This window comes from Ascaphus truei, chromosome 1, assembly GCF_040206685.1.
Source record: "Ascaphus truei isolate aAscTru1 chromosome 1, aAscTru1.hap1, whole genome shotgun sequence".
In the NCBI taxonomy this organism is placed as follows: Eukaryota; Metazoa; Chordata; class Amphibia; order Anura; family Ascaphidae; genus Ascaphus; species Ascaphus truei.
In genome coordinates, this window is record NC_134483.1 from 164,766,242 (window position 1) to 164,902,596 (window position 136,355).

Consider the following 136,355-nt stretch of genomic DNA (forward strand, 5'->3'; position numbering starts at 1 on the left):
CCAGGAAGAATGATTTATAATAAATCTGTCAAAATTAGTTGCATAGTTCTAAATCTGATTGAAGCTTTTATTAACCTGTACATTACCAGGAAAAGCACTCTGTATTAGATTTGTCACAATCATACTGCAAGCAAGCAAGTTCCCCTAAGAATGGGAGATGCTATCGAGTGAGCTTTTAACCATTTAAATGTGGGAGGGGGTGAGCTTCAACAAGATAGGAAGAGCCACCTTCCAATCAGCTAAGGCCAGCTGAAAAAGATTTGTAAAACATACAGGACACCTGCAAGCTCATATTGAACCCTCAAAATAACCATGAATGATTCTCTTACAAATGTGGGGAATTGTATTAGAATAGTTGTGTTTGGTAATTGTGCCTGCGGGTATTTTGTAGTCTCGCTCACTGGAAGGCAGTACTTGCTATGAGTGAGAAGAAGTGAAGTAAAGTGCGCAACAACATTCAAATCACAAACGTGAGGTGATAAACAGTGATAATATAATCAATACGTGACCTTGTGGACACTGGAAAAGGAGCGTCTGCAGCTGTGAGACCAGGGATGGCTCAAAACACCCCCTAAACGTTTAAACAAAATACACAAAAACACAGCGCACAACGCTCATAGTGTATTAAAAGAGATATTATTCATAATAAACAGTACAAATAAGTAATGTGCGTACATCAAAGAGAAAATAAACAGGCATGTCAGGGGTTAAATGTTACCCATGCGCCAGACAAATCGCCAGATAACATGTCATCAGTAGTAGTAGGAGCAGTATCCTGTCTCTGGATCTCTCAGCCACAAGCCAGAGTGTGTAAATCCCGGATCGTCCCACTCTTATAGATGGAAAGTCCAGCAGATTCGTGGTAGACAAGGATGATAACCGTCGTAGCAGGTAAAAACTCTTGCAATAGCTGGGTACACACTCACAGCCCTCCGATCCTCTACTTCCGGGTCTGTGACGTCACTGGATAGCGACACCGCAACTAGCGTCACGATCACTTCTCCAGTAGATGAGTTTTGGCCCGCAATAGTAGGATGAATAGTTGGAAAGGTTCTATGTGCTATTTTCCATTGAACTATTCATCCTACTATTGCGGGCCAAAACTCATCTACTGGAGAAGTGATCGTGACGCTAGTTGCGGTGTCGCTATCCAGTGACGTCACAGACCCGGAAGTAGAGGATCGGAGGGCTGTGAGTGTGTACCCAGCTATTGCAAGAGTTTTTATCTGCTACGACGGTTATCATCCTTGTCTACCACGAATCTGCTGGACTTTCCATCTATAAGAGTGGGACGATCCGGGATTTACACACTCTGGCTTGTGGCTGAAAGATCCAGAGAAAGGATACTGCTCCTACTACTACTGATGACATCTTATCTGGCGATTTGTCTGGCGCATGGGTAACATTTAACCCCTGAACAAAGGAACATAGGGCACAACGGGTTTAGCAAATCAAACTCATTTATTGAGCCAACACGTGTTGTGTTGTGTTGGCTCAATAAATGAGTCTGATTTGCTAAACCCGGTGTGCCCTATGTTCCTTTGTTCATCTGTTCAGGACTGATCGCAGGCTTTCGTGCAAACACTGGAGCACCGGTAACTGTATCATTATTTTTCTTTTTGAGGTGTGCAGCATTTCTCTCATATTGTCTAACATTTAACCCCTGACATGCCTGTTTATTTTCTCTTTGATGTACGCACATTACTTATTTGTACTGTTTATTATGAATAATATCTCTTTTAATACACTATGAGCGTTGTGCGCTGTGTTTTTGTGTATTCTGTTTAAACTTGCTGAGTGGTGTCACTCTCTGTCAACTCCATTTAGAACCCAACAAGTGGAACATGGCATGGCGGTGGGCCAAAAAGTGATTTTAACGTAAATAGTATGACTAAGTGAAGTATTACAAAGGGTTCTAATTAAAGGGGAGTAGTAGCACAGGCCATTGGTAAAGCACCTAATTAGAAATAAAGATGTTGGTCCTTACTATGGATCGAGTTATTAGGCAAGTTGCATGGACCGACAGCTGAGCCACTGCTTAAAAAGACAGATGGCATAAGCTGACTAATAACACAGACGGTCTAACTACGGCAAATAGACAGCTTTAGTAGGTCAATTTAGTGCAATTTGTTTTCAGCAACATTTTCAATATTTGGGGGTATTTAGCATTGTTAGCATACCTATTGAGCCAGTGCTTCAATGTAATACTTAATTTGTGTGGGTACTGTATGTTTTACAGTATACTCTATCCAAGTATCAGCAGCAAAGCGGCTTATGTTTGAATGTAAAAGGTGAAACTGATAGCAGTGATACGTCTAACTGTTCTCATGCCATAGGGACCAGCAGCGTACTGTAGAGCAACGTGAAAGGGTTAATAGGTTAAATGAAGGTGAACGATATGTAAATAGAAGATATGCTGACAGAAGTATATTTTTTAATCGTGGCCGTGGGCCTCCTGATATCATGAGTATGTGACCCCTTGTGTAGTGATCATAAGGCCCATAATGGTGCCAGTCTTTGTTGCTGTAATGTCCAGGTGTCGTAATAAGGGCTCTCAAGGGATGATATATGTAGCCTAGTGTCCCTGGCTATAGCCTTTCCACTGGCCTCAACACTATGTCCTGATAGGAACAGGCAGTGTTGGGGTTAAACTCCTGCACTGGGCCTAGCCTGCATTTGCAGCCTGGATGGGTACATTGTTGACATATACAGGGGCAGGCCTAACCGGCAGTTGGAGTGCCATACCTGGGGAGGGTACTGACTGAGTCACATGCAGATGGTGTGATGTCTGTCAGTACCTGGTTTGCCCTGTTATGGGGCAGGGTTAGAAGCCCTTCCCCCGGGTATAAAAGCTGGCACGCCACCAAATTGTGTGTGGTTGTTGGTTTGTGTCTTCCCTACCTCCCTCAGAGAAGTGGGAGTGATTCCATTTGCCCTGTCAGGGGGTGAGGGAGTTAAGAAGGGACTATTGGGGCCTCAAGTCCCTTGGGTCTGCTCCAGAGATTGTGGAGGGTGATAAAGATCCAGTTGTACCAACAATACTGTGTGTTATTTGGAGAAGAGAGTTGCCTGTGGCTACCATTCTACCTCTGCCAGGATCCTCATGGGATGGAGGCGCTGCACTATAAGGAGGAAAAGCCTGTCCTGTTGCTGCTCCCATATACCACCAGCGGAGCCCTCAGACCTCCTGTAAGACTGCAGGTGAGCTAACAGCATCAGAGAACACCCATGTAGCTGCCACATCTCCCATAGGGGCGAGGGGGGGGGGGGGGGGGGGTACAGGTGCTACAACACACACATATATATATATACATATACATACATACACACATTTTAAACTTTGAATGTTCCCATGGTGACCAAATGCTTTGAAGGATTTAGAAGTTATACATTATAACATTTAACTTAATGTCTCCAGTGCATTTAGCGGGAGGAAGAGGGGCATCTCTTAACCCCCCTCCTATGGTCTTTGCTGATTAGCAGGCCTCCCCCCTCATTTCTGATTGGCCGTCTGGAAAATGCGTCCGCGTGAGATTGGTTATATTAGTATGGGCTGCATGAGGTGAGGTGTTTGGGATCCTTGGGACTTATACATGCCTGTGTCCGTAGGAGAGCTAGACTGCAGTACTTAATTTACTATAAATTTAGCAATGTATTAGTCCTGCCCTGGCCTAACGTATCTCTATTTGTTTGTTTTGTTTATTTTAGATAACATGTTTCTTTTACGGTTGTGATGTAATGCTTTGCTATTTAGTGTTTTCGCGTTCGCTGATAAATATACTGTACAGGAAATATGTTTTGAATTATGTAATTGTAGCCCCCCTACCCCCACCCTAAGTGAGATGGTGTAACTACTGCTGTAATCTGTGGCTGCTGGCTCATACCGAGTGCTAAACAGGAGATCTCCGCGATGTTGTGGGGAGGACATCAGGACAGGCTCACGGTGTTTTTTTAGGTGACAGCGCCTCTAGTCAAAGAGGATCCTGAGGCTTTCAGGATGAACCTCAGGGACACTTCTTGTGGACAAGTCAATCATAACTCCAGATAGGGTATAACTGGGTTTATTGGTACATGCATATTGATATATGCAGGTCACAGTCCATCCTGCAGCACCCAGACATTAGGCCTTGACTATCTCTCTCTTTGTAGATACCTTACTCCCTCATGGGGCAAGGCCTCAGCCTGCTCCCTCTGGGGAGAGACTCTCTTCTGTGTCTGCACACGCTGAAGTATATCCCAGAACTCCTACACCCACTAACCCTTACTCTAATTCAGCGCTGCGCAAACTTTTTCAGCGGCGGCCCCCTTCCTGGGAGCCGCAGCGTTCGCGCCCTCCCTCCCCCGAAGGTACAGCTTAAAATGATGTCGCGGGTCACCCACTGCGTCATTTGACGTGTGTTGCCATGGCGATGTGTCGCCGAAGACCTGGCTGCCAGTTGGTAAGTGAGGTTACAGAGGCCTCACGCCTCCCCCAGCATTAAATTAAATGTCTGGGGGAAGAGCGCGGGGCCTCTGTAACAGCCCGCGCCCCCCCAGCAAATTCTCGCGCCCCCCAGTTTGCGCACCGCTGCTCTAATTTATAGAGGAGACACCCCCCTTCCTCCCTGGGGAGTGGCTAGTAAGATGGCCTACATACTATCATAGACCCCCCCCCGCCTTTCAATAGCACTAACTTTATTGAACATGTACACTGAACAATGTAACATATCCAGCATAGTCTACTGCTGACACTGCCCACTTACTAAATGGGACTTACAGTGTTATAAGGCCAGGAAATCAGTAGTCCCAATGTATAAATTAAATATATTGATGGGGTCGTTTACTATGGAGTTTATGTCTGTATTCATTTAAGTGTTTTGTTTTATGTTTGTGTAGCCAGGGTCCCACTCTGGGCTTCCAGCCTTCCCCATACCTCTTCACCAAGCCTCCAGATGCCCAGCGGTGGTGGTGTGGCTTCTGCCGGTGGGGGCGGGGGCTGCGGCAGTGGGTGGTGGCGATGGAATCGCCGGAGGCTCCGGCAGCTTCCTTTGCAGGGCGCCGCCATGTTGGTGAGCGAGCGTTTGCGTGACTATGTTTTGCACATGCAGTAATGTCCCAGTTGCGGCAGCCATCTGAGGCTTTGCGCATGCGCAGAGGATGCTACAGGGCGGCCAACCTATGCAGAGCTGTTGCCAGAGAACTACAGTTCCCAGAAGGCTTTGGGGAGTACTATCATGTGTTGCGCGAGGGCCAATAAAGTTGCAACTTCTCCTGCAAGGAGATTGATACATTTGGCGCGCTGAGAAGCACTGGAGTCAGAGCTGGGACACCATCAGGGTAGGATGTATGTGTGCAGGGGTCTGTGACCACTGTACTAGGCCAGAGTACCCCCCAATAGGCCCCAGTTAGGCCCCCACTCCCTTGTGTAGTTTGTGGTTGCTGCAGGGACAGACCCATAGTTAGGGACACAGCTGTATCCTGATTACAGGTGGCCTGGGACCAGACACCTGCATCATAGAGACTATCTTTGTGTGGGACACGCCAGCCGGATACCACCCCACGCGGAGGCGGACTCCATCGCTGGATCAGCGGATTCCTTCTGGTTGTCAGTCGGCGCCCGGGTGCTCGAGCACTCAGCAGGTACCTTAATTACACCACATGCACCAACAGTGCATTTATCATAAGAAGGGCAGCGCTGTCACACACATGGGGATGGGTGCGGGACACTAAGGACACGGTGGTGAGTTATGGCCCTGCGAGGCTTGACGGGTAGTGGTATCGTATTAGCAATTAGTAAAGCCGTTAAGCTATACATGTGTTACAGTAAAAGTTATCATTATCACCTGTGTATTATTATTATTGGTTCCTGTGAGGAGCTCCTCCCACTACGTTGGGATCCCTCTCAGGTGGAGACGCTGCACCGAGACTGTTATTATATCACCCCGGGCTCCCAGTGGCGGAGGTTTAGGTCCTCTGTGAACCAACAGGTAGCAGCACCGGTAGCCTTCTTGTTTAGGGGGTGCTGTGCTGTGTACGTCTGTGCTAGAAAACAGTGGGGGGCGCAATCTTTTTCCTCTGCGCCCCCCTGCTGGCTTTCCCCCTCTTACCTTGATTCAGATGTCCTGGCGTCATGACAACGTGATGTTGCATTGCCATGGCGACACGTCACCAGGAGCACCTGAATCAAGGTAAGTAAGGTTTACAGAGGTCTTGCAGCTCCCCCGGCATTAATTTAAGTGCCTTCGGGAAGCGCGCGGGGCCTCTGTAATCCCTGCGCCCCCGCAGCGAATCTCGCGCCTCCCACTTTGCGCACCCCTGCATAAAACATATCACTGTTGCTATATTTTTACTCTTCTGCAGGACGACATCATTAAAAACTAGAATGAAACCCCTATTATTGAATCTGTGTTTTCTTATTTGTAATCCTGCTAATACTCAGACAACCCTCTTTTCTGTTTTATGAAATGGCAAAACGAGACCAACTACAGTTTGCATGCAACACCGATATTCATATTAATTTTACCTTTCCGATTGGCAGTGACTACCATTGTAAATATATAACACATACCTAAAAGTTCTTCAATAAGCAGGGTGGGGGGTGTTGAACAATTTCACTGCCAGAGGGGCTAGCAACGCATAGGAGAATGAAACCTTTTTGCAAAGTGCTGCTTACAGTTCTTTAAATGTTACTTGCAGCCTGTTGATAAGTGTAATAGTATAGGTCTCCTGTAATAAGGCGTGCAATAGTATAAGTCTCCTGTAATAAGGCGTGCAATAGTATAGGTCTCCTGTAATAAGGCGTGCAATAGTATAGGTCTCCTGTAATAAGGCGTGCAATAGTATAGGTCTCCTGTAATAAGGCGTGATCAGTAGATGACATGTTTTGTTTGTGCTGTGCATCCTGCCAGCAGACGCTGTTGCAGGGGGGAAGCTGTTTCTTGCAGCACTGATACAGGAAGAAGAGGTTGCTGCTGTGACTGCTGCACATGGGCTGTGGAGCTGTGATCGCTACGTCCTGCAGCAGCACTGAGACTGGGGTGATGTATGTAAACAGTGACAGGGGAACTTACACAGCATAGGGTCTATTTACTACAGTACAGTCTCCCGGCTGCAAAAGGAGGGCAAAAAACAAAACAAAACAGCCATATTCATCCAAGGAAACCCATTGAAAGCAATGGGAGTTTTTCCCCTTTAACAAAATCTGGTGCAATTATTTTTCACGGACTTTGCCCCAGTTTTGCAGCTGGAAGACTTTAGTAAATAACACCTTTTGTATAGCACACTAGAGATCATCTGGTAATGACCCAGTATCCTTGCTTACCCTTTGGCAGTATAACTTGTAACACTGTTTCCTTTGTATACACGTGCAGATTGTTGTATTTTTAATGTTTTCCAGCTCCTTTAAAAAAAAATAAAAAAAAAATAATAAAATATATATATAATGAAGAATGCAGCCAGCAACCCCCCTTCTCCCCAACACATCATTTTATAAACAATGGGGCTATCTAATGGCTAATTCCTTAAACTAATCTAACCATGTCGATTGCAAAGATTTGTCTTCTTTTGTATATGGGGAAATTAATTTTGTTAGGGGACTCTGAACGGGGACGTGTCTATTAAACTATGTTTTATCTAGCCATTGCTCATCCTGTCCTCAGCGGAGGAGAGAAGGGGCTCGGACTGTGCAACCGTGTGTGAAACTCACAGTGACATCACACAAAAGGGAAATCAAACCCCTCCAAGTCTCAGCTCATCATATATACATAATAACTTTAACAAGTGATTTAAAGAGCCTTACAGGTGTCAGATTTTTCTAGCTAGGCATCCTTCACCATTTCACTTCTTGGGTGCCCTTATGATATGCGCTGTACATCCTGGGCTGTTATGACATACAGTGTACATCATGCTTTTTTTGCCTGCTTTCCAGATGAGATCTCGGGAACATGATATGCACGGAAGAAGAGGATCCCTCTCTTCCGTTCACATCCCCGCGTTAATGTTGGGATCATGTGGTTGCTGAAAAGCACTCCAGTACTGCGTACCCCTCCCTGAGCTCCATGGGTTAGACTGCCCCATTAAAGATGTAGTGTCGCATAAGACCGACCTAAGAGGTTTACATTTTGTGAAGGATTCCTTAAAAAAATCAGATCGGGTTTAACCCCTTTGGTGCCTTATTTTGTGGCACCTTGAAGAACACTGTACATTGTCCCTTCTTGGGGTCCTTTTTACTGCAGATCCTGATGGAGCGCTGGCCACAATCTGAATGGGAGAGCATGTATAAAGGTGGCACTAAAGGAGTTAGAGCTACAATCTCACCCATTGTCCATATTTATTTGCTTGCAGGATTCGGACTGGGGTCTTCCCTAGCACTGAACTGCGGCATTTCCGCACTAAGTAAACGCACGGGTCAGCCCCGGAGGGTTCCCCAATTGACACTGTGTGTGTGTATCCACAAGTGAAATGTATTCCTCAACGTTTCGGATCCCAAAGGGGCCTTTATCAAGAGCTCTTGATAAAGACTCCATTGGGAGCCGAAACGCTGAGGAATACATTTCACCTTTTGGAGTTTGGAGTGCCTGTCCTGTTTTCTTCTATGATTTCTATCAGATGTGCAGCCTTGCTGACACCTGTACGGTTTGTACCCTAGTACCACCTGTATCTACACACATGTGAGTGCCTGGTTTTCTGGACTGTGTGTGTGTGTGTGTGTGTGTGTGTATATCTAATGTATATCTAAATTACAATACATAATTAAGCTTTAAAAAGGAAATATAGAAGAGAAACTATGGACATTCCCGCTGTCTCTCCAGAACAATTCCTAATCACTTTTTTTACAATCACTATATGAAGCTTCCTGTTGATCTAAAAAAACAAACAAAATTAAAAGTCCTTGCGAGTCTTTTCAAATTTGCACTAACTGTATTTTGTAATCATTTTTGTTGCAACAGGGACTGCGGGGCACATTCTCCAAACGCCAGTGGAGGTTAGAGTACCTGAAAGTCTACTCAAGTCAATGGGAGATAATTCCGAATCGGATGCGCAAACCCACCCGACGATTAATCAATCTGTCCCATGGAGAGATGATAATTGTTAAGACTGTTTGGTCGAAGTGCGCAAACGTTTTGCCCAGCGCCCCCTTCCTGCTCTCCTCCACTGCTCGCGCCCCACTTCACCTTATATCAAGCGTCAAATTACGCTGCGCGGTCATGTGACCCCGTGGCGTCATTTGACGCCACATTGACATGGCAATTTGATACCATGTGACGTCACGTGACCTCACGCCGCATTGCCATGACGCTGCGTTGCCCGAAGCCGGTTGAATCAAAGTAAGTGAGTCACAGAGGCCTTGCGTGGTTCCCCGGCATTTAATTTAAATGCCTTGGGGCAGAGCGCGGAGCCTCTGTAACCGGCGTGCCCCAGTTGGCGCACCCCCTGCTCTAACACGTTGATCGCAGAATCCAGATTGTATAGATCCCTGCAGGTTAACAATGACCCGACCGGGTAAGGCCGAGAAAAGAGCAGTAAAACCCACAGTACATTTCTGTGTGAGTTTCCTGCATAAACGTTTACACGTGCCATTGAAATACTTATATTTGTCTAATCCAGTCACTTCGTTTTAACCACTAAAGTACCAGTGAGGGAAGCAGTGCATTGATCTGCTATTCACTACTAGCCCATGGATTACATCTGTCATTGTGTCATCTGAGATTGCACCTTATTTTCTGCTTTGTCAGAGACCAGGACACAAACTGCTTGGTACCAGAGTCACGTACGTCTCTATTCCTCTCCCCGATGCCCTGTTCAAATCAAAGCTACGGAGAGCAGCACGTACAGGCCTGCTCTTCCAGAGAACCGCACGGGCAGCGGGTATGAGCTATCTCTTATTGCACTTCTTGGAACAGCATAAGGGTGTTCAAAGGGTTTATTTTATGTGTCTGCCAATGCAACAGTGTGCTCCTTTTCAAAGAAAAAAATCTAGTTTTATTTATTTTTTATTTTTTAGAAAGGAAGGAAAGTGTAGGTTTGTATATTTAGTACAATCCAAAAGTTTAGGGAAACAACCTCACGCGAGGAGAATCCTGCTTGTGCAGCCAACACAACATAGACAAACAATTTCTTCAAAGTGCAGGTCTCCTCTAAGACAGAGGCACAAAGCTGAGATCTACTTACAGGTTCATAATGAAATTCTCCATTTAAAGCTGCAGTTCAGTCTTTTTTTTTTTTTTTTTTTTTTTTTTTTTACTTCAATAGTTTCATGTGTGCAATCTCTAATTACCTAAAGAACTGTATAGCTGCCAGTCAATTCGTTCTCCATGTATTGATAGGCGAAATTTGGTGACATAATTAGAGCTGGCATATGTTTTTATTTGCTTCTGTCAGTCAGTGGAAGCTCATGAATATTCATGAGCACTCCTGCACTGACATGTGCTAGAGGGAGGGGAGGGCTGACAAAGGGGTGTGCCAGGGCTTGTGACAGGACATGAAGGGGCAGTGCCTTAGCAAATGCTTGTTAATATAGAATACAAGAAAATTGGTCTTTCAAAGTTGTTTTTTTAAAAACAGAAAATGCTAAAAGTATTTTTTCTTACTACAGAACTTATTTATTAAAAAAAACACACATGCAGGATATTGACTGAACTGCAGCTTTAATGTGGCAGCCAAAACAGTGGAGGAACAACGTTTCAGGTCCCATATGGGACGAACGCTCAGCCTTTTTTATTTTACCTGCGATACTTAGTCATACTTGGTATATAGATATATGAGAGAGCTTTTAATATGTATCAGAGTGCTTTATTTTTGCCAGAAAAGGGCAACTTTTGCATACTAGTCGAATGTTTCCGAAAAGAAATACATGTTCATGTTAGTAGGATGGAATTTCCGAAGTTTGGTTTAAATCAAGTGTATTCGCCCCTACAGGTACGGTGACCAATTAGATTTCTTCTTTTTTACGATAATGCAAATAACCGTGAGATCAAAAAAAAAAAGGCCTTGATGGAAATCTGTAGGGAGTGGTCTGGCGTGAGAGGTGGAATGGTGAGAAGTGGGTTAAGTCAAGACTAGAGGAGTTTCCACATCGCTCCCTCAGATGCAGAACTAATTACATTTGATGGGAGCACTACAAAGTAAAACCAAGTATCTACTTTGTTGTCGCATTACCACCTTGAAGAGAAATCATTGACTAGAGTCACTAGACCACAAACCTGGGAGTGCCTGGTTGGCACGAGAAATGTTTTTGTGACTAGAATCTGTGCAAACACACCTTGCTTCCTCCCCCCCCCCCCCCCCAACTTCTGCTATTTTGTGTCATGCATCCTTATGATACATTTTCCTTCCTGTAACTGCAGCTCAATATTGCAATTTTATCTTCAATATGGACTGAGTATTTAGCACTATAAATAGCACCTGATTGTAGGTGGTTCCCCTCCCGCTATGTTTCAAGGCAAAAGTGTTATTTGAGGCAAAAGGGATGTAGCTTCTGTGCACGCTATGGTATTTTGAGGCGAAATAGCTTCTGCGTACTATGGTGTGGGTGATAACGCCTCTCCAAAATTGTATACTCCTCAGTGTGAAAACTGGTTGCTGACCAGATGGTGTTGGTGAGACAGTCAGGAACTTATTGATTTGTTTCTCCTGCAGCAAGCTACACTGCAGCCATCTTGAAAAAGGATACAGTATATTTATTTTATTCTACAACCAAGTAATCTCTGTGTAGAACAGCTGTCACGGGAGACCAGGTACTTTATACACCATTTATATATTACCAGGATCATTCATTAGGCAGAATAAGATAGTAAAAACAAATTGCGTTTATTTTGGTAAACCCACGTACAAGAAGAAATACACAAAGAACAGTTAAAAATACACTTACTGGGGGTCTGGGAGAAAAGTCTAGGCTTTCCTAGGTGCAGGGCGCCCGCTTGGTTGAGCTTACCCTAACTGGGCTATACCCCCGGTTCTCCTGGTCCTCTTTTCGGCTTAAATTCCTAGCCGTGACCGCTCTGTTCGATTCTGAGAACTTGGGCGCAAAAGACAGGACTTAGTCTCTGCGAGACTTCCAAACGAAGCCGGTCGCTCTGTTATTTTGAACAGAACAACTTTGAAAAGCCCGCCGTAGCTTCAACTACTCACCTCATTGGTTGGCTTGGATGGTCTTGCTCCCTCTCTTGGTCAGCACCTTACATACACTCCGCTGGGCTATCCCCAGAATGGAGGGGGAAGGAGCAGCCAATTGGAGCGTGGGAATTCCTCCCCGTTGGCCAATAGAAAGAGGGGCTTGTCCCCATCTGACGTCAGAGGATTATGCGTACCAGCAAATGGTGCCTGCACGCCGGGTAGAATGAAGGTACTACCGGTAGCTCCGGACCCCAAACTCCTGCAAATAAAATAATTGCATTTTTACCCAAATATCCCACCTAAAACTTACAGCAAGTTTCATGAGTCTGGGATACTGGGAAAGTGGAAAAGCAGGGACACTTTAACTTTTCATGCCAAGATATCTGCCCCCTGGCTTATAGTGCTAGATAGCTGTCCGGGAACCAACGGCAACCATAGGGCTTAACCTTTATTAGAAAGCCTGGTTACCCTAGCCTGTCACAACAGCTGTATTCTTAGTCTGGGAGATTCATCGAATTGGACAGAGGGGTCTGTGGGAGCATTGGTGCTCAAAAATGTACCACAAGGAATAGAAGGCATTGCTCCTCATAGCTAATAATTGTATCCGTATCCCAGTGGTTAAGGTGGACATTTACTTTGTAACCAAAAAGCAGATTGATTCAGAATACAGAACACAGGTTTATGGTGCTACTTAGGCTGCGTCCATAGGACTGCAGCCGTGCTGAGGCGCGCTGAGGCTGAGGGAAAGCGGGTGCTTTCCCTGGCCTTGGTCCGCATGCCGGGGGCGTGTCTGGGGGCGGGCTAGTGACGTCACGGAGCTGGTTCGCCCTCATTGGGCGAACCGCTCACGTGACCGGCCCTGCGCTCCCTTGAGGAAGCGTAAGCGAGCCCCTGCTAAAGCCGCTCTAATTGCGGCTGCAGGGGCTCAGTGCCGAGCGTGAGCGTGCCTCAGCACGGGTCAGCGCATAAGCGCTGACCCTGGACACAGTCTAACCCTACTGACAGGAAATCACAAAGCCTATGTCATTACCACAAAGAGTTACATTCAGAAACGTTATTTCAACCACGCAGGGGAATTGTAAGTGTGGTCAACACGGAGCGTGTTTTATGCTTTCCCCTGCCCTTCATCTGCACCCTGATGAGCCTCTGTCCTTTTTTTCAAGGTGAATAAAGCTAGTAGTTATTCGTTAGGAAGTTTTCAGGCAGCTGCAATGGATTTCTGAGCGCTCTGTTTGAAAGCTGCTGTACTGTGCTACTTGTAATATTCCTAGTGACACTGCTTGCCACAAGGTGACATTGAAACAATTGCAATGAGGAAGTCCTGCTACAACACTGTATTATGTAATCTTATACAACCCCCTACCCCCTCCCAACAGGCAAATCTTTTAACAATTGGTCGTCACAAGACACTAGTGATGGGTACTCTCATGGTTACACAGTACTACTAGAGATCCTCCCTTGAGTGGACACATGGAGGGAGAAAAGATTAATTTCTGTCTAGCTGTGAGCAAAGCTCTTTGCTGGTAACCCCATCCCTGCCTAAATCCGCGCTTATAGTGAAGCGACGTCGCGTCAAAACAAATGCATTGCCGCCGTCGCGTGCGCTTATAGTAAGCTCGGAGCGGCGGCTTGGTCGCGATCGCTGGAAGTCATCTCGATTTTGATTTTTCCAGCGACCGCAGCCTGACGTAGCCGGCACGAAGAGCGCAGCCTAAGGGAACTGCGACACAAGACATTGCGGGCCACTGTTACAAGGGAGTAGGATGAAAAAACGATGAGCTAATAAAACTACAAGTTCAGCTTCACTTCATCCTTTTTCTGTTTGCAGTGGCAGTGCGGGAAGCCCACATGGAGGAAGATGAGGACTGCCCAGAGCTGGTCCCTATAACAGACCGTTTACCAACTAGTCAGCAGGATAGTAAGATCCCGGTTACTATAATCACAGGCTACTTAGGTAAGCAATAAGAATATCAAATATCACATATTCATTGGCTTTCTATTTTTAGTATTTGGCACGTGAGCAGTAACATAAAAGTGCCAGCAATGCACACGGCTGTCTACAAAATATACGTTAGAATAACAGGAAATATAACACAGTAAGTGCATCCAACATTAAATCGCTTAATAGGAAAATCATTGCTTCCCCGGAGAGTGACAATCAGTGGTGGGATTCAGCCGTTTCGCACCGGTTCGTGCAAACCTGTTCTTAGGATTTCTGACGTTCGCCGAACCGGTGCTTAACCCACGGCGGTGGAAGATGGTATGCGGCGGCGGCGGCGGCGGGAGAGGGTATGCGGCGGCGGCGGGAGAGGGTATGCGGCGGCGGCGGGAGAGGGTATGCAGCAGCGGGCCTAAAGTATTAGCCGGTAATAGAATCACTTGAGTGAGAGTCAGAGCAGGGCTGCAGGGGAGGTGCGCCATCTAGCAGTCTGCCCAGGACCTTCCTGTCTGCTGCTACCTCACCGCTCCTCTCCCCGTGCTGCTCCTGCTCTGATTCAAGAGATTGTACTATCGGCTTATTCTTTCAGCCCTCCCTGTGCCTGTGTCCACCCAGGTAGGCATGGAGGGGTGGGGGGGAGGGCTGGGTGAGATGTGAGGAGGGCTGGGTGAGATGTGAGGAGGGCCGGGTGAGATGTGAGGAGGGCCGGGTGAGATGTGAGGAGGGCTGGGTGAGATGTGAGGAGGGCCGGGTGAGATGTGAGGAGGGCCGGGTGAGATGCGAGGGGGGCCGGGTGAGATGCGAGGTGAGCCGGGTGAGATGCGAGGGGGGCCGGGTGAGATGCGAGGGGGGCCGGGTGAGATGCGAGGGGGGCCGGGTGAGATGCGAGGGGGGCCGGGTGAGATGCGAGGGGGGCCGGGTGAGATGCGAGGGGGGCCGGGTGAGATGCGAGGGGGGCCGGGTGAGATGCGAGGGGGGCCGGGTGAGATGCGAGGGGGGCCGGGTGAGATGCGAGGGGGGCCGGGTGAGATGCGAGGGGGGCCGGGTGAGATGCGAGGGGGGCCGGGTGAGATGCGAGGGGGGCCGGGTGAGATGCGAGGGGGGCCGGGTGAGATGCGAGGGGGGCCGGGTGAGATGCGAGGGGGGCCGGGTGAGATGCGAGGGGGGCCGGGTGAGATGCGAGGGGGGCCGGGTGAGATGCGAGGGGGGCCGGGTGAGATGCGAGGGGGGCCGGGTGAGATGCGAGGGGGGCCGGGTGAGATGCGAGGGGGGCCGGGTGAGATGCGAGGGGGGCCGGGTGAGATGCGAGGGGGGCCGGGTGAGATGCGAGGGGGGCCGGGTTAGATGTGAGGGGGCCGGGTTAGATGTGAGGGGGGCCGGGTTAGATGTGAGGGGGGCCGGGTTAGATGTGAGAGGGGCCGGGTGAGATGTGAGGGGGCCGGGTGAGATGTGAGGAGGGCTGGGTGAGATGTGAGGAGGGCCGGGTGAGATGTGAGGAGGGCCGGGTGAGATGTGAGGAGGGCCGGGTGAGATGTGAGGAGGGCCGGGTTAGATGTGAGGAGGGCCGGGTTAGATGTGAGGGGGGCCGGGTGAGATGTGAGGGGGGCCGGGTGAGATGTGAGGGGGGCCGGGTGAGATGTGAGGGGGGCCGGGTGAGATGTGAGGGGGGCCGGGTGAGATGTGAGGGGGGCCGGGTGAGATGTGAGGGGGGCCGGGTGAGATGTGAGGGGGGCCGGGTGAGATGTGAGGGGGGCCGGGTGAGATGTGAGGAGGGCCGGGTGAGATGTGAGGGGGGCCGGGTTGGCCGGTGAGATGTGAGGGGGCCGGGTGAGATGTGAGGAGGGTCGGGAGAGATGTGAGGGGGGCCGGGTTAGATGTGAGGGGGGCCGGGTTAGATGTGAGGGGGGCCGGGTTGGCCGGGTGAGATGTGAGGGGGCCGGGTGAGATGTGAGGAGGGCCGGGTGAGATGTGAGGAGGGCCGGGTGAGATGTGAGGGGGGCCGGGTGAGATGTGAGGGGGGCCGGGTGAGATGTGAGGGGGGCCGGGTGAGATGTGAGGGGGGCCGGGTGAGATGTGAGGGGGGCCGGGTGAGATGTGAGAGGGCCGGGTGAGATGTGAGGAGGGCCGGGTGAGATGTGAGGAGGGCCGGGTGAGATGTGAGGAGGGCCGGGTGAGATGTGAGGAGGGCCGGGTGAGATGTGAGGAGTGCCGGGTGAGATGTGAGGAGGGCCGGGTTAGATGTGAGGAGGGCCGGGTGAGATGTGAGGAGGGCCGGGTGAGATGTGAGGGGGGCCGGGTGAGATGTGAGGGGGGCCGGGTGAGATGTGAGGGGGGCCGGGTGAGATGTGAGGGGGGCCGGGTGAGATGTGAGGGGGGCCGGGTGAGATGTGAGAGGGCCGGGTGAGATGTGAGGAGGGCCGGGTGAGATGTGAGGAGGGCCGGGTGAGATGTGAGGAGGGCCGGGTGAGATGTGAGGAGGGCCGGGTGAGATGTGAGGAGTGCCGGGTGAGATGTGAGGAGGGCCGGGTTAGATGTGAGGAGGGCCGGGTGAGATGTGAGGAGGGCCGGGTGAGATGTGAGAGGGCCGGGTGAGATGTGAGGAGGGCCGGGTGAGATGTGAGGAGGGCCGGGTGAGATGTGAGGAGTGCCGGGTGAGATGTGAGGAGGGCCGGGTGAGATGTGAGGAGGGCCGGGTGAGATGTGAGGAGGGCCGGGTGAGATGTGAGGAGGGCCGGGTGAGATGTGAGGAGGGCCGGGTGAGATGTGAGGAGGGCCGGGTGAGATGTGAGTAGTGCCGGGTGAGATGTGAGTAGTGCCGGGTGAGATGTGAGGAGGGCCGGGTGAGATGTGAGGAGGGCCGGGTGAGATGTGAGGAGGGCCGGGTGAGATGTGAGGAGGGCCGGGTGAGATGTGAGGATGCCGGGTGAGATGTGAGGAGGGCCGGGTGAGATGTGAGGAGTGCCGGGTGAGATGTGAGGATGCCGGGTGAGATGTGAGGAGGGCCGGGTGAGATGTGAGGAGGGCCGGGTGAGATGTGAGGAGGGCCGGGTGAGATGTGAGGAGGGCCGGGTGAGATGTGAGTAGTGCCGGGTGAGATGTGAGGATGCCGGGTGAGATGTGAGGAGGGCCGGGTGAGATGTGAGTAGTGCCGGGTGAGATGTGAGGAGGTATGGGTGAGATGTGAGGAGGGCTGGGTGAGATGTGAGGAGGGCTGGGTGAGATGTGAGGAGGGCCGGGTGAGATGTGAGGAGGGCCGGGTGAGATGTGAGGAGGGCCGGGTGAGATGTGAGGAGGGCCGGGTGAGATGTGAGGAGGGCCGGGTGAGATGTGAGGAGGGCCGGGTGAGATGTGAGGAGGGCCGGGTGAGATGTGAGTAGTGCCGGGTGAGATGTGAGGATGCCGGGTGAGATGTGAGGAGGGCCGGGTGAGATGTGAGTAGTGCCGGGTGAGATGTGAGGAGGTATGGGTGAGATGTGAGGAGGGCTGGGTGAGATGTGAGGAGGGCTGGGTGAGATGTGAGGAGGGCCGGGTGAGATGTGAGGATGCCGGGTGAGATGTGAGGAGGGCCGGGTGAGATGTGAGGAGGGCTGGGTGACATGGTCTGTCTCTTCCCCCCCCCCAACACGTACAGTCCTGTTCAACTGAATAAAAGATAATATAAAAAAAACATAAATATAAAACATAAACACAAAACATCTCCCCAGTCACTCTTCCCCCCACCCCCCACCCCCCGGCTCTCTCTCTCTTCCCCCCCCCCACTCGTCCTTTTCCCGGCTCTCTCTCTAACACCCCCCCTGTCTCTCTTCCCCCTCCCCTCTTCTCCCCCCCCCTCCCCCTGGTGAGAGAGAACCTGTTGCAAAATTGTTTGAATCCCACCACTGGTGACAATGTGTGCGTTGTTGTAACCGTACTGTACATTGCACAACTTGTCGCAGCGTTCTCATGTTTCACAGAGAATCTGCAATTCTTTCTTATCTTACATTGACACACAGTTTTATCAGTGGCAATCTATTGCTGAACCCTTTGGCAGAAACGCCTTTTCATGCTCTGTACAAAGATTCTTTTATTTTCCCTTTTTATGCTGGAGCATGGCGTCCATATTTGTTTTCTGAGAAGGTAACAATGACTGCTGAGTTTTCCCATAAGCTCTCTTTCTCGTAACCACCTCTTCAGTGCCTGGAGGCCCTTGCGACTTACAATGTACGTCACTGGGTTTTGGTAATTTTTTAGGGGGCATCAACAGGAGTGCCAACCATGAACTCAATCAGGCTGTCATACTCAGAATGGGTTGGGGGACAATTCTTAAATCAGACTGCGAGACTCGGGCCGCATCATCAGAGAGGAGGAAAGAAAAAAGAAAGTAGCCTACGCATGATGTGCATCGTCACTACAATACCCTATATCTTCTCTCTTCGCTCTCTCTCTCTCTTCTCTGTCTCTCTTTCTCTCTCTTCTTTCTCTCTTTCTCTCCCTCTTTCTTTCTCTCCCTCTTTCTTTCTCTCTTTCTCTCCCTCTTTCTCTCTCTTCTTTCTCTCTTTTCTTTCTCTCTTTCTCTTTCTCGTTTTCTTCTTTCTCTCTTCTCTTTCTCTCTTCTCTTTCTCTCTTCTCTTTCTTTCTTCTCTTTCTCTCTTCTCTTTCTCTCTTCTCTTTCTCTCTTCTCTTTCTCTCTTCTCTTTCTCTCTTCTCTTTCTCTCTCTCTCTTTCTCTCTCTCTCTCTCTCTCTCTCTCTCTCTCTCTCTCTCTCTCTCTCTCTCTCTCTCCTTTCTCTCTTTCTCTTTCTCGTTTTCTCTCTTTCTCTTTCTCGTTTCTCTTCTCTTTCTCTCTTCTCTTTCTCTCTTCTCTTTCTCTCTTCTCTTTCTCTCTTCTCTTTCTCTCTCTTCTTTCTCTCTTTCTCTTTCGCTCTCTTCTTTCTCTCTTTCTCGTTTTCTCTCTTTCTCTCTTCTCTTCTCTTTCTCTCTCTTCTCTTTCTCTCTTCTCTTTCTCTCCTCTTTCTCTCTTCTTTCTCTCTTCTTTCTCTCTCTCTCTCTCTCTTTCGCTCTCTTCTTTCTCTCTTTCTCTTTCTCGTCTTCTCTCTTTCTCTTTCTCGTTTTCTCGTTTTTCTCTCTTTCTCTCTTTTCTTTCTCTCTTCTTTCTCTCTTCTCTTTCTCTCTTCTCTTTCTCTCTTCTCCTTCCTCTTCTCTTTCTCTCTTCTTTCTCTCTTCTCTCTCTCTTCTCTCTCTCTCCTCTCTCTCTCTCTCTCTTTCTCTCTCTCTCTCTCTCTCTCTCTCTCTCTCTCTCTCTCTCTCTCTCTCTCTCTCTCTCTCTCTCTCTCTCTCTCCTCTCTCTCCTCTTTAGATATTGGATACATCAAATTTTCAACAGTAACTGTTTTCCTTACAACATGAAAACTAACCAGTTATTTTCAGAATAGTAATGCTTATCAAATGATCATACAATGCACAGTTCTCAGCTGTTAGCAGCAATGACCAAATATGTATTAGTAACCTAGAGAGAAAATAGATGGTAGGTACTGAAATAAGCCCCCTAGTATACTTGACCCCTGTAATTTTGAAAAGAAATAAACAAACGCAAAAGTATAAACTATATCTTTTTGTTGCAAACCAGGAGTCCATGTTAAAATGGACATGAAGCAAAAAGTGGCACACTGAGAGTGCTCATTACCCAGAATCCCTGGCTGCAGTGGAAGCATTGTATGGTAAGATAATGGGGAAAGGCAGGTTTGTGGACCTGTCTGAGACGGCAGTGTACTACACATGGTATTTAAATAGAACAGATACAAAATGGTACAGCCCTGCCCCCTTGTGGAGACATAAAATACAACATTGGTGTATTTCCTGATGCTTGTCAACACACACACGTTTTTAACACAGCACTCCATGCGGACTGTTTTTAAAAAAAATATAAGGCTAAGGCCCCGGTCCCTCAGTCAGCGCGCCCGCACTGCAGACAGGCGGGGCGCTGACAGACACAGGCCGCGATATGCGGTCTGTAGGGAGCCGGTGCGGGAGGAGGGCGGGAGTGGGAGGGGGGGGGGGGCGTGGCTTGAGCGGAGGTACCCGCTACTCCTCCCCCCCCTCCCTCCACGGGCTCGGGCTGCAGGAGGGAGCTGATGGGGGCTGCTGTAAGGTAAGCAGCTCCCTCCCCCTAATGCCACAAAAAACACACACACACACACACTACCTTGAGTAGGAAGCTGCGTGATGACAGCTCACGCTCCCGCCGCTGATTGGCTCATCAGCGCACCACGTGACGCGTCACCGCTCGGGATCACAATTTTCTTGCATCCACTGGCGGCTGACGCGTCACAGCGCGTAGTGAGCCGTGCAGCGAGGGGTGACTGGGACCTGCTCGGGAGGATTCCCCTGAAGGTGGGGAACGCCCGCGCCGCCGGGCGCAGCGGGTCCCAGCCCTAACATTGAACCAGCTCCGGCTGGGCTTGCCAGGGTTCTACGGAGGTAAGTATCTCTGTGAGCAGGGGGTTCCCGGAGCCGAAATGAATGGGATTCAGCGCCCAAGACCCCCTACTTCAATCCTATGTAAAAAAAACGCTCCGCTTGTGTTGCTGCTTTAATGCCTTGCTTGCCACAGCTTATATATTTGCTTAATTTCACATTAATGTCATGCTTAGAGATCTGCCTCACAATGTGTGTGCTTTACAAATTCTCTTGACACAAGTTGGGGATTCCAGATGTGCGCATGTTGCTTTAAAATGTTAGTGGTGTAAATTAAAATAAAAGGACCTTAATATTCATGTCATGCTTGTTTTTGTAGGTGCTGGAAAGACAACTCTTTTGAACTATATTTTGACAGAACAGCACAATAAGAGGATTGCAGTTATAGTCAATGAGTTTGGCGAAGGTAAGTTTAGTGCGACTGCTCAACTTAGAAAGCCTCATAGTGAGACGGAACAGTAATCGTTTTGAAGAATGCATCCAGCATTGTGTTAAAGCAGGCCTGCACAACTCCAGTCCTCGAGGGCCGCAAACAGGCCAGGTTTTCATACTGAGCCACTAATTGAGCCAGCTGTGCTGAAGTAGGGATATCCTGAAAACCTGGCCTGTTTGTGCAGGCCTGTGTTAAAGGGTCTGGAAAACCAGCTTATTGTACCTGCTCAGGGTCAGACTTTGACCTTCTGAGGCCCTAAGCTAGGTCAAGTTTAAAGGCCCCAAAAATTAGAAGGAGATTTATTATTCTGACTGAAGGGACCATTGAAAATATAAACATGAAACTGCAATGAATGAAAATATTATACATGGTTCAATACAAAGATGACGGGGTAAAGCTAAAATGAACAGTGTTTGCACATCCCATTAATTTTAATATTAAAACATTTTCTTTTCTGATTTTTTTTTGGACCGCAAAGTAATTGATGTCTTTAAATGATAATCTATGAAGTTTGTCACTTTCGATGCACATGATGCTCAGCGTCCTATTTGAACAAAAATTGTCCACATATCTTCTTTTTCCCAGAACTTCTTCTTTATTTATCATCCGATTTTTAAAAGTTGAAATGCATGAATATGTTCTATTTTTGAGGCCCCTCATATTGGGAGGCCCTAAGCTGTAGTTTAGTTAGCTTATGTGTAAATCCTGCACTGTACCGACGGCATGAAAATATTATTTAATTAGAAACAAACAGTATTTCTAATGTTTTTTTTTACGGTTTTGATAAATCAGATCACTGGTTTTCAACGTGTTCTGGGGAACCCTGGAGTTTCACCGACACTCACCAGGGGCAAAATGTTCTAATTGCAGACATCGTTCAGTGAAAGAGCCTATCATTTAATTTGCTTGTTTTTGTAATTATTTAGGTGTTTTTTTAATTTTAATTTTTCTGTGTGTATTTTACTTGGAAGGTTGCTAAATGATATGCTGAAATGTTATACGTTACATAGCTGTTTATTTATTTCAAAAGCAATAGTAATTTTACGGCATAAGATAAGTGAGCTGGATTCTGTGAAGTCACAATACGTTTGTAAAGGAATTTGGGCCAACATGAGCTAAGGGCAGTGATATGTTAAATAGGCAACAAAGAAACAGACGAGCGTAAGTGTTCTTCATTCTTTTAAAATGGACTTGGAATTTTTGTAAACAATATACATTGACACTATGGAGATGTTTAAGTGATATATCTTTTGTCTCTTATTTGTCCTACTTCATGTTAAGTAACCACTCCCTTTACTACCCGATTCTGTGATATGGTGATATATAGATTTCGCTATTTCATTGTATAGGGTGCATTAATAACACTTAAGTACACAAGTAAGTATCCTTTTAGAGATTAAAATGCAGAAAGAGGAAGCTCACGCCCCATTGCGTCATTCTAATTAATAAGAAGATAAAGGAGATAAAATCGTTGCGCTCACTAATAATAATAATAGCATGTTCTTGTATAGCGCTGCTAGTTTTACAGAGACATTTTGCAGACACAGGTCCCTGCCCCATGGAGCTTACAATCTATGATTTTGGTGCCTGAGGCACAGGGAGATAAAGTGACTTGCCGAATGTCACAAAGAGCTGACACCGGGAATTGAACCAGGTTCCCCTGCTTTACACTCAATGCCAGTCAGTGTCTTTACTCCATGCTTTGTTTTGGCAATATATACTTTAGCATTTCCACTGCAAACTGTTAAAATATGTTTGTCACTCTTTATACAGTGTGATTTTTCTTTAAAGCCTCGATTTTATTGCGATTTCACAGACGTAACCTATCTCTGCCATTAGTTAACGTTGCTCCAGAGTTGGACCTGCACCTACAAATAGTTGCTGCTCATTGGTGACCCTTTCAGGACTGGAGAGTCCTCCAACGATTGGGTGGTAGGAAACCTACGCACTCTCCCATTTCAGTGTGGGTGCATATTTAATTGTGATGCACCCACTGAAATGAATCACTCTGCAACCCTGCTTGCACAATTGTAGGTAAAAGTGCCTGTGTATGTGCCTAGGTCATCATATATCCTTTTTGTGCTGGAAAGGCTGTATTTCTTCAGTCCAGATGGTAGGGATTGTGTCCTATTGAGGTAAATAAGCAAGCGATGTGACCCGTTTCCCACTCTTGACAGGAAGCGCCGTGGAGAAGTCTCTAGCCATCAGCCAGGCTGGCGAGCTGTATGAGGAGTGGCTGGAGTTAAGGAATGGCTGCCTGTGCTGCTCAGTGAAGTAAGGAATCCCCTGCCCAGTGATACAGGTCCCACATTAAACCCATGTCCTGCCAGGGGGCCTGAAAAGCATTGTAATCCCCTCTGGCAGTGATGGGGTTGACATTAAGAGTGCTGGGGGTCTGGCAGCACCAGGCCCCGGATGTGGGAAACAGAACGCAGAGGGGGCTCCATTTCTGTTTCCATAGAGCTGGCCTATCCATCGAAGGGGTCACCTGAACATCACCTATAAAACTAGCATGTGCCTATGACGTGCCTGGTACATTGTTAGGGCGCTGTAAAGGTTAAACTTTTGAGTGCTGGAGGGGTCGTGGGGGTCGTGGTGCCCGAGTGCCAGGGGCCCCTACGGCACAGTGTGGCCACGTGACATTTTGGAGTAAAAGGAAGAGAAGGGATCCACCGCCTCCGTTTCCCCACTGGTTAGATCATGTTCTGCGCTCCATGGGAGTGCAGGACGGGATGGAACCTGGAAAGAAACCAGCCCTTTGAGCATGACGTGGTGTCTATGTCAAGGGGGTGCCAGTGTAGTGACTATGTCCTGGGGCATCTAAAGGGTTAATGCAGCAATCGCCCCAAATCGTAATGTTTATTCATTATCTGATTTGAGGGATGTGCTATGTAACTGAGTCAATATTCTCTGCTCCAGGAACTCTGCGGTTCCCGAGAAATTTGTTTGCCGGTGAAGTGAAGAAAAGGTGTCCGGGTCACCCAATAGAAAGCTGCTATTCCATGGTGTGCTGACATGGCAGCTTTCTATTGGCCCATTAGAGCGAGGCTGACCCTGTAGCCATTTTTAATTTGGCAAAAGGCACAAAATAAACCGCCAATACAAAAGATTATTTCTCTGTAAGTGCAGCGTCCCCGGAGCTGGAAATAAAGCGGTTTAGATCCAAAGGACCCCTCATATCTTTTCAGGTTATTAAAAATAAATAGATAATGCAATTAGAAAAAAACAAAATCAAAAAGAGAGGAATTCCTGTTTTAAAAATGAGCTACACGTTTTTTTTTTTTTTTTTTGTAAATGAGCATTCCACCCACGACCAAACTAAACCACAGTATTAGTAATGATGTGGTTAATAGATTCAAAGTAAGTGATTGGCATATCATAAACAAATTGTCCACCATAAGCACTTTAACCCCATGTCTTCATTTCCATGATAACCAAATGCTTTGGATATGTTTTTCTGACCTTTACCCTGCCTCTTTCGTTGTGGGACCTAGTATAGCTGTGACATCTATGGTTTGATTCCCCACCTTTTACGTGGGACTGCTTATTTAAAGGGGGAGCCCAACACCGAGGGTCAAAAATACTATATCCGTGTCATTGGCTTTCTCAGAAAGATGCAATCAGCCTTAAAGTTACCAGCTTTACTGAAGCTGGCGCATATATACAATGATATTGTGATTATACAAAATCAAGGTGAATAAAGGATATATGTGTTACGATTGAGTGACTTCACTTTGAATCACCTTGATTTTGTATAATCACAATATCATTCGCCAGGTTTTAATTCCACATTTGTATTTGTATATTGGTATAGGGTTACTTTTGAGATAGTTCCCTTAGTTGAATCACCAGGCTGCTTTTTTACACATTTTGATGCACTGCACATTTATATATTTGGTCTAGCGCTGGTTTAGTATTTTTTGTTTTTACCAGCTTTACTGAAGCACTGAATATTTTTTTTGCATTTCTCTGGAAATACAGGATTCAAGAATATCGGCCATTTATTGTAAAACCCCATGCAAAAGCATTTGTTCAGCAAGTGCCAATCCGCTCCACCTAACCTATTAAACATGCGTCTGTCGGTCACTTCGGTCCTAGGAGGGACTGTCCCTTTAAAGCCAATGTTTAAGTCATTGGTCCTTTCACATCTCCACCCTCTTCTACTATTATTAATAATAATAATAATAATATTATTATTATCCTGTTGCTGTGTATAAAGATACAGAGTGTTCCTATACAAAGAGTGAATCCTTTTCTACAAGACAACGTTCAGGAATCCGAAAAGTCAATAACCCCGTCAAATATCTCGCTACTGAACATTCACTGTGGTCTTGGTTTGGAGGGACTTCTGCATTAGTTGTCATTTTATTTGTAGGCTATAATATATATGTGTGTGTGTGTGTGTGTGTATGTATATATATGTATATATGTATATGTATATATATATATATATTGTGACAAACGGCTTACTCCGGGGCTCCGTCGTTTGTCCGGGACTGTTTAGAACACGGTCTTTTAGGGTAGGTTAAATGATGAGGCGTCACGTACTGTTCCTTTAAACAGGCTATGCCTGGTTTATTCAGTCCCAGGCACTGAGACTGCCACAGTGCATACAACAGAAAACAGATCAAAACAAAAGCTGCTCACCTGAGCGATAACTTAACTTAGATATCCCTGACTCAGGGTTGGAAGTGGCTTTTCCACTTCCAACATCAAAACACGGTACTTTTGCAGTCTTACACAAATGAACAGAAAGATTGAACCTGTTTGGGGAAGAGGCTTCTCCCCTCTGTAGTTCAGCAGCCTTCCAGCCTCCTGGCTCTTGTGGGGACCCAGAGCAAACAGGAAATCAGTCTTTCATACCTGATTCCTAATTAGCATGACAGGTGACAGAAATCAGGCAGCAGACAAACTCTGGTCTGGATCTCTCATCCCTCAGTTCCAGCGCTTGCCAAACTGTGGGATGGAGTGTATGTATTATAAGGCTGCACTCCCAGGCCAAACAGGATAGAAACTGTCTAGTATCCTGGGAGCCCTATATACGGAATTTATTACCATCCCCTGGTTTCTGTCACATATCCTCCCCCCCAGCTCAGACCTCGAGGGATGAGCGACCATGGATATTAGGGAGTGCATCCTTGACAACCCGTCAGCATTGCCATGTTTGTGCCCTGACCTGTGTTCCACAGAAAATTTAAAGGGTTGTAGGCTTAGGAACCACCTGGTCACTCTAGCATTCTTTTCCCTGTTTTGACACATCCAGGTAAGGGGTGCATGATCTGTGACCAACCGGAATTTTCTCCCCAACAGGTAGTATTTGAGCGTCTCTACAGCCCACTTTATTGCGAGACACTCTTTCTCTACTATGGAGTAATTTTTCTCCTGGGGATTTAGTTTCCTACTTAAATAAAGGATGGGGTGCTCCTCACCTTGAGACTCCTGGGAGAGTACCGCCCCCAGCCCTACCTCAGATGCGTCGGTTTGGACTACGAACTCTTTGGAGAAGTCAGGTGTGACCAACACTGGTTGGGCACAGAGAGCTTCTTTCAGGCTTCTAAAGGCCTGTTCGGTTTCGGGGGACCACTTTACCATTAGCGGTCCTCTTGCTTTTGTGAGGTCAGTTAGTGGGGTTGCCTTAGTTGCAAAATTGGGAATAAACCTTCTATAGTACCCAATTAACCCCAAAAAGGTCCTTACTTGTTTTTTTGTAACTGGCCTTGGCCAATTTTGTATCGCCTCCACTTTGAGTGTTTGGGGTTTGAGTAAACCTCTGCCAATAGAATATCCCAGATACTTGGCCTCCTCCAGACCAATAGTGCATTTAGCAGGGTTAGCAGTTAGTCCAGCAGACCGGACTGCGTCAAGCACAGCTTGGACCTTTGGAAGGTGGGATTGCCAATCTTCACTATGGATTACCACATCATCCAGGTAGGCGGCAGCATACCGAGCATGTGGTTTTAAAATTTTATCCATCATTCTTTGGAATGTGGCGGGAGCTCCATGTAAGCCAAAAGGCAACACCTTATACTGAAAGAGGCCGTCTGGGGTTGAGAAGGCTGTCTTTTCTTTTGCCCTTTCTGTGAGGGGAACCTGCCAGTACCCTTTTGTTAGGTCTAGGGTTGTGAGATATCGGGCTTTGCCCAGTCTCTCTACAAGTTCATCTACCCTGGGCATAGGATAAGTATCAAATTTTGACACCGCGTTTAGTTTCCGGTAGTCATTACAAAACCTTGTTGTACCATCTGGCTTTGGGACTAAGACTATAGGGCTGTTCCACCCACTTTGGGATTCCTCAATTACACCTAGTTTTAGCATTTTTTTAACCTCTAAACTTATAGCCTTTCTTTTGGCCTCTGGGATTCGGTACGGTTTAAGGTTAACTCGGACCCCCGGTTCAGAGACTAGGTCATGTTCAATTACGCTAGTTCTACCTGGCCGTATAGAGAAGATTTCTTTGTTTCTTTTCACTAAATTCTGAACCTCTCGTTTCTGATGAACAGACAGGGTTTCAGCTATGCTAACCTCTGGGTCAGTTTCTTGATTCTCTGACGGACCTGGGGGTACTAGGGTTAACAAGACTTCTCTATCTTTCCAGGGCTTGAGTAGGTTTATATGGTAAATTTGCTCAGGTTTCCTCCTACCTGGCTGTCTCACCTTATAATTTACTTCTCCCACTCTTTCCAAGACCTCATATGGCCCATGCCATTTAGCAAGGAATTTACTCTCCACGGTGGGAACCAGAACTAGTACCCTATCACCTGGAGAAAAAATTCTGACCCTAGCACCCTTATTATATGTATTCCTCTGTGCTTCTTGAGCTTTCTCCATGTGTTCCCTCACTATGGGTAGGACTGCAGCAATGCGGTCCTGCATCTGGGCAACATGCTCTATTACACTTCTGTAAGGGGTAACCTCGTGTTCCCAAGTCTCTTTGGCTATATCCAGTAAGCCCCTTGGGTGTCGGCCATACAATAGTTCAAACGGGGAGAAGCCTGTGGATGATTGGGGAACTTCCCTAATGGCAAATAACAGGTACGGTAACAAACAATCCCAGTTTTTCCCATCTTTATCAACCGCCCGCCGTAACATGCTCTTTAAGGTTTTATTGAACCTTTCCACTAAACCATCTGTTTGTGGATGATAGACTGAGGTTCTGAGATGCTTGATTTTTAGGAGTTTACATAGCTCTTTCGTTACTTGGGACATAAATGGTGTTCCCTGGTCAGATAGAATCTCTTTAGGAATCCCGACCCGGGAAAACAGAACTACTAACTCTTTTGCTATGTTTTTAGCTGAGGTGCTACGTAGGGGAACTGCCTCCGGATATCGGGTGGCATAATCTAATATTACCAATATATGCTGATGTCCCCTAGCAGACTTTATTAGGGGTCCTACTAGATCCATAGCAATCCGGTCAAATGGTACCTCTATTATGGGAAGGGGTACCAATGGGCTGCGGTACGCCTTGAACGGGGCGGTGATCTGACATTCTGGGCATGAGGAACAATAATTCGTAATTTCTGCCAGAACCCCAGGCCAATAGAAGCTTCGGAGAACCTTTTCTTTTGTCTTTTCCACCCCTAGGTGTCCCCCCAATGGATGACTATGTGCGAGGTGTAATACTACGTTACGGAATGTCCGTGGTACCAACAATTGTTTAGTTGTAACTGATTTCCTTTTATCAACCCGATATACTAGGTCGTTCTCTACCTCGAAGTAGGGGTAAGCAAGTGACCTATCTGGTTGGCCAGGAGTACTATTCTGGTCCCGTATATTTCCCCTTGCTACCGCTAATGTGGGGTCCTCCCACTGGGCCTTCTTAAAACTCCCAGGACTGACCTCTAGGTCAGCGAGGGTCTTATCCGGTTCTGGGTTGGTAAGTGTCTGCTCAACATCTTGATTTGGGGTATTCCCTACCAAAGTAGTGATGGGGAAGGGAATTTTACAGCACTCCTCCTTTTCCCCCTTCTTATTTGGGCCCTCGTCAACCTCCATTTCTGAAAAAGGGAAAGGATTTGTTTCTTCTAATACTTCGTTATGGTCCGCTATTGAACTCTGGGCGCTATTCTGAGCGGGGGACCACATTTTTAGAAAATGGGGAAAGTCGGTCCCTATTAACACATCATGTGCCAGTTTGGGTACAATACCCACCTTGAAATCTAAAGAACCAAACTCTGTTTCAAAAAAAACATCAACAGTGGAATATTCATGATTATCCCCATGTATACAACAAATTGCCACTCTTTGTGAACTGTTTCCCTGTTTCTTCTTAATGGGCAAGAGGTATTCGGACACTAGTGTGACCATGCTCCCAGAGTCAAGAAGTGCCCGAACCCTCTTACCATTAACCTTTACAAATGCCCACAGATGGTTATTCAAGGGGTCCTCTGGGCTAGGGCCCATACATTGGGATAACAGCGAATAAGGTTCCACGCTGTTGCATTGCATGGGCTCATCATTTAGTGGGCAGATTTTTGCTGTGTGGCCCCTCTCATGACAATTTACACATTTAGGTACATAGTCTGTGTCCCACTTAGAGCCTTTTCCCGGCTCCCCATGTTGGCTATTGCCCTTAGTGTGCGAACCACTGTTGCTGGTGCTGCGTGAAGGTGGTCGCCGCTCTTCAGCGCCCCTTAACCCCGGTACCCTTTTACCGTCTCTGGAAGAGTCCTGGAACCTCGGGTAGTGGGGTTGCTCCACGACTGTGGGTTGCGGGTGCTCTTCTGCTGCATTGTACCTTTCTACGAGGGCCACAAGCTCATCCGCATTGTGGGGGTCACTCCGACTGACCCAACGGCGTAAGGCAGAGGGAAGTTTCCTCAAGAACTGGTCCATGACCAACCGTTCCACGATGTGGCTGGCTGAGTTGATCTCGGGTTGTAGCCACTTCCGGGCGAGGTGGATGAGGTCATACATCTGGCTTCGGGTGGCTTTATCCATCGTGAAGGACCATGCGTGAAACCTTTGGGCGCGAACAGCCGTGGTTACGCCGAGGCGGGCGAGGATCTCGAACTTCAATTTTGCATAGACGTTAGCTTCGGCTGGCTCTAGATCAAAGTAAGCCTTCTGGGGTTCGCCGCTTAGGAAGGGTGCGATTAGACCAGCCCACTCAGCTTCTGGCCATCCCTCTCTCTGTGCCGTGCGTTCAAACGTGAGAAGATAGGCTTCCACATCATCCGAGGGTCCCATCTTCTGAAGGTAGTGGCTTGCCCTGGTCATTTTCGGAACTGGGGCTGCCACTGCCAGTGGAAGGTTACTGATAGTCCCCCTCAGGATCTCGAGTTCCTGCTGTAAGCCCTGAGCGAACCGCTGTTGCTCCTCTCTCAGCAAGCGGTTTGTCTCTTGCTGGTTTGCATTCGCGTTTTGCAGGGCTTCATTCGTCTGTTGCTGGTTTGCATTCGCCTGTTGCTGGTTGGCATTCACCTGTTGCTGGTTGGCATTAATCTCTTGCTGGGCTATTAGCAGCTGTTGCTGGGCTGCATTCGTCTGCTGCTGGTTTGCATTAGTTTCTTGCTGGGCTATTAACAGCTGTTGCTGGGTTTCATTCGTGTCTTTCTGGGCAGCGACATTGCGTACCAGTGCACCCACCACGTCTTCCATCTTGTTTGCAGAGGATGAAAAAAACTTTTTTTTTTTTTTTTTTTTCAAAGTTCTTCAACCCGCAGACCCCCTAGTGCTCTGCCCGCATTCTCCACCATATGTGACAAACGGCTTACTCCGGGGCTCCGTCGTTTGTCCGGGACTGTTTAGAACACGGTCTTTTAGGGTAGGTTAAATGATGAGGCGTCACGTACTGTTCCTTTAAACAGGCTATGCCTGGTTTATTCAGTCCCAGGCACTGAGACTGCCACAGTGCATACAACAGAAAACAGATCAAAACAAAAGCTGCTCACCTGAGCGATAACTTAACTTAGATATCCCTGACTCAGGGTTGGAAGTGGCTTTTCCACTCCCAACAACAAAACAAGGTACTTTTGCAGTCTTACACAAATGAACAGAAAGATTGAACCTGTTTGGGGAAGAGGCTTCTCCCCTCTGTAGTTCAGCAGCCTTCCAGCCTCCTGGCTCTTGTGGGGACCCAGAGCAAACAGGAAATCAGTCTTTCATACCTGATTCCTAATTAGCATGACAGGTGACAGAAATCAGGCAGCAGACAAACTCTGGTCTGGATCTCTCATCCCTCAGTTCCAGCGCTTGCCAAACTGTGGGATGGAGTGTATGTATTATAAGGCTGCACTCCCAGGCCAAACAGGATAGAAACTGTCTAGTATCCTGGGAGCCCTATATACGGAATTTATTACCATCCCCTGGTTTCTGTCACAATATATATATATATATATATTATGTATGTGTTTCCCTTATTTTTATTTATTTTTTACAGGGACAATGGTCTTAAAGCGATTGAAAGTTTAATGCAGAAGAAAGGGAAATTTGACTACATACTATTGGAAACAACCGGGTTAGCAGATCCAGGTACCATCTTGCTGAAACGTCCTTCCCCTATTCAGTATAACCACGTATATTTCTGCCTCATTCTCTTGCAGTTTTTAAATTCCAGAGAAAAACAGATGTCAAGTAATTTTTTTGTGGGCCTCCTAAATATGACTGCCAGTACGAATTTTGTAGTTAATGCCTAGGCTTCACTTTAACGTTCAAATCACTGCAGCATTCTTATTTCTGATAGTTTCTGTCCCTCGCTATGAAATACTAAAACAAGTAAGGGCTCCTTCAAAGCATAACAAAGACCCACAATGCATCGCTCTCTGTTTAAGTAACCCAAAAAGTAGGTGTATTGATTTTACCTTGTGTTGTTACTTGGGGTGTAATACAAAAAGGTGGAGTATGGACGTGTATTGGAGGAGAGTTATTTAAGAAGGCTTTTTTTTCACATTTTGGTGGTCAATACAAATAAAAAGCTCAGTGTTTCTTTTTCTTAAAGTTTTAGAAATCACTAAAAAAATGTTCTTTAATATTATATGCAACAGTGAATAAAGATATGGGATAAGCTGCAAATTTATATGTGACGCGTAGATCCATCCATCTCAATGTCTTGTATAGCACATACAGTACACAGAGCGAACCCTGCGCCCATGTGCTTATGTACATCCATTTTTATTATCAATTATGTCCATTTTTCAATTGTGCTTTTTGTCAGCCGTGTAAAAACTTGTTTGATCCCTCCCTGTATTTTACAACATCTTTATGGGACCAATAATATGATACCTACATACAATCCTAAATGTTACTTTAATTCTGTTATTTCTTCTTAAAATGATAGAAACTGCTGTCACGAGGAGGGAATTCCTATTGGCAAGCCAGTTATTTCTCACCCAGCAGCCCGACACATTCCGGTTCAAAGCCATTAATAATGGTCATGCTGAAGTAATTTCTTTTAAAAGAGAGGACATTGATTCGGCCCTTGTTGCTCGCAAACCCCATTTCAGCCCATTTGGAAAACGATTAAGGTTTTGGGGAAAGAAATCAATAGGTATCAGGAAACCATCACGGCCCTGGCCAGATCTTGCATGGTTAAGCACGGCAAGCATCTGACAGGTATCTCAGTGTTGACACAAAGTGATGCTCGGAGGACCACATCTCGTCATGTCAGAGAGACAGGTTGTGACATGCCATTGAGCCCTGTTATCATTGCTTTCCGTCTTGTGCTTCATTCATTGGGACAGGGCCTGTCGTGCTGGCCAGTGAGGCTTTTAAACAAATAAATAAAGCACAATTCTTATAGCCGCTGTCATTGTTTCCCTCTCGTGTTGTTACATTGCAACGTGCTAAATCAGGTCATCTGAAATCAAATGGTGCGGTTTTATTATTTACGGAAATTGTGACACGCAGCTGCCGCTCTCCAAAACGTGATGGCTGAGCTAATTGATTTATGTCGGAGGGTCAGACGTTTGGTAAAAGTTGCTCATCGACTACTTGCCTGGCATTAGCTTCAATGCATTTGATGGCTATGGTGCAGGGCCTCTTTGGGATCAGGTTAGGAGCCGTTGTGCTGTATGTGTACTGTATGTAGTGCAACCATGTATACAGCGTTTTGCAGATCTAAAAAAAGAAGTCATAATACAGGGAAGAATAATAGCTACAGGAAGATGTGAATAACAAATAGAAGTAAATATTAGGGGATAACCAGAAAAGCTTGTGTTATAAGGAAGTAGAAAAAAAAACCCCATAAAATAATTGTAATATCAATTTTTTTTGTGTAGCCATTTGAATAAGTTAGAAAATGTTAAAACGAAAAACAACGCATTGCAGGAATTTCTAGCAACAAAGGGGATAAACCAACAAAAATGGATATAAAACGATTGACAAAACTGACAGGTGATGTAAAGTCCCCATCATTTCGGTTGCGGTGCTCCTGGAAGTTAGGGAACCTGAGAAGAGACAATGCAACAATAAATAATTAGGTGCAAAACAGTTTGTACGTTAATATAGAGCCTCTGAAAAAGAGAAGAACCATAGCACATTTTGATGTGATCACTTTTGCTGTCAGACATTGCATGTCCCGCTCTCAGTGAAGGGGAGATTCTGTATTGGGTTTGGTTAACTGGTCTCACTTCTGATAGGTGCGGTGGCCTCGATGTTTTGGGTTGATGCTGAGCTGGGAAGTGACATATATCTGGATGGTAAGGAAACCTCATTCTCCAAGACATGGGCAATGCTGGTTGAATTGTGTGCTTTATGTAACTGGAAGGAAAATCTGTCTGCATCAGAGATGTAAAAATATGTTTTTTAATTCATAATATTTGTTGGCCATAGTGAGAACTCAAACATAATAGAGTAGCAGCTGTATCACTGGCCCACGTGTGAATTAGATTGAGATGCTAACATTAACTGCACTTTTGGTAGTCATCTTTTAAAACCGCATTTGCCTCGTGGGTGGGGGTGGGACTTTTTGTGCTGCTAAATGTGCCACTTCGAGTGATCCAGTAGTGGGATTACATTTGTAGGTATGAGTGTCAATTCCGTTACAAAAGCATGCAAGTGTGTTAAGACATGAATAATCACTTTTAATAATAACTTTATTTCATATAGCGCTTTTGTCCCAACGGGAGCCAAAGCGCTTCACAATTAGGCTGCGGTCCCAGTCACTGCCACAGCGCACGCCTCGGCGTGCACTGTGCGAACAAGCACCGGCCCCCCAGTCACTCAGGGCCGAGTACATGCGTCGGCGCACATTCAGCACCCGCGCTGTGCTGCAAGATTCCACACACTCAAAAAAATTGTGTGTGGAACTTGCGACCGAGCCGTGGCCACGCCCCCGCCGGCGGTTCAGCCAATGAGGGCGAACCAGCCGCGTGAGGTCATGGCCACGCCCCCGCAAAAACCCGACCACGCCCCCTGCCGTCGCAAACCTCTCCCTCTCTCCTAAAGACCGCAGATCGCGGTTAGCGCTGTGCACGCGCCGCCCCCCCCCCCCCCGCTGGGCGCGCGTGTCTCAGTGATGACTGGGACCGCAGCCTTACAGTACAGTGCGTGCTACTCGTCACATAGGATTGTTACAGACACGGTCCCTGCCCAGATGAGCTTACAATCAATATATTTGGTGCCTGAGGCACAGGGAGATGAAGTGACTTACCCAAGGTCACAAGGAGCCGACACCAGGAATTGTGTTATCAGAGTCGGTGTCTTTACTCATTGGGCCGCCTTCAGAAAGTCTTTATAACCCCTGTGCATGCCCCTATGTCACAATATGTACAATTATTTTATAACTCAAAATAAATGTAGATTTTCAGTACCCCCGATGACTGATAAGAATTTACTTGCAGACATTAAAGCCCTCTAGTCTTCCCATGCTCCTATCTGCTGTTTCACCTGTCTCATAAAGGCCCACTTCACAGCAGACTTGTACAGTGACAACACTTCTTTACCTTACTGTCATTAGCCCTGCTGCCACGTTTCAGGTTGGAACTGTGATATATATATAGATAGATAGATAGATAGATAGATAGCAATGCAGGGGTTTAATTCAGTACAGAAAGTTAAAATGCCATAACGTATATGCAGATCTGCTTTTTTTTAAGGTTTTTTGGAATTTCATGGGATAGAAAAGTTTGCTGTCTGTATTGTTTATACTGTTTGTGTATTTGTTCGCAGTTCCTGGCAGATCGTTAACTCATCACCACCATGTGGAAGAAAAACAAATATTGTGTAGTAATTTGAATACATTTCAGTCTCTTATATTGCACTCATATGCTTCTCTCTCTTTAAAGGCATTCAGAATGTCCCATAAGGTTCTTCTATCTGCCCATGTGTGCACTTGTTGCATCCGTACATCTAGTTAGATCAGAACGATGTTACTATTATAACTATGTATTCTGCTGTTAGTTAAATGTCGCTTCAGCAGCCTTTTAAAATGGCTTTCAGCTATGCTGTTCTAACCCAATACAAAAGCAGAACTCCACACGTCATTGGGATATTTTCCATATTTATTGGTTTGGCATCAATGGCATTTCTGGGGGTTCATGCTTTTCCAAACCGGGGAAGACCCCATGGTTCAGGTGAGGTAAAGAAGAAAAATGTTTCTGCTTTAAATATGTAAAATGTGTATGTATTCTTATTTCACAGGCATTGTATCAGTTGTTGATGCCAAGTATGCACTGCAGGTAAGAAGCTGATCTTCGGGGCTCTCTCTTGATAATAAGGATGGGAATGTAAGTTTCAGGTAGTTAATATTTTGTCAGGGAAGAGGTTTAAGATGAGAAGTGAGGCAGAAGCCCTTGGTTGGCTGACTATAATCGTCTTATTGGCTTCAGAGCGCGCTACAGGCGTACATTGTATTGTTGTGTGTTCATTTGTTGCACAGAATCTTCTTAAACAAGTAATACTGCTTTTAAGAGGGAAATATGTATAATACAAAAAATGATTACTAAAGAAGAAGTCTGAGTTGTCTGAGGTCCTGTACAATTGTAGACATGTTGCATATTATAGCAACGTAAAATGTACTGGACCAAGATGCAAGTTTTCCCAAAACATACATTCTGGCTTAATAGAAGGTATACTGAGGAAAAATACATTTTTGATGTAACCCTTTTACATTAATAGAAGGTATCACACCTTGCATATATGCAAAGGCCTTAATTATAAACAACTTCTCGTTAATCTGTTCCTCTGAGTTTTAGTCTGTGATTATTTCTCACCCTTGTAGCGCACGCTGGTCCTTTCCGCCTTCGGCCGCGCTTATAGTCCCGGCGACGCGACGTCGCGCCAAAACAAATGTATTGAATCCGTCGCGTGCGCTTATAGATGGAGCGACGGCTTGTTCGCGATCGCTGGAAGTCAATTCAATTTGATTTTTTTTCAGCAACGTGTCGCCATAGCAAACACTTATAAGCGCGGCCTTAGACTTCTTCATCGTTTCTGAAATGCGCTTAAATGAGAATAAAATCATTTATGGGACTGTTTGATAGCATCCACAGAAGGACAAAAAAAAAAAAGATTTGAATAATCTTTGTCAACCCCATAAAACAGTTTTACGTTTATCTAACCGTTCACCCCCCATAAAACTGACAGACTATCAGGATAATAGAAACTTTCAGTTCTCCACCATTGTAAAGAGATGTAACTGTTTTTGCTTTGTGTGGGGGATTTGCTTACTTGTTCAATTCCTTTGCCTGCGAGCCTTGACCTCAATAGCTGGTTTTGATTCAAGGCCGTGACACTAGAAGAATAGGGAGCAATTGTACGAGTGTCATGCTTCAGAAGCCTGGATCATCCCGGACGTATCTGAGAGCTGGGGCTGCACAAGCACACAGCCAAATTGAAACTGAAGTGGTAATTGATATCACGGGCGATCACTGTGATGGGATTGTCATCCAGAGATCTGAAATATTCATTTTTTAATCATGGGACAAATGATTGGACATTGTGACATGACAGTTGCCGTCTGACAGGATCTGACATGCCAGAGCATAGTTTGATTCTACAACATTTAGCCATGGAGAAAAAACAATGTTCACAGATTTAGAGTGAAGAGCTCGCCGTGAGTGGAAAATAGTGTACGGGGAAAATAGCGGGAAAAAAACGACCATAAAACCAAGCATAAGACAAATAATATTATTTTGATTACTTGGCATTTATATGCCAGAATGGCTTGTATCAAATTGTTTTACAATGTGTTGCATACCCTCTGGCATTGGCACTAAAATATTTATTTATGCCACTTGTGTCTTGGAGGAAAACACTCCGTCCCTTATTTGATAGACTGTGAAGCCATCTTCCCTGTGCTGGAGAAGGCCTTAGTCCCATTTGGTTGAATGGAGCATATTAAACAGGAGCCTAAATCTATATATCTTAATTGTGGAAAGAAAGCATTGTGCATCCCTCAACGTCATTCATTGATCTCGCAGTGTGTATTTGTTTTGTTATCCCTTAGCTGTTTAATCTAGCAACAGTCTTAACATATTGTTCCTTATTGGAAATCCGTAGTACTGCAAGAATATTAATGGTTCCTAAGGGGGGTTCTGGCCTAGTGCAGGGGTCACAGACTCCCTGCACCTACACTCCCTACCCTTCCTCGTCCCAGCTCCGACTGGTGTGCTTCTAGCGAGCGCAAAGTATCAATATGTGGAAGCAGGGGATTCTGGCAGTCCTATTGGCTAAGAGTAGCCACCTGACATGCAATCCCCAGTGCATTCTGGGACTTGTAGTGCCCGTGGACCCTTCTATTGTAATGGCTGCCTCACGCACCTGACACTGTGCATGCGCGGCATCTAACATGTGCAATCGTACCCCAGATGGCGGCGCCCTGCAAAGGGAGCCGCCGGGAGCCTACCGCAACCTCCCCACGCTGCCCCCTCCTCCCCCAACCTCCACTGCCAGACGCAGCTGCAGCCAGAGGTAGGGCGACCAGGGGGGACTCGGGCTATATTAATAAGAAAGCAATGTCTGTCTGGACTAATTTGCAATAGTTGCACATTACTGTATTGAGTGCCGAGTAAATCCTACAGAGATGCATATTCCATGAAAACAGAGAAAACATGAAGATAAACTGCGCTAAATACGTTACAGTTTTTCGGAAACCCTAGTAATCTTGTGGATACCACCCCAAACATATGACATATTGTCACTGTATGTAACATGCCTACTGGGGCTTATGTTGAGAATTAAATAATATGTTGCCTTTAGATATTGGCCCTTGCAAAGTAACATAACCAATTCAAACAAAACATGGCGGTTTATATAATGGACATATGTGTATTTGTATTTAAACTGCTAGTAGCTAAATACAGTTCTCCATATAGGGCAGGGATGACATTGGACTCTGTAGTAAACTGCTCTGACAAAGGTAGAGTTAAAGGAGCAGTCCCCACTGTCCTTTTTTATATTACGTAGACTGTGGGGGCCCCCTGGAGCTTATTAGTGCCCCTCTACCACCGGGGACCCCTTAGTTTTCAAAATATTTGGGGTCTTTACCACCAGGCAAGAGAGATGAGGCCTCCGGGGTCAGTCTCAGTCCTGTGCACAACGTCACCTGGATATATCGCCTTCTTTTAGTGTTATTTTCTTGTGTCTCAAGCGGACACAACTAAGCTCCTATTATCTTGGAAACCTGGGAGTCTCCACTTAAGGTAACATACATTTAATTTATAAAGCAGTGTATTAAAATGAACATCAACAATGAAAACCCTAATCTCTTAACCAATGCTGTAAATACGATAGCGGCTGTATGTGCAAGTCAGGGGGTGTTTGTGGACAACATGTAATCAAGTTTTAAAGTTCGATAAGGAACTTGCCTAAAGTTAATCTTGTATGTTCCTCTGATTTCATTCATTCTAATTGCACAAGTCCAATAAACTGTTGAGTAAATATTAGTCAGATAAAATACTCCCTCTACGGCAGTGATTCCCAACAGGGGGTTTGCGAGGTTTCTCCACGGGGTTCACGCGAAACAATGGGAAATGACGGATCCTAGTCAGTGCAGTCTGTTCCTGAGACCCTTGGGGGGGGGGAGGAGGGGACTGCACATTTAGTAAGGCCCCAAACTACACCTTGGCGTGGCTTACAAAGTGGCTCCCGACAATGCTTTGCATCCACAGCGGCAGGCCTGCTATACCACTCGTGCTGCCTGCACACACTGATGTGCACTTTGGGGGGCTTATTAAGCGTGTGCTCCCACCATGAGCTCAGGACATTATACTGCCTGGGATCAGTCAAACAGGTTTGTTAGAAGTAGTCTGATGTGTGGGCGATAAGATTTAATAATATGAGGTTCGAGTAACAAATATTTTCAGTGTAAAACAGGTTGGGAACCTCTGAGTTACAGCGCGTCACTATTACACTATGTATGCTTGGCCAAGATCCATGAAATGCATTTGGTTCTCCATATAGTATTGCAAGATCTAGATCTTCAGTCACTGCCACAATTACAGAGCAAACACTGCATACGCTTCATTTTTCACTTTTTTTCTCCCCCCCTCCAGCACCTAACGGAAGAAAAACCAGAGGGTCTTATTAATGAAGCAGCAAGGTAAAACTCCCCAGTTACAAAAATGGGTTCCAACTTTTTCTTGTACTCGCAGCAAACAAAATAAAACAGCATTTTTTTTCTTCTTTTTTTGTTGATTATATACAAATAAAGTTTCATAGCCATTGTTGATAGTTAAAGGTGGAACAAGTGAAACACGTGAATATGTTTTATTGATACAGTATTTATATTTATTTAGAACCATACACTAACAATACCTTATTCCAGTATAGTGACTACACCTGAAATAGTATTTTGCTTTGAATGAAATGAAAACCATAGCAATTAGTAATACATATTTGATATTGATATTATTATTTTAATTATTACTTAATGCATGTTATTTGTATCACTTAGGCAAGTTGCACTGGCTGATGTTATACTCATCAATAAAACAGATCTAGCAACAGAACAAGAACTGGATATAGTAAGATCTTCTGTCCGGTAAGTAATACAAAAGTGTGGCTTTTCTAGTTGCTTTATATAAGTAAGGGTTGTTGCAGTTTTACAGGCTGAGATACAGTAACAGAACATGGTGAGTGACCTGTTCATTTTATTAAGGAGATCGAGCATCTTAAAAGCTGCGGGGTTTATGTATGAAAGCAATTTTGGATCAGAACTGGAGCATTTCTTTTCTCATTTCATTTCTTTGCATCAATATATCAAGGAGCTGGCAATTTGAGTTGTCAGAAGAAGATGCAAGTTCTTCAATTCACATATTGTAATGTACAGGCATACCCCGGTTCAAGGACACTCGCGAGTAAGGACATATTTTCAATAGCCCCATACCCCTGTGTTCATACGCTCGCTTCGCGAGTACGGACATTTATTCTGCCCTACAGACCGCCTATGTAGTGACGCGCTGATTCCCCTCGCCCAAAAGGCAAACCGCAGCTTGCGCATGTGCCTGTTATTAGCACGCCCTGAACAGCAATAACGGCTCCCTACCTGTACCGAAGAATCGATAAGTGGGAAAAAGGTAGTGCTTCACTTTAAGTACATTGTCACTTTACACACATGCTCTGGACCCATTGCGTACATTAATGCGGGGTATGCCTGTATCATCATTTGTATCCCTTTTTCTTATTGCTAATCATTCTGCAAGGTCTGAGGTGGTGTAAATGAAATGGCTAATGATGGGCTCCACTTGATTGCTTCATAGACCCAGCTGGGTCTTGGTTTATCATGACAGATTATTATTGGCTAAAACCATAGGGCGCTGAGCATGAAGCAGTAGTACTCATCACTAAAAGGGGTTTGTGTGCACGTGTATAGTTATATTTTGCCATTTTAGTCCCATGATGTACAAGGTTCAGAGGAGTTTTGCTGTGATCTACTATGTATCTCATGCCTAGATAAAGATCAGATTCTTGGATATAAATATAAAAAACATTGTGAAATAGAATATATGGGCCTGAACTTGCAGGATACACAGTGTTGAAGTCCATTCTCTTTGATGTAATGAGTAAAAGCAGTGGTCTGATTGCCACCATAAACTAAGTGGTCTGATTTCAGGAGAGGCTATTAAGAGGTAAAAGATTTTGTTATATTTATGCTAAAAGAACAGACGGTTAATGCTTGTTTTTGAAGCATAAACTTACAAGTTTAATAGAAAACGTGACTTTGTTCTGAAAAAAACAAAAGTAGTACCCATGTAATTTTGATCAATGAGTACAAAAGTCACAGGACTGAAACAAAGGTGGCAGTTTCAAAACTAAAGAGGAAGACACAGGTGTCCGGATCAATTAAAATAGATTCTATATTTCTTATGACTCCTACTGTGTTTGTACGTTAACCCCACCAATTAGATTGTAAGCTCCTCAGAGCAGGGACTCCTCTTCCGAAATGTTACTTTTAAGTCTGAAGCACTTATTCCCATGACCTGTTGTTTGTATTATTTGTTATTTATATGATAAAAAGGTGTATTACTACTGGCGGTATATAAATAAAGACATGCATACCTGTACATAAAATTGTTAAGACACCATGAATCCCTGTCGTGAAAAGCTTACAATCTGATTTTTGTGTCCGAGGCACAGGGAAGTAAATTGATTTTGACCAAAGTCACAATATGAGCTGATGTAGGGTTTGGTCCCGAGCTAGTCCACTGCGATGGCTGTGCTCTTCTCATTAAGCTTCTGCTTCAGCCATTGACTTAGACTTGAGCACAACTGTCTGCTGGAGACACTGTGTCAAAAAAAGTAAGATAGAATTTGACGGAAGATAAGAACCACTTGGCCCACAGTCTGATTGTTTTCACTGCTGCATTCTGGCTTTTGGGCAAAATATGGTCAAATTACAGTTAAATGTGAAGAAAGGTAGACATTTGACTTTACTTATCCTATAGATGTAGCCAAATACATTGTCGACTATTCCTCCAGGAAACCGCAGATTGCAACTTCCTGACCACTGCTTGCTGACGGATTCCCTGTGAGCAGACTAATTGCCCATCAGGATTAACACTGGAGGGGTCCCTGCTTCTGAACGGGACTCCCGTTGTGTGAATCCTACCCGACTGCATCCGCCTGGAAGAGCTGTGCAGTGAGAGTAGACAGAATCAGTCACTCCTTCTGCGCCCCTCTAACAGGCGGTAGCGCAGCTTTTATTTTAATAACATAGGATTGAAGCAGGGGGTCTCCAGAGCTGGACCACATATATTTCAGCACTGGGGTCCCCTTGCTTCTCGAGTTACAGGCCCCAGTATGGGGTGCTGGTATCTCCTGTGCGTTTTAAATGTCCAGGTCACATGACGCGGGAGAATTAAACCTGCAGGAGATACCAGCACCCCATACCGGGGCCTGTAACTCGGGAAGCAGGGACCCCCGCTGTGTTAATCCTGGTGGGCAATTCCTCAGCCGCTACACTTTGCCGTGATCGCTCCACGTTTGGTCCGCGGCTCACCAGCACACGTGATGCAGCAGGTTGTAGATAAAGCTGGCTACATCTGTATATTTAGTTTTATTTATTTCTGTCTTAGGTCAATCAATGGAATTGTCAAAATTTTGGAAACCCGGCGATCAAGGTAATGAAACATTTATACATGGTCTTTAATGTAATAGCTGTGCATATAAGTAAAGGTATAACCACAATCGGTGTATGCCCTGTGAACCATCGCAAGAGTACCGCTATGCAAGGCATGCAGCGGCATCCCAAAAAGTCTTTATTTAAACTTCACATGTAAGTCTGCACGGAAAGAGGTTCTATGAACTATATGCAGAGTTATACAAATTGCGCAGAGAAAACCTGTTTGGACTTAAAGTCCAAACCAACAAGAAATAAATTACTTAAAAAAATAAAGAAAAATCTTACTACAGTATGTATTTCTCTTGTACATATTTTTGCCATGACTCCATACAAGCTGTTTCGTTGCTGCAATTGGTATAAGTGAGCCTGATGGTTTTACATACATCCATAGTTTTACATATCAGGACATAATAACAATCATCTGTTCCTTAGCAGGTCTAAAAATTGGGTAAATACAACCTCAGATGAACAATAACTCATGACATATTACACCGTGTCATGATTTATTTAACAAAAATAAAACCAAAATAGAAAAGCTATGTGTGAAAAACTAATTACACCCTTACTGCTAACATAGGAATTAAGATGCTAAGTAGCAGACAGGTGCTGCTAATCTAATGCCCTTGATTAATTGATCATCAAATATACTGGACACCTAACAAGCTCCTATTGAACCCCCAAAATAACCACAACATATATATAAGCATATGAATGTCACAGAGGAGTGCTACGGAGCATGGCAATATATATTTAAAACCAGAGACAGCACATAAAACACAGACAAAGCTCAGTTTTAGCACATCCAGTGAAAATCATACACGGTACAGTGCCTAAATATATATGTATAAATATCTATTAAGTAAAATGGTCTTTTAGTTTGACATTTTTGGCCAAAATTGTTGTAAGCCCCTGAGCCAACGTCACGGCAGACCACAATTCAGGGGTCCCTAACGCTAATATAAATTCTTAATAACCTGTGTAATAACAGGAAGAATGATTTATAGTAAATCTGTCAATATTAGTTGCAAAGTTCTAAGTCTGATTGAAGCCTTTATTAACCTGTACATTACCAGGAAAGGCACTCTGTATTAGAGATGTCACAACCATCCTGCAAGCAAACAAGTTCCCCTGTGTGGAAGATGCTATGGAGTGAGCCCTTAACCATTTAAATGTGGGAGGGGGTGAGCTTAAATTAAGTAGGAGGTTGCCAACCTCCAATCAGCCAGGACTAGCTGAAACACAATTGTAAAATATACTGGACACCTAACAAGCTCCTATTGAACCCCCAAAATAACCACAACATATATATAAGCATATGAATGTCACAGAGGAGTGCTACTGAGCATGGCAATATATATTTAAAACCAGAGACGGCACATAAAACACAAACAAAGCTCAGTTTTAGCACATCCAGTGAAAATCATACACGGTACAGTGCCTAAATATATATGTATAAATATCTATTAAGTAAAATGGTCTTTTAGTTTGACATTTTTGGGCAAAATTGTTGTAAGCCCCTGAGCCAACGTCACGGCAGACCACAATTCAGGGGTCCCTAACGCTAATATAAATTCTTAATAACCAGTGTAATAACATCAGCAAGTGTGACCACCTCTGTAAAAGCCAAAGGTTTAGCAGTTTTCTGGTTTGGAGCATTCAGGTGTGTGTTAACACAATGCCAAGGAGGAAAGACATCCGCAATGATCTTAAAGAAGCAATTGTTGCTGCCTATCGATCTGGGAAGGGTTATAAGGCCATTTCCAGACAATTTAAAGTCCATCATTCTACAGTGAGAAAGATTATTCAAAAGTGGAAAACATTCAAGACAGTTGCCAATCTTCCCAGGAGTGGACGTCCCAGCAAATTCACCCCAAGGTCAGACTGTGCAATGCTCAGAGAAATTGCAAAATACCCAAGAGTTACATTTCAGACTCTACAGGCCTCAGTTAGCATGTTAAATGTTAAAGTTCATGACAGTACAATTATGAAAAGACTGAATAAGTATGGTTTGTTGTGAAGGGTTGCCAGGAGAAAGCCTCTTCTCTCTAAAAAGAACATGGCAGCATGGCTTAGGTTTGCAACGTTGCATCTGAACAAACCACAAGACTTCTGGAACAATGTCCTTTGTCAAAAACCAAACACAGCATATCAGCGCAAACACCTCATACCTACTTTCAAGCACGGTGGAGGGTGATGATTTGGGCTTGTTTTGCAGCCACAGGACCTGGGAACCTTGCAGTCATTGAGTTGACCATGAACTCCCCAGTATACCAAAGTATTCCAGAGTCAAATGTGAGGCCATCTGTCCGACAGCTAAAGCTTGGCCGAAATTGGGTCATGCAACAGGACAATGATCCCAAGCATACCAGCAAATCTACAACAGAATGGCTGAAAAAGAAAAGAATTAAGGTGTTGCAATGGCCCAGTCAAATTCCAGACCTCAACCCGATTAAAATGCTGTGGCGGGACCTTAGGAGAGCTGTGCATAAACACATGCCCGCAGACCTCAATGAACTGAAACAACGTTGTAAAGAAGAGTGGGCCAAATTCATCATGTGAGAGACTGATAAAGTCATACAGAAAATGATTACTTCAAGTTATTGCTGATGAAGGTGGTTCTATAAGGTGTACTTAGTTTTTCATACATGGCTTCTCCATTTTGGCTTTATTTTTGTTAAATAAATCATGACACGGTGTAATATGTCATGTGTTGTTGTTCATCTGAGGTTGTATTTACCTAATTTTAAGACCTGCTAAGGAAGAAATGATTGTTTTAATGTCCTGATATGTAAAACCATGGAATTCAAAGGGGGTGTACTTTCTTTTTCACATGATATATATATATATATATATATATATATAATTCTCATTATATATATAATATATTATATATAATATATATATATTCTCATAATAAATCACCATTGATATCACTGTCAACCTCACTGATATCCAAAGGCTCATCAAATGCAACATGTGACGAAGTGTGGAAGCTTTTTGCACACTATAATTTCATCTATGAAGAACAGTAATGCTGGTCTCAAAAACGAAAATCATATTTGAATGGCTGCTGCAATGTTATCCCTGGTGTATCCTGCTTACAATGGTGTCTACCACTTGCCACTAGTTGCTAAAGCAGAGCCTGCGGTTACACAGACTTTATGCCTCTATGTTGTGACTGTCATGTTGGTTTACACGGATTACTTTCATGTTGTTTTTGAGGCTTTGTTGGACCTTTTTAATCAATGTGCTTAATGCTTCACTATAGCCTTCTTTCAATAACATTCTGCCTGGTGTTTAAGAAAAGCTGGAGGCAGAGGGCTACATGAAAGGCGGGCTACTTATTAAAGCAGCATGTTCTGTTGGGGATCCCGCTCTGACAATGAACATGCCACAATGGAAATCGAAACGAACGAGGAGCACACACACACACACACATATCCAGTGCTCGGAAATCTCTTCTACTTGGAGATTAGAAATCCGAAGTGTTGCTGAGCATCTAATAATTCCAGCTGCTGCCAACAGAACTGTTTGCCCTCTCCAAGTAACCAAAGGAAAATCTTTACTACGGAAAGGAAGGAACTATTGGGTTATGTGCGTTGGGTGAAGCAGCGAAAGAGACGCGAAACAATCAGCATGCCAGAACAGGCAAGGCCCTCTGTGTGTTGGAGTATCGCCACCAATAATAAGCTGCAATGACTATCCTATACATCTGCACGCCCGGGGCGAGTGGATTTAACATCTGGGCGAGCTCTTATTGACCCAAACAGCACACGTCTTTGTTTTTTTAAATTTTCCCTGCTCGCGCTGAAAAAAAAAAACTCACCCTACCTGACTGCTGATTGGCACACTCTCCCAGGCTTTGTGGGCGTGCGGCCAGGCTGTATATGAGCCTCCCCTAACAAGCAGCCATTATTTTTCCATTTAGGACACAGTAAGTACTCTCTGTGCCTTCCCTCCTGTCCCCGGCACTCTCGCTGCCCGCAGTTATGGAGGTGTAGCGGGGGTGTTCTCCTGTCCCCAGCACTCCCACCGTGTCAGCCCGCAGGGCGGGAGATGGGAACGGGGACGTCCCTCAGGTCCCCGCTTCCCCCCGATCCCCGTGTCAGCCCGCGGGAGATGGGAGTGGGGATGTCCCCTTAGGTCCCCGCTTCCCCCCCGGTCCCCATGTCAGGGGGCGGGAGATGGAGCGGGGATGTCCCCCCAGGTCCCCGCTTCCCCCCGGTCCCCGTGTCAGGGGGCGTTTGGGGGGAGGGTAGCGTGGTGGTGATGGTGCTGGTCGCGGCCTTTCCTCTTCCCCGCCCCCCCTGTGTGTGTAGAGAGAGGGAGAGTGTGTGTGTGTGTGTATATGGGAGAATGTGTGTGTGTGTGTGTGTGTGTGTGTATATGGGAGAATGTGTGTGTGTGTATATGGGAGAATGTGTGTGTGTGCATATGGGAGAATGTGTGTGTGTATATATGGGAGAATGTGTGTGACACCAGAGGTACCCCCCATCAGTCACCCCCCCAGTCAGTCAGTCACCCCCCCCCTCCAGTCAGTCACGCCGTCTCCCCTTTCTCTGGTCTCCCCCGTCTCCCCTTTCTCTGGTCTCCCCCATCTCCCCTTTCTCTGGTCTCCCCCGTCTCTGGTCTCCCCTCTCTTTGGTCTCCCCCGCCTCCCCTCTCTCTGGTCTCCCCCGCCTGCCCTCTCTCTGGTCTCCCCCGCCTCCCTTCTCTCTGGTCTCCCCTGCCTCCCCTCTCTCTGGTCTCCCCCGCCTCCCCTCTCTCTGGTCTCCCCCGCCTCCCCTCTCTCTGGTCTCCCCTTGGCTCCCCTCTCTCTGGTCTCCCATTGCCTCCCCTCTCTCTGGTCTCCCATTGCCTCCCCTCTCTCTGGTCTCTCCCGCCTCCCTTCTCTCTGGTCTCCACCGCCTCCCCTCTCTCTGGTCTCCCCCGCCTCCCCTCTCTCTGGTCTCCCCCGCCTCCCCTCTCTCTGGTCTCCCCCGCCTCCCCTCTCTCTGGTCTCCCCCGCCTTCCCTCTCTCTGGTCTCCCCTCCCTCCCCTCTCTCTGGTCTCCCATTGCCTCCCCTCTCTCTGGTCTCCCATTGCCTCCCCTCTCTCTGGTCTCCCATTGCCTCCCCTATCTCTGGTCTCCCCCGCCTCCCCTCTCTCTGGTCTCCCCCGCCTCCCCTCTCTCTGGTCTCCCCCGCCTCCCCTCTCTGGTCTCCCCCGCCTCCCCTCTCTCTCTTTCTCTCCCCCGTCTCTGGTCTCTCTCCCCTCTCTGTATCTGGATATCTTATTTACCCTATATATCTTAACTGTCCTATACTACACCAAAATAACCTATACTGCTTTCTTCCAGATCTGACTCTCAAGCTTCAGACGGGAGACATCGGAATCCCCCCTAACCCAGAAGACAGGTAGGGAACACCTCCCCTCCAACTTATAACATTGCGGGAATGAGGTACCTGGACATTGAGGGACTGCGGATCAGGTAAGATCCCAGGCGGGATTGTTGCTTTAGATATTGTGAAGCGGGGACGTCCAGACACTGATTAAGGGGTTCAGGAAACTAGTCATTCACCTGTGGCTTTTATTTCTAGATCCAACATTTACACACACACACACACACACACACACACACACACACACACACACACACACACACACACACACACACACACACACACACACACACACACACACACACACACACACACACACACACAACAAGGACTAATTGTAGTATAATGTAATACAATAAATACATTTATGTCAAAAACTAATGTTGTTCTGAAAAGGAATTTATTAAATGTATTTTATTTATATAGTTGGGGGTGGGACTAGGGTTGGGGGTGGGACTAGGGTTGGGGGCGGAACTAGGTGGCGAGTAGATTTTTTTTTGTTCGGCGAGTAGATTGTTGGCTGATTTGTCGAACACTCTATATATATATATATATATATATATATAGTCAAGTCCAGTCAAGGAATAGTTGGATGCTACCATGACTTTTTAAAGTCATTAAAATATCCTTTTTTGTTAACTATTGAATTGTCCTTATTTTTGGTGTGCTTGACTTTATATTTTTTCGTTAGAGAAATATTATATATATATATATATATATATATATATATAATACATACATACATACAGTGTTCGACAAACCTATACATTTGCTCGCCCCGGGCGAGTGGATTTAACCCCCGGGCGAGTAAATATTGGCCCAAGCAGCACACGTTTGGTACTAGGTGGCGAGTAGATTTTTTTGTGTGGCGAGTAGATTTTTTGGTGATTTGTCAACCACTGTATATATATATATATATATATATATATATATATATATATATATATGCAAATATAGCTGTATGCTCATCTGTATGTCTTAGGCAGGTCTGCAACCCTGCCTTTCCCCATTATCACCCAGCATACAGCACTTCCACTGCAGCAAGGGATTCTGGGAAATGACATGCAAATGAGCACACAGTGTCACTTTTTGCCTCAATAACCATTTTTAACATGGTTCCCTATAGGCTTAAGCTTGCTGCATGGTCACAGCTTTGAGCACAGCCAGGGTTAAGGTGCATACCCAGAAAACCACCCACAGACAGCTGTCTGTGGGTGGTTTTCTGGGTATGCACCTTAACCCTGGCTGTGCTCAAAGCTGTGACCATGCAGCAAGCTTAAGCCTATAGGGAACCATGTTAAAAATGGTTATTGAGGCAAAAAGTGACACTGTGTGCTCATTTGCATGTCATTTCCCAGAATCCCTTGCTGCAGTGGAAGTGCTGTATGCTGGGTGATAATGGGGAAAGGCGGGGTTGCAGACCTGCCTAAGACATGCAGATGAGCATACAGCTATATTTGCATATTTGCTTTCCTGTGGAGGGTTTTTGTCACTTTTTTTACTCACCATAACTTAACTCAGTATTATGTTTTTTATATATATATATATATTTCTCTAACGAAAAAATATAAAGTCAAGCACACCAAAAATAAGGACAATTCAATAGTTAACAAAAAAGGATATTTTAATGACTTTAAAAAGTCATGGTAGCATCCAACTATTCCTTGACTGGACTTGACTGGAATTTTTTTCTTAGCACCCATCTTTGATATTTATACTTTACTTTAGACCCCTTGCAGGGGCATCCCAAGTGGCTGGACCTAATTCTCTATTTTTTTTTTTTTTTTTATATCTAACTAACGGCAGGCTTGTCACTTTCCTCTTCTGCCTTTCAACTTTTTTTTTTTTGAGACAGGAAGGGTGACAGAAAATTTGACGGAGATTTTTTTTCAATGAAACAGAGGATTATAGTTTACATTTGAAAACATAAACTACATAGTTATGCAATTAAAAATGGGGAATCTTTAATAACTGCTCTGTAGCTCGATTGACGGAAAATGCATTTGAGTAAAATAAGCTACTTGTGTAATGCTCACTGTATCATTTTGCTGATTCTGTAACAAAACATAGCTTGTGATCAGCAGAGAATGAATGTTGCAATGATTCCAGTAACACACAGGTTAGGAAATAATTTGTTCATTTTGTAATTTTTTTTTAAGTCAGTGGACTGCTGCATTTCCTGCAGTTCCCGTGTACAATGCTCCTGCAAAGAGTTGCAAGTACCTGTAGCAGACAAGCCACTGCCTTTGTTATGGTTTCATTTCCTTTTTTCCTTCTAAGGGAATCCCTTCCTTCTTGCCCTGTTGAATTTACATCATAGCAGAAACAATATTAATATTGCTTCATAAATGATCTCATATACGTTATTTAGGTCTAAAGTCCTTTTTTGTTTTTAGTTTTTACTTTTGTTTAATCTTTATTGCAATAATCATTGTCCTTGTTAATAATAGTAATGTAGGGGTTTATATTTTCTCTCTAACTGCTTCTTAGGTCTGCTGGGAATTCACTATCGAGCAAAAATGGCCTCCTTAGTTTGTCAATCCTATTGTCCCAAATGTGCTTGATGAATGATGTGGGCAAATGCACTTTAGGACCCTTTTCTCAATTAAAGCTGCAGTTCAGTCTTTTTTATTTTTTATTTTTTTACATTTATTTTTTTACTTCAATCGTTTCATGTGTGCAATCTCTAATTACCTAAAGAACTGTATAGCTGCTGGTCAATTCGTTCTCCATGTATTGATAGGTCGAAATTTGGTGACATATTAAAAGCTGGGATTTGTTTATTATCTGCTTGTCTGTCAGTGGAAGCTCATGAATATTCATAAGCACTCCTGCACTGACAAGTGCTAGAGGGAGGGCAGGGCTGACAAAGGGGTGTGCCAGGGCTTGTGACAGGACATGAAGGGGCAGTGCCTTAGCAAATGGCTGTTAATATAGAATACAAGAAAATTGGTCTTTCAAAGTTGTTTTTTTAAAAACAGAAAATGCTAAAAGTATTTTTTCTTACTACAGAACTGATTTATTAAAAAAAAAAATGTAATTAACAGAACAACATGTACAGTACAGTTGGAGAAAAAAGCTGTGTGTGCTGTGCACGCGCATAGTAAGTGAAACTTCTTTGACTTTTGTCACAGAAATTGTATTTGTGTTGGTGATGTTTTAATTAAAAATCAAAATACAATTTAATTGACCAAACGCAAATAAATTTGACTTAGAATGCGTGTGCTCTGCACACACGCCTGTATTAGCTATTTGCACTAAGTGTGAATTCCTCGTGTGTGCGGGTGACTGAGTGTGCGGTTGACTGAGCGTGACTGCGACTGCGTGTGACTGCGACTGCGTGTGACTGCGACTGCGTGTGCGGGTGAGTGTGCGGGTGACTGCATGTGCGGGTGACTGCATGTGCGGGTGAGTGTGCGGGTGAGTGTGCGGGTGACTGTGCGGGTGACTGTGCGGGTGACTGAGTGTGCGGGTGACTGTGAGTGTGCAGGTGACTGTGAGTGTGCGGGTGACTGAGTGTGCGGGTGACTGAGTGTGCGGGTGACTGAGTGTGCGGGTGACTGAGTGTGCGGGTGACTGAGTGTGCGGGTGACTGAGTGTGCGGGTGACTGAGAGTGTGCGGGTGACTGTGAGTGTGCGGGTGACTGTGAGTGTGCGGGTGACTGTGAGTGTGCGGGTGACTGTGAGTGTGCGGGTGACTGTGAGTGTGCGGGTGACTGTGAGTGTGCGGGTGACTGTGAGTGTGCGGGTGACTGTGTGTGTGACTGCGTGTGACTGAGTGTGCGTGTGCGGGTGACTGTGAGTGTGACTGCGGGTGCGTGTGACTGTGCGGGTGACTGTGTGTGCGTGTGACTGCGACTGCGTGTGACTGCGACTGCGTGTGCGGGTGAGTGTGCGGGTGACTGCATGTGCGGGTGACTGCATGTGCGGGTGAGTGTGCGGGTGAGTGTGCGGGTGACTGTGCGGGTGACTGTGCGGGTGACTGAGTGTGCGGGTGACTGTGAGTGTGCAGGTGACTGTGAGTGTGCGGGTGACTGAGTGTGCGGGTGACTGAGTGTGCGGGTGACTGAGTGTGCGGGTGACTGAGTGTGCGGGTGACTGAGTGTGCGGGTGACTGAGAGTGTGCGGGTGACTGTGAGTGTGCGGGTGACTGTGAGTGTGCGGGTGACTGTGAGTGTGCGGGTGACTGTGAGTGTGCGGGTGACTGTGAGTGTGCGGGTGACTGTGAGTGTGCGGGTGACTGTGAGTGTGCGGGTGACTGTGAGTGTGCGGGTGACTGTGAGTGTGCGGGTGACTGTGTGTGTGACTGCGTGTGACTGAGTGTGCGTGTGCGGGTGACTGTGAGTGTGACTGCGGGTGCGTGTGACTGTGCGGGTGACTGTGTGTGTGTGTGACTGTGCGTGCGTGTGACTGAGATGTGTTTTACAAATAGTCTCACCCTTTATATTCTGCATGAATACACCATGTTTGTAAAATTAGTACCATTATTATAGTGTCCTTTGCTCAAATAACTGTGCTCTCTCTTGCAGTCAAGCACAGCACCACTGAGGTTGTATTAGTACTGTGACCACTGCATTTTACAATCTGATATATTGCTGACTTTGTATAGATCAGATATTTCCAGTACACAGAAGAATGTTATATTTCATTTGGGTTGACAGTTGAGATTTGTCATACAGATACCTTGCTATTTCCTTATCCCTGAGTATTTACTAGCACTGAGATTTCCAGTGTTTAGTGTGTCCTGTTTTGACAGTCTTTAATTGTTCTGCTGAAGGCTCATGCCAGTCTGGATGGTTCCTTCAGTGCATATTAGCAGAGAGCATAGAACACCAGGAGCTGCATGCAGCTATATCTCACCATCAGAAGCAGCATTTGACACTGACTGTACCTTATTCATACACACACACAGGCACTGAACGGCTGGCTGCAAGGGCAGGGAATGCACATCCACTTCTGCCCTGTCCTGCTACTCACTGCACACACACAGAATCACTAGGACTGTGATGTTTTCAATGTGATGTCCCTCTCCCCAGCCTATTCTTCCTTTTGATATCCTTTAATGTGGACATCGTTGCCAGGTCCTCCCTCCTCCCTCCTCCCTCCTCCCTCCTCCCTCCTCCCTTCCTGTCCATCGGCAATTCAGCATGTCAGCGACACACTGCTCTGCTTCCTCTCGGTTACCCTCCATGATCCCTGGGCTCCTCTCCTCTGGCCCCGGCAGCGCTCAGTCAGCGGGACACAGGGAAGGGGAGGGAGGTGAGAGGCTGAGCAGCGGCTCACTGAGTCTGATTTAAAATCCCCGCGCTTGCTACACCTTTCATTCTAGCACCGGAAGCTCTGCGGCAGCCATCTTGCTATACCCATGGCAGCTGACGTGCGGGGGTAACAGCGGCCGTTAGGAGCGGCGCCGGCGGCTATCGCCGCCGCATGTCACAGCAGGTGTGTGGGTGTGTGTGGGGGGGAGCGGTGGCTGTTAGGAGCGGCGCCGGCGGCTATCGCCGCCGCCGCCGCAGGTCACAGTAGATGCGGGGGGAGGGGGGGGGGAAGCCATGACGTCACTTCCGTTTCACATTTCCCCCCCAACTCTCCCGTTTTACTCCATCAGAATAGGTGCCACTAAAGAAGTTTCACTTCAAAACACACATGCAGGATATTGACTGAACTGCAGCTTTAAGCATAGGAAACGTCTAGGATTCACTATGATTTTCTATGAATGTCGGTCTGTTGGGCAGAGAATCCTCTTCCAAGTGCATATGTATGTTTATTATTATGTTTATGTATGTTTATTATTATGCTTATTATGCTGTAGCTCTCTGTATTCAAGTCTCTTCATTGAAGCAGCATGTTCTTAACTAGCACTATATATATATATATATATATATATATATATATATATATATATATATATATATATATTTCATGCATTGAGTGAAGAGAAGTCACTTAGCTTCGCGTCCATCTAGGTATTTACATTAACTCTTTTCAGATTGGGATATGGAGAATATTAATAATATTAATTGTTTGTTCTTGCATGGCACTGACGGTGTGCGCAGCACTGTATATAGCATTTTTGCAGACACGAGTCCCTGTCCCATAGTTTTACATCCTATATTTTGTTTGCCTGAGGCACAGTTAGTTAAAGTGATTTGCCAAGGGTCACAAGGAGCTGACCTCAAGCTCTTTATTATATATAGAAAGAGAGAAAGAGAAGATGCTCCCGATCCTGGTGTGATAACGTTGATAAAAATGTAATGGTCTTGAACATAGACAAGTAAAAACTCACAAACATCCGAAGTTTTTGTGCATGTTATGAGTAAAACTCATGCCCCATCTTAAACCAGGAAACTGCTCCACTTGTACAGCTCTGCTCCAAAGGATCACCTCGTCACGAGTACTCCCGAATGGGTGTCACTGCTTAGAGAGTCCTCCGGCAACCAGAACCAGGCCCGCATCGTTCCTAGTCAGGAAAGTTCCCAATCTTTAGGGTGGAGTACTCACTCCTCTGGCGTAGCGATTCAGGGGATCACGCGTGATCACCTAGTGATTCAGAAGAAACGCGTAGTCTGACGTGCTGCTGAGAAGTGGTGTGGAAACTATTCTGAATCACTAGGTGTCCTGGTGGATGTCTGGTGGCGTGGCCTTTGGTAGCCCTAGCCGTGGGGACATGCACGGGGGTAGGTGTGATGGCTGTACCTCACTGTGTAGATGTGCAGAGTGTGGACTTAGGCAGGATAGGAGAGTGATGGTGCTGTGTATAATGCACTGCTCTGTGTAGCTGTATATAGCTGTTTGCTTTTGTGTAGCTGTTGCTCTGTGTAGCTGTATAAAGCTGTTTGCTGTGTAGCTGTTTGGAGCTGTAGTGCAGTATCTGATCTTCCAGAAAGGCTGTAGTATGCAGTTTGCTTCCCAGCAGTATGGCTGTAGAAACTGGAGCTTTCTGTGCTGGATCCCTAAGCACAAGTATCCTTTTTACTATTCTGGACCCAGGCTCATATGTAGCATGTGAGTAAGTCCATGTAACTTAACTCGTCCCCTTTTAAAGCACACAAAGTCCTTCTATTTTCTTCAACTTTATTGAAGGAGTTAACAGAAGTATAAAAGTTCTTGTATGTGGATTGTAATAGCAGATTTCTCTTGTCAGGAGAATAACCTATGATAGGAAGGTGTCCTGCTATGTGGAAGTGCTTCTCTGAGGGGAAGGTAAAAAGGATTTCCTTTCTAAGGGAACAGTGGAAGATGTCTACTCACTTTGGCTGCTTGTGGGAAAAGAGGGAACACACTTTCCTGTCAGACAGGAACACACTAAGGGGCATAGCAATATGCAGATAAAGCAGGGGGAGAGGACTAAACCAATCTCAAATATGAGCATTGGGAGATTGCCAGGGCGACTGACTGGAGACGGTGCAGAAGGGGATTACTTGTAACAATTATGTTGCAATATACACAGCTCTGGCTGCTTCAGGGCCAGGAAAAACACGTAACTTTAGTTGGGGAGGGCTGGCTGCCTGAGAGCAGGAAAAATACAGAAAAATAAACAATCTTGTTCCAGGACAGTCGTCCTACCAAAATCTCTCCAAGAACAGCAGTTGCAGAGGCCCCGCGCTCTTTCCTCCAAGGCATTTAAATTAATGCCGGGGGATCGCTTGACGCCTCTGCAACTTTACTCACCTTCTCATGGCAACGACGTAATTTGACGCCGGGAGAGGAGGTAAGGGAGGGGGGGGGGGTCGCGAGAAGAGAGGGAAGCAGGAGGGGGGGGGGGGGGGGGGCGCGAGCAAGAAAAATTGCGCAGCGCTGGTCTAGACAGATGAGTCATAGGTAGAACTTTTTGGCCTCAATGAGAAACATTATGTTTGAGCACCAATCACGGTGAACTGCCAAGCATGGAGGTTTGGGGCTGCTTTACTGACTCAGGCCCTGGACAACCTGCCATCATTAACAGAACCATGAATTCTGCATTGTATCTGAAGATTCTAGAGGAGAATATGAGGTCATCCGTCCGTGAGCTTAAGCGAAAGTGGGTCATGCAGCAAGACAATGATCCTAAACATACAAGCAGATCTACAGAAAAATGGCTACAGAAGAAGAAATTCCATATTTTAGAATGGCCTAGTCAAAGTCCAGACCATAACCCCATCGAAATGTTGTGGCAGGACTCAAAGTGAGCAGTCCATGCAAGGAAGCCCTAAAATGGCACTGAGTTGAAGCAGTTCTGTAAGGAGGAATGGTCCAAAATTCCTAAAAGTTGATGTGAGGGACTGACCAACAGTTACAGGAAGTGCTTAGTTGAAGTCATTGCTGCTTAAGGGGTTGCTACGAGGTACTGAATCTAAAGGTTCACATACTTTTTCACACATGGATATTGAATGTTGAATAATTTGTGGATAAATAAATGTTGAAAAAGTATCATGTTTTTGTGTAATTTGATTGATCAGGTTATCTGTTATTAGAATTTTCACATATTTCAAATCTAAAATGTATTAGATTTTAATATAAGTGGTTCACAAACGTTTTCTTACCACTGCATCTGGAGATCTTGGTACTGTACCTGCCAAGTTTGGTCAAATGGATAGGAAGACCTGAATCTATGTAGCTTTTATAAGTTAAAGAAACTTGTTTTTATTATTGCTTCACCACTAATCGATCAGCTGTTTTCACTTTTCATCTCATTTACCAAAACCATTAATCCTTATGTTATGGAGGATCCTTTATACCTGACTATTGTAGGCTGGGTGTTTACCACTGCACACACTGGAAATGCACTAACCCAGTGGTTATGGTTGAAATCCGCCATGGAAGTCATGCCACTGCTTACAAGAGGCAGAGCTACAAAAGTAAATGGGGAATGCAGCACCTCTACAGAGGATTACTTTGCCCTGAACAGATATATCTATCTATCACGATAAATTTCTTTGTATTCGTATGGGGATAAACTTTTTTTATTTTTGTGATTGCCCAACCCTAACTGACATATCAATGCTGGTTGGCACCTAGTTATATTCCAATTCACAGGTATTTCAGGATTTGTCATCTATCGATCAGCACACTTCAATAAGATTTAAAAGTCAAGCATGTGCACCAATGCATGGGAACAATTCTTGAAATGATGAAATTGAAATAAAGGCCTTTGCTGGCTATTTCATAGAATGTATCAGCAATTTTATAATGTTCTCTGCTAGGGCTGAAAACGTTGCTCAGCACTGGATATTTAATAATATACATATGTCTTTCTCTTCTAGGGTTGACCTTGTGGAAATCTTGGATTTGCACGCTTTTGACAGCTCATGTGGGAGAAGGTACTGTATAAAAAACAAACAAACAAAAAAAAAAACACAACGTAATTTCAATATTAAAAAGTTGTTTGCTATACCCTAACCAATGAGTTAAATCAAATATATGTCTATCTTTCAGAAACTTCATTTCTTCTTTGCTCTTTTGTGTCTCATTCCGAAGCTATTTCTTTCACGCAATTCTTCTTTTTTTTAAATGTATTTATTCTCACGCAAGTTCTTTGCAGAAAAATATAAATGATTCTCATAAATAACCTCTTCTTCTTTTTTTCGTTTACATGACCTGCTTTTGTAAACCTCCTCCTATTTTCCACCAGCCTGAAAAAAACAAAAACATTGCATCCTAATCGCCTCCTCTCATCCAGAAGGAGAGACTTGTACATTTTATTAATTTATAAAATGTTTTACCAGGCAGTAATACATTGGGAGTTACCTCTCGTTTTCAGGTATGTCCTGGGCACAGAGTTAAGATGACAAATAATACATGGTTGCAAATACAGTTACGTAAGTGAACAGGGTATACTTTATATATAAGACATTGCATGAATCAAAGACGTGATGTCTCGTCGCATGATCCCCGCCGCATTGCCATGGAGGCGCGTCGGAGAGAGGAGGTAAGTTAGTTACAGAGGCCTGGAGCGGTCACTGGTCATTTAATTTAAATGCCATGAGGGAAAGCGCAGGACCTCTGCAACCGCCGCGCCCCCCAAAAAATCCCCCCCCCCCCCAGTTTGCGCCACCCCTATCTTACGGAATAGAACCGCTTATTAAATATGGCCCATATGTATATCTCTCATACACTGCCATGCCGGAAGAAGAACAATGTAAATTCTGTGTGGCATATGTGAAAGGTATATTACTTCACTTTTTTTTGTTCTGTTCTGGGCTAAAACTTCTGCTCTCTTTTTGTCTCTTACTTCACCTATTACTTACAGTCTTTATGCGAATGCCAACAGCTGCATCCCACTCCAACTGATCTGTGTGAATGGTGGAGTAGCTGTAACATTTCCAGGGTGGTGATTGTAGTGTGTGTTTGTGTGTGTGAGGTACCACCGTTTAATGAACTATTTAATAAAGGACCTTTGATTCCTCCTTAAGCACGGATTTGCTTTTAGTGCGAGTACTAAATAGCTAAAGCAATCCATTCAAGATGAACCAGCTGCGAGGGATTAAACTTGACACAGTTTCTGCTGCAACCCCTGCAGTGTCTCATTCACACCAGCAGCTTGTCTACACACACACACTTTCCTTCCCTTCTTTCATGCCTACTGTTACCAATTTACCCCTTGCAGATGTTTTGTTTTGAAGTCATCCATGTCTCCCCCTACCCCCTCCTGCAGCTGAGTCTGTGCTTCAATTGACAAGGATGTAATCTGTTAGACGATATTTGGTCGCCATTCCCCCTGCGAAAGGCTCATTATTGACTGCTCATGAATTTTATTTAGTCCGTTATGGAGGATTAAACACCACCAACACTCGGGGTTAAATTACCCGCCCCATTTATTGATTCCAAATTGTGTGTGTATATATATATAATAACCATTATCATCTAGCATACAGTACTTCCACTGCAGCAAGGGATTCTGGGACATGACATGCAAATGAGCACACAAAGTGTCACATTTTGCCTGAAATCCATTTTTACATGGAACCCATATAAGCAAATGCTCTGCTGTTCACAGAGCTTTTAAGCACAGCATGGGATTAGATGCAAAAACAGATTGTGTACTCATTTGCATGTCATCTCCCAGAATCCCTTGCTGCAGTGGAAGCACTGTATGCTAGGTGATAATGGTTGAAAGGCAGGGTTGCAGATCTGTCTAAGACATGTGCATGGGCTCACAAGTGATATTCTTTATTGGCTATATGCCAACAGTGGAGGTTTTTTGTCACATTTTTCAGCCACCATAACTGTGTGTGTGTGTGTTTGTATGATTGTAGGCTGCTGTGAAGCGCTATGTACATTAATGGGGCTATATAAATAAAGATATACACACATATATTTCTATCATTATGTATATATCTGTGCATACACATTGTTTGTGTGTGTGCGTGTGTACAAAAGAGGGTCCCCTCTGGCAGTAAAAGGGGTTTAAAATATTTATTTACAGGATTAATTCTCCATTTCCCACAGAATTACCTTGGTGTTCTGCTCTAATAACACTGCTGGAATTGCTGCAGCACTCCTTTTACAAGTTCTAAAAATGTCTTCTCAGAATAAGAGTGATAATTCCAGATCCCATTCCGTGGCATTCTACGTACAGTATTGTGTTAGGCCCTTAATTTAAATCTTTCAAAAAGATGTCTTAAATGATGTAACAATACCCTAGGTAAGTGCTCTCATTCAGTTAATGTATGCAGAGTTGCAGGGATGTTCTGAAAGGCTTTTCTCCCTTCTAAGACTTGGCAGTATACAAGATTGGATTAGAGCAATAGTGATTAGTGACAACAACATGTGTTACATCTGCTGGGGCACCTGTGAAGAAGACTTGCACTGAAGGAATGTTTGTAAAGGCTTCTAGTGCCTGGATAAGGGAGACAAGAAAACAAGTGTCACAACCCTACACAATGTGAGAAGGGTAAACTTTACCCAGTGTAAGCCTTGTAGTTATAATTTCTTTCAAATGTGCCAACATATTGCCCAGTAGTATAATGAAGATGAGACCGCATGACGTAAAAAAATATATATTTCCAAGCTTACATACTGGTAGAAAAAGTAAGGCTGTCCCTATGCCAAGGAAAACAGTGGCCATGCATCAAAGATTAATTTTATGTACTACTTGCAACACTGCGCTATAACTTACAGAATGGGGTTCTGTTCAAGGGCTCAGCAGTTTTCAGGGTAGCTTGGTTCTTTCCCATATGCTTCCATGAAGTCTCACTGATATGCAGCCCCCTTTCCCCGTGTCTAGGGTAACTACGTGCACTGCTTTACCTGATGGCTCACAGGCGGCCTGATCCTCCACTGCAGGGAGCCTGGGGTGTACTTGACGTGTATGCCAACAGCGCCTCCACCTGGAAAGGATCCTCACAAAGTGGGTTAGAACCTCCCTAGACAATATGCCCAGTAATACACACTAGTATGGTATAACAATATTTACTGACACATACTTGTAACATAGAGAATGCAATACAACCACAATATATATGTACTGTATGTACATATACCTACGGAGTATCTCTGCTTTACTTGGGTGCAGGGGCACCAGTGTCCAGCCCACAATTGTCACTCCCACCCAAAGTGTGTGAGACAGCGCTGCCCACAGTAAGAGTGTTGTCTGTGATACCTGCCGGGCGCTCCAGCACCCGGTACCGCTGACTTATGAAAGGGGCCCGTCTGTCCCGCACCGTCGTCGATGACGCCCGCCTCTAAGTGGGGTGGACTACAGCTGAAGTGTCCCACCATGAAGAGAGTCTCTATACCTTGTGTGGATGGTCTGGTCCCAGACCATAGGCCGCAATCACTGCGCGGCATTGCTGCTGTGTCCCTGACACTATACATACTACATAGACGGGGGCAATGACGGGCTGTCCCTGAAGTAACCACAATCTATGTTATAGTCGGGGCCTACAAGGGGGTCTCTGGCCTAGATCAGGGGCCCCTGACACCCTGAACACACCCTCACCCTTCCGTGTCCCAGCTCCGACTGAGCCCGCGGTTTCAGCGTGCCAAAATGTATCCTTCTGGTGCAGGGATTTGTTGCAGCCCTATTGGCTGTTTCACCCAATGTGATGTGGCCGCCCCAGTGGCTGCTGGGGGTTGTAGTCCCTCGCGGAGCCTATTCTCAACATGGCCGCCGCTCGCGCTATGCAATGCACATGCGCACCTTTGCATAATGGCCGCCTCTCTCTGCGCATGCGCCCCTCTACCTGCCGCAGCTCTCCCCCGCACGCCACCGGTACTTGCCCCAGCCTCCGCTGCCAGTCGCAGCCGCACCGGGAGATAAGGGGACAAAGGGGGACCTGGGCTATATATAGAATTCAGAACTGTCCCATATAAACGACATTTTGTGGTCCTTTATTTTTTGGAGGTTTGACATCACCGCTTTACACATTTAGAGAAGGGACGTAATGTTTTTTGTTTTGCAATGCAACATGCCAATTTTAATATAAAAAAGTTCTTTATATTCTGACTTTTAATCTGAAGTGTAATAGCCCCCATAGCATAATGGATTTCTGCATTGGAAAAACTGAGCTCAGGATTGGTCTGGGTATATATGTTGATTGTGACATTGCTGTGGAAGAGAGGTGTGTTTATGGCTTTCCTTAGTTGAGTGTCACCACCACAACGTGTATTAAATGACAAAAACATGCGTATTATGAATGGTTCAATGCGGTTTATTAAATATTGTTCTTTCCCTTCCCGGATATGCATTATTCATCACTGCCCCGTATCTTGTGCTGATGTAACAGATTACTCCTCGTCCGTGCTTTGCAGCGACGGTTTTAAGTCTTGCTGTTTTTTAGTTTGCAGGACAAATTAATTACTGGCCCGACACGTCCACATCTTGATAAGGTAATGATCAAAGTTTTATTTTTGTGTCTTCCTGATCTTATGTATGTTTTTATTTAACGTTTAACATTAAGGGGGCAGTCCCACTTGGGTCACAAAAACAATTTTTTTGGTTCAGTGTTTACAAAACAACTTTTAATATGTTTGGAACAAAAACTATTTAAGATACGTCTAGGTTTCAAAGTTCCCAGATTTATCCCATTAAACATATCTTTGCCATTGGTCCTGTTTGCATCTTCGGAACGCCTCCTTTAGGCTTCGGACATGGTGCTGCATCCCGTGCGGAGGCGCGCGGAGGCTGAGGGAAAGTGGGTGCTTTTCTTGGCCATACCAGACGGGCCGTGGGGGGGCGTTCCTAGTGATGTCACGGAGCTGGTTCACCCTCATTGGGCGAACCGCTCACGTGACGTGTCTGCTGCGTTGAGAAATCAGTTTATCTGATTTCTCACGCAACGCGCGCCCCCTCCGGCTTCCGTGCGGACACGCCCGCACGCCGCATGAAAGCCTTAAGGTAGTCTGTTCGCTCAGCGTGCGGACGCGTCCACGCGGTCTGCCATACCATGTCCGAGGCCTTAACCACATTCATCTGAAATATGCCAATTCCTTTTCTTTAAAGCAAGAGAAATACATCTTTATGAATATGAATCATGTCAGTTGTTAAATACTTATTTGTAATGGAGCTGCAGAATGCGTTTGAGTGTATATTTTATATAGCATATGAAAAGTAACTATACCGCAGCTTTGGATCGACCCTGATTTTGTTGTATTTATGTAGGAATACAGTGTATTCAGAACTTAAAAATAATTTTATGCAAGACATACAGACAAACAAATCATGCAAAATGGGCATAAGCGCATAACGCAAAATGGGCATAAGCGCATAAAGCAAAATGGGCATAAGCGCATAAAGCAAAATGGAAGAAAAAAGTGAGTGACCTAAGAGCTGACCATTTAAGTGATTTTTAGGGAGGCCTACAGAGAGAGACTAGGAGTACACGTATGTAGGTATATACATGAATACGGCATGCCTTACAGGAATGTCAGATGGCGAGGGAAAGACCTTGGCAAGTACTGAGGGGAAGAAAGACACAAATGGGACATTTAATCACCAGCTTATAGGGGTCCATGTTAAAGTGGATATGAAGCAAAGGGTGAGACACTGAGTGCTCATTTGCATGTCATTACCCAGAATCCCTAGCTGCAGTGGAAACATTGCATGCCAAGAGATAATGGGGAAAGGCAGGTTTTGTGGAACTGTCTGAGACGTGTGAATGTGCTCACAAGTGGTATTTTCTCATTTGCCATTCTTCATGCAGAACTTTAGAAAAATCAAGCTGGTAACAACTGGCCCTCCACTCTTATTTTTGAAATCCTGTTTGGAAAGGCGGCTGCAGGAACACTGCACACACCAAGAGTAAATAAATCAACTCGGACAAGACTTTTTGTCCCCCCTTTCTCTGTATCTCTATGATAGTTCACTAGTTAGTCAATGAGTTTTTAGAAGGGCTGAATGTTTACCATGCGGTTTGAAACATGCAATTATCACAGACGGGGACTCCTGCAGAGAAACACCCAGTTGTTCTTTTTTCATTGTAATGACCCCTTCTATTTAAGAATTGAATTGCTTCCCTGAGTCAACACCTAACACAGGGGCGGAACATGCAAAAGTTAAAATGCAGAATCAAAACAATGTAGAAATAAAGTCAAATAGCTTGCTGGAAGTTGTAACTTTAGCATGTCAATGCACCACTGAGCACGGAATGTGAATAGCATAAGGAAGGATTGTAATGGACAATTCAATACCACCCTAATATCTATAAGTTACATTGTCTTAAATGAAATAGCTTAGTACAGGAACAGTGTTTGTGAATACTCCATTCCATTCATTTTATAAACATACAATTAAAGTGTAGTGGCGTTGCAATACTGAAAGTACTCCCTGGCATAATACCACTTTCTGTATCCAAGGCTAAGGCCCCACTGCACGCGCCTGCACGCCCGCCTTGCCTCCTGGTGGCGTGTGCACGGTGGTAAAAGCTTTGCTGAGGTTTCACCGGCAAGACACGGGTTGTGTGAGAGAGATAAGGACTCAGCAGTGAGGGCATTATAAGAAATCCTGCATGATTTTCATTAGTTATGGCAGTTTCGCAGACCGTTTCATCTTGTACCCCCCAGTCCTTCGAGATCCTGGCGTACGGTCACTGTTACAATAGTACATATTAACTATTCAGTGGAAAAGGGCTTGTAGATAATTACAGGGCAGTGTGAGGCCGTGCGTATAGTGCCCGCGACGGGCGACAGCGACGCCGCCCAAAAACAAATACATTGCCGCCGCGTGCGCTTATAGTAAGCGCAACGGCGGCAACGCGACGGAGCGACGTCGCGTCGCGGATTTTTGAAGCCGGGAATATTTGATTTTTCAAGGTGTCGCCTCATGTGACAGCCCCTGAACAAATCAAATGCCCGGAAGCCCGCGACGCAGCCGCAAAGCGAAATATAACTTTCGCTAGCGGCGACGGGTGACGCGCGGCCTAACCCTGGCATGTTGAGCAATGAATAGGTGGCAGGGATATGTGAAACCTCAAACATATTTCACTCCGCAGCTGGGAACTGAACATTGGAGAAGACCTGTAACACTTTAAATAAGGTTTCTGTCTAAATATTACCTATGAAAACAGCAGCCAAGCGAACAAGTTCTCTGTTTTAAAGAATGTAATCATTTTCATTTGCTGGCCTCCTCTGGCTATATAAATACTGTCTGTGACCAATTGAAACAGCTGACACTTTGTTTGTTATGCAAAAGTCACTTACACAGAGCCAGTCAGATACCAGAAACCTTTATTTATTTTTTACTTTTGCTGACGTTTAGCCTAATAAATGTGCAGCACTTGGAATCAGTTTACTAGTTGGGTCGAAAAGCACTCAAAATGTTTGTAGGAACAATCGCACTGCTAACTCTAAACATGACATGAAAATAAACATGCTCTTGATTGGCTCCCGGCGCACCATGTGACGCGTGGCCGCACGGGAACACAATCCACTTGTATCCCCTGCCGGCTGACGCGTCACAGTACGCAGTGAGCCAGGAAGCGAGGAGGCACTGGGGACTGCTAGGGACAAGGTAAGGGGCTGGTGTGAGGCGCGCACTCGGCCGACTGCAGCAGGGACCTAGCCTTAACTTGTTTAAACATTTAGATACTGTATGATAAGTATCTTTTTAGGTAAAAAATTAATTGCCAATACCGTAGAACATTATTATTATTATTGTTTTTTTGTAAAGCGTCAATATATTTTGCAGGGTGTACAATAGGGGTACAGAGATTTAATAATTACATAACATTCAATGCATAATACCGTCAAAGCTCCCAACTATAGCTTTTTCTATCAATATGATTTCTGATTATTGTTTTTAGAGAAACCATTTATTTTTAATATCTATTTAGTAGCTTTTTGATTTTAAGAAACCTAACTAGAAGTACAACGAAGATTATAATGGAATATAGTCACTACATGCAGTGCTGTCCTAGCTCCCAACCTATTGATTTAATTTAGCTATATGCCTTTTGGAGTTTTGGAGGATTACATTGGCATTTATTATTTATTTATTAAATGTTTTACCAAGAAGTACTGTACTGTACCTCTCATTTTCAAGCATGTCCTGGGCACATGAGAATACATGGTAACATTAAATGAACAGGTTTATACATTATATACAAGACGTAGCATGCACATTTAACGATAATCTATATTATAGGCGTATGTAACAGTTAGACAAGATTAGAATGTGAGGCAGCTTTAGTTTTGAAAGAACTTAGACTGGTGGCGGCTGTGAGAGTCTCCGGTAGATTGTTCCAGTTGTGGGGTGCACGGTAAGAGAAGGAGCAGCGGCCGAATACTTTGTTGTATACTTGTTTTACATTTTCTGTTGGGCCGAATTAAATCCCTAGCAGCATGCTTAAGGTGGGCACCACTATTAAGGTGTGATTAATGTATTTAGTCAAACCACCTGTAACTGCTTTTTGAGCAGCTTGTGGGAGGGTATTTCACCTTTTTCAAGGTATATAATCTCCCAGTAAGGTCCCTGTAAATTCACTTTTCACTTTAATTGCATACATGTAAGTATCTTCACTTGTATATACCAGTTTTTAACTGCACTAAGTTACATCAGCTTACGCTTAGTATATTAACCCCTTCAGGGTATATTTCACAGTACATTTGTTTGCATTTAGCATAGGGGCCTGCTATTGAGACTTACCTTGACGTTGGTTAGCAGGCTAGTCATTATTTGATCAAAGGATGTAACCAAAAGTCTCCTTTGTCTTACAGCCTTAGATTTCACTATGTATATTTATTTCCCCATTTATTGTTAGCCCAATGGGAGAAGCGCAGGGATTCACTTCCTGTTTTTTGATACTTTGTAGAACCTTGGGACAGTCTTTTGGAGTCAGATCTCCGGTGATAAGTGCTGCGTGTGGTAGGCGTGATGAGCTTGTTCAGATAGGCAGATAACTTGCCCAAAAAGTATTTGAAGGCAAGACAGGAGAGATGAACTTTGTACCTGGACTCAAGTGAAAGCCAATCTAGTTCTTTGAGCATTTCACAGTGATGTATGCTATGGTTACATCGGAGGAAAAAGCGGCCTTGTGTATGTATTCCGCAGGCATCTGTAGTTATTACGATCCTTGGAAGTGCCAGTTTCTTTGTAGCTTTTCAACAAGTCATCCCATAAATGGTAGAGCGCAATAAGGTCGGTTGTAACCCAGAGCATGGGTATTACAGTGTTTTAAGAACAGTTTGGAAATAATCAAGCGCAGAATCGGGGTCAGGTATCAAGTTGATTCTGTACTTAGGGCAGTTGTTAAGATAAGCCAGGAACAATGAAGCAACTGGTGTGTGAAAGGCTGAGAGAGTGTGATGAAAAGGAGGACACAGTAAGGCATTTACTTCCGTTAGGAGGGAGACGATGATGAAGTGGTTTCAAACGTAGTCATCAGGATAAAGTTCTAAAGCAGGCCTGCACAACTTGTAAAGTGAGAAGGGTCGCAATGCTCCAAGGAAAACAGATTCGGCAGCACGGGTAAAACAGCATTTATTATTCAAAATAATACATTTATTTACGATGTTTACTTGAAGCCCCCCCCAGCCCCTTTCAGCAGCCCCCACCCCTGCATCATCTCCCCCCGCCCATTTCAGCAGCCCCCCCGCCCATTTCAGCAGCCCCCCCGCCCATTTCAGCAGCCCCCCCACCCATTTCAGCAGCCCCCCCCGCCCATTTCAGCGGCCCCCCCAGCCCATTTCAGCAGCCCCCCCAGCGCATTTCAGCAGCCCCCCCAGCCCATTTCAGCAGCCCACCCAGCCCATTTCAGCAGCCCCCCCTGCCCATTTCAGCAGCCCCTCCTGCCCATTTCAGCAGCCCCCTCTGCCCATTTCAGCAGCCCCTCCTGCCCATTTCAGCAGCCTCCCCCTGCCCATTTCAGCAGCCCCCCCTGCCCATTTCAGCAGCCCCCCCTGCCCATTTCAGCAGCCCCCCCTGCCCATTTCAGCAGCCCCCCCCTGCCCATTTCAGCAGCCCCCCCCTGCCCATTTCAGCAGCCCCTCCTGCCCATTTCAGCAGCCTCCCCCTGCCCATTTCAGCAGCCCCCCCCTGCCCATTTCAGCAGCCCTGCCAGCCCATTTCAGCAGCCCCCCCCTGCCCATTTCAGCAGCCCTGCCAGCCCATTTCAGCAGCCCCCCCTGCCCATTTCAGCAGCCCCCCCTGCCCATTTCAGCAGCCCCCCCCTGCCCATTTCAGCAGCCCCCCCTGCCCATTTCAGCAGCCCCCCCCAGCCCATTTCAGCAGCCCCCCCCCCAGCCCATTTCAGCAGTCCCCCGCATGAATGAACTAACCCCCCCCCCCCATGCTTACCTGATGGTGGCGTCGGCAGCAGAGGTGACGGCGGCGTCGGCATCAGAGGTGGTGGCGGCAGGGTGAAGCATGAGGGAAGCGTGAGGGATGCGCTCTAGCAGCAGACCCCGGAACTTCCGGGTCGCGCTACACTGCTAGAGCGCATCACCCTGCTGGAGCAGGCTGAGGGGGGGGGCCGCGCAGTCACACTACTGCTGGAGCAGGCTGAGGGGGGGGCCGCGCAGTCACACTACTGCTGGAGCAGGCTGGTGGGGGGGGGGCGCGCGCGCGCGCGCAGTCACACTACTGCTGGAGCAGGCTGAGGGGGGGGCGCGCGCAGTCACACTACTGCTGGAGCAGGCTGAGGGGGGGGCGCGCAGTCACACTACTGCTGGAGCAGGCTGAGGGGGGGGGGGGCGCACGCAGTCACACTACTGCTGGAGCAGGCTGAGGGGGGGGGCGCGCGCAGTCACACTACTGCTGGAGCAGGCTGAGGGGGGGGGCGCGCGCAGTCACACTACTGCTGGAGGAGGGAGAGGGGGGGCGCGCAGTCACACTACTGCTGGAGCAGGCTGGTGGGGGGGGGCGCGCGCGCAGTCACACTACTGCTGGAGCAGGCTGAGGGGGGGGGCGTGCGCAGTCACACTACTGCTGGAGCAGGCTGAGGGGGGGGGCGCGCGCAGTCACACTACTGCTGGAGGAGGGAGAGGGGGGGGCGCGCAGTCACACTACTGCTGGAGCAGGCTGAGGGGGGGGGGGCGCACGCAGTCACACTACTGCTGGAGCAGGCTGAGGGGGGGGGCGCGCGCAGTCACACTACTGCTGGAGCAGGCTGAGGGGGGGGGCGCGCGCAGTCACACTACTGCTGGAGGAGGGAGAGGGGGGGGCGCGCAGTCACACTACTGCTGGAGCAGGCTGGTGGGGGGGGGCGCGCGCGCAGTCACACTACTGCTGGAGCAGGCTGAGGGGGGGGGCGCGCGCAGTCACACTATTGCTGGAGCAGGCTGAGGGGGGGGGGCGCACGCAGTCACACTACTGCTGGAGCAGGCTGAGGGGGGGCGCGCGCAGTCACACTACTGCTGGAGCAGGCTGAGGGGGGGGCGCGCGCAGTCACACTACTGCTGGAGGAGGGAGAGGGGGGGGGGCGCGCAGTCACACTACTGCTGGAGGAGGGAGAGGGGGGGCGCGCAGTCACACTACTGCTGGAGCAGGCTGGTGGGGGGGGGCGCGCAGTCACACTACTGCTGGAGCAGGTTGGTGGGGGGGGGCGCGCGCAGTCACACTACTGCTGGAGCAGGCTGAGGGGGGGGCGCGCGCAGTAACACTACTGCTGGAGCAGGCTGAGGGGGGGGCGCGCGCAGTCACACTACTGCTGGAGGAGGGAGAGGGGGGGGGCGCGCAGTCACACTACTGCTGGAGCAGGCTGAGGGGGGGGGGAGCGCGCAGTCACACTACTGCTGGAGCAGGCTGGTGGGGGGGGGGGCGCGCAGTCACACTACCGCTGGAGCAGGCTGCGGGGGGGGGCGCGCGCAGTCACACTACTGCTGGAGCAGGCTGCGGGGGGGGGCGCAGTCACACTACTGCTGGAGCAAGCTGCGGGGGGGGGGGCGCAGTCACACTACTGCTGGAGAAGGCTGGTGGGGGGGGGCGCGCAGTCACACTACCGCTGGAGCAGGCTGCGGGGGGGGGGGCGCAGTCACACTACTGCTAGAGCAGGCTGAGGGGGGGGAGCGCGCAGTCACACTACTGCTGGAGCAGGCTGAGGGGGGGGAGCGCGCAGTCACACTACTGCAGGAGCAGGCTGCGGGGGGGGGCGCAGTCACACTACTGCTGGAGCAGGCTGCGGGGGGGGGGGCGCAGTCACACTACTGCTAGAGCAGGCTGAGGGGGGGGAGCGCGCAGTCACACTACTGCTGGAGCAGGCTGAGGGGGGGGAGCGCGCAGTCACACTACTGCTGGAGCAGGCTGCGGGGGGGGGCGCAGTCACACTACTGCTGGAGCAGGCTGAGGGGGGGGGAGCGCGCAGTCACACTACCGCTGGAGCAGGCTGAGGGGGGGGAGCGCGCAGTCACACTACCGCTGGAGCAGGCTGAGGGGGGGAGCGCGCAGTCACACTACCGCTGGAGCAGGCTGAGGGGGGGGAGCGCGCAGGCACACTACCGCTGGAGCAGGCTGAGGGGGGGAGCGCGCAGTCACACTACCGCTGGAGCAGGCTGAGGGGGGGGGGGGGAGCGCAGTCACACTACTGCTGGAGCAGGCTGACGGGGGGGAGCGCGCAGTCACACTACTGCTGGAGCAGGCTGAGGGGGGGGGAAGCGCGCAGTCACACTACCGCTGGAGCAGGCTGAGGGGGGGGAGCGCACAGTCACACTACTGCTGGAGCAGGCTGAGGGGGGGGGGGGCGCAGTCACACTACTGCTGGAGCAGGCTGAGGGGGGGGGAGCGCGCAGTCACACTACCGCTGGAGCAGGCTGAGGGGGGGGAGCGCGCAGTCACACTACCGCTGGAGCAGGCTGAGGGGGGGAGCGCGCAGTCACACTACCGCTGGAGCAGGCTGAGGGGGGGGAGCGCGCAGTCACACTACCGCTGGAGCAGGCTGAGGGGGGGAGCGCGCAGTCACACTACCGCTGGAGCAGGCTGAGGGGGGGGGGGGAGCGCAGTCACACTACTGCTGGAGCAGGCTGAGGGGGGGGAGCGCGCAGTCACACTACTGCTGGAGCAGGCTGAGGGGGGGAGTGCGCAGTCACACTACTGCTGGAGCAGGCTGAGGGGGGGAGCGCGCAGTCACACTACTGCTGGAGCAGGCTGAGGGGGGGGAGCGCGCAGTCACACTACTGCTGGAGCAGGCTGAGGGGGGGGGAGCGCGCAGTCACACTACTGCTGGAGCAGGCTGAGGGGGGGGGGGAGCGCGCAATCACACTACCGCTGGAGCAGGCTGAGGGGGGGGGAGCGCACAGTCACACTACTGCTGGAGCAGGCTGAGGGGGGGGAGCGCGCAGTCACACTACTGCTGGAGCAGGCTGAGGGGGGGGAGCGCACAGTCACACTACTGCTGGAGCAGGCTGAGGGGGGGGGAGCGCGCAGTCACACTACTGCTGGAGCAGGCTGAGGGGGGGGAGCGCGCAGTCACACTACTGCTGGAGCAGGCTGAGGGGGGGGGGGAGCGCGCAGTGACACTACTGCTGGAGCAGGCTGAGGGGGGGGGGGGAGCGCGCAGTCACACTACTGCTGCAGCGCGCTCCTTTCCCCACCAGGGAAAGGGTGGGATTGGAGGGTGCCGTCGGGGGCCGCACAGGGTGCCCCGGCGTGCAGCATGTGTTCCGCGGGCCGTATGTTGTGCAGGCCTGTTCTAAAGCAGTTAGAGAAATGTCATAACGCTGCGCAGTAACTCTCTAGCTATTCCTACCTACCAGCATATATTCTAAAGATGTGATGCCTCCTTTTTAAAATGTTGGCATGTGCTCTTGGTCCTAATCATGGTCAATAAATTATATTTGTTCAGACATCTTGTTGTTTACAAACTCCCCTGTACACATATTATACACAGATAACCCTAATCTATTTGCAGTGGCTTTACCTCTCCGAGGCCTAAATGCACTGCGTTAACCTACATTAACTTCCTATTAATAGAAACCCTGTATCTATAAAGGATAATATCGTTTAGCCATGTTTTTTCACGCAAAGAGCCTAATGTTAGCGGAGGTGGGGGATAATGACATGAAAATGATATGCAAATGAGGCGTTATCATAGCATCACTTGTGTGTTTTGTTAGCTAAACTTGGCGTTGCTCCCAGCCAGACCCTGAAATAGGGCTTCTTCGGTGCCAGGATGGGTGTAATGCCACAGTTGGGCATGATTAAAATAACATAGCGTTAGTTTCTGGCTGCGTTTCCCTCTGCTCTCATTCACTCCAGCAAAAGCCCTATTTCTGGGTAGGAGTAACACCAAGTCTGACATAACGTCACGTTATTGGAAGATAATGCAACGTTCTCCTATAATAATGTGGCGTTAACCCTTTTTCTAGTGCAGTGGTGTCAATACATTCACCACTCGCCACATGTTGCGAATAGGACAATGTATTGTGGGGAACGGGGGCAGTGGGGAAGAGTCGGCTGTCTGGCGCATGGGGGGCTCGGCTGTCTGGCGCATGGGGGGCTCGGCTGTCTGGCGCATGGGGGGCTCGGCTGTCTGGAGCATAGGGGGGCTCGGCTGTCTGACGCATGGGGGGGCTCGGCTGTCTGGTGCACGGGGGGGGGGGCTCGGCTGTCTGGCGCATGGGGGGCTCGGCTGTCTGGCGCATGGGGGGCTCGGCTGTCTGGCGCATGGGGGGCTCGGCTGTCTGGCGCATGGGGGGCTTGGCTGCCCAGCGGCCGCGGGGCCAGCGCCTAGTGACACAGGACCACCCCTGTACGCCAGAAGTTAGTCCTGCTTCCTCATTCGCCCGTGTGATCGTAGGCCTCCCCCTGGTAAGGTGTAGGGGGTTATGTGTATTTTAGGGGGGATTGTGTAATTGTGATGGGGTTTGTGTATTTGGGGTGTGGGGGGTTGTGTTTGGGTGGGGGGTGTTTATTATGTATATTTGGGGGATTGGGAATTGGGGTGGGGAGGCTTAGTGTGTGTATTGGGGGGTGGGATGAGAGGGAGGTGGGTGTGAGAGAGGGGACGCATCGCGGCGGAAGTCGGGACCAGCGAGCGCAACGCTATTGTGACTGACACGAGAATGTGACGAATATGGACAGACGACAACCACAAGTGTGGCTAACTTTGACTTCCTTTTGGACACCGCTGTTCCAGTGAGATGTATGGATGAGATGTTGTTTCTGCGTTTGTCTAGTTTTGTGGATTCAGCGTTAAGTCAGGGAATATCACTTCTTGTTTTAGGTTAACGTGGCGTTATGATCTCTGGTTTAACGGAGCTTAGTTTCCCTCCCTACAGCGACAGAGCACATGCATTAATCATTTAGTTATGCCTGCTTTAAGTATTTATACTGCAAATAGGATCCCTGTTATCAGATTCCATAACGATCATCGCTGAATTGAAACATCTTCCAATATAGGAATTGCTATACTTTGTGCAATGTGTTTTTGTTTTTTAAGAAGCAGTTAAGTAAATTGAGCTTCCTGTGTGCAAATTGGTATTGTTTTACTATGTGTATATATAGAGTGTGAACAGGGAGTTCTCACAGGGTTTTCATGATTGTGTTGACACTGCTGTGATCTCTGGCCAATTATGGAGGTGTTTATATCCCTTAAAATCATGGTAAGCGCAACGTATTTGCCTTGACCAGTGGTTTCATGGTATTACCCCCTTTACTCCCAACAGCTGTTTTTATGACCCTGCTTGCACATGGTTAGCGATGGTAGCCCAAAGTATTTGTAATTATTAGAGCTGTCACATAAGATTGTCATATCATTCCGATATTAGGAATAACCAAAGCCTTTGCAGATGAACACATCTAATTTGTACTTTATTCATGGAAAATCCAAAATTAACTGGGCTGATTCCGGAACCTGATGAGTAGCTGATGTTGATAACATGCCAAGGAAATTGTTAATTTTGAAAATGTGACGAATGTGGAAAAAAAAGCGATATATTATTGTAATTTAATTTGTCACAGCAATAGGAGGTACTTGCTATCGTGTAACAGGGGTTGGGTTGGTTTTTAATCATATCCAAGTTCTTTGAAGGATTCCCCAATAGCTTTTGTCAGAACAGCAGGACGTAGAGCCTTTGCCCTTGTTCAATATCCTGTGAGTATTGTTGTTTCATACATACTTATATCTTTTACAGTTGGCTTGGGCAATGAACTGTGTGTTCAGAAAAGTGCAACTAGCTCTGCTTGGCCCAATAAAAGCAGCAATACTACACACACACCTCATTTTTAAAATATATATGAAAATCATGCGACAATGTATAATTCTACATTTTTACCTAAGCTGGCAATCATTTGGTGCCTGATTGTGTGCTTGACATAATGGCCGCCTTTCAGTTTAAATCAATCCTTCAAACAGTTTAACTCAGAAGCTATGATAGGTAACACTCACTATTGTTACAGTTTACAGCTCAAACCACTGGGAATATTAGCAGGAAATTATCACGCACAGGAAAGTGTTGCAAAAATCTTGCACTGCTGGGGAGGTGTGTTAAAAAGTGCTATAGAAATTTAAAGGATGCTCATGTACTAACCCCCCCGCCCCCGCCCCCTCCCCCTTAGTGGTTACTAGCAGGTTAGTTTGTACTGGGCCCCACCCTGTGTTGCTATAGGGATCCTGACGGCACAATGGAGTATTTAGGATAGGAGGAAGGTTAGGTTCCTGAGGATAAGAGCAGAGGAGCCTCAAGGAGAGTAGATAGGTATATGTCCATAAAGTAATAGAACAGACCAGGCCCCCCTTATTTATTATGTTATAGATGGGGACCATGCCCCCCCTTTAAGTTACTGTAGTGCCGACGAGTATTCTAAAACAAATCTGGGGCAATCGCCAACAAGACACAGGTACATTCTGGGTACATGCTGTGACATTTCTGCAGACAGACTAATGGCCCATCGGATTAACAGCGGGGGTCCCTGGCAGTCCCATTCAAACTGAATGGGACTGCCAGGGACCCCTGCTGTGTTAATCCGATGGGCCATTAGTCTCTGCATAAATGTCACTGAAATGTTTGCAGCGTGTACCTGGATCTTGTTGGTGATAGCCCCAGATATTCAAAGGCAAGTTTTAGAATACTCGTCGGCACACCTGTAGGATCTCCAGAAGATGGCTAGCGGAATCCAGCAGGTCCCAGAGAGTAGACAGCAAGCATTAGCTCATATGGGCTCCATGTAACAATGGTTTTTCAGACAAAAGATGACACATTGTGTGCTCATTTGCATGTCATTTCCCAGAATCCCTTGCTGCAGTGGAAGCACTGTATGCTGGGGATAATGGTGAAAGGCAGGGTTGCAGACCTGCCTAAGACATGTGAATGTGCTCACAAGTGATCTTTTTATGTGCTATATGTAATACGGTGGAGGTTTCTTCTTGAAGGCTTTTTCACCCACCATAACTTAAAACGTGTGTGTGTGTGTGCGCACACACACACACACACACACTCGTGCATGTCATTTCCCAGAATCCCTTGCTGCAGTCGAAACACTGTATGCTAGGTGATGATGGTGAAAGGCAGGGTTGCAGACCTGTCTAAGACATGTGAATGTGCCCACAAGTGATTTTCTTTATTGGCTATATGCTAACGGTGGAGGTTTTCTGTCGCCTTTTTCACCCACCATAACGTGTGTGTGTGTATCAGTACCATGTTAGCCGAGCTTCAATAATCAAAAAATAAATAGATGATACCGTTCTGTGGCTAACTAAATGCTTTTATTAGTATCTCGAAAGCTCGCACAAATAAAAGCATTTCGTTAGCCACAGAACGGTATCATCTATTTATTTTTTGATTATATATATATATATATATATATATATATATATATATATATATATATTTTCACATATTTTGATGCTTTCAAAATTGAAATAAATAGAATGTCCATGAACACAAAATGTGGTGACTATACAGTATGATTTCGTTTGAGGGAAAAACACAATAAATCCAAGAATAAAACAGTCACAAGTGTTGAACTTCCTTCAGGGGAAATGAGCACTTGTGCCTTCTTCAGGACATGATTATTGTTTATATAGCACCATTCTGTTTGCACAACCTTTGCATTTCTCCCTTGGAAATGGAAGGGTGAGTAGATGCCACTATTTAGTTTAACGCCTAACAGATTAAAGAACATTATTGGGGAAGATGAAGTGTAAATGAGAGCTGTTATCTTCTCACAGGACAGTTTAACATGTCTAACAAAGATGCAGTGACTTTGTGTGAAGACTACTGAAATACTAAATGATTCTATGTTTCAACTGTAAAGACCTACAATGATCTATTCCAGTTCCTCACTTGAAATACTTTGATTTCTTATGTTGTCACGTGCACACATTCAAACAGCTGTTTTGTGTGGGTGCTCATGGGAACTTTTGTAGACATCGGCAAGGAAGTCTATGTAGTGGTTTTAATATTATTTGGAATTGGGCTGGAATTCTATCTGTGAGTGGCTGGAATTCTATCTGTGAGTGGATAGGTTGTGTGTGTGTGTGTGTGTGTGTGTGTGTGTGTGTGTGTGTGTGTGTGTGTGTGTTTCTAGCACTTTTCTTAATTATAAGCTTATTATTTATTGTCATTTAGATATCAATTATTTTTTTCTGTAGGGAAAAAGCTGTAACCCTAAGCAATCACGTACAGGTCTGAAAGGCAGAATTATGAATCTTCAATAAATCACAAATAATGTCACAACTTTGTTCTGGAATGGGTTAATACAACATTTTTTTAGAACCTGGGTGTATATATGATTTTGATACATCATATAATCTATTATTATAATCTGTAACGGTACATAATATTGTCACTGCACTATTTCATAGTTTGTAATTTGCGTGCCCCTGTATTTCACAATATACACACACGCTATATTGCCTAAATCTTGTGGCATTAAAAAAAATCTGAAAAATAGAAGTATTGCATTTAAATGTTTATTTTCTAAATGAATAAATTAAACATTTGCAAAGGGACATTTTATCTTGGCATAGCTGATATCCCCATAGGGCCACCTGAATCTCCTTTATAAGAGGTAAACGCTATAGTGTCACATTTATTCAAATTCATTTCTCTATACAAAAGAAACACATTTAAAAAAACCTAATTCAACATTTTACTCGTGCTGAATGGGCCACTTTAGCTCTCAATGGCCACAGTTATTCCAAAATTGGCCTATATGACCGTGCTTCCATAATATGACAAGTTACATATGCCCTCACGTATACGCTGTTAAGGCCTTTTCTTGTCAGAGAAGCTTGAAGACACATCCAATTCACAAAGAGAAGGTGAGTTGCAGTGTCATTGAGGCCATGGTTAATCATCAATTAAAATGACACACATGACAATCGATCAATCCCTCCTAGCGCCAAAGTGTACTAATGGCAATGGCATGTTTAAGGGGTTTTATCTGAGATATTGGTGCATTTTTACACAAATGGAAGTATTTGTAAATATATATTCTTTAAGTAAACTTGGTGAGCCGAGACTTGGGAGAGGTTTGACTTCCTCTGACTGCTCCTTTTTTATCTGATGTCACTGGGTGATCTACAAGAGTTAGCACAAGAAAACTCCCTCTTCCTTTCCACTTATCTTTGACTTTTATAATCAGAACTGCCAAAGGCAAGGGGGGGGGGGCACTGGTTTCCCGGGGCTGGTGGTGGAAGCTGGTCTGCACCTCTGGTGGTAGCAGTGACCTCCCCCCCCCCAACTGCTGTAGACCTCTCGCTCAACAATTGTGGCGCGCCCACCTCCCCGCTCAACATCTGCTGTGGGTAGTGGCTTGAGTCCTAGGCCCCATTTATGTTATCAGCGGTCCTACTGTTAAAGGCAGGGTGGGCTAGGGGAGGAGAAGCCCTTGCTTGATAAACACTCCCCCATTCAGAGGCCCAGAAGAAAAGGAAACAACGTTTAACAGAAACAAAAACAGGCAAATCTTTGCTTTAAGCCCGATTTTTGTTTAAGGAAGCCAATTAAACTGGTAAAAAGCCAATTAACTAGACTGGTTAAAAAAAAATGCTGTTTTTTTTTTTTTAGTCCGCTGCAAGGGATTGCATCTTTACACGTTCATTAAAGCTGTAAAGCAAAGTGTTGCAAAGGGCAGACAGTATTTGCCTGATTTTTTGTGAACGGTTTCAAAATAGTGGTTTAACTAGTAAAGCACTCATAGAAATCAATTGCATTCCCGACATGTGTGCAACCACCCAAATGTATCTTCAATTACGAAACAACCATGATAGATGTTTTGTATGGGTGAGAGCTTTATTGCACTTCATGGCAACCCCAATATGTTTTGCTAAATCAGGTAATACCTTTTAGGGCTTTATTGTTCTCACATCTGTGTGATGCAAATAAATTCAGATAAGGGCACCAATTATCAGCACCTTGCAAAACATCCTACGTTTTAGAACCTGATTATGAGTGTTATATGAGACGGACACTCGGAGATGAGCAATTATTTTTATTGACTGTTTACTTTTTCAGAGCATTGTCACCGTTACGTTTGAAGCTGTTGGAAGCGTGATTGAAGAAAACCTCAACTTGTTCATTCAGGTAAAGTCACAGAAATTCTACTTGCTCTACGCTGAAACCCCCCCCCCCCCCCCTCTCCTTTTATTTTTTCTTTTGCAGATGAACCATTTTTTTAATATAATATATATTTTTTTCACTTTTTTTTTTGTTGACCTTTTCAGAATCTGCTTTGGGAAAAGAATGTAAAAAATAGGAGCGGTAATTCCATGGAGATTATAAGACTGAAGGTGAGTAACTCTAAAACATTTCTATATGGGTCAGATCATCAGTTTATAAATTGACAATGTGGTTCATGACATGGAACGGGCCTGCTAGCCCCCCCCCCTCCCCCTCCAACCTAGTGAACCTCAAGTTTCCTAACCATGCCGTTTTGCCACCTTCACAGCTCCCGTTAAATTTTAGAATTAATTGTTGTGGGAAGTGCTAGTCAATGACCAATAGCTATTAAAAGTATCACATTGATGTTGTCATTATTCATTGGCGTTGTTTTAGGTCAAGTTGTAATATGTGTGAAGTATCTGTGGAAGCCATAACTGTTACTGTGTCTCTAGTCATATATCCACACTATAACTATATATGTTAATTACAAGAGATGTCAGAGGTAAAGGATTCCCTTTTTATTATCATAAAAAATGTTTTTTAATAATCAAACACCCGTTAACCTAAGACTAAGAAGACGTTTGAGTGCCTCCAAATGCTTCTGTTTGTGTGCATATCATGCCTCTGTATCTCTTTGTCCTACAAGACAAACTTAGAGCCCAGTATAAAGCCATGGGGTGTTGGAAAAAGAAAGTAATTCAAGTATTGTCTGGGTGATCATTAAATAATCACTGTGACCACTTGTGACTCAGTGTCTGCCTTAGTCATTCTTCTCCTGCATTGTCAACGCCAGAAGTGTTCATCCAGCAGGACCCATTTCACATTTACTCATTCTAGACAACATCCACAACTCACTGTTAATTTAAACAATCACTTGTTCTACATTAAACCGTCTACATTTATATCAAGAGGGTGTTTTTTGTTGGGGTTTTTTCTCTCCTAAACAGGGATTGGTGTCTATCATAGATAAGTCACAGCAGGTGATTGTGCAAGGTGTTCATGAGTTGTATGAACTTGAAGAGACCAAAGTGAGCTGGGAGGATAACACTGAAAGATTGAACCGCATGGTTTTTATAGGTAAGGTTTAGAGCTATGTCTCATAGTATTGGAAATGTTAATTACTTCCGAGCATGATAAAAGATCAAAAAGATATGATCAGCATTTATATTAACAACTATATCCCCATGTGTAATGCCAAACGGTATTAGTCGCACCTACAAATCACTGTTTTACTACAGTGGTTTTAGTTTGGATGACAGTCACAAATGTTTTCTCTTGTACGAGATACCCTTATCTGGAATTAAGCTATATGAAACTATATTGTTAACATGTACAGGGCCAGAAGGGCTTGTACCAGCTTGCCTTACACCTCTAATGTTGCATCTATAATGAAACACCTGTATCATGTGACTGATGCTAGATAATTTATCAAACTTTATCCCAGTGGGTGCTCCCAAAAGTAGCTGTTTTGCTTTTCAAACCTAAATTCTATGTACTGTGCACAAAGCAAGATGGCCAAAGTTTAGGGATTGGGCCTACCCTCAAAATAAACCATATAAAAGAACAAAGAAATAGCCCAAACAGCCATCAATATTGCTCATGTGTATGCTTATTTTTTTGTTTTTTTAATTCCAGAAGTCCCATAGCACATGACCACTCTGCTCATTTCTACAAGAACTGCTGGTTTTAGTGACAATAATGTGTAGTCCATACCTGCTAGTCTTCTAGGACTCCTAAATAATATTCTGATTACAGAAATAAAGCCTACAGTACCCTAGCATACAGAGCTTTGCATATCCGGCCATACTAATTATGGATGTGGTTAATACACACTGCCACACTAGGAAGAAAATCTCTCTCAATCGTTTTTTCTCTACTTGTAAATACATGGAATTGGAGGTCAACAGACTTTGGCGGTCATAGTCCTTAGAGGGTGCAGCCATGCTCCATATTACTATTTAGGGCAGTGGTTTCCAACTTTTTTTTTTTTGGTTACGGAACCCTAAGTGAAATTCCGAGGAATCCCCAACCATCTCTAATAGGAACTCTGTGATCAGTTGCATTGTAAATTGTTCTATATTTGATACAATTTCCAAAACCCTAGAAAATTGCAGGGAAGCCTTTAGGGATGCCCGGGGAACCCAAGGGTTTCTGGGAACCCTGGTTAAAAAATACTGATGTAGGGTAACATAATTGTTTTAAGAAAATACTTTCTTAAACACATTTCTTGAAGAACCGAATATTAGGCAAAATACAGTAACACGATTGTTTACTTTGGTTTGCTTAGGTCGACATCTGGATAAGGACATCCTTAAACAGCTCTTTTTATCAGCGATGACCGTATGACACATGGACTTTGTCGACACACCTTTGTGTTGAAGATGCAGCTCAACACATCAGGAGGCACTGTCCATGGACTTCTCACAGTATACTGTACAGTTCTCTCTCTGCTTCTTTTTTTTAATGTATACTATCATTGATAGTAACAAAGTATCTAAAGAAATTAAGTACAATGATGGTGAGAACATCAGCTATTTGGTGCAGGGAATCCATGCAATGCAAATTGTTTAAATTACTTAATCAAATTAAAATGTTCTTAAATTAACCAGGTACTAGGATTTTCATTTGCAATTAGACAGGAATGTTGCCTCACATTTTGAAAATCTATATATTTGGTTGGTTAACCGTGTCTGACCAGATCAGTTTGCAGCAGCGCATATTCTGGTAAATAGCCTGCAGAGTGCTCTGTGTTCAAATAATCACTGGTTGCACAAGATCCAGACGTACAGAGAACACATGAAACCGAAACCAAGCTCTATAACATCCTCTTTTCTAGGGATTGCTAATATCAGTTTCATTTTCTCATTATGATCGGCTCTCCTGCAAGACGTATGGTGACACTTGAGTAAGTGGACAGGAAAAAGTGTTTGAGCACAAAAAGTGTACAGAATGATGCACTCTTTATACAGTTTAATATAAAGTGCTGATTCAAACAATAGCAGAGCAGAAGATACTGCTTTTTTACTGTTGTGCCTAATAAAATAATCTTTTACTAATGCATGAAAAATGACATCCCCAAACCTTTTCTATGACTTCATTCATCGTCATGGGTCACTATTTTGAATCCACCACTTCTGCTTTGGAATGGGTCATTTTTGTTGTGGCCGTTTTGCCACGACTACATCGGTGCTGCCGAGGGCCGCTTCTCCGCCGCTGGACATTCAGCCGCCGGCCGCTTCTCCAATAAGGGAAGTTAATTTAAGGGGTTTTAGTTGCTAGGGTAGGGGGTTAAGTATAGGGTTTTTTTTAGGGTAAGGGGTTTTAGGGTAGCGTTAGTATTGGGTTTTAAGATGAGGGGGTTTCAGGGTAAGATTAGGAGCTTACTTTGGAGGCAAAGCGAGTGGCAGAGATGTCCCAACGGCGAGGTGAGTGGCAGCTAAACACTATCGGCGATTTGGTTGCGGCAAAACGGCGTGACCAAATGTCCTAGACCGCTGCTACTTATGATGCCATGTCTTAACTCTTCTCTTCTTCTCATTACATCACAAGGGTGTGACCCCAAAGTAGAATTAAGTCTTCATTCCTTCTTTCCAGTTCTATGAGAACAATGATAGTGGGATATAGGTCTAGTTATTGGTGGTACATTTTACTGAACAAAAAAGACGTACAAAGGACTCGGGGCCATCCCTTAAGGTTGGAGGAAAGGAGATTTCGCCAGCAACAAAGGAAAGGGTTCTTTACAGTAAGTGCAGTTAAAATGTGGAATTCATTACCTATGGAGTCTGTGATAGCAGATACAATAGATTTGTTCAAAAAAAGGTTGGACATCTTTTTAGATGGGAAAGGTATACAGGGATATACCAAATAAGTATACATGGGAAGGATGTTGATCCAGGGATTAATCCGATTGCCAATTCTTGGAGTCAGGAAGGAATTTATTTTTCCCTTTATGAGATATCATTGGATGATATGTCACTGGGGTTTTTTGTTTGCCTTCCTCTGGATCAATAAGGAAGTATAGATATAGGATAAAGTATCTGTTGTCTACATTTAGCATAGGCTGAACTTGATGCATGTATGTCTTTTTTTTCAACCTCATCTACTATGTAACTATGTAAAATTTATGAATCAACAAGATTTTGAAATCGGTGTCATTTTATGAGCGCAATGTTGTCTTTTTCAGTTTGTGATTGTCAAATTTAAATGGGCCATCATTAGGCTTGAAAATAATACTATAACAAAGTTGTATTTATTTATTTATTTTAGTGATGTTGGTGCCCAGTTGCAATGCTCTGTAAATGCTCCTTGAGAAATGGTAATAAAAGGTATATTACAAATCTAGTTGCAATTTACCAAAGCAAGTATATTGATTTGTCCTCTATTGTTTTGCTAAACTTGATAACATTTCAGTCATTTGATTTATTTACTGATGCCGCCAGCAGGGGAGGGAGGGAGGGAGTTAATCTATCCTCTTTCAAACAAAAAATGGACATTTGTGAAAATCTTATTTTTGTAGGTTTGTTTTTACATGTTAATAGTACCAAATACTTTTATAAAACTGGGCATCTTTCAGGATAAATTGATGTGAAACCAGAATACGTCAATAAAAACACTCTGGATAGTTGAGAAACTGGAAAATAATACATGAAAAAAAAATCAAAAGGACAATACACACCCTTCATTTCAAAACACAAACATTATTTTTTTTAAAAATATATATTCAAATAATCTACAACCATACATCAATGTTACAGAATAACAAAAGCAAACGCCAGTGAAAGACCATTTCTGGGAGACCATTTCCCAGAACAGACTTTAAGAGATCTCTTCTTGCCCTTCCCAACACTGATTTTATTTTTTCAATCTGATTCTCCGTTCAGGAGAATTCAAGCGTCTGGAATATTAAGTGGCTGGGAGGTTAAAATGGGGCTTTCCCCAGAGCAGTCTAAAAGTTACTGTGGTAACCCCAGAAGCTAGTGATAAAAATAACGTTTTAATCACTAAATATACATGAAAAAACAGACATGCTCGGGGCAAGATACTAACATTATGAGTTAGTCACATGGGCTCCTGGAGGGGATTGCTGCTTTAAGAATAACATTTATCAATATTGTTTTCAGAGGATGCAGATTTTGCCTGGAGTTCAGACATGGTCTTAAACAGATTTAAAAAAAACCCGTAAAATACATGTAGACATTGCTTATGGCTTATTCACACTCCCTCCCTGTGCTCAAGCTGACAGGGTCACACTGATTGTCCTGTAATTGTTCTTTAATGGATGTACAATAAATTGCTTCTTTTTAAATATATGCACTAGACCATAATGTAATTTGCCACAAATGGTATTGACGAAATACTTTTTGTTTGCCATTAGTTATCAATATATTTGTGCTACTTGATTCATGGATCTGCACTACATCCAGTTAAAAATGAATCAAAAGTGATTATCAATCAATGTTTGAAACCGAAATAGAACTTGGCACCGCAATTTATGGTGTTGTCACGATACAAATATATATACGCCTGCTGTGTTAGTGCAATTAACGCGTACTCTGGTTTTGTGCTTCACATTATAGGGTTTTTTTTTTTTAGGCCAATAAAGCAAAGAAGGGATGAGCTGATCCACAGTACTATCCTGTGACCCTGGTGTAGAGGGAGAAAGGGGGTGGCACGGTATTAAAGGGGTTGCACCCCATTTGGCCACCCCTGACCGCACCAGGGAGACAAGGGGTTAACTGGACTGAGGTCCAGAAATGTGATTTAACCCTTGTTATGACCTGTAAATGTATTTTCCCCTGGTCCCCTGTTCCATTGTAATGTCTGTGTTAATCAGTGTCTGCATCACACACACACTAGAATCCATCCGGGAGCACAAGGGTTAATAGTTCTTTAATGATTATAGCTCTTTGTGTAGTTTTCCCGCCTTTTCAGGCACCATTTTGCAGGTCCCCATTGGCCGCCATTAGGGCTCAATGCATTCCAATGGAAGAATGTGCTGTTTTAGTCCTGTTTCCTGTAAAGACCAGCAGGTGGCGTCCGAGAGGGAGAGCGGCGGTTTCCCATTGAAAGTCAATGGGCTCATTGACTTCAATGGAGATGCCTCGAGGTAACCTAGTTGGCTGCCGTCCAGACCGCAAACCGCAAAGCGGATACAATGTCCTTCAAAAGAGCTAAAATCACTGGGTCAAGTTCAACGTCAATTAGCGGGGGAATAAACAGTTCTAGGGCACCTAGGGATAAAATTCTTTTTGCCCCTAGTTCCTAAGCGTCCCCCCACTCGACCACCACCGGGTCCACGAATCCTGGACCCCCGATAAGGGTCGAACCAGATAGAGCGGGTCGCGCCATAGGCTTTGCCGGCGGCGGCAGAAACGGCTCAGAAAAATGACTAAGTGTGAAATGCTGAATTTTAGGAATCCATATCTCCGGTTCCGGAGGGTTCAGTGGATCAGGGTTTGGGGTTTCTGTAGCCACTGCTCCGGCATCGCTGCAGAACCATCCTTGACCCGCTTGGACCAACCCGACGGAGTATGGACCCCCTTGAAGTTCGGGACTTTTCCCATAGACTTCAATGGCAGAAAACCCCCATTGACTTCAATGGCGGCGATTTACCATTGAAAGTCTATGGCGGAGCTGCCCGTTGTTTTCAATGGGGATTTAGTGAAAAGCTGAGATTTCTTTTTCAATGGAGATTTGTGTATTAAAATGATTTAATGTACATTTGTGTAACTCCGGTTTCTTAGGTCGTAGCAAGTCGCTTTTTGGACCATATGGTGTCCCAGTTCTGGCAAGGCGAACTGGGAAGTTTGGACCTGCTGGACCTAACGGAACCGGATATTTTAATACGTCTATGTTTTATGCTTAATACTGTATTCTAAGGTATGGATACATTCCAGAGGCAATTCCTTTGGCCATAATGTAGCAGATGGCCGGAGAGGCGACCGAATGTCTAGGACTTAAGTGTTGTTCAAAGAGTTTTGTCACCCTCACTGTTTATCCGAGGCCCAAACCAGAACAGTTCTTAAGTGTTCCAGATTAACACCTTCCAACAAAGGTTTTCCTGCCATAAAGCCAAATGGGTAGAAGGGCTGGCATTCCATTTGCATATGTGGGGCTACAGAAATGAGACCCCAGAGTTCTACTGCGCATGGGCCAGCTAGCAGGGGGGCATGTGTTGAAATGGGTTCCCATGTTAAAGATTGGCTGGAGGTAATTGAAAACCAATCACCAGTGCTTAATGGTACAGATAGAGGGACAAAAGGTTTATAAACTGCTGTCCACCCATGTATCCTTTGTCTTCGTTTGCTGATATGGTTACCTGATATCACCTGAATGATTTCCTGACTGCTGAGAGAAATGCTACATCATACTTCTCATTCCCCAACCCTCAAGTAAGTGTACTTCTTGTTGTTACTGTATTATCTGCTGTGTTCACCTATCCTAAGGAATAAAATTACTTTATTATATCTTAAGCCTCGTTCAGTTCAAACCCAGTTATTTTTGTGTAATATTAATAAGCCTGTGGAAAGCTATCGTCACAGGCGTATTAATAAAACTGGTGGCAGCTGGCGGGACTGAACTGGACCTGGATTACAGTATTCTGCGGGGTACTGTGATCCAGTGGGAACTTGATGGTAATTGCAAGTTCCTGGGACTAAAGATATTGAACACACAGTAGTGCAACAAGTAACGCAAGTTGTCACACCACCTCACTGCTGCGACCCAGAACTCAGAGCCATGAGTGAAGCGGAGAACCTCTATTACCTGAGAACTAGAACTCAGCTAAAGGACAAGTGCCGTGCCTATGGACTGGAATATGTGGACCAGGCGGTCGAGGACATGGTTGCTGCAGTCACCGCATATGAAGCTGAGCATCCAGAGGTCCTGGAAGTAGCTCAGCTTGCCCTTTTACAGCCGCCCGGAGATCAGGGACTGAACCCAGTGCCGGGCTGGCAGGATCCCGGGGAGGGACCAAGTGCACCTCCCAGGACAAGTGCAGCAGGAGGGGCACGGGTAGCTGCGGCTACCAGTCCCTTTACCCCTGAAATGCTGGCACTGATAACAGCGTGGGGAGACCGAGGGACACCGGAGGAGCGGCTACAGTTTATCTCTATGGCAGTGAACAGACCCGCTTATTGCCCCCCGGTCCGACCCCCCAAAGATGAACTCCAACTGGACAAGCACAGTCTCACCAAGTATGTGGAGGGCACTGATCAGATTGACATGTTTCTAAGGAACTTTGAAATGCAGTGCCGGCGGTACGGGGTGCTTCCCCAGCATAGGGTTGCACGCCTGGACCCGCCTGGACCCAGACTTTAAGAGATCTCTTCTTGCCCTTCCCAACACTGATTTTATTTTTTCAATCTGATTCTCCGTTCAGGAGAATTCAAGCGTCTGGAATATTAAGTGGCTGGGAGGTTAAAATGGGGCTTTCCCCAGAGCAGTCTAAAAGTTACTGTGGTAACCCCAGAAGCTAGTGATAAAAATAACGTTTTAATCACTAAATATACATGAAAAAACAGACATGCTCGGGGCAAGATACTAACATTATGAGTTAGTCACATGGGCTCCTGGAGGGGATTGCTGCTTTAAGAATAACATTTATCAATATTGTTTTCAGAGGATGCAGATTTTGCCTGGAGTTCAGACATGGTCTTAAACAGATTTAAAAAAAACCCGTAAAATACATGTAGACATTGCTTATGGCTTATTCACACTCCCTCCCTGTGCTCAAGCTGACAGGGTCACACTGATTGTCCTGTAATTGTTCTTTAATGGATGTACAATAAATTGCTTCTTTTTAAATATATGCACTAGACCATAATGTAATTTGCCACAAATGGTATTGACGAAATACTACATGTTTGCCATTAGTTATCAATATATTTGTGCTACTTGATTCATGGATCTGCACTACATCCAGTTAAAAATGAATCAAAAGTGATTATCAATCAATGTTTGAAACCGAAATAGAACTTGGCACCGCAATTTATGGTGTTGTCACGATACAAATATATATACGCCTGCTGTGTTAGTGCAATTAACGCGTACTCTGGTTTTGTGCTTCACATTATAGGGTTTTTTTTTTTAGGCCAATAAAGCAAAGAAGGGATGAGCTGATCCACAGTACTATCCTGTGACCCTGGTGTAGAGGGAGAAAGGGGGTGGCACGGTATTAAAGGGGTTGCACCCCATTTGGCCACCCCTGACCGCACCAGGGAGACAAGGGGTTAACTGGACTGAGGTCCAGAAATGTGATTTAACCCTTGTTATGACCTGTAAATGTATTTTCCCCTGGTCCCCTGTTCCATTGTAATGTCTGTGTTAATCAGTGTCTGCATCACACACACACTAGAATCCATCCGGGAGCACAAGGGTTAATAGTTCTTTAATGATTATAGCTCTTTGTGTAGTTTTCCCGCCTTTTCAGGCACCATTTTGCAGGTCCCCATTGGCCGCCATTAGGGCTCAATGCATTCCAATGGAAGAATGTGCTGTTTTAGTCCTGTTTCCTGTAAAGACCAGCAGGTGGCGTCCGAGAGGGAGAGCGGCGGTTTCCCATTGAAAGTCAATGGGCTCATTGACTTCAATGGAGATGCCTCGAGGTAACCTAGTTGGCTGCAGTCCAGACCGCAAACCGCAAAGCGGATACAATGTCCTTCAAAAGAGCTAAAATCACTGGGTCAAGTTCAACGTCAATTAGCGGGGGAATAAACAGTTCTAGGGCACCTAGGGATAAAATTCTTTTTGCCCCTAGTTCCTAAGCGTCCCCCCACTCGACCACCACCGGGTCCACGAATCCTGGACCCCCGATAAGGGTCGAACCAGATAGAGCGGGTCGCGCCATAGGCTTTGCCGGCGGCGGCAGAAACGGCTCAGAAAAATGACTAAGTGTGAAATGCTGAATTTTAGGAATCCATATCTCCGGTTCCGGAGGGTTCAGTGGATCAGGGTTTGGGGTTTCTGTAGCCACTGCTCCGGCATCGCTGCAGAACCATCCTTGACCCGCTTGGACCAACCCGACGGAGTATGGACCCCCTTGAAGTTCGGGACTTTTCCCATAGACTTCAATGGCAGAAAACCCCCATTGACTTCAATGGCGGCGATTTACCATTGAAAGTCTATGGCGGAGCTGCCCGTTGTTTTCAATGGGGATTTAGTGAAAAGCTGAGATTTCTTTTTCAATGGAGATTTGTGTATTAAAATGATTTAATGTACATTTGTGTAACTCCGGTTTCTTAGGTCGTAGCAAGTCGCTTTTTGGACCATATGGTGTCCCAGTTCTGGCAAGGCGAACTGGGAAGTTTGGACCTGCTGGACCTAACGGAACCGGATATTTTAATACGTCTATGTTTTATGCTTAATACTGTATTCTAAGGTATGGATACATTCCAGAGGCAATTCCTTTGGCCATAATGTAGCAGATGGCCGGAGAGGCGACCGAATGTCTAGGACTTAAGTGTTGTTCAAAGAGTTTTGTCACCCTCACTGTTTATCCGAGGCCCAAACCAGAACAGTTCTTAAGTGTTCCAGATTAACACCTTCCAACAAAGGTTTTCCTGCCATAAAGCCAAATGGGTAGAAGGGCTGGCATTCCATTTGCATATGTGGGGCTACAGAAATGAGACCCCAGAGTTCTACTGCGCATGGGCCAGCTAGCAGGGGGGCATGTGTTGAAATGGGTTCCCATGTTAAAGATTGGCTGGAGGTAATTGAAAACCAATCACCAGTGCTTAATGGTACAGATAGAGGGACAAAAGGTTTATAAACTGCTGTCCACCCATGTATCCTTTGTCTTCGTTTGCTGATATGGTTACCTGATATCACCTGAATGATTTCCTGACTGCTGAGAGAAATGCTACATCATACTTCTCATTCCCCAACCCTCAAGTAAGTGTACTTCTTGTTGTTACTGTATTATCTGCTGTGTTCACCTATCCTAAGGAATAAAATTACTTTATTATATCTTAAGCCTCGTTCAGTTCAAACCCAGTTATTTTTGTGTAATTTTAATAAGCCTGTGGAAAGCTATCGTCACAGGCGTATTAATAAAACTGGTGGCAGCTGGCGGGACTGAACTGGACCTGGATTACAGTATTCTGCGGGGTACTGTGATCCAGTGGGAACTTGATGGTAATTGCAAGTTCCTGGGACTAAAGATATTGAACACACAGTAGTGCAACAAGTAACGCAAGTTGTCACACCACCTCACTGCTGCGACCCAGAACTCAGAGCCATGAGTGAAGCGGAGAACCTCTATTACCTGAGAACTAGAACTCAGCTAAAGGACAAGTGCCGTGCCTATGGACTGGAATATGTGGACCAGGCGGTCGAGGACATGGTTGCTGCAGTCACCGCATATGAAGCTGAGCATCCAGAGGTCCTGGAAGTAGCTCAGCTTGCCCTTTTACAGCCGCCCGGAGATCAGGGACTGAACCCAGTGCCGGGCTGGCAGGATCCCGGGGAGGGACCAAGTGCACCTCCCAGGACAAGTGCAGCAGGAGGGGCACGGGTAGCTGCGGCTACCAGTCCCTTTACCCCTGAAATGCTGGCACTGATAACAGCGTGGGGAGACCGAGGGACACCGGAGGAGCGGCTACAGTTTATCTCTATGGCAGTGAACAGACCCGCTTATTGCCCCCCGGTCCGACCCCCCAAAGATGAACTCCAACTGGACAAGCACAGTCTCACCAAGTATGTGGAGGGCACTGATCAGATTGACATGTTTCTAAGGAACTTTGAAATGCAGTGCCGGCGGTACGGGGTGCTTCCCCAGCATAGGGTTGCACGCCTGGACCCGCTACTCTCCGGCTTGGCTAAACAGACTTTGATGGCGCTTACAGAGGAGTTTGCAGATGACTATGACCACCTGAAAGAACTTTTGCTGTTTCAGCATGGTTTTACCCCTGAAGCTTACCGGGGTAAGTTCCGGCTGGCGGAGAGGCACCCTCAGGAGACCTATGTCACTTATGTGACCCGCATGGCTTTGTACGGGTTACACTGGGTGGAGGGCTCTGAGGCCAGGACTTACCAACGCCTTCTGGACCTCATCTTTCAGGAGCAGCTCATGCAGCAGTGCCCGCCGGCGGTGAGGGCTTTTGTGTATGATAAAAAGCCCAAGACCTACACCGAGGCGGCGAGGATGGCCGATGACTATGTGGTCAGCCGGTCCCAGATGACTGCCAAGGTACCAGCCAAAGTGGTAACCCCACCGGCGCCGGCCAAGAAAGCTGTGAGTACCCCCCAGTGGACCCAAAAGCCGCCTGCGGGCAGCGGGTCACAGAAGACGGGAGAGCTCCGGCATGAGCGCCGGTGCTACAATTGCAACAGCACTGGTCACATCAGACCAGATTGCCCGGAACCCCTGCGTTCCAACGGACCCTATCGAGGGCAACGCACCCCAGCTGCGAAGCCGGTAGCCCGCGTGCGGGTGGCTTCCCCCAAAGAACCAGGACCGGTCATGGAAACAACTCCCAGCGAGACGTCCCATGTCACCCCTACCCCGGTTTCTTCGGTGCCTACAGCCAGGAGCGGAGGACATCTCAGCGCAGACCTGCAGCAGACGGACGGCAGGAGCAAGCATCTCACCCCGGTCACAGTCGGTGACCGGCCAGCAGTCGGCTTGCTGGATTCAGGAGCTGCAGTGACCCTGGTCCGACCTGATATGGTCCGGCCAGAGGAATTACTCCCAGGCCCTGGGATGCAGATCACTATGTCTGATGGAGAGCCACGTTTCCTGCAGGTGGCCCGCATCTTTTTGGATTGGGGGGTGGGCAAGGGTGTGCGGGAGGTGGGGGTTTTACCAGGTTTGGATGCTGAAATTCTTTTGGGCAACGACCTGGGACCAATGACCTGCACCTACGACCGTGTGCCCCAGCCCGCTGCAGTGGCGGCGGTTACCCGGAGCCAGACCGCGGCAATGCTGGCGGTGGCCACCCCAGTCCCCCAGCCTTTGGGACCAACGTTAGCAGAGGGCGCAGAGGAGCCCGGGGAGGTAAGCCAGGATCAGTTGCAACCACAGGCTGACTTACTGTTTTCCCTTACCTTGTCCCCTGACAATGACATGACTGGGGGGTGGCCAGATTTAGGAGCCCAGTTTAGGGAGGCAGTGAAGGCAGACCCTACCCTGGCCAGCGTGAGACTTCGGGCGTCCGAATCTCAGGCAGGGGAGGGCACTGAGCGCTGCCTATGGCATAAGGGACTCCTATACAGAGAAGAAGGGAACCCGGGGATAGAGAAGGGATTGACCGGTAAGCGACAGCTAGTAGTACCCCAGGGGTACCGACAGCAATTGTTACGGGTAGCTCACTCTATTCCGTTAGCGGGACATCAGGGGGTCACCGGGACGCGAGCCCGGTTATTGCAGCGTTACTTCTGGCCAGGGGCATCCAGGGATGCGGCTGATTTCTGCCGCTCCTGTGATGCCTGCCAGCGAGTAGGTAAGGCGGGCGACCGGGTGAAGGCACCCCTGAGACCCCTACCGATAATAGGGGAACCCTTCCAGAAGGTAGCGATGGACCTGATAGGACCCCTCATGATTCCTAGCAGGTCAGGGAAGCGCTACATCCTCACGGTGGTGGATTTTGCCACCCGGTACCCTGAGGCGGTAGCGCTGGGCACCATAAGTGCCAAGACAGTGGCAGCAGCTTTGCTGAACATTTTTGCTAGGGTAGGTTTCCCTAGTGAGATCCTAACCGATCAGGGGTCGCAGTTCATGAGTGAACTGTTACATTGTCTCTGGGATGCCTGCGGTGTACAGCACCAGCGCACTACCCCTTACCATCCCCAAACAAATGGATTATGTGAGAGGTTTAATGGTACCCTGAAGCAGATGCTTCGGACCTTTATAGAGGCGGAGGGGAAAGACTGGGAGGTTCACCTGCAGCACTTGCTGTTTGCATACCGAGAGGTACCGCAAGAATCTACAGGCTTCTCCCCCTTCGAGCTACTATATGGCCGCAGGGTACGTGGACCTCTGGACCTCTTCCGTGAGGGATGGGAGGGGGAGACTACTGCTACTGATGCTTCAGTGATCCAGTATGTAGTAGATCTCAGAGACCGGTTAGAGATGCTTATGGGGGTGGCCCAGGACCACCTCAGGGCTGCTCAGACCAAGCAGAAGCAATGGTATGACCAGCGGGCCCGTAGCAGAGAATTCATCCCAGGACAGCAGGTGCTTGTTCTCAAACCCACTCGGGAGAACAAGTTAATGGCTGCCTGGTCGGGACCGTACCCGGTCATCCGAAAGGTGAATGAGTGCAACTATGTTGTACAGGTAGCGCCTGAGAGGCACAAGACATATCACATTAATATGTTAAAGGAATACAGAGCACCGAGTATGGGAGCAGTAATGGCCATTTGTAGCCCACTGCTGGAGGATCCGGCGAGCAATGCTCTCCCTGATCTCCTAGGGGAGGCAAAGCAAGGAAACACTGTTGAGCAGGTAGAGATAGGGGCACAGTTGAGTGCTAGGCAGAAGGGAGAAGCCAGGGACATGCTAGCTCAGTATAGCGCCCTCTTCACTGACATGCCAGGGACCACACATCTCACCAAACACCCAGTACACACAGGGGACCTGCAGCCTCTGCATAAGCATGCTTATAGAGTGTCAGCAGAGGTCAAGACAAGTATGGAGAGAGAGATTGAGGAGATGCTGACCCTAGGGGTAATTATTCCGTCCTAGAGCCCTTGGGCAAGTCCAGTAGTCCTAGTGCCTAAGAAGGACAAAACCACCAGGTTTTGTGTGGACTACCGGTTGCTCAACGCTGGGACGGTGTCAGATGCTTACCCCATGCCCCGCATGGATGAGTTACTAGATGAACTCGCGGGGGCAAAGTATCTGACCACCATGGATTTGAGCAAAGGCTACTGGCAGATCCCCCTGACCCTGGAGGCTAGGGAGAAGTCAGCATTCATCACTCCAAGTGGCCTCTATGAGTTTTTGGTGATGCCATTTGGGATGAAGAATGCCCCAGCTACCTTCCAACGCCTGGTCAATAGGTTACTGGAAGGGATGCAGAGCTATGCCAGGGCTTACTTAGATGACATTGCTGTTTTTAGTAATTCCTGGGAATCCCATATAGGACATGTAGCTGCGGTGCTGGATAGGATCAGGGAGGCTGGGCTTACCTTAAAACCCACTAAGTGTATGGTAGGGATGGCAGAAGTCCTGTACTTAGGGCACAGGGTGGGTGGAGGGCATCTCAAACCAGAGCCAGCCAAGGTAGAAGCCATAGTTCAGTGGCCTGTTCCAAAAACCAAGAAACAGGTCATGGCATTTTTGGGCACCGCAGGGTACTACAGGAAATTTGTCCCACAGTACAGCGCCGTGGCCAAACCCCTGACTGATCTGACTAAGAAGCAACTGCCTGTGCTTATTACCTGGTCTCCTGCCTGTGAAACTGCTTTCCAGGCACTGAAAGCTGCGCTTGCTGAGGCCCCCATCCTGGCTGCCCCAGATTATACCAAGCATTTTCTTATTCAGACTGATGCCTCAGACTTTGGTGTGGGGGCTGTGTTGAGCCAGGTGGGGGACGACGGCAAAGAGCACCCTGTGGTGTATCTCAGTCGCAAACTGCTCCCCAGGGAGGTGGCATATGCCACCATTGAAAAGGAGTGCTTGGCCATTGTGTGGGCACTCAAAAAGCTCCAGCCCTATGTCTATGGGAGGGCTTTCACGGTCATCACAGACCACAATCCCCTGAGTTGGCTACAGAGGGCATCAGGGGAAAATGCCAAACTGCTGAGATGGAGCTTGGCTTTGCAAGAATTTGAATTTACCATTCAGCACAAAAAGGGCAGTGAAAACAGCAATGCTGATGGACTTTCACGCCAGGACTATCCCTCTGAGACTGAATTCATTAATGGTGCCAGCAGTGCCCCACTCCCCGTCAGGGCCAGTGGGCCACAGGACACGCATTAAGAAGGGGAGGTGTAGAGGGAGAAAGGGGGTGGCCCGGTATTAAAGGGGTTGCACCCCATTTGGCCACCCCTGACCGCACCAGGGAGACAAGGGGTTAACTGGACTGAGGTCCAGAAATGTGATTTAACCCTTGTTATGACCTGTAAATGTATTTTCCCCTGGTCCCCTGTTCCATTGTAATGTCTGTGTTAATCAGTGTCTGCATCACACACACACACTAGAATCCATCCGGGAGCACAAGGGTTAATAGTTCTTTAATGATTATAGCTCTTTGTGTAGTTTTCCCGCCTTTTCAGGCACCATTTTGCAGGTCCCCATTGGCCGCCATTAGGGCTCAATGCATTCCAATGGAAGAATGTGCTGTTTTAGTCCTGTTTCCTGTAAAGACCAGCAGGTGGCGTCCGAGAGGGAGAGCGGCGGTTTCCCATTGAAAGTCAATGGGCTCATTGACTTCAATGGAGATGCCTCGAGGTAACCTAGTTGGCTGCCGTCCAGACCGCAGACCGCAAACCGCAAAGCGGATACAATGTCCTTCAAAAGAGCTAAAATCACTGGGTCAAGTTCAACGTCAATTAGCGGGGGAATAAACAGTTCTAGGGCACCTAGGGATAAAATTCTTTTTGCCCCTAGTTCCTAAGCGTCCCCCCACTCGACCACCACCGGGTCCCCAAATCCTGGACCCCCGATAAGGGTCGAACCAGATAGAGCAGGTCGCGCCATAGGCTTTGCCGGCGGCGGCAGAAACGGCTCAGAAAAATGACTAAGTGTGAAATGCTGAATTTTAGGAATCCATATCTCCGGTTCCGGAGGGTTCAGCGGATCAGGGTTTGGGGTATCTGTAGCCACTGCTCCGGCATCGCTGCAGAACCATCCTTGACCCGCTTGGACCAACCCGACGGAGTATGGACCCCCTTGAAGTTCGGTACTTTTCCCATAGACTTCAATGGCAGAAAACCCCCATTGACTTCAATGGCGGCGATTTACCATTGAAAGTCTATGGCGGAGCTGCCCGTTGTTTTTAATGGGGATTTAGTGAAAAGCTGAGATTTCTTTTTCAATGGAGATTTGTGTATTAAAATGATTTAATGTACATTTGTGTAACTCCGGTTTCTTAGGTCGTAGCAAGTCGCTTTTTGGACCATATGGTGTCCCAGTTCTGGCAAGGCGAACTGGGAAGCTTGGACCTGCTGGACCTAAAGGAACCGGATATTTTAATACGTCTATGTTTTATGCTTAATACTGTATTCTAAGGTATGGATACATTCCAGAGGCAATTCCTTTGGCCATAATGTAGCAGATGGCCGGAGAGGCGACCGAATGTCTAGGACTTAAGTGTTGTTCAAAGAGTTTTGTCACCCTCACTGTTTATCCGAGGCCCAAACCAGAACAGTTCTTAAGTGTTCCAGATTAACACCTTCCAACAAAGGTTTTCCTGCCATAAAGCCAAATGGGTAGAAGGGCTGGCATTCCATTTGCATATGTGGGGCTACAGAAATGAGACCCCAGAGTTCTACTGCGCATGGGCCAGCTAGCAGGGGGGCATGTGTTGAAATGGGTTCCCATGTTAAAGATTGGCTGGGGGTAATTGAAAACCAATCACCAGTGCTTAATGGTACAGATAGAGGGACAAAAGGTTTATAAACTGCTGTCCACCCATGTATCCTTTGTCTTCGTTTGCTGATATGGTTACCTGATATCACCTGAATGATTTCCTGACTGCTGAGAGAAATGCTACATCATACTTCTCATTCCCCAACCCTTAAGTAAGTGTACTTCTTGTTGTTACTGTATTATCTACTGTGTTCACCTATCCTAAGGAATAAAATCACTTTATTATATCTTAAGCCTCGTTCAGTTCAAACCCAGTTATTTTTGTGTAATATTAATAAGCCTGTGGAAAGCTATCGTCACACCTGGTACATGCTTCGCGCAATAGCTCCACGTTGTATGTGATGTTCCTCAGAACAGCTCCATGCTGGAGGCAGAACAGCTCTGGCATCCAATTTCTCCAACACAACAGTTATTTAAGGAGAACACACTTGGCGTGGGAGGGGGGTCCTCAGGAAGCCAATTACATTTTAAAGCGTGTGTAAATGATTATTTTAGGAGTATCTTTAGAAATAGTATAGTATACATTCAGTAGTTGTATAGTACATCCATTATTTCTTATTAGAGTAAGTGGCAGGTAGTTTTCACTCCACAATGTTAGTACAGTTTAACAAAAGAAAAGTTTCCACCACTCTACCTATCAGAACCAGCCTGGAAACGGTGACACTTTGGGGAGTTATATTATCAAAGCCGCCTGGCTACAATACTTTGGCAAATCTTAAGCTATCTTTTCACCAGTTTTGCACACAGCAGAGTTTACTGGGAGATCTCTTTTGAGTATGGGAATGTGTATCTGTTTTCAGATCCTGCTATTACAGATGATGCTTGTGTGCCCTGTTCAAACGTACACAAAGTAGATATTCTGGGTTGGGACACTCCAAAAAAATTTAAGATTATTATGCCAAGCGTGCACGTAGATTGCAGAACGGTTATATGGGAACATAGCTACATGAACAGCAATTACATGAACTTCTTAAAAATATATATATTTATAAAGCGGTCAACGTTTTAGTCCGACACGTAGATCTTTCTCAAGACTACCTTGGTAAAAGTTCACGCGTAGGTCCAAAAGGTTTATCAATAAATAAGACTTTTTGGAGAAGTCCTTGTGAGTGCCCATTTGCTCCTGTATATGTTCCTGTATAAACGTGCACAAACAAGAAACAGAAAAAAAAAGAACAGCTTCTACTAGGTACAGTAGCAGAAAAAGTGAACAAGATGACAGCAATCCTGATCATTTTCCTTAGGACAGTATAATGATTCATCTTTATATGACACCAAACATGTTCACAGTGCTTTACAGCAGAAGCATACAGCTCCCCCTCCACTCGGCTAACCTCATTACTGGTAGAGGAGCTTGCTCAATGATTCTGTGCATATTCGTATCGCTCTGCACAGAACTGTGTAGGCTCCCCAGTGACCACTATGACATTTAATATATTTTAGGCAACTCAACTTTTTAAAAAAGCTCTATATACTTTGTAGTGAAAGCATATCTATCTTTGTGTTTCATTGCTGTACAGATCAGCAAGGTAAATTATGTTTTTTTTCTACTTTGAAATAAAAATGTGCGTCTTGTCAATAAATATAAAAGTTATTAATAAATGAGGAAAAAAAAGTTAAACCTTTTTTATAAATGCTTTGTCTTTCCTTTTGTTAATCTCCTTCCCTCCAAATAATGTTAGGGAAAGGTCTTCCGTCTGCAAAACGGGGGCAAAATGAATGCAAATGACAGCACTGTATTTCTTGGAAAAAGTGTGAGTGAAAAAATGGCACCCCGTTGCTTTAAAGAAAAAAAGTTATCAATATTTTCCTCCTGGGTGCTCACCCTCTGCTGATCCCGGCGTCTCAAAACTGGATCCACGTGGACATGAGGAAGTATTGGTAATAGAGGAAGCACACAGGAGACTTTGGTTGAGTTAAATAAACTTCTGCCGTATTAAAGCTGCAGTTCAGTCTTTTTTTTTTTTTTTTTTACTTCAATAGTTTCATGTGGGCAATCTCTAATTACCTAAAGAACTGCATAGCTGCCAGTCAATTCGTTCTCCATGTATTGATCGGCAAAGTTTGGCGCCATCTTTAAATATGGGGAATGTAAATCGTTGCTATAGGAACAAGCATGCTTGTTAAAATAGAATACAAGAAAATTGGTCTTTCAAAGTTGTTTTTTTTAAAACAGAAAATGCTAAAAGTATTTTTTCTTACTACATAACTGATTTATTAAAAAAAACACATGCAGGATATTGACTGAACTGCAGCTTTAAGGCATCAGAGCAGGTATATACATATAGTAACGTTTCAGGACTATCCAGTCCTTTCTTCAGACCATACATTTATTTCTTAAACGAAAATAAATTCCACAGAAAGTGATGGTATTTTTTTTTTCTTTGATAAATTTGGTACACCCCTTTTGGCCCAGTTTTGGAGAGACTTTAATAAATATCCCCCTTTGACATACCTCGTCATAGTTAAGTACCAGTAAAAAGCAGGTGGCTTTTGCCAATCCCATTTTAAACTTGATGGTCTTAAAAGCTCATCATGAATTGTAGTGCAATCAAATCGTTTAGAAGATGAATACAGCTGCAAATCCTTCTGGCCACACAACCATGTGATCTTGTGTTGTGACGTCCATAACCCTCCCTCTGATGTGAGGAACAGAAGAGGAATTCCTTCACTTCTGCTTAGATTGCATTCACGTGGGCAAACGATGTGCCAGCCCTCCTGATGACGAGCTTGCGTGCACCCACCCATTTTCATTCAGAATGAATCTCAACACCACTATCGGCAAAGTACTAACCCCCTGTTACCAACATTTATATAAGTGCCCTGGTGTAAGATCTCTCCACCGTCAATTGCTTTCCTGACCGTTCGGCTGTTACAAGAAGAAGTTTGTCCTGTAGAGTCTTGTGTGGGAGCGCTGTGTAATTTCACACCATTACTTATCAGCACAGTTATAGAGAGAGAAATTAGTCTGAGTAACTGACTAGGAGGCATTGATTTAGTTTTGCTTATGTCCATTGTATTGTTACGGTGCACATTTCCCTTTAAAAGGTGCAATCCCACATCTGCCAGTTACATTGCTTGGAGGGCCTCTGAATTTGGGAAGTGTTTATCAATCAAGTGTTTTCTTGACTTCTATCCCAACTTGTCCTTATAAAAAGCCAATGATAAGGGGGGGAGGGGGACTCTGTCTGTACGAGCACTTGCTGATCACACAGTGACATCACACAAAAGGGAGCAGCCAGAGGAACTCAAAGCTCTCCCAACTAACTATAAATATATGTAGATGTCAGATGGTCAAAAATACCTGCTGATACTGTTGATTATGTTATCTTTCTAAACAAACTCAGTGTGCTGGAATAGGGAAGCATGCTTTAAACTGTTTTCATTCCTACCTATCAGGTAGATCCCAACATGTGTCTATCTCAGGCAGGGCCGCCAACAGAAATCATGGGGCCCGGGACAAACATTTTAAGCAGGGCCCCCCTTGTCCCATCGGTATTGGCCGCCCCCCATTTCACACCTCACGAGCCCCTCTCTTTCCCCCACCCCTATCCCATGTATTTCTCTCCCTTCCGTCTCACCCTCCCGCCTTGCATGTATTTCTCTCCCCTGCTTCTCAATCTTACTCGCCCCTTTTCCTCATTCACCCCCTCTCCTCTCCCTCTGTCAATTACTTCACGCTCACTCATTCCGCCCCCCCACACACAATTCCCCCCACAAGATACTGTATATACCAAAAAACTTCCCACACCCAAATACTTTTAAAAAAAAATCCACACCCCCCAAGTATATACAACCTCTCCCTCCCCAAATGCATACAAAACCCCCACCCACCCAATATATATACAGGCATACCCCGCTTTAACATACGCAATGGGACCGGAGCATGTATGTAAAGTGAAAATGTACTTAAAGTGAAGCACTACCTTTTTTCCACTTTACAATGCATGTACTGTACTGCAAACGTCATATACGTCAATAACTGATGTAAATAATGCATTTGTAACCAAAATAAATACAGTAGGCTTTATTGAAATAAAATCTTTAATGTCAGCTGATTTTTCTTACTAGTGCTGACAGATACAACATGGATGAACGGAAAATTATTTAAAAAATATGTAGGAAGGATGAAGGAGAGGGCATATCTTCTACTGTACAGTATTTTTACTGAAAGGGCATGAAGGTGAGGTACATTTATTAGACTGATATATTTTTGGGACTTTGATTGTGACTTTGGTGAAAACAATATAGTACAATACTGTACAGTACAGTAGTGTTTTACAATGCTGTGCTTCCTTAGGCTGTGCGTATAGTGCCGGCGACGCGACGGGTGACGTCACCCATCCCTGCTAGCGAACGTTATATTTCGCTTTGCGCCGGCGTTGCGGCCTCCCGGGCATTTTATTTGTTCGGGGGCTCTCACATGAGGCGACAGCCCTTTGAAAAATCAAAAATTCACGGCTTCCAAAGTCCGCTCCATCGCATTGCCGCCGTCGCGCTTACTATAAGGTCCTTACTCAGGTCCTTGATCAGCTTGGCTTACAGTGATGAAATTCACAGCCTCTATGTGCTGTACATGTAGTTTCCCCGCTTGATCAGAGCTCCAGTACAGGTAGGGAGCCGGTTTAGCTGGTGCTGAATGGCACATGCGCGAACTGCTGTTTCCCTGCTGTTTCCCTCTCGCCTTCTCACGCACACTCTATCTCTCTCTCCTCACGCACATTCTCTCTCGCACGTGCGCACACTCTCGTGTGCACTCTCACTCAGTCACGCACTCTCTCACTCAGTCACGCACGCTCTCACTCAGTCATGCTCTCACTCAGTCACGCACGCACTCTCCCACTCAGTCACGCACGCTCTCACTCAGTCACGCACGCACTCTCTCCCTCAGTCACGCACGCACTCTCTCCCTCAGTCACGCACGCACTCTCTCCCTCAGTCACGCACGCACTCTCTCCCTCAGTCACGCACGCACTCTCTCCCTCAGTCACGCACGCACTCTCTCCCTCAGTCACGCACGCACTCTCTCCCTCAGTCACGCACGCACTCTCTCCCTCAGTCACGCACGCACTCTCTCCCTCAGTCACGCACGCACTCTCTCCCTCAGTCACGCACGCACTCTCTCCGTCAGTCACGCACGCACTCTCTCCCTCAGTCACGCACTCTCTCACTCAGTCACGCACTCTCTCCCTCAGTCACGCACGCACTCTCTCCCTCAGTCACGCACGCACTCTCTCCCTCAGTCACGCACGCACTCTCTCCCTCAGTCACGCACGCACTCTCTCCCTCAGTCACGCACGCACTCTCTCCCTCAGTCACGCACGCACTCTCTCCCTCAGTCACGCACGCACTCTCTCCCTCAGTCACGCACGCACTCTCTCCCTCAGTCACGCACGCACTCTCTCCCTCAGTCACGCACGCACTCTCTCCCTCAGTCACGCACGCACTCTCTCCCTCAGTCACGCACGCACTCTCTCCCTCAGTCACGCACGCACTCTCCCTCAGTCACGCACGCACTCTCTCCCTCAGTCACGCACGCACTCTCTCCCTCAGTCACGCACTCTCTCACTCAGTCACGCACTCTCTCCCTCAGTCACGCACTCTCTCCCTCAGTCACGCACTCTCTCCCTCAGTCACGCACTCTCTCCCTCAGTCACGCACTCTCTCCCTCAGTCACGCACCCACTCAGCCACACACACACTCACTCAGTCACGCACACACTCGAACACACTCAGTCGCACACCCTCAGTCGCACACCCACAGTCGCACACCCACACACAGTCGCACACCCACACACAGTCGCACACCCACACACAGTCGCACACCCACACATAGTCACACACCCACACATAGTCACACACCCACACTCAGTCACACCCCCACACTCAGTCACACCCCCACACTCAGTCACACACAGTCACACATACACGCACACACAGTCACACACACACGCACACACAGTCACACACACAGTCACACACACACACAGTCACACACACCACTCAGTCACACACACACCACTCAGTCACACACACACCACTCAGTCACACACACCACTCAGTCACACACACACCACTCAGTCACACACACACCACTCAGTCACACACACCACTCAGTCACACACACCACTCAGTCACACACACCACTCAGTCACACACACCACTCAGTCACACACACCACTCAGTCACACACACACACACACACACACACACACACACACACACACACACACACACACACACACACACACACACACACACACACACACACACACACACACACACAGTCACACACACACTCAGTCACACACACTCAGTCACACACACACTCAGTCACACACACACTCAGTCACACACACACTCAGTCACACACACCACTCAGTCACACACACCACTCAGTCACACACACGCAGAGAATGCAGTAGAAGAGCACCTCCTCCTCCCCCATAGCCCGTAGCTCACATGCAAAGTTCCACTCTACAGCAGCAGCAGCAGGCTGGAGGAGAGAGGAGGGAGGAGAGAGGAGGGAGGGAGGAGGAGGAGAGAGGAGGGAGGGAGGAGGAGAGAGGAGGGAGGGAGGAGGGGAGCGGAGGGAGAAGAGCCAGGAGCTGCAGTGTGGGCGGAATCACTGCTATAGCTGCTGATTGATGGCACGCCCGATCTCCCCGTTCCCCCTGCCATCTGTCCCCGTTTCCCCTTCCCCGCACTCCCACTCAGTTAGGGACTACAATGAAGGAGGTTGCAGTGTTGATGAGAGGTGCGCACGCACGCCGCCCCCTAGTGTCCGTACTCGCGAAGCATGCGTACGTACACAGGGGTATGGTGCAACTAAAAATAAATGTACGTAATGCGGGTGTACGTAAAACGAGGTATGTCTGTATATCCCCAATCCCCAATCCATACAACAAATACCCCAAGCCCCCCAATCCATACAACAAATACCCCAACACCCCCAATACATATAAAAAATACCACAATACATATATATATATATATATATATATATATATATATATATATATATGACAAACAAAAAAGAAAAAAGCAGCGCCTCTATTAAGCTAAATCTATAAAGTTCATAAACCAAATAATATAATTAATGAATAATAATAACTAATATGTACCATATAGTAAAAATTACATATATATAACCAAATCAATCAAACTATAAACCAGAAAACAATATGATAATTGTATACATATAGATATATGACAAAAATAAATAAACAGAGAAACAAAAGGAATAAATGGATAATATAAGAGAAAAAAAAAAAAATGTATAAAAACCAGTCCTCAAAAATAAGTCCAGTAATGGTGTTGGTTCCGGTGTGGAGGGTCTCCGGCAGCTCTCAGTGTGGTCAAACCAAGTCCACAGTGAATCTAGGGGAAAAACAGGAAGAGAGAGCGCACGCCCATAGCGTAAAATAGTATTTTAATGAGGGGAGGGGGAGAGGGGGGATAAAAAATGCACTCACAAGGGTACAATAAAAACAAGCATTGTGTGATATAATCACCACCATCCGGTTCGTGTCTGCAGCGTCTTGGGGCAGTCCCAGTATTGCAGTATCAGGATCGTAGTCCCAACAGGTATCCAGGGCAGATACACTGGCGACACACTTTATTCGAGCTCGGCTAGTCCCACGAATTCGGGTATACCCGGGTGTATTGAGGTTTGTGACTGTTTTCTGCCCGAGTGCATTGAGTTATTTTACGGCAGGGATTGAAGCATTTTATTCCCGCTGGCTGCAATACTGCACAGTACATATATATATACTGCATTACAATTCATGAATTTATGCCATCTGGTAGACACGTGAAGCATTGCAGCCTATTAAATCCTAATCATTATCATTTAACAGATCAGCCGTCCATCAGCCAGGCATGAACCCAGGCTGGGAAGGCAAATGCAACGGGGCTTGCCAGAGGTTAGGAGTGGCGCATTCCAGGTATCTGCCAGGTACATACCGGGTATTTGCTCGAATAAAGTGTGTCGGTGCAGTAGTATTCAATACAACTGTATTAGAGTCCTGGAAGATGGCTCCGTGTAGTACAGGCTTCTGCAGCAGTTGCGCATGGATCCGTCCGTTCCAGCGCTCGGTGATGACGTCAGTGTCAATGCGTCTGACGTGATGACGCTCCCTGACGCGTTTCGTCACTCTCGGTTAAGTGACGAAACGCGTCAGGGAGCGTCATCACGTCAGACGCATTGACACTGACGTCATCACCGAGCGCTGGAACGGACGGATCCATGCGCAACTGCTGCAGAAGCCTGTACTACACGGAGCCATCTTCCAGGACTCTAATACAGTTGTATTGAATACTATCTGCCCTGGATACCTGTTGGGACTACGATCCTGATACTGCAATACTGGGACTGCCCCAAGACGCTGCAGACACGAACCGGATGGTGGTGATTATATCACACAATGCTTGTTTTTATTGTACCCTTGTGAGTGCATTTTTTATCCCCCCTCTCCCCCTCCCCTCATTAAAATACTATTTTACGCTATGGGCGTGCGCTCTCTCTTCCTGTTTTTCCCATATATATATATATATATATATATATATATATATATATATATATAGTGGTCGCCAAATCACCAAAAAATCTACTCGCTGAACAAAAAAAATCTACTCGCCACCTAGTACCACACGTGTGCTGCTTGGGCCAATAGGAGATCGCCACAATGTTAAATCCACTCGCCCGGGGCTTGCAAATGTATAGGTTTGTCGAACACTGTTATATATATATATATATATATATAAATAAATCAGACATACCTGCAAGGGGGGGGCCGCGGTGTGCCGGTGCCTGCGGGTGGTGGCGGCGGTGCTGGGGGGGGCAAAGCTGCAGGGGGCCGATGCTGGGGGGAGGCCAGTACGGGGGTGTCCGTCGGCTGGGTGTGGTTGTCCAGCGGCTGCGTGGGGGTGTCCGGCGGCTGCGTGGGGGTGTCCGGCGGCTGCGGGGGGGGTGGCGGTGCAGCAGGGGGCCCGGCGGCTGGTCACAGCGGTTGCCGCTGGCCCCGCTGCAGGCACGCCACATGTGTGCTGCGGTGGTGGGGCAGATGCTGGCTCGATGCTGCGAGGGGGGGGATGTCGGGACGGCGCGGTGGGGAGCGGGGGTAAAGTGACGGCGGTGGGGGGGGGGGGGGAGGAGGAGGGGCAGTGCTGCGAGGGGTCCGGCGGCTGGTAACAGCAGTTGCCGCCGGCCCCGCTGTACCTGTCACCCAATGCTGCTCCTGCGCGCGCCGGGCTTCCCTCTCACGCCAGTGCACCGGAAGCCTTAACCCACCCTATTTCCGGCGCTGCCAACAGTGAGACCCGGCGCCGCAGAGGTTTTTTTTTATTTTTTAAATTAACTGGCGCCCGGCCACGCAGGGTGCCCGGACGGCTGGGGCCCCCTGACCCACGGGGCCCGGGACGCCAGTGCCCTTTGTCCCCCGCTGTTGCCAGCCCTGATCTCAGGCTTTAACTCCAACCCCTTGGATATCACCCTTGTGTGATATCATCAGTGTTCATGAATGATCTTCCTACAGCTTGTAAGGAAGCTGCAATACACATGTATGCAGATGACACAATCTTATATGCACACAGCCCCTTGAACACATACTTCAATATGACTTTTTGAGACTTGAAAATTAGATTTCCCAAAACAAACTGTTTTTAAACACTGACAAGACTGTAACAATGGTTTTTGGAACCAAGGCTACATTTCTCAAGCTTCCAATGACTGAGTTCCAGGTCAGAACCAACACTAACACCACCCTAACTCCTGTTACTAGTTTTAAATACTTGGGCATATGGGTTGACTCCCATTTAACATTTGGGATGCACATTGATACACTGACATCCAAATCCTATGCCAAACTAAGTGTACTTTATAGGAACAAATCCTCCCTACGTCTGCTTGTCAGAAAGTGTATCGCACAGCAGATGCTAATGCCAATTATCGATTATAGGGACATAGTATACGGCTCGGCAATCCAAACCACACTAGAAAACTTGATACCCTCTACAATTCAATCTGCCGTTTTGTTCTCCAATGCAACTACAACACACATCACTGCGAAATGCTCAAAGAACTAGATTGGTCGTCACTTGAGTCTAGGCGCAACGTTCATCTCTTCTGTCTTGCCTTCAAATACTTTCTGGGCAAGCTACCCGTCTATCTGAAAAAGCTCCTCACCCCTACCACATGCAGCACTTATCATCTGAGATCTGACTCCAAAAGACTGTTTATGGTCCCAAGGTTAAGCAATGTATCAGCTCCTTCTCTTACCGTGCACCCCAAAACTGGAACAACCTACCGGAGACTCTCACATGCACCACCAGTTTAAGTTATTTCAAAACTAAAGCTGTCTCACATTTTAATCTGGTCTGTAACTGTTTCATACGCATATAATATATATTATCTTTAACTGTGCATGTAATGTCTTGTATATAATGTATACCCTGTTCACTTATGCAACTATGTATTTGTAACAATGTACTATTTGTCATCTTAACTCTATGCCCAGGACATACTTGAAAACGAGAGATAACTCTCAATGTATTACTTCCTGGTAAAACATTTTATAAATAAATAAATATTGCGGCTCTAAGAACTGACAGTGAAACAGACACATCTTTTCCAATAAGATAGCGGCTGTACTGCCTTGTATGCAAATTTATACAACCACCCAAATATTGACCAGCAGCAGCAGGATAGATTTTGGGAGAACCTAAGGCTTCCTTGATTCTTGGAGAATTCCCAATTACCTCAGACGACGTTTCCAGAACTATTAAACACCTTAAAACACTCAAGGACCAGATGGGTATTCTGCTGAATATTGCAAACATATGGCTACACAAAACAAAGAAAATATATTCGGCGCCTGATATTAAAGTCCCGGTACAGTATAGCTAAGGCTATACATATGTAATATACAACTGTTGGATGTTATTTGACGACCAATGTCCTGGTTACTCCAAATAGGTTTCAGTACAGATGAACTCCCAATACATGAAATGAGAGAAAAAGACAAAACATAGCATAATACTGTTTGATGATGTATCAGCACTAAAAGTGCTGGAAGAAAGCCTCAGAGATAGGTGAAAATGAAGGTAGGTGACAAAAGGGGAAAGTACATTTATTAAAAGTTAAAATAACAAACAATATAAAATATGCAATATGAACAACAACATAAATATTGCAATGTTTAGATCCAATGGTGGTCCGCGCAGATCTCTCCTGCTGCCTCCTGTCGTTTCTACAGGCTCTGATCTCGCGAGAAGGGTTAGAGTCGATTCCGGTATCAGGAAATTCAGCTAGAGGCCGTCTGTGCGTGTTTAACGGTGCGCTCACCCCAAACAAGGCGTGACCGCGAGGCCGAGGTGGGGAGGTAGCCTTGTCAGGGTTTGAGAGTTAAGAGTAATCGTGATACTTGCCGAGGTCGGGGTTGGAGAGTAGCGTATCACTGCAGGTACTATTAGCTGTGGTCTGGATTGGAGAGGTAAGAGTAGTCGTGGTACGTTGCCGAGGTCAGGAGTTGAGAAGAGCAGAGTTCAATACAAAAAAGAAAAAATATATATTTGTGTGCTATTGGAGTATTTTACTCCTACTAGGAGAGGCTGCTTGTCCTGCGTCCTTTTTCGCTGGATTTCCGTTCCCTTTGATGACCTAGTTCCAAGTCACTCCTGACCACTTGGATGAAGGGTGTCTCTAGCAGCAGTGCAAAGAACAGACGACCACCCAGGAACCTTCTGCTGCATCCCACACTCTGATCCTTCTGTGGCGTCACAAGTGATCAGAAACACCCGAAAGTATATGAGGGATCCAGGAAGTGATACCACGGAGGAGTTCAAGGGACACAGCTATTGCCTGCTCACTCGTTCAGCTATCCTACATGTTTCGCCACTCCGTGTGGCTTCACCACACCTTGCCATGTAATATCATTAAGGAGGATATTACTCTGACAAACCCCACTGACATTTCAAATGCATTCAATGATTACTTTGTGGGGTGTGCAACTAATTTATTAGCGAAACGCAATCCAAACTACAAACATGAACTTCATTCTGAGAGTATCCCTATAGCCCCACCCTCTCCCAACACACCTCACAATTTCAATTTGTCCCAGTATCCAAAGAGATTACACAAGTGCTACTCAAATTAAAATTAAGTAGCCAATGTGGACCTGTTTTACTGTAATCTAACATCCTACGACTTGGTGCCCCAGCTATTGCCAAATGCTTGCTTCCCTAGTCAACTCTATTCTGTCTGCATGCAATATCCCTAAGACCTGGAAAACTGCCAGAGTTGTCCCAATCTTCAAAAGTGGGGACAAAAACACTGTCTCAACATACAGGCCAATCTCTCTTCTCCCAATACTATCCAAAGTCATAGAAAATTTTTGTTCACTTCAGGTTAAGCGATTACTATACCAAGACAAATTTCCCTAGCCAATTCCAATCTGGCTTTCACCCCAAACACTCCACGGTAACTACCCTCCTAAAAGTTTGCAATGAGATCCAGTGTGGAATGGAACTGGGACAACTGGCTGGTGCAATATTCCTAGATTTTGCTAAGGCTTTTGATATTGATCATGTTATCTTGCTAAAAAACTTCAGTGCTCTGGAATAGGGAAGCATGCCTTAAAATGATTTAATTCCTACATATCAGTAGATCCCAACATGTGCCCATCTCAGGCTCTAACCCAACCCCTTTGATATCACTGCGGTGTCCTGCAAGGCTCTGTTCTTGGACCCCCACTTTTCTCAGTGTTCATCAATGATTTTCCTACAGCTTGTAAGGGTGCTTCAATACACATGTATACGGCTGACACAATCTTATATGAACACAGCCCTAGCCTCTCCGACCTTGGACACGTACTTCAATCTGACTTTTTGAGACTTGAAAATTGGATTTCCCAAAACAAACTGTTTTTAAACACTGACAAGACTAACAATGGTATTTGGGACCAAGTCTAAGTTTTTAAACCTTCCAATGAATGAGCTTCAGATCAGAACCAAAGCTAATACCACCCTAGCCCCTCTCTCTAGTTTTAAATACTTGGGCATATGGTTTGACTCCCATTTAACATTTGGGTTGCACATTGATACCCTGACATCCAAAACCTATGCCAAACTAGGTGTACGTTATAGGAACAAATCCTCCCTAAGTCTGCTGGTCAGAAAGAGTGTCACACAGCAGATGCTAATGCCAATTATAGACTATAGGGACATAGTATATGGCACCCCGAACCCGCCTTAGCAAACGCAGTTATCATGTTAAATGTTAAAGTTCATGACAGTACAATTCGAAAAAGACTAGAACCATAGAATTCAAAGAGGGAGTACTTTCTTTTTCACACCACCACCACCACCATATATATATATATATATATATATATATATATATATATATATATATATATGTATATATATGTATATATATATATTTCTTAGCTGCGTTCAGTAAACCTTGTGTATCTATATATATAAAACTGAAAATCTTGGTTGTGAGTAGACCATTTGATTGGTCCGTCGGTCCGCCTGCCCTCCCACGGCTCTCATTCGCCAGTGTGTTTGCCCACCCCGTGTGTCCCGCCCCCCCCACGGCTCTCATTGGCCGGTGCGCTCTAACCCACTCACTCCTGCCCCCAGCCGCCAAGCTCTCACTCCCAACGAGGAACGGAGAAGCGCGGTGCGCGCCTCCTCACCCAGCCCGCGCATCCTCACCCAGCCTGCGCATCTTCACCCAGACCACCACTCTCGCCCGCAGCCACCAACGTCCCGCTCCCCCAAAACCCCCCTCTCCAAAACGAGGAACGGAGGGGAAGCTCAGCATGCGCCTCCTCACCCAGCCCGCCACTCTTGCCCCCAACGAGGAACGGAGGCCTCCTCACCCAGCCCACACCTCCTCACCCAGCCTGCCACTCTCGCCCCCGCTGCCAACCTCCCGCTCCCCCCCAGCCTCCCCCCCTGGAACAGAGCTGTCACCGGATGAACCAGGTACACCCCAGGCTCTCAGCGGAGGATCAGGCCTCGTGTGAGCCTTGTAACGCGTAGTTCACCACAAACGAAGCGCGACCGCGGTGTTGCGATGTAGGGGATTGAAGAACGCCGACCCACAGCCACGCGGGCGCGCCTAGGATGTAGAGTAGTCATTCAAGCCAGGTAAGGATTATAGATTGAAGAATGGTTAAGGTACTTGCCAAATTCAGGAGTGGAAAGTTTCAGATCATCGTAGTTCGTAGCCAGGTTCAGGATTGGAGAGTTTCGGATAGTCGGGGTACGTTGCCAGGTTCAGGATAGGAGAATGTCGGATCTTTGGAGTTCTTAGCCAAGGTCAGGACTGGAGAATCGTCGTACAAGCCAGATCAGGAGTAGAGAGAAGCGGAGTCCAAGGAGCTAGCAGGGTTCAGGCAACAAGAGGTAAACAGCAACAAAGCAAGGCAAGGATTCAGGATAAGCAACAAGGATGTGGCAAGGCACGGCGTCACAATAACTATGCTCAGCGATGACTGACTGCAGAATGAAGGTATATAAAGGATGAGCCTCCAATAGCCAGCCAGGGCGGAACCAAGAAGTGTAATTTGATTGGCTGCTGGGGCACACAGGTGTACCCTATGATGCAGCCTAATCAGGATTGATTGTGGAGCTGCTCGCACGCCGTCCTGCGTGCGTCACGGAAGCCAGGGGGAAGAGTTTAGGTTGTGCGTCACTCCCACGATGATTCCTGGGACCAGAGGGGGCAGGACCAGTCACTGAGGTCAGAGGGCGGAGCCTGACTCGTGCGTCAGCAGGGAGGCTGGCCGAACATCCACGTCATGCGACAGTGATGGGGGCGGGTTCTGAATCCGCGGGCGGCAGCACAGAGTGCGTGCTCGCGTACTGGGACCATGGAACCGCGCATGCTGGGCATCCGTCATGGAAGGCTGGTTGAGGTGAGAAGATGGTCTGCGACCGCCAGGATGGCGAATCCTCACAGTACCCACCCCTTTAAGAGCAACCTCCGGGCGACTCCATGATGGCTTCTCTGGGAATTTAGCATGGAACATGCGAACAAGTTTAGCTGCGTGGACTCGGTGGCTTGGAATCCAGGACCATTCCTCCAGGCCGAAACCTCTCCAATGCACCAGATAGTGTAGCGAACCCCTGGAGATTTTAGAGTCAAGGATAGATTGGATTACGTATTCCGGTTGTCCTTGAACCATGAGGGGAGAGGTAGGAACCACAGAAACTGAAAAGGCATTCTGTACCACCGGTTTAAGCAGAGAGACGTGGAAAACAGAAGGAATCTTCATAGAAGATATAAGAACAAGATGATATGCCACGGGATTGATCTTTTCGGAAATTGCAAAGGGTCCAAGAAATCTCAGTGGGAACTTCATCGAGGATACCTTCAGCCTGATGTTCCTGGATGACAACCAGACCTTGTCGCCAGGTTTAAGGTCCAGAGCAGGTCTGCAATGACTATCTGCCTGATGTTTTTGCCTACTGACCGCCTGCCTGATGTTGACCTGAATCTTTCTCCATAGATCCTGTAAGTCCTTGATTCTGTCATCCGCCGCTGAGACCCCTGATGAGGGGTGAACAAGAGGAAGAGTTGGGGGATTGAAGCCGCAGTTCATGAAGAACTGTGACTCCAGAGTAGAGCTGCTACGTGCATTATTGCGGGCGAATTCTGCCCAAGGTAAGAGTTCCTCCCAGTCGTCTCGAGAATCCAAGGTAAAACATTGAAGATACTGTTCCAGGGACTGGTTGGTTCTCTCCGTTTGACCATTGGTTTGTGGGTGGTATCCTGATGAGAAATGGAGGGCGATACCTAGCTGATTGCAGAACGAGCACCAGAAACGAGAAATGAATTGAGATCCTCTATGAAAAACTATCTCCAAGGGTACATCGTGTAGCTGGAAGATCTCCCTAATAAAGATGTTGGCTAATTTGGGAGAGTTGGGCAGACACTTAAGTGGTATGAAGTGGGCCTTCTTCGAAAAACGGTCTACTACTACGAGAATGGTTTCCATCCCCTTGGAAGTAGGCAAGTCAATGATGAAATCCATTGACAGATGTGTCCATCGCCAGTCCGGAAAAGGTAGAGGTTGAAGGAGACCTGCAGGAGGTATCCTGGGGTTTTAAGTTCTGGCACACATAGGGCATGCAGCTACAAAGTATTTTATGTCTTTTTGCATATTTGGCCACCAAAAGGTACGAGAGATGAGGTCCAAGGTCCTCTTGGTTCCGGGATGGCCTGCAGATTTGGATGAATGACTCCATTCCGGAACCTTCTTACGGTGTGGGGGGGGGGGGGAGTAAAGAGACGGTCCTGAGGAGGCGTGATGCCAGAAGGGATGTGACTTTGTTGGCGGACAATCTCTTTGAGTGCTCCAAATGAAGTGGCTGAGCGAATATATTTGGGCGGTAAGATGGGTTTCTGCTGATCCTCAGACTTATCCTCCAGGGAGAATTGTCGAGAAAGAGTGTCAGCCTTAATATTCTAGGATCCGGGAAGGTAGGAAATTATGTAATTAAAGCTAGAATAGAACAGTGACCACCTGGCTTGACGGGCTCCCGGTGATGTGCACCTTCAATATAGAGCAGGTTCTTATGATCCGTGAGGATGGTTATTGGATCTTCCGTGCCCTCAAGCAGATGTCTCCATTCTTCGAGAGCTAGCTTCATGGCCAGAAGTTCCCGGTTCCCGATATCGTAGATGCATTGGGCCGGAGAATTTTTTTTCGAAAAAAATGCACAAGGATGCAACCTGGACAGAGAGTTCTTCCTTTGGGACAGAATGGCGCCTACGCCCACGTCAGAGGCATCGACCTCAAGGGGAAAAGGAAGCTTGGGATCAGGGTGAATGAGAATAGGGGTCGATACAAAAGCTCTTTTGAGACAATCGAAAGACTGGAGAGCAGCAGCAGACCAAGAAGCAGGATCCGCTCCCTTCTTAGTTAATTCAGTAATAGGGGCTTCAAGGGAAGATTTTTTTAGATAAATCTCCGATAATAGTTCGAAAAACCAAGGAAGCGTTGTACAGCCTTCAGGGTCGTAGGTGGTGGCCACTCTAGGACGGCTTTGACCATGGCGGGATCCATGGTAAGTCCGGAATCGGAGATGATGTAGCCTAGAAATGTTGTGGATGTTTGATGAAAATGACATTTTTCCAGTTTGGCGAAAAGTTTGTTCTGGCGTAAGCGAAGGAGCACCTGTTTCACGTGATAGATGTGTTCCTATCTAGATTTGAAGAAAATCAAAATGTCATCAAGATAAACGATTATAAAGGAGTTGAGGAGGTCTCTGAAAATTTCATTTACGAAGTCCTGAAACACGGCTGGGACATTGCACAGACAAAATATCATGACCAAGTACTCATAATGACCTCTCTGGTGTTGAAGGCCGTCTTCCATTCATCACACTGGCGGATCCTGAACAAATTATAAGCACCACATAGGTCCAATTTCGAAAAGATGTTAGCTCCTTGTAATCGATCAAACAGTTCATTGATAAGGGGAAGGGTTAACGTTTTTTCACTGTGATTTTATTAAGGGGCCGTAGGGCGTAGGAATCCATCCTTCTTTTTTTTTTTTTTTTTACAATCTTTTTCCTTTATTGGGTTCATTCAAGAAAAGTACACATAGTAACAACAGTCACAGCAGTGCGGAGGGTAATGAGTCATAGGCACATGACTGCGATACGTATTCAGTAAGCATATAAACCATTTTCCTGTTTAATTTTGAAAAAGAGTGGGGGGGACAAGAGGTGGGGGTGATAGTTGGGAACGACAAGAAGTAAGAGGGGGAGGTGTGGAGGGAGGAGGAGGATAAGGGGGAGGGGAGTTGGTTGGCGGAGTCATTGGCCCTTCTGTACCGCAGGGGGTTAGTTTTGGGCCAAAACCTGCAGGAGTGACGGGGCACCCGAGCCAGGCCATGGTTCCCACGTTTTGTAGAATTGATGCATTTTCTGTTTCAACATGGCCGTAAGCCTTTCATGCTCATAACTTTGTCTATTCTGTTTACTATTGTTCTCCTGGAGGGGGCTTTTATTTGTTTCCAGGCCGCCGCCACCGATCACCTAGCGGCCGTTAGAATAGCGGAGATCAGCCTGGTTAGGGGGGCTGGGATATCTTCAATAGGTTTCCCCAGCACGTACGTCAGAGGGTCCAGGGGGATCTCTAGTCCTAGGGTTTCAATCAAGAGTCTCTGGACCCTTGTCCAGAATCTCTGGATCTCTGGGCATGACCACCAAATATGGGCCATGTCCCCCCTTTGACCACATCCTCTCCAGCGCAGCTCTCTGTTGTGCCGGGGAAGATCTGGCTCAGTCTGCTCTGGAATAGGATTTTATATATATATTTATATATATTTTCTTTTGTGATGGAACAAATTGACATTTTGGAAGCAGCTTCCCAGACATCCTCCCAGTCCTCCAGGTCCATTTGTAGGTTTAGGTCAGCGCACCATTTTTGCATGTAAGTGTGGGAGGGAGGGGGGTGGGAGGCCTCTATCGTTCTGTAGATTATGGAAATTAATCCTCTTTGGTATTCGCCTTTTAGGCAAAGGGACTCGAATCTGGTTTGCGCAGGGAATTTAGAGCTTGGAGAGAGCTCGTAGGAAGTGCCTTATTTGTAGGAATTTGAAGATGGGGAGGTCGGGGGAGGAGAATTTAGTTTTGAGTTCTTGGAAGGACAGAACTTCATCACTCTTCAGCAGGTCCGCAACCATACTAATATTTAGGTCCTGAAATTGACCAAATTGGTTATGGGAGCACCCAGACGGGAATTCTGGGTTCCCGAAAATGGGGATGAGTTGAGAGGGGGAAGAAGATAGGCCATATTTCCCTTTAGTTTTAATCCATGTAGACCACATGCCCCAAGCTCGAGTCCCTGGGGTCTCTTTTCCTTGTGTTTCTGGGACCATAATATTACCGGGAGGGGGGTGGGGGATGCATAGTGAGACTATTGCCAACCAGCAATTAGAAGTCGGGGAATTATTCCAGACTACCGCCTGTCTCAGCTGGGCTGCCTGGTAGTATCTGACCACGTCTGGGGCCCCCAGTCCTCCTCTCGTCTTCGAGGCTAACAACACTGACCTCGGAACTCTAGGTCTGCGCTGTTTCCATATGAAGCGGAGAATATGGGACTGTATGTTTCATAATTCTGATAGTGGAACTGGGACTGGGAGAGTCTGGAAATACTAGAGTAAACGGGGGAGGATGTTCATTTTAGTGGACACTATTCTACCAAACCAGGAGATCTGGTGGGTGTTCCATGCGTCTAGATCTCTTTTGATCTGGAGGAACAGGGGCGGATAGTTAGCTTGATATAAGGAGCTATATGAGTTAGCTATTTTTATTCCTAGATATTTTATGTGGGAGGTGTTCCATTTATATTTATAGTTAGTCTGTAGTAGTTTCCATATGGGGGCTGGGAGGGACAGGTTAAGCGCTTCGGATTTATCCATGTTTATTTTGTAGTCAGAAACCAGGCTGAATTGGTCTAATAGTTTCTGTAGATTGGGACGGGAGATATGTGGGTCGGCAAGGGTCAGTATGACGTCATCGGCAAAGAGGGACATTTTATACTCTGTGTCTGCAATTGGGATGCCTTTGATGCTGGGTTCGGCTCTGATCTGGGCCGCCAGCGGTTCAATAAAGATGGCAAATAGTAGTAGGGAGAGGGGGCAACCCTGTCTGGTTCCATTTTTGATTGGGATTGGGTTTGATTGTCCACCCGGGAGTTTTAGGTATGCTTTGGGATTTTGGTAGAGGGCACGAACTCCCTCTAGGAAGGGGCCTGAAGTCAAATGTAAGCATGGTTTGGTCAAGGAAGGACCATTTGATCCGATCAAATGCCTTCTCGGCATCAAGGCTTAGAATCATGGCTTGGAACTTATTAAGATGCACGTGATCAATAATGTCAATAATTCTGCGGGTGTTGTCAGAGGCCCGTCTTCCTGACACAAATCCCACTTGGTCTATATGAATTAGTCTGGGGAGAATCGGGTTTAGTCTGTTTGCTAAGATCTTGCTGAAGAGTTTGAGGTCTGTATTAAGTAGGGAGATCGGTCTGTAATTACCGCATTGTAGCGGGTCCCTTCCTTCTTTATGGATTATAGCTAGGTTGGCGGCCAAAATTGTGCCTGGGATCGGTTCGCCTTCTAGAAAGGAATTAAACATGTCTAGTAGGTAGGGGGGATGGGATGCTGCGAACGTTTTGTAATAGGCGTTCGAAAAGCCGTCTGGGCCCAGCATCTTAGCTATTTTGAGGGAGCTTATGGCTTGGGTCAATTCCTCCTGGGATATTTTTTGGTTTAGGAACTCGAGCTCTTCGGCAGATAGGGAGGGTAGGTTGCGCTTGGCCAGGTATTGTGCAGCTATTTTGACACTCTCCTGTTCTTGGCCGGGCGGGTGGAGGTTGTAAAGATCTTCTTAGAATTTTGCGAACTCCTGAGCTATTTCTTTTTCATTATAAGATATTTGGCCGTTTTTGGTGCGGATTTTCGTGATTTGGGCTTTTGCCTTTATGCCTCTAAGTTTTGAGGCCAGGAGTTTGTCTGCCTTGTTGCCCCTGTCGTAGAACCTTTGGTTGGTCCATTTCAACGCTCTCTCCACTTCGTCTAGCTGCAATAGCTTGAGTTCCGTTCTTGTTTTGTCGAGTGTTCTGAACAATCTTTCAGAGGGGGCCTTCTTATGATGTTGCTCAAGGGTCAGGATCTTATCCGTTAACTCTTTTTGTGTTTTAGGTTTCGTTTTTTTCTTATGGGATGCTAGTGAGATAAGGTCCCCTCTGATTGTAGCTTTGTGTGCTTCCCAGAGCATTGCTGCTGCTGAGACCGATCCACTTTTTATTTGAAAGAATGTGGATAGTTTCTGCTTGATTGATTTAACTACCTGTGGGTCGTTGAGGAGGGAGTCATTTAATTTGGGCCCGAGTTGAGGGAGGGGGGGAGGGGGGCATGGGGCTTTCAATCAGCTGAAAACTGAGCAGCAGAAACCCTTGTTTTAGCGGCTTCAGGGGGCTGTGTGGAAGAGGGGGGGGGGAGGGGGGGAGTGGAGGGGGTGGGGACGGGGAATTAAACATATCTGTTTATTAAAGTATTACATTACAGTGGTTGTGATGATACAGGCATATATAACCAGGGAATCCAAAGCCGTCAATTAGCTTTACCATTCAACAGGTTTAGGTGGATACCTACCCCAGTTGCGTCTATGCATAGGGCTCACATATGGGCCTTGTTATTTCTTAGGAGGGGGCCTCTGTCACATTTGAGTCCAGCATGAGGCACTAAGGGGAGGGGGGGGTGAGATAGCTAAAATAACCGGGATTTCTCAAATCCTTTGAGGTGCCTAAGGGGGGGGGGGGAAGGAGGGGGGGAGAGGTGGCGGCTGGGGGTGGGTTGGGGGGAATGGGGGGAGGGGGTAGGGAAGGGGGGGAGGGGAGAGGGGGGGGCACAGATTGGTTGGATCAACACTTTTAAAGGTCTATACATTATTTGCTTGAGATATTTGTTATATATCTGAGCTGGGCCAAAGGCCTCACAAGCCTCAGGACCTGAGCTCCTCTTGAACCACTTAGAGCAACCATTGTCAGGTGTAGCATAGATCAAGAGAAACTTTCTTCGGGGGGGGGGATGGAAGGGAGGGGGGGAGGGAGGGGGGGAGGTAGGAAGGGAGGGGGGGGGGGAGGGAGGCACAGGGGAGTTGGGACATCACTTTCAAAGGCATATACATTATTTGAGTGGAATATTTGAGACACAGTTGAAGTAAGCGAACATGTAGCAAACAGTGTACAGTGAAATGTATACTAGGTGAACCGTTCATTGCTTTAGTGGGGGGGGGGGGGTGTGTCTAGGGGAGCATCGGAAGGGTGGACCACAACAGTTGAGAGCATAGACAGTGTATAGGGTATGATTTTACATGTATGAAGTGGGTTAGTAGGTATGGGAGCCTCCTGAATTGGGCTCTTCTTAAATCATACGGATACAGCAGAGTCAAATATAGCAAAATCAAATATAGCGCAGTTCGTGTATGTCCATCTACGCTTTAGAGGGGGGTATCGGGGGGGCATAATGGGGGGGAGACAGTGTCCGAGTGGTGGGGGGGGATGGGGGAGGCAGGGAGGGGGGATGGGGGAGGCAGGGAGGGGGGATGTGGGTGTGTGTGCGTGGGGAGGAGGGGGTTAGGGGAAGGAGTGGTAGGGGGGGATAGCATATGGAGCTTGGCGTGGGGGGGGGGGGTATTTTTGCGGTAGTCCAAAACGTATGTATACAACCTGACCGCCGTGGCTCGACATAGTGGGGGCGCAGATAAACAGTCCCTGATGAGAGGGGTGCTTCTGGTTCGAGCCGGGTTCTGGGGAAGCTTCGAGACTGCAGATGGGGGTCCCACCACGATTCTTTCCGTGGAAAATACATCTGGGACCTGGGCGTAAGACCCGCGTCTAGGAGAGGTCAGGTGCGATCCGTCAGGTGACATCTGCGGAGGCGGCACCGAGCGACGGTAGGGGGGGCCCTCTTCGCAAAGCTAGATCCGGCGGGTGAGTAGCGGGCCTTCTTAGAAGGATGGGGCGGAGGGGGTATTGCGGGGGAGGACCTTGGTGTGGGAGGCCAGTGGGAGGGAAGCTAGGCTGGGGCTTGGATTAGGTGCTTGGGGGGAAGGGGTAAGGGAACGAGGAGGGGCCGGGTAGGTATGGGTCGTCTCCAGCGGATTTTCTCCCCCCCCTTGCGGGAAGGCTGAGGCGGGTCGGGAGACGTGGGGGTCGGATGGTGGCCATCTTTGGTGTGCTCTAGGGCCTGAGCAGAGGTTCCTCTGGAGGGAACTGGTGGCGGGTTGGGGCAAGGAGGTGGTCCCGCAGGGGGAAGAGGTGAGTGGAGGGCCAGGGTGGGGTGGGATAGGGGAATGGTATGGGGAGGGGGTAGGGGTGGGGATGGGGTAGGGGGGGGGTTAGGGCCTTGCTCCCACATTCATTGCGTTTAATACAGCCTGGGGGGTCAGCAACGCAGGTAAAGGAGTGGGAACTGCTGGCATCTGGGGTGGATGGGCATCAGAGGGATGCTCGGCAACTCCTCGTCCGCACGGGAGATCAGGAACTTTCAGGTAGGTAGCGAAGACGATCAGCGTTGTCTCTGGCTGGCTAGTCGTTCTGACGCTCGGGGTGTATCCGAGGGCTCCGATCCTGCAGCGGTCCGGGGGAGGCGGTTTGTCATTCTGCAGAGGGGGATCCCCAGAGCCTTGAGGAAATCCCTCGAGTCCTCGGGGGCTGAGATCGTGTAGTGCCTCCCGTTGCGGAGCACCACTAGCTTGAAGGGGAACCCCCAGCGGTACTTGACCCCTTGGTCGCGGAGGTAGCTAGTGAGTGAGCGTCTCTTTATTACTGTGGTCCTGGATAGATCGTTGAAAATTTGAATGTCTGCGTTTTCAGTCTGGATGCTGCACAAACCTCTGGCGGCCTCCATGATTCGTTCTTTGGTGGAGTATGCGTGGAGTCTCACCACGACATCTCTATAACGGTTGGGGTCTGTCGACTTTGGGCCCAGGGCTCGGTGGGCCCGGTCCATTAGGAGCTCGTGCTCAGTGAGGCCTGGAACCAGTTGCAAGAATATCTTGCGGAGGTAATCTTAGAGGTCCTCGTGGGGGACAGCCTCTGGGATACTTCTGAGGCGGATGTTCTGTCTCCTCTCTCTATTTTCGAGGTCCTCCAGCGTGTTTTGTAGATCGCGTATTGCGTCCCCGCATCTGGACACCTCGTCGCTGGTCTCAGTCTGGGTGTTGAGGGCTCCGTCTATCTTGGCCTCCAGTTCATCCGTTCTGTTGGTGAGGGCTCCTAGGTCGGCTCGGATGCCCTGTAGAGCCGTCTCAATGTTTTCCTGTACTCCTCTCCTCATCTTTAAGAACAGGGATTAAAAAAACTCTTTATTAAGTCCATGCTGTTCGGGGTCCAACTGATCCTGGAGCGCGTTCAGTGCCGCGTGCTCAGGCTCCTCTGCGCCATCTTGGGAGTCTGAGCTTAGCTCTGCCTGGCGCAGTGCAGGGGTGAAGAACTTCGAAACTGAGTTCTGTGTTTTTTTTTACTTCGTCGCCATGTCCTCTGCTCTGAGTGCGGTGTTAGGAGCCGTTTTTGAGTGTTTAGACGTGGGGGAAATTGCAATTTCTGTTGAATTTCTTTGGAGGGTGTCGGGAGCTCTTCTCCTAGTCAGCCATCCATGGTGACGTCACCGGAAGTCAGTCCATCCTTCTTTTTAACAAAGAAAAACCCTGCGCCCGCAGGGGAGGTGGACTTCCTGATAAAGCCCTTCTGTAAGTTTTTTTCAATATATTCTTTCATTGCCTTGGTTTCTGGCATAGACAGCGGATAAGAAGTCCTTCTGGAGGGTGTAGTGCCTGAAAGTAGATCTATGGGATAATCGAACGGGAGGTGAGAGGGCAGGACCTCCGATCGGACCTTATCGAAGATGTCCTGAAACTCAGCGTACTTACCTGGCAATTGTACCTTCTCTCTCTCCTTCTCCTCGGACACATTGGTACCCCCGATACTACTTGTCTCCAGAATGCAGTTCTTATGGCAAGATGTCCCCCATTGGAGGGGTTCCTTGTTGAGCCAATCAACTCAAGGGTTGTGAATCTATAGCCAGGGTAGCCTGAGGATCACGCTGATAGCAGGAGTATGAATCACATTTAATCAAATCTTTTCCAGGTGTGTGTCTTGCACCCTGAGTTGTAGCACCTCTGTCTCCAGGGAGATAAATACCGGTTGCAGAGGTCTTCCGTGTATAGCTTCAAGGGCGATTGGCTTCTTTTTCTGCCGGAATGGAACCCGATGACTTTCCGCGAAAGCTTGATCTATGAAGTTTCCTCCAGCACCTGAATCGATGAAAGCAAGTGTAGATACTTGAAAGCCATCCCCAAAGAGTGTAATGGGGACAAGAATTAGAGACGGGTTATCAGTAGAGATGGGGGATAGAAAAAGCGTTCCCAATGAGACTCCCCTAGGACTCATGGGAACCATGCGTTTTCCGACTTTTGGGGACAAAAATAGGCAAAGTGTCCTGAAGCCCCACAGTAAAGACATAGGTCAGCGGTCTTGTGGCGTAACTTCTCAGACTTGGAAAGGCTGGTACCTCCTATTTGCATACGTTCTGATGTATCTGGGGTAGAGACTTCAGTGGAGCTCACCTGACCGGGATTGATCCGTGCTGGGATAGTACGATGGTGAACCTTCTCAGAACGTCTCTTCAGGAGGCGACGATCCACCTTGATGTACATGGCATTGAGCTCTTCCAAGTCGGTGGGGCGATCGTGGGCTGCCAGTTCATCCTTCAAAGTCTCCGATAAACCTTGCCAAAAGGCTGCAGCCAGGGCTATGTCGTTCCAGTCGGTCTCAGCAGCGATAGTTCTGAACTTGAGAGCGTATTTGGCAACTGAACGACTGCGTTGGGAGACATGAAAAAGTGCAGACAAAGCAAATACCTTACGACCGGGTGTATCAAATACTTTCTGGAATTCCCGGGCAAAGGCTCCGATATCCTTTGTGAGGTCGGTTCTTCGCTCCCAGATTGGAGATGCCCAGGCGAGAGCGTCATCTACAAGGAGAGAGATGCTCGCCACTTTGGCGCAAGGTGCTGTGAAGCGTGAAGGGTTAATTTCAAATTGTATAAAGCATTGATTCAAAACCCCCAAACATTCATGAGGCTCACTTCCATAACGGTTGGGAGTAGGTAAGCGGGGTTCTTGAGAAGAAGGCAAAGCGGGAATAGTGGGAATCTTAGGAACAGCAGGTACGAGTGGGGAACGCGGTTCCTGTAAAGCACGAGAAAGAGTGCGAAAGTCCTCCTGAAGGGAAAGCATGTTTTGCTCGCTACCCACAATTTTTTCCTCTAGAGTGGTTATGCAGCTTGTGTGTGTGCGCAGGACTCTTCCTACCTCAGTGGGGGCGAAGTTTGTGTGGCTGAGCATACTGTAATGCGTAGCTCACCACAAACGAAGCGCGACTGTGGTGCTGAGGTAGGGGATTGGATAACGCCGACCCACAGCCACGCGGGCGCGCCTAGGATGTAGAGTAGTCGTTCAAGCCAGGTCAGGATTATAGATTGGGGAATGGTTAAGGTACTTACCAAGTTCAGGAGTGGAGAGTTTCGGATCATCGTAGTTCGTAGCCAGGTTCAGGATTGGAGAGTATTGGATAGTCGGGGTACGTTGTCAGGTTCAGGATAGGAGAATGTCGGATCGTTGAAGTACTTAGCCAAGGTCAGGACTGGAGACTCGTCGTACAAGCCGGATCAGGAGTGGAGAGAAGCGGAGTCTAAGGAGATAGCAGGGTTCAGGCAACAAGAGGTTAAACAGCTACAAAGCAATGCAAGGATTCAGGATAAGCAACAAGGATGTGGCAAGGCACGGCGTCACAATGACTATGCTCAGCGATGACTGACTGCAGAATGAAGGTGTATAAAGGATGAGCCTCCAAAAGCCAGCCAGGGCGGAACCAGGAAGTGTAATTCGATTGGCTGCTGGTGCACACAGGTGTGTCCTATGATGCAGCCTAATCAGGATTGAGTGTGGCGCTGCTTGCGCGCCATCCTGCACACGTCACGGAAGCCAGGGGGCGGAGTTTAGGTTGCACGTCACTCCCACGCTTATTACTGGGACCAGAGGGGAGCAGGACCAGTCGCACGCCGACCCGCGTGAGTCACGGAGGTCAGAGGGCGGAGCCTGACTCGCACATCAGCAGAGAGGCTGGCCGAACATCCACGTCGTGTGACAGTGATGGAGGCGGGGTCTAAATCCGCGGGCGGCAGCACAGAGTGCGCAAGGTCCGCACGCGCGCGTGTACTGGGACCATGGAACCGCACATGCTGGGAATCGTCACGGAAGGCTTGTTGAGGTGAGGAGATGGTCTGGGACCGTCAGGATGGCGAATTCTCATAAGCCTACAGGTAACAGCGCACCACACGTAGTCACCCTAGACATGGGGGAAAGGGGATACATATATTATCTCTTACTGTGTGTAACAGTGTTTCCACCACCCTCTGGGAGATCACGCTATCTTTAGCAGTGTTGTGCTGATTACCTGCTGGTCCACAGGATGCGGATCTTTCCACCTGTGTCATTGGGGAAGACAGGACAGGCTTCTGGGGTATATTACTGGTCTTTAGCTCTGTAGGTACAGCGCCTCCATCTGCTGCAGGCTCCAGGGATGTGGAGACAATCACTGCAGGAGAACTTACTTCCACTCCCCCAGATAGAATACACACCAAGGCAGAAGTATAGTTAACTGGAACCTTTTATTCCTTTCTGCATACAGTCACACAACTGGTATCTGCTTCAGTACAGTCAAACAGGTCCCCAACCTCAGGATGGTCCCTGGACATCCACCCCCGGCCAAGGGCACCAAAGGCAGTCCTTACTCTTCCCTGATTCACTAATAGAGCCAGGGGAAAGGTATCACTCCTCACTCCCCCAAGGGAAGGGACAGTGGGTGCCAATACTAGATACACCAATATGTGAGTACCTGTCTCTCTCAGGGGTAGAGACACTGACTAAATGTATTTGTGCAGCTCCTTAAGTACAGAGGGGAAGGTCTAAGGTCTGAGCCCAGATTGGGCAGAACACATGCCTTAGCCCACCTCCTCTCCTGTCACTCAAGGGAGCTGCTTACTGTGGGGAAAAGCCAGGATCATTGGTCCTGACATTGCCTGCACGGTTACCAGGGCTTGCAAGTCAGGGAGGGCAGCTTGGTAGCCAAACCAAGAAGAAAGATGTTGATGTGAAGCACAGCCACGAATTCCAACTCAGCATGAGACCGGAAAGAATAATACAGAGGAACACTCCAATCTTGCAACAGGTCAGGTTTATTGCAGGGTGGTGCAGCAAAAATAGGACTACACGAACGCACCTACGCGTTTCATGCACAAGGCACTTTATCAAGGTGACAAATACATATAATGCTGCATGATTTATACTCACCTAGACTCTGTCCCGCGCTGCTGGGTGTGACGTCATCATCCCGCATCGCAAAGGGTCGCGGTGACGTGGCGTGCACAGCCATTGGCTCGGCAAGTCAGGTGGTATGCTAATACTAGCCGACTGTCTCTTTCTTTCATTTTTTTCCCTTAAAACAAACTTTATTAACACGAAAATAAACACACAATAAAAAAAAGCTGTGTGTGCTGTGCACGCGCATAGTAAGTGAAACTTCTTTGACTTTTGTCACAGAAATTGTATTTGTGTTGGTGATGTTTTAATTAAAAATCAAAATACAATCTCAATGACAAAACGCAAATAAATTTGACTTAGAATGCGCGTGCTCGGCACACATCCCCTGTATAAGCTATTTGCACTAAGTGTGAATTCCGCGTGTGACAGTGTGCGTGTGACTGAGAGTGTGCGTGTGACTGAGAGTGTGCGTGTGACTGAGAGTGTGCGTGTGACTGAGAGTGTGTGTGTGACTGAGAGTGTGCGTGTGACTGAGAGTGTGCGTGTGACTGAGAGTGTGCGTGTGACTGAGAGTGTGCGTGTGACTGAGAGTGTGCGTGTGACTGAGAGTGTGCGTGTGACTGAGAGTGTGCGTGTGACTGAGAGTGTGCGTGTGACTGAGAGTGTGCGTGTGACTGAGAGTGTGCGTGTGACTGAGAGTGCGTGTGATTGAGAGTGTGCGTGTGACTGAGAGTGTGCGTGTGACTGAGCGTGTGCGTGTGACTGAGCGTGTGCGTGTGACTGAGCGTGTGCGTGTGACTGAGCGTGTGCGTTTGACTGTGCGTGTGACTATGCGTGTGCGTGTGACTGTGCGTGTGCGTCTGACTGTGAGTGTGACTGAGTGTGCATCTGACTGTGAGTGTGACTGAGTGTGCATGTGACTGAGTGTGACTGAGTGTGCGTGTGACTGTGAGTGTGACTGAGTGTACGTGTGACTGTGAGTGTGCGTGTGAGTGTGACTGAGTGTGTGTGACTGAGTGTGCGTGTGACTGTGAGTGTGTGTGGGGGTCTGGGGGGGTCAGTGTGTGGGGGTCTGGGGGGGTCAGTCAGTGTGTGTGGGGCTCTGGGGGGTCAGTGTGTGTGGGGGTCTGGGGGGGTCAGGCAGTGTGTGTGGGGGTCTGGGGGGGTCAGGCAGTGTGTGTGGGGGTCTGGGGGGGTCAGGCAGTGTGTGTGGGGGTCTGTCAGTGTGTGTGGGGGTCTGGGGGGTTCAGTCAGTGTGTGTGTGGGTCTGGGGGGTTCAGTCAGTGTGTGTGGGTCTCTGGGGGGTCAGTCAGTGTGTGTGGGGGTCTGGGGGGGTCAGTCAGTGTGTGTGGGGGTCTGGGGGGTTCAGTCAGTGTGTGTGGGTCTCTGGGGGTGGTCAGTCAGTGTGTTTGGGGGTCTGGGGGGGTCAGTCAGTGTGTGTGGGGGTCTGGGGGGGGTCAGTCAGTGTGTGTGGGGGTCTGGGGGGGTCAGTCAGTGTGTGTGGGTCTCTGGGGGGTCAGTCAGTGTGTGTGGGGGTCTGGGGTGGTCAGTCAGTATGTGTGGGGGTCTGGGGGGGTCAGTCAGTGTGTGTGGGGTTTCTGGGGGGGGTCAGTCAGTGTGTGTGGGGGTCTGGGGGGGTCAGTCAGTGTGTGTGGGGGTCTGTCAGTGTGTGGGGGGGTCCGGGGGGGGTCAGTCAGTGTGTGGGGGGTCAGTCAGTGTGTGGGGGGGTCCGTCAGTGTGTGGGGGGTCCGGGGGGGTCCGTCAGTGTGTGGGGGGTCCGGGGGGGGTCCGCGAGGGTTGCGCCCGGGTTTTTGTACCACCGCTTCCTGGGGGGCCCGCAAACGCCCGCGTCACTGGAGGGCTGAATGGCGCCGCTGCCAGCTGCTTCTGCGCATGCGCGGCATGGCAGCGGTAGTGGAAGTTAGGCGGGCCCATGTGTGGGCTGGGAGGGAGTTCCCATTCGGGTTAGGAAAGGGTGGGGGGGGGGCTGTCCCGGTCGGGCGGTCTCTGCTGTCCCGGGCAGCAGACGGGGAACGGCAACACATGTCAACAGCCGTGGCAGCGGGCTGGGAACGGCGCCGCTGCCAACCACTTCTGCGCATGCGTGGCTTTCCTCCAGTCCCCATGATTACTGAGCATGCGCGGCTTGGCAGCGGATGTGCGGGGGGAATGGCGGCCGTTAGGAGCGGCGCCGGTCCACCGCATATGTCATCAGCCATGTGGGGGGAGCAGCGGCCGTTAGGAGCGGCGCCGGCGGCTATCGCCGCCGCCGCATCTGATTTGTGGAGCGGGTGTGATGTCAGTGTTGGGGTTGGGCTGAGCCAGAACACAGCCCGGCCTCAACTGCCAGCACTGACGTCACATCCGTTTCATTTCTGTCTTGACAATCCATTTTTGCCCCAGTTCGAATGAGGTGCCACTAAGGAAGTTTCACTTCAAAACTTGTTAAAAACACACTAGGATACTGAACTAGCAGCAATCCTGCACAGAAGATGTCTATATTTTACACAATATTCTAAGGGATAAGTGTCTATACTTTCAGTATGTATTAGGTATAACGCATAACCCCTGCCAGAATCTATGTTGTATCCTGGCATGTAACTGTGCAGGTATTGAAAATGAATTTGTTATTCGTGAAAAGAACATATTCACAATACAAAACAAGTGATACAAAAATTAATGTAATAAACCTATTTAAATATACATCTAAATATTGATGGAAATTGATAAAGATTAAATCTTATCTGATCAGTGCAATCAGCATAACTCAAGTATTCTGTATACTAGTAATTGTTATGAAATGACCCTTCAACTGGTGGTGATAATTACTGATTAAATGCTATCATATTAGCACCCGTTTGAATTAACATTATATATCATGAAATATAATGTCTTTAATTACATATATATGATGTTAAGAGAGCATGAATAGAGATTGGGAAACAAGATAATAATAAAGTGTAATGAAACTAATAAGGTAAACATTTATTAATTAATTATATAATACAATCATATTAGTCTATAATATTAGTGCCTAAAAAATGTATGTATAAAAAATGAATTGAACACATCATTTATTAATGAATAAACTTATAATGAATATTTACAAATTAATTTAAAAAATGACTTATATCCCAATCAATATTCATGCCAAAAGGTTCTCTGGTTCTAAGAGTAAAAATCCAGTAGGATTCACGTCTGTCTAACATCTTTACCCTGTCTCTACCTCTTAGGGGAACAGGGATATGTTCTATACCTTGGACCGAGAGTAAATTTACGTTGCCAAAAGGACAATTCGACACATGTTTAGGTACTGGGTGATTTTGGTCTTTAATGCGGATCAGTCGGAGGTGTTCTAGAACTCTGATCTTTAGTTTTCTAGTTGTCCTCCCGACATATTGACGTCCGCAACCGCATTTTAGTAAATATACTATGTGTGTAGAGTTGCAATTAATGAAACATGGGACGTTATATAAGTCATTCTAGTAACTGTGGATGTAAAAGTTTTGTTTTGGTTCATAGAGATGCATGCCTTGCAATTAGTGCATGCATACATTCCCTTAGGTAGTGGAGATTTTACATCTTCCTTTGTTGTAAATAAGCTAGGTGATAGTGTATTTGCTATTGTTTTAGCCCTTTTGAATATGATGTTTGGACCTAGCGACACATACAGTTTTAACACCGGGTCTAGTGACAGAATATTCCAATGTTTTTTGAAAATAGCCTTAATGGATTGTGCTTGTTTACTGAATGGTGTTATAAAAGATGGACTATAGTCAGATCTAGAGTTTTTGATAGTTGTTTGCCTAAGGAGACTTTTCCTGTCCATTTTAAACACCTCATTAAGTATTCTATCTAGATCAGTTTTTTTATATCCTCTTTGTAGAAAACGAACATATAACTCATTTGATTTTACTTTGAATTCGTCATCATTGGAACAATTGCGGCGGGTTCTGATGAATTGGCTTTTCGGTATCCCCATGAACGTGGCTTGAGGGTGGCAACTACTAGGTTTTAAGAAGGTGTTGCGTGAATTCGGTTTGCGGTATAATGTGGTCTGTATTGAAATTGATGTGTCAATATATAAACATAAATCTAAATAACAAATGTGTTGAAAGTGATAAGAATAAGTGAAAGAGAGATTAAAGTCATTATCATTAACAATTTGCCATATTCTTCATGGACTCTTTTTTTCATCCAGTATTATTTGCACATATTGTGGAGGATTTCTAACCAATTTTGATGCATCACATCGTTCTCTTCTATAAATGGTAGCCAAACCAGACATGGCTACATGTGCATGCAATGTCTCATATATAATGTATAACCCTGCTCACTTAATGTAACCATGTATTTGTCATCATAACTCTGTGCCCAGGACATTCTTGAAAACGAGAGGTAACTCTCAATGTATTACTTCCTGGTAGACGAACGTGGGGCCTCTGTAAACCCCTCACCCCCCACGCAGATAATCTCGTGCCCCCCAGTTTGCGCACCCCTGTTCTAAGGGACTGTGTGTTTCCAGGGTCTCCTGTGTCATATGTTTTTCTAATACAATAATATTTTCACATTGATCCTGTTTTGGGTCAGTTTTATTGCTTTTGTTCCTGCTGCTGTGCAATGATCTGTTTGTTGTATACATGCTGTGTGGAGAATTGACCTGCTAAATACTTGATCCCAATGCACTGCTTCAGCGGTTACAAGCCTTTACACCACTACACATTTCTTATTTTTCCCTGTTAATTCTTGCTAGGGTGTGGTGGGCCATGTTTGCCCAAGTCTGTAGGCTGCAAAACAGGAACAAAATCAGTAAGGTTTTCTGATCTGGTAATTTGGTGCTGGTATTTGCCCCAATTTTGTAGCCAGAAGACTGTGGTACAAAGCTCCCACATAGCTAACCTATATGGACCAGGTACATCTAGCTATAAAATGTACCCTTCATTACTAGACATGAAAAATAATTCCTTCCATTTCCAAGGCAACGTGCACGGATGGCTATAAATTGCATGAAAACCCATCTTGCCATATTCATTCATCAGTTCTCGCGTGTCCAATCTGAGTAGTTGGCATATGTATTTTTTTTGTAGGAATCGCATTTTTGCTCGTCAGTATCACATATGAACACATTAAACAAATGTCAGTGACATCTTTAATAGTTTAAAGCTATTGATGATTTTGCAATAATATTTTTAATAGTTAAAAACTTTTTCAACACTGGGTGCTGCAATAGTTAAATAGCACAATTTATAATTTTTACAAACACTGATTAAACGATAATGCTTTATATACTATTTTTATGTTAAAATAACGATGGAAATCTGTTTTTTTTCTCTTTATTTTTAAGCCTCAACCATCTACTTTTAACCCTTTCAACATATTATGTTGATTAGGTGAAACACGCCCTCTGCGGCATGGATTCCCTTTGCCTATTGTCTGCCCTTATGTTTGTTGTGCGTGTTGCGTGATACTAGTTTATAAATTGTAACAGTGCATACATTGCTGGTGCTATATAAATACAATGCTACATACATACAGTTTGCTGAGCCTGCACGTTGATTTCTCTAGCCCCGGAGGTTACAAATCACAGATCTCACAATACTGCAGCTTTGTTATCAAGTTTATGTGAATGTGCTGTGTCTTAATTAAATATGTTGCATTTCCACTTCTGTTATGGTTACTCCCTGCCCGAACATACTCGCTCAGTTTATCAATTGCAAATGTGCAACTTAATGAATAGGCCCCATTGAATCTAATTAATGATCCCTGTGCAAGATCAATTGTCAGTTACAATCCATCTCTACTCCAAAGACCTAGCAATCTAATCACTGATCAGTCAGGCACATGGGGAGAAGGAGTATCAGAGGCTCCCAGCTGCAAAATTGGAGCAAGAAAACTGCACCAAATGTATCAGGGCAAAAAAAAAAAAATCCCATTGATTACTATGGCATTTTGTTCTTTGATAAATATGGTTTTATTTTCTTTGCACCAGTTTGCAGCCAGGAGACTTTGATACATAAGCCTCATAGAGAATACTGCATGAGACATGTTTCTCTCACTATCAGTCTCTCTCATTAACAAGCAGTTACATCACTGGCTACCGCACTCCGGGTTTTTATTTCACATTTCGCACAAGGTAGGCTATGCTTGTAGTTTCACATTGCAAACAGGTCGCATTATAAACAAAGATGATGATAATAATGATAATACCTGTTGTACTGTATATCAATTTATCCACTATGGTTCACACTTCCTTTAAAACAAAAGAGTAGACTTACTCACTTTTGTGATGTGTTCAAGCCCTTTTATATCCTGTAGGGCGCTCTGCTGCCCCTAGTGGTCTGCTATACTGCATAAAAGGCAATCTAGTTCACCTGCCAGCCCTTTAATAGACAGACTACCCTGGGGCTTCAGGTAAGCACATGTTTGTTAGACTGTGTTTAAATTACACCTACACCTATAAAACAAACACCCCATCTCTTTAGCAATTCTGATTTTTCTGACGCATGTGGACAAATGCAGATGTGCACAGATAGTAGCAGCAGGGATCCGTCACCTTTCTATAATTAAACTACATGTGTAGGTTTCCCAGGGCCCACCACATCACTCAGTAAGCCTCAGATGGCTTTTTGCAAACAGACGTGTGTGTATATGTGTGTATATATATATATATATATATATATATATATATATATATATATATATATATATATATGTATATATATGATATATCCAGGCGGTCACCCACGCCCTCTGTGTCAGGCTGCTTGCCTTAGTATCAGTTTGTCATTAATGGCAGTTCTTTCCCCTCCACCCTCCGTGGAGTACCTGAAGTTAATGTTTACATACAGTGTATTATGTCTGGGCCTCTTCTCCCACACAGGCTGTGCTTTTCGTCCCTTTCTCCCTGTGCAATGACTGGAGCCGCCTCCGCTCACACCATGCTGGCACTGCTGCTGCTCAGGTCCGTGTCCAACTCCTCTGACTGGAACGTGAGCTCTGCACAGGCAGGCCCCGAGCAAGCTGTGGACAGGTGGTGGGGGTGCCCGAGTGGGGGCCATGCTCTTAAGATCAGCATCATCATGGTTCTGGGCTGCCTGATCATCGTGGGGAACTCATTCGTGCTGATGGTCATCGCATCCTCCGTGTCTGGCTGGTCAAGTAACAGTCGCTACATCCTTATCTCCCTGACCGGGACCGACGTCACACTGGCCTTGGTTGTGGTACCACTCAACCTGTATGGAAGCCTGGTCCTGGAGCCCAGTGGGGAGGACGATGAGGAGTCCCCACTCGGGCCTTACTGCCATATTGTGGCTTTCTTAAACGCCGCAGTGTTTGCCTCTTCCATCTATTCCCTTACCACCATCAGCCTGGAGCGCTACGTGGCTGTATTCTTCCCGTTGCACTATGACAGGCTTATGAGCCGGTGTCGTGTCAAGCTACTGATTGCTGCTGCCTGGCTGCTGCCGCCCATCTTTCTCTTCCCAATCGCCATTCCTGGTGAGACCGTGATCCGTGTTTACTTCTCCCGGGAGTCGCTTATCTGTAACCCGGACTACGCCAGCAATGTTACCTACTCCGTGCTGCTCACCACAGTCATCTTTTTCCCCTGCTCAACCATCGTCACCTTTGCTAACCTACGACTCTGGCTGGTGGCGAGGAGGCAGCGCAGGAGATTCAGTGTGGGCTGGGTAGGTGGAGGACGGGGATCGTGTCTGCCTGCTGGGTGCAGGACTCTGGCCGGGAGCAGAGTAGCTGTAACCAACGGAGGTCTGTGCATAACCAGAGAGATTGGAGATAGAGGCCTACCCTCCGAGCCTGGAAGCCAGCGTAGACTGAAGGGAGATGCTGCCTCCCGAGTGTTGGTTCCTGTGGTCATTGTATTCTACACGTGCTGGGCGCCCTGCATGGTCACCATCCTGTATAACGGTGAGACCTCCCTATATGGCTCAGTTTATATTTAGAACACCTAAGATGACTGTTATACAGAAGGGACAATCTAGAAATCTCTGGAACAAAGATCACATATGCACCACTGCCCAAAGGAAAAAGCGTATATAACAAAAAATATATATATATAACATGCATATCATGATAAAGGTCTTGAAATTCACACTTCAAAATCATTATATGATTTATTTAATATATACAGCACCCATCGGGTGCCTCCATGTAGATGGTTAAAATCCGGTTGCACAAGTGGAAACAAAATAATTCTCTCCAGATGTTCACACACAAGGATCAAAATCAGTAGTGATTGGGTAATTTGGTCTAAAAATGGCATTTTAATGGAATGATTTTTTCTTCTTCAATGAGGCTGTTGCAAGTCTGAGATTGCTAATGCAAAAAAAGAGAATTGCCACAAATCGGTGAGACTCTCAAAATATCTGAGCTGCCAGGTCTGCCACTCTCACTGTCAATTCCCTCTGTTATTTGTTTGACAACACACACCTACACACAAACACACACACCTACACACCTACACACCTACACACCTACACACCTACACACCTACACACCTACACACCTACACACCTACACACCTACACACCTACACACCTACACACCTACACACCTACACACACACCTACACACACCTACACACACACCTACACACACACCTACACACACACCTACACACACACCTACACACACCTACACACACCTACACACACCTACACACACCTACACACACCTACACACACCTACACACACCTACACACACCTACACACACCCACCTACACCTACACACACACACCTACACCTACACACACACACCTACACCTACACACACACCTACACCTACACACACACCTACACCTACACACACACCTACACCTACACACACACCTACACCTACACACACACCTACACCTACACACCTACACCTACACCTACACACCTACACCTACACCTACACACCTACACCTACACACCTACACACCTACACACCTACACCTACACACCTACACCTACACACCTACACCTACACACCTACACCTACTCTCAAAATATCTGAGCTGCCAGGTCTGCCACTCTCACTGTCAATTCCCTCTGTTATTTGTTTGACAACACACACCTACACACACACCTACACACACACACCAACACACACCTACACCAACACACACCTACACCAACACACACCTACACCAACACACACCTACACCAACACACACCTACACCAACACACACCTACACCAACACACACCTACACCAACACACACCTACACCAACACACACCTACACCAACACACACCTACACCAACACACACCTACACCAACACACACCTACACCAACACACACCTACACCAACACACACCTACACCAACACACACCTACACACACACCTACACACACACCTACACACACACCTACACACACACCTACACACACACCTACACACACACCTACACACACACCTACACACACACCTACACACACACACACACACACACACACACACACACACACACACACACACACACACACACACACACACCTAGGTCTTGAAATTCACACTTCAAAATCATTATATGATTTATTTAATATATACAGCACCCATCGGGTGCCTTCATGTAGATGGTTAAAATCCGGTTGCACAAGTGGAAACAAAATAATTCTCTCCAGATGTTCACACACAAGGATCAAAATCAGTAGTGATTGGGTAATTTGGTCTAAAAATGGCATTTTAATGGAATGATTTTTTCTTCTTCAATGAGGCTGTTGCAAGTCTGAGATTGCTAATGCAAAAAAAGAGAATTGCCACAAATCGGTGAGACTCTCAAAATATCTGAGCTGCCAGGTCTGCCACTCTCACTGTCAATTCCCTCTGTTATTTGTTTGACAACACACACCTACACACAAACACACACACCTACACACCTACACACCTACACACCTACACACCTACACACCTACACACCTACACACCTACACACCTACACACCTACACACCTACACACCTACACACCTACACACACACCTACACACCTACACACACACCTACACACACACCTACACACACACCTACACACACACACACCTACACACACACCTACACACACACCTACACACACACCTACACACACACCTACACACACACACCTACACACACACCTACACACACACCTACACACACACCTACACACACCTACACACACCTACACACACCTACACACACCTACACCTACACCTACACACACCTACACCTACACCTACACACACCTACACCTACACCTACACACACCTACACCTACACACACCTACACCTACACACACCTACACACACACACACCTACACCTACACACACACCTACACCTACTGTACACACACACCTACACCTACACACACACCTACACCTACACACACACACCTACACCTACACACACACCTACACCTACACACCTACACACCTACACCTACACACCTACACCTACACCTACTCTCAAAATATCTGAGCTGCCAGGTCTGCCACTCTCACTGTCAATTCCCTCTGTTATTTGTTTGACAACACACACCTACACACACACCTACACACCTACACACCTACACACCTACACACCTACACACACACACACCTACACCAACACACACCTACACACACCTACACCAACACACACCTACACCAACACACACCTACACCAACACACACCTACACCAACACACACCTACACCAACACACACCTACACCTACACCTACACCTACACCTACACCTACACCTACACCTACACACACACCTACACACACACCTACACACACACACACACACCTACACACACACACACACCTACACACACACCTACACACACACACCTACACACACACACACCTACACACACACACCTACACACACACACCTACACACACACCTACACACACACACCTACACACACACCTACACACCTACACACACACACCTACACACCCACACACACACACCTACACACACACACACACACACACACACACACACACACACACACACACACACACACACACACACACACACACACACACACACACACACACACACACACACACACCTACACACACACACCTACACACACACACCTACACACACACCTACACACACACCTACACACACACACCTACACACACCTACACACACACACCTACACACACACACACACACACACACACACACACACACACACACACACACACACACACACACACACACACACACACACACACACACACACACACACACACACACACACACCTACACACCTACACACACACACCTACACACACACACACCTACACACACACACACCTACACACACACACCTACACACACACCTACACACACCTACACACACCTACACACACACACCTACACACACCTACACACACACACCTACACACACCTACACACACACACCTACACACACCTACACACACACACCTACACACACACACCTACACACACCTACACACACCTACACACACACACCTACACACACCTACACACACACACCTACACACACCTACACACACCTACACACACCTACACACACCTACACACACCTACACACACACACACCTAGGTCTTGAAATTCACACTTCAAAATCATTATATGATTTATTTAATATATACAGCACCCATCGGGTGCCTTCATGTAGATGGTTAAAATCCGGTTGCACAAGTGGAAACAAAATAATTCTCTCCAGATGTTCACACACAAGGATCAAAATCAGTAGTGATTGGGTAATTTGGTCTAAAAATGGCATTTTAATGGAATGATTTTTTCTTCTTCAATGAGGCTGTTGCAAGTCTGAGATTGCTAATGCAAAAAAAGAGAATTGCCACAAATCGGTGAGACTCTCAAAATATCTGAGCTGCCAGGTCTGCCACTCTCACTGTCAATTCCCTCTGTTATTTGTTTGACAACACACACCTACACACCTACACACCTACACCAACACACACCTACACCAACACACACCTACACCAACACACACCTACACCAACACACACCTACACCAACACACACCTACACCAACACACACCTACACCAACACACACCTACACCAACACACACACCTACACACACACCTACACACACACCTACACACACACCTACACACACACCTACACACACACCTACACACACCTACACACACCTACACACACACACCTACACACACACCTACACCTACACACACCTACACACACCTACACAAACCTACACCTACGCCCCCCCTCTTTCCGCCCCCCTCTTTCCGCCCCCCTCTTTCCGCCCCCCCTCTTTCCGCCCCCCCTCTTTCCGCCCCCCCTCTTTCCGCCCCCCCTCCTCTTTCCCCCCTCCTCCTCTTTCCCCCTTCCCCTCCTCTTTCCCCCTTCTCCTCCTCTTTCCCCTTCCCCTCCTCTTTCCCCCCCTTCTCCTCCTCTTTCCCCCCCTTCTCCTCCTCTTTCCCCCCTTCTCCTCCTCTTTCCCCCCCTTCTCCTCCTCTTTCCCCCCCTTCTCCTCCTCTTTCCCCCCCTTCTCCTCCTCTTTCCCCCCTTCTCCTCCTCTTTCCCCCCTTCCTCCTCCTCTTTCCCCCCCTCCTCCTCCTCTTTCCCCCCCCCTCCACCTCTTCCCCCCCTCCTCCTCCTCTTTCCCCCCCTCCTCCCCCCTCCCCTCCTCCCCCCTCCCCTCCTCCCCCTCCCCCCTCCCCCCTCCTCCCCCTCCCCCTCCCCCCTCCCCCCTCCTCCCCCCTCCCTCCTCCCCCCTCCCCCCTCCCCCCTCCCCCCTCCCCCCTCCCCCCTCCCCCCTCCCCCCTCCCCCCTCCCCCCTCCCCCCTCCCCCCTCCCCCCTCCCCCCTCCTCCCTCCTCCCTCCTCCCCCCTCCCCCCTCCCCCCTCCTCCCCCTCCCCCCTCCCCCCCTCCCCCCCCTCCCCCCCTCCCCCCCCTCCCCCCCCTACCCCCTACCCCCTCCCCTCTTTTCCCCCCCCTCCCCTCTTTCCCCCCCTCCCCTCTTTTCCCCCCCCCTCCCCTCTTTTCCCCCCCCTCCCCTCTTTCCCCCCCCCCTCCCCTCTTTCCCCCCCCCCTCCCCTCTTTCCCCCCCCCCTCCCCTCTTTCCCCCCCCCTCCCCTCTTTCCCCCCCCTCCCCTCTTTTCCCCCCCTCCCCTCTTTCCCCCCCCCCTCCC

At 46.8% G+C, this 136,355-nt stretch overlaps 2 protein-coding genes across 4 annotated transcripts; both read left to right on the plus strand.

Annotated features, from left to right (window-relative positions):
* The first annotated feature begins 6,885 nt into the window (after nucleotides 1-6,885).
* LOC142493427 (zinc-regulated GTPase metalloprotein activator 1A-like) lies at nucleotides 6,886-80,360 on the plus strand. Of its 3 annotated transcripts, XM_075597476.1 has the most exons (17): nucleotides 6,917-7,021; nucleotides 8,928-8,962; nucleotides 13,922-14,047; nucleotides 20,804-20,890; nucleotides 23,095-23,191; nucleotides 31,299-31,390; nucleotides 33,496-33,555; nucleotides 35,498-35,535; nucleotides 39,352-39,398; nucleotides 39,753-39,839; nucleotides 42,373-42,417; nucleotides 57,043-57,099; nucleotides 61,561-61,609; nucleotides 77,609-77,677; nucleotides 77,818-77,883; nucleotides 78,703-78,832; nucleotides 80,043-80,360. In XM_075597476.1, exons 1-17 carry the CDS (start codon nucleotides 6,966-6,968, stop codon nucleotides 80,099-80,101), a joined length of 1,200 nt encoding a protein of 399 aa, XP_075453591.1. In that variant the 5' UTR covers nucleotides 6,917-6,965; the 3' UTR covers nucleotides 80,102-80,360. The 3 variants fall into 3 exon arrangements, with proteins under 3 accessions (XP_075453602.1, XP_075453591.1, XP_075453609.1); XM_075597487.1 differs by lacking the exon at nucleotides 8,928-8,962 and having other exon boundaries at nucleotides 6,886-7,021; XM_075597494.1 differs by lacking the exons at nucleotides 6,917-7,021; nucleotides 8,928-8,962 and adding an exon at nucleotides 11,562-11,714.
* Nucleotides 80,361-130,137: 49,777 nt separating this feature from the next.
* Nucleotides 130,138-131,160, plus strand: LOC142489492 (D(4) dopamine receptor-like). Its single transcript, XM_075590436.1, has one exon. It carries the CDS (start codon nucleotides 130,138-130,140, stop codon nucleotides 131,158-131,160), a length of 1,023 nt encoding a protein of 340 aa, XP_075446551.1.
* The last annotated feature ends 5,195 nt before the right edge of the window (nucleotides 131,161-136,355 follow it).

Bases quoted from the DNA above. Each gene is read 5' to 3' on its own strand.
- LOC142489492 (XM_075590436.1), top strand. From the start codon at position 130,138: ATGCTGGCACTGCTGCTGCTCAGGTCCGTGTCCAACTCCTCTGACTGG.
- LOC142493427 (XM_075597476.1), top strand. From the start codon at position 6,966: ATGGGCTGTGGAGCTGTGATCGCTACGTCCTGCAGCAGCACTGAGACT. The intron at 33,556-35,497 runs GTAAGGAAACCT...CTTATTTCACAG, and splicing joins AAGTGACATATATCTGGATG to GCATTGTATCAGTTGTTGAT. The intron at 57,100-61,560 runs GTACTGTATAAA...GCTGTTTTTTAG, and splicing joins GACAGCTCATGTGGGAGAAG to TTTGCAGGACAAATTAATTA.